The following is a 143,625-nucleotide window of genomic DNA, read 5'->3' as shown; positions in this document are numbered from 1 at the left end:
CTGCCATGTCCATACAAATCATACCCACAAGGCCAAACGGGTTTGATGGAGCACATGGTCCAAGGGGAACAGTCAGAGGCAGCCTCTTTTGTACTGACTCGAACTGTAAAATCTACCAGAGGTCAATTCAGCTTAGAGATAGCCCCAGTGTGCTTTCTCTTTTCAACACACTTGAACATCATGAGTGAATGGGACTGGGCACATCAGGGTACTCCTATACCTGCCTTCCACACCTCAGCCAGAATATAATGTAGGTATGGCTCTACCCTACTATTTTAGCCCCAGAACAGGCAAAAAAAGACCAGCTGTTGAATCACAAAGGTTAAGAAGTGACCACATAAAACCTGACTCACCTGCTCCAGCAGAAGAACATCAACAGCTGCCCCACGAGATGGAGCACTCGGCAGCAGCACCGTCCTCTGCTTTCCCTTCCGACTTCAGTAACAATGGCAGGTACTGGGAGCCAGGGTTGGATGTAATTTCACAGTTGTTGTGCTCTGCAGGGACAGCTTCCTCTGCCTCCACATTTCCTGCCTGGAAGTTCTCCCAAAAGCAGGAATTAACCAATATATGACCTGTATGGGAAATGCACTTTGCTGAAGCTGTTTTTTGAGGGTGGAGCTGAGCAGCTGTTTAACAGCACATAGCTGCGCTACATGAGAGACACTAAAACCCTGCAGAATTAACTGTATTCAGGTACAACAGGGCTGTAAGGAGGCAGAAGGTAATTATCTCACATTCTAATTGTTGCCTGTATGCAGAGGGTAGAGTCCTTATGCTACAGAGTGTGTCAGCAAGGGGTACCACAGCATGACAGTTGGCACAGAGGAAGGGGACCTCGGTTTTACCTTCCTCATCACCCCTTCTTGTGCCATAAAAACAGAGATTAACATCATCCTCCCAGGCCTCAGCATCCTGGCAAGGAAAACCCATGTGCTAAAGCTATGTAGGCATAAAGTCCTACCCCAAAACTGCTTTCTTTGACATGACGGAAGCAGCAAGTGATGCAGCCCTGGTTTCACTGTAGGGACAGCTGCGCTAGAGATTAAGCTTAATTCAAACCTGTCTTTTATATAAGGCTTCAGCAATCAATAGGAGCCATAAGCATCACAGAAACAGCCTCCCATTAACATCATGGTGAGCAATGTCTGTTGGTATCTCAGGCCAGGCCATAGCTCTGTGAGGGCACATAGGGAGCAATTGTCCTGTCAACCCTGCAGCACAGTCCCACTGGTGATGGCTCCTGTCGCAGGCCGTGAAGGAGCATCTCTGGGTGGCAGCACAAGGCTGCACAGCCCAGACAGCATCCATATGAAGATGGAAGCACCCAGTACCTCTGTCCATAAGCCCTGCTTTCCATTCACGTCTCTTCCTCTCCCCCGCAGGTTAGCAGTGAAGTTATTGCAAATTTACATCAGGGCTGGAGGGCTGAGAATCTGAACAGAAGCTTTAAAAGCCACTCTTTTTCCCTTTCTTTTAAAGCCTGACATAAAGCCCCAGCCAGATTTACCATGAGCTTCCTGTGTGCGCACATGAGTTATACGCACGGTAAGTGTCCCATCATCATGAATTCTGCCAGTGTGCTCTTTTTAACGGCGCTGATCATAGGGAATTCATTTGGTCTCCATATAGCTGTCACCTGTATTACCAGAGCGATTTCATTCTAATTTAGCATTACTTAATGGTGAAGATAAAGTTAAGTGTTAGCCATGTGGGTCCTTTCTTGGCTTCGCTCTCTCTCTGACACAGCAAGAGTGTGACTGCAGGGTGGTTTATGGCCAATAATTCAAAAGAGCAGGGAAAAGAAGGAGCAGCAAATATCAACTGCTTGTCAATCACCCGCAGGCTTTCAGCTCAAATGGTTATACCCGGACCTCTGATCTTTTCTTCTGCTGTCTCTGATCCCCCTGTTTGCTTGGACTTCTTTGGGTATTGCAACCATCAAAAATACACTTTTCAAAGGTTGGGGTTTAGGAAACCTGCAGTAGTTACCCACCACGATGGGAAAATGTCAAGGTGTGGAAAGCCATCCCTAATGGCTGTAATAGAACAGCCCAATTCCAGCAGCAGCGATGATGGGGGACCCTACAAGCTGGCTGAACACATGAAAATGCAGTGGGGAAATGGAGTGTTTCTACATCATCACTCGTACAGCAACAAGTGATTTGCCTTCCTGAGCCCCTGCGCCCTCCCTCTTTCCCCCCAGCTCGGGAAGGTAATCATTCTGGATATATCACCAGCTTGTTTAAACTGGAGATGAAAAGCTACAAAAGCACAACTTAATTGAACCCTGTATTGTGTTATTACAAATGCTGCCGACCTCACTCGCAGTCCATTATCAGAGGGTTCTGCTGAATGCTTTAATTAAAGACAATAAGGCTAATAAAAAGGCATCATTTTCCTGTCTCCAGCGCTGCTGGAGAGTTGGGGCTGATGAGATTATTTCCTGCTAATGCTCTTCTGTTGTTGTTTTTAAATCTTCTTCTCCCCACGGTTTGCAAATAGTGCCTGAGCTGGAGTTGTACAAGATTCATTAGGAACAACACAAGAAATCAGGTTTGTTTCTAAAATACTCATCAGTATTTGACAAGCAGAGCCCCTCTTCCACATGATCCCTGGTGCCTTACCTGAGCCATCAGTGCCTTTTGCCCCCAGATCTGGTCCCAGTGGAAGGGCAGGTACACAAACAACCTGTCTTAATGAGGGACTCTGCCCACAGCACCCATCTCAGCCCTCCTGTGTGCTGCAATGACACTGCTACTTGCCGGAGGGCAGGATCTAACCCAGACTGAGTAATGCTGCACCTCACCATAATTAACATGCTGCTTACTAATGGGCCGTACGTGCCATCTCTGCTTACTTTCATACTGATAGTATTAATGATACCAAACCAGCCAATTAATGCAGCCTCACTGGGTGACTTTTGCTCTCCAGCTTTGGTCCAAGCAGGCAGAGGAAGAGGGGGACAATGTGGGAAGGCATCAGTGAGGATCACTATGAGGAAGGGGAGGTGCATGGATGGGGGTAGCCAAAATGCTGGGACAGGGAAGGGCTTGTCACAGGGGAGGTGAGAGGGTTTGCAGTAGGACAGCTCAGCTCATCTGTCCATAGGGAAATGTGCTGAGGGATAAGGACAACCCATCCCTGGCAGTGTTCAAGGCCAGTTTGGACAGGGTTTGGAACAACCTGCTCTAGTGGAAGGTGTCCCTGTCCATGGAAGTGGATGAGCTTCAAGGTCCCTTCCAGCAAACAGGCTGAGCCCAGCAACTCCTCATTCACCAGCCACAAAACAGTTAAAACTTCACTAAGGATCCAGGCCGTATTTGAAAGACAGACCTAATGGCAATTGGCATTGCAGCCCTGCTGCGAATAAGCCAAGCCGTTCAGTCCTACTGTGATTAAAAACTCCTTCTTGGACAAGGGAATGAGCAGCCAGATGCTGAGTAACTGAACTTTGCCCCTGCAAGGAGCAGAGCAAAGCACTAACCACTGAGCCAGCCCCGTTTGCCAAGACTTTTATAGGGAAGGAACTTTTACAATTAAATGCAGCAAAAGGTTTCTTCCACTGTGAGCCTCTGAACACAGGTTGAAAGGAGCAGAGTCGAACGTGGAAGCCAAGTTAAGGAAAGGAAGAAAAAGGAAAGGAAAAAGTCTTGATCTGAAGGTTGCAGGCTCAAAGTAACCAGAAACCCCATCAAGTGACTGAATGGGAACAGCGAGAGGCGGGCAAAGACCACAACTCCTCCCTGGGTAAAGGATGAAGCTGCAATGTGGAGCGGGCTGACCTAGTTACATATTTCTTCTTCCCCCTCCCTCCCTCTCAGTGCTGCAGCTGCCAAGATGGGATGCTGCAAAGCAAATTGTAAGTGAAGTTTCTGCCATCCAAGCCAAGCAAAGGAGAAACCAGGAGCTCTGTAGATGTGGGCATCTCGAGCACCACCGCCTCAGGCCTCCTTGGAGGAAAGGCAAGTGCCTGTGCCACATCATCACCCCATCACATCCTTCCCATCCATGTTTCTCTCATGTGTCAGCAGCTCCTTGGCATTTTTAGCGCAGAAAGGAAATGGCCCCAAACCTGGTACATCAGCAGCTCCATCCTCCCAAGCACACAACCATGGAACATGCTAATTCAGCAGATTCTGTCCATCTTTCTGGTCTGCAGTCCAAGCGATGGAGTCTTTCCTTGGGTTGGGACAGTCCTGCAGCCTCTGCTGCTGGAGAGGTGCTGCACAAAGCTGTTGAAAACCTACTACCCCTATTGGGGTGACATGGTGCCATCAAGTATGGACATGCCACAGACAAAGTGTTGCTCATACCCTTGACAGTATTCAGGCTTGGCAAGGGGAGAAGTGCTCAGAAGGAGGGAGAAGGGGCTGCCAGAGGAGCTGAAGTGCCCAGTTCAGCTTGCAAGGGACAGGGGCAGCCGTACAGCTGGGGCTAACTCAATGGGCTGTCACTGTCATCAAGCAGGAGGATAATTATGGAGCAGTTCATCAAACACAGCTGCCTGCTGCATTCAAAAGCTGCCACACGCTTCCTCTGAACAGGGAACACTGTGGCCCACCAATGCAGAAGCAAAACCACCCCTTCCCTCATCACTGCCCAAATGAAAGCTTTGGAGCCAGCACTCATTTCAGAGAGGTCAGTGGCTGGTCACCACTTCCATACAATCCCAGACTGGTTTGTGTTGGAAGGGACCTTAAAGCTCCTCCAGCTCCAACCCCTGCCACGGGCAGGGACACCTTCCACTGGAGCAGCTTGCTCCAAGCCCCTGTGTCCAACCTGGCCTTGAACACTGCCAGGGATGAGGCTTTCCAGCCTTTCTAACCCACAGTTCACTCTATGAACATCTTGGATAGAGGGGAAAAGGGTTCCTCATTATAGATGTGTCCTCAGGAAGAGATAAATCCATTACATGAGTTAATAACCTCTACAGCCATCACTGTGTGAAACTGGGTGTCTAGGAGAGCTGGTTCCCTTCTAAGAGTTGCATAAACACAGTACAGGGTGAATTCCAGATTCAACAGATGATCCAAAAGATTAGGAGAAGGAAAACAGTGTGATTCATAAGCTGAGATTTGAGACAAATAAACCAACATTCATAAAATACAACAACATTCAGTGTGGGACAACTACAAATAACTCATTCAAACCCAAAAGGAACTTCATTTAAACTAAGTAATCATTTGACCTCTATATTCTTTCAAAAAGTGAGGTCCTCTCTCTCATTCTAAGTAAAAACAACTACGCCAGAAATGAAGTTTAACATCTAAAGGTTTTGTCTGTGAAAGCTTTACCTGGTAAAGAAAAGGCAAGTCCCATGCTGAAGCCTGCAAACAAACCTTTCCACCCTCCCTGACCCCCCTTCCTCCATCTCTCACCAGCAGCATGCATTGAGTCCAAATCATAAGCAGCTTCCAGCCTCCTGCAACTCCTCTACCTGGCAAATTTACTGCATACTACATGCATTTTACCTTCATCTGCATGAACCAGAGCTTTGTGCTCTCCCCACTCCCTCTTTCTCTGCCCCTTCTGCTCCCCAGTCCCCCACATCTGCTTTGCTGCTCCAAGTCCTCCTCCCCATCTCCCCTCCTGCATACAAACACGCTTCTTTCCCCATCTGCAACATCTGCACGGCCTGACCAGCTCCCTCAGCAATTTTTCATCTCTACAAACTCAATAAATAATGCAAATGAGCCTCCACTTAATTATTTTCCCAGCTTGTTGCACAAGGAGCAGTTCGGAGCCAGGACCCGCAGTGGCGAGGGGCAGCGCGCTCCCTCCCGCAGGCAGGGCATGGCAGTGCTGCTGCTCCCCAGCCTCCCGCCGACCCTCCCTCCAGCCTCCCAGCAAAGGCTCACTTCACTAAATGTAATTACTGTGCTAACATGTCCCATATGCTCTGTGGCAGGCAGGGAAGGCTTTAATTACATCAGCTCCAGACATGCTGGGGAGCACTGATTCCCCATCTCCCAGGGACCCAACAAAGCACCCCGTAGGGATGCGGGTGATGCCAGAACCATAATGGTGCCTCAGCATCAGGCGTTGAGTACCAGAATATCCTCTTTTTCCTCGTTCTGCCCCTCTGCATGCACAGCCACAGTTAACAGCAGGGCTGCAGACAAAGGAGGGCTCTATTCTCTACTCTCGAGAGGAAAGCAAATTGTCCCTCTTACAAAGTGCTGACCATCACTGTTAATGAGCTGATTAACAATCATTAATAGCTAGAAAAGCCTTTCCACACCATTGCTCATTTGTATGGCACTTGAGAGGCATCATCCCTCATTTGGGAAGTGGAGTACAAAACCTGTCCCCAGCTGGCCTTCCTCTTCTCTGCATCCTCCCACCACATCAGCACTCGATCCGTTGGCTTTTCCCCTCCTTCTCTCACCCTGTTTTACTTTTCATTTTCACAGCTGCCTCTGCAATTGCTAATTTCATAGCCACCAGGTGTTGCTGAGGTAGCAGGTAGTCAAAACCATTTTGGGGCACAATCCATCAGGCAGGAGACAAGGAGCAGGCAGGCATTTGTTTGACATGACATTGTTATGCAAAGATGCTTGCGGTACCTGAGGTGCTTCATGCAACTGGATTGCATTTTCTGGAGACAGAAATCCTTTCTTTCTTAGGGGAAGAAGGGCTGGAGGCAGGGGAAATCCTTTCATTCAGGATCGTGCTTAAGTGTGAGAGCTGAATATCTATTGTAGTCCCTATACTTTTAATGTGGTTTGTGGCTTATGTGATTCAGCCCCTAATCTGTCCCACATCTTGTGTTGCCTTGAGTTGTTCAAGCCACATCTGAATTGTGATAGCCTGCTTTGCTGACTGCCTTGTTTTGAACAAGGGCCAGTCATTATTGCTCGCAAACTCTTCAGGCAGAGGGGCAATTTCCAAGGATATTGTGGGTAGGAGATATTCCACAGAGGATGCCTTTGAAGAGCATTTTCCATAGTGTGGGGTATGACTGTGTATGTACACCCAGTTTGTTTGGTAAACTCCCTGCGCTTCCTCCATCAAAAATTCAGCTATAGGGTCGTGGTTAGGAGAAGGAATAGCACTGCTTTCCCAGGGATCAGTGATTGTGCCACGGTCTTCCAATGGGATTTCTAAGTCCCATCGCACCCATCTGCAGTATCCATCAGCTTTCTGTCTGTGTTGGGCATCTCTAAACCAGCCAGTACATACCTAGGGGTCCAACCATGGACCATACAGCTGAGAAGAAGTGTAGGCAATGGCACAGAGAGCAGTAGAAGAGCATCCCATGCTGGGGTAGGAGGCATCTCCTCACAGCTGCATTCGTTTGCTTTTTGTGTGCTTGGAGAAGAGTTGCATTGCCCATGTTTCCACAGTGCTTTTGTTCCTATGGAGACACTGCAAGCTGTGTGGGAGCTTCGTTTTCCCCTTGCACTAAGTAGAATCTTGCCCCAGGAGCAAACTCTGGAGTTAGGAGCGCAAGGCTCATGGCTTGCAGCATCATCTCCCTTCCTCCCTGTCCCCCTCTGCTCTGGAGCTGCTACACAGAGCATGAAATGAGCACATGCTCGAGCTCCACATCGCTGATTTCTCCTGTGAGAGGGAGATAATCCACAAAGCTCCAGGCAGACGGGTGGCACAATACATTCTCTTTCAATAGATGCTCATCCCAATGTTGCTCTTTCTCCACCATGAGGTCCCAGACATGCCATACTCCTGCAGGAGAGCACCGGTCTAGACAACTCCCTCTCTTTCCCAAGAGTACCTATGATGCATTAACGTATCCATGGATATAACATCCATGCCAAGGATGGATGTGCAGCTGGTCCGGCTCCACTCTAGGGTTTGTATAAGAGCCAATTCCCTTTTCAGGACCATCATTACATCTTTTTAGCCTAGAGCCTAAAATTACCACCCAAGCTGAGGGAAGGGAGGGGGAGGAAAGGAAAAGGTAATAAAGGAAGCAGACAGGGAGTTAAGTCGGCATTTGGGACATTTCAGCTAGAAAAGGTCAGGTTGCACTTTCAAATGGCTCATCCTCCTCTTTAGGCACATGGTATGGGGAGATCCTGTCCTTCTCTGCTTTATGTATTTCAGTAGTGGTTCTGCCCTTTGGGTGAATCAAATTGATTCAGTCCAGTCCCCTAGTTCAATTTCTAGGGCTGCTCAGCCAGGACTCCCTAATCTGTGCACAGGATTTCATTGTGGCTAGGCATTTCTGATCCTTCAATTTATGGCTTGGCATTAAATTGGGCTCCAGTGATGCAGGGATGCTTGGATTATGTGTCTGAAAGATCAGGCAAGTGTAGTTCGAGCAAAAATAATCCTGTGACATCCTGCTTCCATGATCCAAAGGCTGCGGGTGCGAGGGCAGGAGGAAATCCTGCTCTGGAGGAATAAGAAATAAATTCTCCTGGAAAGCTGCTTTGCAATTAAAAGGAGCATTTCTTCCAAAGCGCCTGCTCCTCACTCGCACATAAGGGAATTAACTGGGAGCTGAAGTTGTCTCAGTCCAAAGGTCTGGTTTTCCATTCTGGAGGGCAGGAACTTAGGCAGAAATATCCTACAGGTTGGGGTTTCTCTTTCCATCCCTGCAGGAGAGGCAGACAATACAAAGCACCTCATTGTAGAAGCAGCGCTTGGAAATTCAAATCTGAATCTAGCAGCATGGTCTGAAACCAGGGTTTATCACTGCCAGGCATAAAGAGATGCTGCAACCATCACATAGACACAATAGTCTGATCCTGGCTGGTGCTATGAGCTGGTTGGACGGGTCTGAGCTATGATAAGGGCATTCCTCTGGGGCTTGAAGCAACGTGCTCTAGTGGAAGGTGTCCCTGCCAATGGGACAGGGTTGGAACCGGATAGGCTTTAAGGTCCCTTCCAACCCAAACCACATTGGGACTCTCCCTAGCATAGATTTTAAGGTCAATCATGACTGCACAAGCTCAGCCTTTGGCAGAAGAAGACCTGCCAGACCTTCTGTAGAGCTGTTTATCCCATGACCTCAAATCACTGCACAAGACACAGCAGCCAAATATACCAATGTATACAAATATATATGTATAAAATACAAGCTTTTCAATCCAAAATACCTGAGATAACACGAGGGCAGCAGAGCAACCTGACAGAAGAATGTCTTCTGCTGCATGCAACATGGGTGTGAGTTGTGTGCCCTGAGGTACAGCAAGAAAACACGTGGAGATGCTTGACAATGCAGAGCCAACCGAATGGTGCTCATAGCACCATGCGAGCTGATCCCTGCTGCCTTTTGGGCTCCTGGGCTGAGCGAGCCTCCAGAAGGTGTCCAGGGACATCCTGGAGACAGTCCAGGACAAAGCCCGGAAGCAGCTTAACAAAGGAGCAGAGCGGACAATGGGGCCCCTTCTCCGGGGCCCTCCCTGTTCCCTTCCTGCAGCAGCCCAGCAGAGCCGCCCCGCTCTGCTCCAGCATCCCTCGCCCCGGAGCCTGACTCACAGCATGGCAATGCCCGGGCAGCATTCCCTGCTCCTGGGTAAATCCCTGGGCCCTGTATTGTTCCAGGGAAACACGGATTCTGGCAGCCCGTGCTTTCCAGCACACCAGCAAGGATGGAAATAGCAGGTTTTTTCCAGAGTATTTCTCCACTATGTCATGAGATAAATATCCAGGGCGTGTTTCCTCACCCTGCATCTGAAAGGCTGCTGCACACAAAGACCATAGGAGAGTTTGGCAAGAGACCTCAAGGAATCCGTGTATTAGGATGTGGAGCTGTTGGAGTCCAGAAGAGGCCACGGAGATGCTGCGAGGGCAGGACCTCTGCCTCTAAAACCAAGGAGGGCTCTGGGGAGGTGGGCTCTGTGCTGGGCAAAGCCCCTGGCACCACAGGGATGAGCATCCTCAGAGCTGCTGGCCCCATGGGCAGCAGAACAGGGAAGCCAGGTCGTGCCTCACACCTTCTTCTCATGCCCTACTGACTGGAAACCACTGTGCTGGCTTCTTGAGTGCAATCAGTAAGCAGAGAGACAGGCAATACTGTTAAATTACCCCACCGATCTCCTGGCGATATAATGGACTCTCCAATAAGGTCTTATTAAATTCCAAGCCAAACTGAGCCCTGTTACAGTAATTACTGAATATTTAAGAAACAGCATTTGGTTATTTAGAGCACACTAACAAACATCTCATGGACAATTTCATGCTCTTTAATTACCATGCAATACCTGTCCCTTCGGTGACACCCTCCAACCTGGATTTATGGGTTAATTTGCGTCTATTCTTCTATGTGCCAGCATTTTAGAGAAGCAGGGGAATTAAAGCAAAGGGAAAGGAAAACAGGAGAGCAGTTCTCCTGATTAAGGCCTGTGGGTAGAGAAATTCATACTAAAAGCAGGTGCTATGCCAGCTTTTCCCATCCCTAGGTGGAAAGCCCAGATGCTGCAGTCCATTACTGCAGCTTTCACACCATGCCAACCCTGAATGCAGCACCATCCCTCTGTGTGCTTCCTGACCTCCATAACCCCCATTGCTCTCACCCTAGGGCTCAAACACCGCAAGAAGAAATAGCCACGTCAAGCAGATCCATTGCTGACCGATGAGCATCCTCGGGAAGTAGGGCAGCACCTGCCTGGAGCTCATTTCCCTGCACACAGCAAGAGCCGCGTCCGAACCCAAGTGCAGGGCCCCTGTGGTAGCTGTAACCCCAGCTGTGCTCTCCAGCTCGCTGCCTGCCTTATTAGCACTGTGCAGCATCCTTATTTAACACACTTGAGTTTAGAGTGGAATGGGTATTTCTTACTTCAGAACGTCTCACCTGCCTCTCCAATGGCTCCTGGCATGCCGCCCATTCTCACTCGCGCTCTGCCTTTAACAAGGCAAGCTTCTCTGCTCTCAAATGGAGAAGAGCTGGCAGGGCTTGATTGGAAGTTTGGAGTCCTTCCCCCCCTCCCCATCCACTTAGATGCCACAAGAGCCCCCAAATCTGTACAACCGCCTTACTGCCAGGAAAGCAAAGCTTTTGCCAATGCATCTCCCAGGTTCCTCATCACAGAAACAAAGCTAAAACATCTAACAGAGGCACCAACCTAGATTGGTACATAATAGAAAGGGGGGGAAGATGAGGGTTGTTTGCAGAGCTTGCCTGGCCTCCTGCTACCCCTGCCCCCGTCTTTTCCTCCTCCTCCTCTGCTGTATCCTTCAGAGCATCCAAGCCCAAAGCAGGAATACCTAACAAGTTCCATTTTCCCTTTTCCCCTTCCCATCCCCAACCACCCTCCTTCTGCTTGAAATGCAGAGATCCAAGGAGAAACAGCACATCACTCCCTGCTCCCACTTTCTTAACAAGAGCTCATTATGGTGCAGGGAAAACTTGACCCTGTCGGCAGTGTCAAGCCGAGGCACCGCATTTATTCCTCACGCAGTCCCCTTCACCTGTAACTTAGCAGGTGCTGCAGGGAGATTGTTTCTCCCTGCCTTTGATTGTCACAGGGAGTAAGCTTTTCTCTCTCTTTCTTTTTCCCCTAACAAAGCTATTTTAGAGCAGATCCTCAACTTTCTGTGCTATTTTAAATGATGCGTAGACAGAAAAAGCCTACAGCGGAGCTGCAGTTTAACACAAAGACTGGGCGAGCTGAAGCCTGTTTGCTCCTACCTGTGTGCAGAGGGATCCTGGTGAAAGGGAGCCACAGGTGACTCTTTTGAAGGAAATGACACTGTTTGGGCCATGAGATGACCATTCAGCTGAGAACAACTGCAAACCTGCAAGAGGCTGCCTTGGCTTGCTCTTACAAGTCAGTACATAGCAATGCTCATCTCTCAACACTAAGAACTACATCGCTGTGAGTGAGGGGCACGATGGAGGAAGGCTCCTGGCTGTGGGCACTGCGTGTTTCTGGCTGTAAAACAGGTGAAAGACACTGCACAGACACAGGAGGGAGGGATTAGAAACACACAACACCTAGAATCAGATTTCCACCCCTATCCCCAACAGAAGCGAAGTAGGAGCCACTACAGACCAATAACTCCAGGGACTCAGCTTGGATTTGCGCTGTGATCTGGATGTAGGAGGGTTTACTCTATGTGTACTTTTAATTTGGGTACACAGCAGATTATAAACTCAATCTCTGAAGTTGCAAACCCATATAGTCACTGTTTATCTGTGGTGTTTGATTATTACAAAGTTGTTCATGCTCGGCAAATATGTTTTCTGATAATCAGCTGGCATTTACTTTATAGACATCTGTGTTATTAAACACACGGAGAGAAGGGATTTAGGGATTGTGACAGCAAATGGTCCTCCTTCAGTCTATACAGACACATGCATTTTCCTATGAGCTCTACGTGTTACCATGAGCCAAACCTCCACTCAGCCCAGAGAGATGCTGCATGTCCCCATTCTCCCTCCCTCCAGCAGCCAAGGCCATGCCTGCTTGGTAAAGGCATCCCATATCTCCAGCTGCATCGATGCTGCTGTCTGGCACTGAATTATTTAGCTTCCCCTCACTGTGAATAGAAATGATCTGCAGTTTAAATGGGATGAAGAGAAGTTTGCATCAAAGGCACCTTAACTCAGTCAAACACACATTGGAGACTTCCTTGCCTGTGACTGTCAGGAGTAATAACCATGGCTCTGATCAAACAAAAGGCCCTTCAGACCCACTTAGTCCCTGTAATCGGCAGGTTCACATCTCCTCTTCCAACTGTCGGGAAGAGAGTGCTCAAGAGGTAGAGTCAGAGGGAGAGGAAGATGCTGGGATGTGAGACTGGCACCCCGGAGCTTCCCCAGTGCCCAAACACTTTGCCATGCAGGCTGACAACACCCTCCCTTTTCCCCCTGGCCTGGCAGGAGAGGAGGGTCAGTGTTATCTGTTACAGCTAATTCATATGGAAATACAGGGCTGTTACAGCGCCCAATGGAACATCGAACACTGCCTTGTTTATTAACGCTTCTGCCTGAACCCAGTCATTTCTGACCATCCTTCTTCTAGGCATCCAAACCCATCAGCAGCTCAGCACTCATCGACAAGACCTGCCTCCAAACCTCCTGTGTGCTGCTGACACCAGGACCACTGCAGACATCAGATGGTGGTACCCCTCTCCAGGTCACACAGATGGGGAGCACTGGTCAGGTATACTCAATGGCGCCATAGGAACTGGAGGAAAATCAGGGATCTCTTAACCATGGTCATTGCAGAGAACTGGCTATTGAAATCGTTTTGTGGTACCAGGAATGCCATTGTGCTCATTGCAGGCCTTGAGGTTAAATTAAATCTGTCAGCATGTGGAGAACCACAGCCTGGTTTGTGTTGGAAGGGAGGTTAAAGCTCCTCCAGCTCCAACCCCTGCCATGGGCAGGGACACCTTCCACTGGAGCAGCTTGCTCCAAGCCCCTGTGTCCAACCTGGCCTTGAACACTGCCAGGAATGGGGCAGCCACAACTACAGAATGATGGATTCTGCTGCCTGCCCCATCCCTGCTTCATTGCCCCCAAACCTCATCCTCCCCACAAGTAAATTCTCTCTCCCCCTACTTTAGGATGCTTCCTTTGGGGGATGCCATTGGAAGGAAGCAGAGGGATGCTCTGGCACCATGCAGCCAAGCTCAGCCAGCACCACACCACAGCTCAGGCTTCCTCTGCTGCCCCGGCCACTCCACACCCCCAGGTTGCTAACATTAAAAGGATTACTGAGCAAAACGATGAGAGGGAAGGGATTACAGGGAATTATCAGCCTTGATCCCCTCCTAATGAATTACTGGTCAGGCATATGAAAGGATGGCTCCAGCACACACCCCAGCAATGAAGGAGAAATGACACATGCAACTGGAGGGCAGCTATGAAAGGCTTTGGTAAATGCCAACACTTATTTGCTGATGCAACTTTCCTCCCAGAAAGGGCTCCTTTAGAAAGCGGTACCTGAGCTTCGCTGCTGCTATTGTCTGTATGGTCTCTTCACAGGTGCCTTTTCTCTCTTCCTCATCACCTTCTTGGGTGATGTGCAGCAAACCCAGCTCTCCTCCTGCCCCTGGGGCTGCTCCATGGATTACCGTCCTCTCTTGGCTTGCTGGGAGTGCTGCTGCTTACCTGGCTGGCTCTATCCTCTTGTGCTAGGCTGGGGAAACCAATCAAAAGGTATTTTTCTTAAAATCCTTATGGATTGTGGCAATCATCACAACAATCAGAGCAATGCTACAATGAGGGGAAGGAGGCGGCTGTCGTTCCAGCTCTGCTCTCTAGAGGAAGAGATAACAGAAGATCTATTTCTCTGTGTCTCCTGGCCTGAAAGGAGAGGCTGTTCTCATCCCTCCCAGTGGTTTCACTGCTTACTGGGAACTGGACAACTTCTATTTAGTTCTGTAATTTTCAAAGTTATACCCCTTTAAACAAGAACCAGTGGCTGTTCTCTGCATATAGAGCTTTGCACCTTCTCCAGTGCCCAGCCTTGCAGTGAGAAAGAGCCATCCTATAATGGTAGGCTGGTTTTAACAGTCAAAGCCATTTTCCTAAGAGCAGAGCTCCAAATAGCCCCATTGCTGGGCCCCCCGACAGACCAGCTCTTCAGCATGGTGCCACTGTGGAGTTAACAGCAAAGGGTTTGTGATGCCTGACTGAGCTCACATCCTTCCATACTGAACTCCACATCTCACGTAAGGATATCAATGGGGCGCCCAGCCTTCCTAAGACAGCCTCCATAACCCTGGGATCCCATAAGGACACCTTAAATCTCAGTGAAGTTCTTTGCTGGAGCACCAGGAGTCCCTGCCCAAGCCAGATGTTTCCAGGTTACCTGTAAGTGAAGTGGCTGTTTCCAGCCCTTGGCCCCATCAGCCATCAGACCTTGGCATCATTAGACACCATCAGCCTCTGTCTCTGCAAGGACCCCGGTCTTGATCCTCACCCTGCCAAGCATTGCCAACCCATTTCTTGCTTGGGAAGGAGAGGTTCTCTCTCTACAAAAGGCTCAGCAGCCCTGGGCTGGCCCCTGCTCTGCCTTTGAGCTCAGGGATGGTGTGTGCTCACAGCAGGATTTTACCTTGAAGATGCTCCAGGATGCGGCTGAGCATCGTCTCTCTTTGCATCACACCTTCCCCATGCAGCTTCCCTAGCTGCAGCATCATGCCACAGCACAGACACAACTACAACACTATGGCAAGTTTCCTTTCATGACCCACAAAGCCTTTAGGTAGAGAACCCAGACAAGGGGTTTGCACCAGTTCCACGATCCTCCAGGTCCATCCATGTTACCTGATTTTTACCTTTTATTTTCATCTCAACTAATCTGCAGCACCTTGAAGTCCATAAAGCAAAGCAAGGCAAGCTGCCACTAAACATCAACTTTAGCTAATTCAGCTAAAATCAACTGCTACATAACAAATTCCTGCCTGCTTCATCCCTGGTTGCTTGCTTTTAGTTGGAGCAGGATGCAGAAACAGAGGGACCAGCCAGCATCACCTTCCTGACTGCATGGGGCACTTGGGCTCTGCTGCAGCGCAGTGTGCACTGTGTGTTCATGTAAGCAATGAAGCAGGGATGGCCACAGCCCTTTCCTTGCTTCAGGAGCTGAGAAACCCCAGTGGGGGAGCCCAGAGACCATCTTTCTGCATCCAGCTGTGAGTTTAGCAAAGGGCATCCCTCCAGCTGCTGGGACAGGCAGGCGCTTCAGCACGTGAGCTCTGCTTCTGCCTGGGGGACCACGGCTCTGCTCTGCTCTGCACAGCAAAGGTTAAGGCAAAGCAAGAGCTAGCACAATCTCTGAGAGATACCAGAGTGCTGCTTTAGACAATTGCACAAATTGGAGCTGATATGGGATGCAGATGTATGTAAACACGCACGAAATTATCCCATCCCTCCTGCATAATGCCACCCCGCAGCCCCAAAGGCTCAGAGTGCTCTGGTGAGGCCAAGCCAGTTAGATCCACTCAAATCAGGGAAAAGGCACTAGAAAAGCACCAGGCAAAGAGCGTGAGAAGAATGAGGGGAAAAGACACCTCGTTGTTATGTTAAGCATGGACCTGCCTGGCAGCAGGACATTCTGGGTTTGGAATTGGATCTGCTGGTTCCTAGGAGACCACAGGATGAGCTGAGCATCCTGCTGCCTCCTGTAAGGGACAAGTATCAGATAGAGGCAGGAGATACTAATGGGTTTCTTTGGATAGATACTAATAGATAAGGGAAAAAAGAGGGAATGGTGGAAGAAGAACACGAAATACCTCTGACCTTCATATGCTGGAGACCTCCAGCTTCACCAGCGCCCCCAGAGCTTGTCTTGCACATCTTTGGATCCCAAACCCACCGACATCGATGGGAGTTTCAAGAGCTGCACCCATGCCCTGCCTTTAACCCTCAATCTCTAACCTCTTCATGGAGAGACTGGATGGTAAATGCCAGGTTACAGACATTGAGCCCAAGATCACACCATGAGTCCTGGAAATAGAAACCAGGAGTCCTGACTCCAGCACCCTTGTCCTAACCCATCCAGGGTTGTTGCCATGCAGGTTATTTTAATGCCACCCATTCCTCACCAGGACATCACTGAGATGGTGCAGCAAAAGCAGTACATAAGACACCAAGACAAATCACCCTTCCTTGCTCCTGCTTCCCAATGGGCTGCCGCAGGGCTGGGGCAGAGGTGATACCAAGCTCACATATTTACCCACTTCCAGCAGCACCTGTCCTGATCCAAGCCATAAGCCTCAGCAGGGTCTAATCTCCCCATCCTCACACAGCACCTGCGAAGCCTGAACTCCACTATTCATAATGGTCTGTATGAACAAATCTCTTTCATTAATCCCCTCCTTCCCCTGCCCTCGGAGGTCTCTCGGCACCAGCCTTCCCCCCGCCCTGCTCCAGCACTTCAAGCTGGATTTAGAGATGAGAGAAACCCCTTGAACACAGGACTTCCTGATTAAAATAGACAGGGTGAGGGACACATCAAAGATGAAGAGCAGAGCAGACGTCCCGTAGGCTCAGCAGGTCTCGTTTGAGAGACACGTGCTCTTCCAGGGAGCCGAAAAATCCCAGCTTTTGGGAAGAAAGGAGTAGAAATGAACTGGGTAAGTCCTGAACTGCCAAAGACATCCCGCTCCCCTGCCCCTCGATGGGAGCATCGGGACTCGCCAATCGTCCTGCTGAGGATGCAGAAACATTCCTCCAAGAGCAACTAAAGCTGGAAGCTGCAGGGAAAGGTAAACAAGCACACACACACACACCCCCCCAAATAACCCATAGTAATAAATGTCTTAATAATTAGCTGTGATACAGATGCAGCTGAGCAAACAGCCCTGCATCCAAAACACCAAACAAGCCCTCCCCTTCCTGTCCCAGCTCCAGTGGTAACTGCTTGCGTGCCTCTATCACAGACAATCCCAAAGCTCTCAGTAAATGGGGACAGGGATGCTGCATAGAAGAGGATCTGGAGCAGTGCAGGTCTCCTGCGTGGACACTCCCGAGTCACGCTCGGGTCCAGCACAATGAAAGCCCACCGGTGTCACAGTGTGCGTGCACGGTCACACAGAGCATCCCCAGCAGATCCTATTGCTTTCCAGGAACATTTACTTAGGGAAAAGGAAAAAGGGATTGAGGAAAACTGGGCATGTTTCACAGCTCTGCTGAGCAGCCCTAACCGCAACACCCGTGTTCATATGATGCTGTAAAGCCTCTGTGGGGCTCCATGGGACAGCACTGAGAAGCACTTGGCATCTGCGCTGATTTGGGGCTCTCTAGGACAAAGCGAACACTTTCTCAGGAGTGAAGCTACAAGGCTGGACTCTCAGTTATTTTCCCCTCAGTTATACAAGAGGGAAATCCTATTATGAGAAGGATCAATAAGGAAAAACAGAGCTGGAAGAGGGAAGAGAGTTGCACAGAAACACAAACGTGTGCAGAAACCCCTCTCTTCTGAACTCCAGCTGCAGAAGCCCCAACCCTTTGAACCTTCCCTTGGAGTCCTGAGCTCATCCAGGGTTTTTCTTTTTCTTTTCCCCTTCCAGGCTCAAGGAGGCATTTCTAACCTCAGAAAGAAAATCCTCCTTTGGTAACACTCATTAATTGGCTTTGGGCAATCCGGGTTTCCAGATATGCCCCTAATCCTATACACACTTCCAGTCCCATGTTCAGAGCTGCCCAGCCCTTCTCTCCACAAGAAGCTTGCTGGGGGAATGAGCTCCTTCCTTCAGCCACTGCAGCTGTCTGCCTTGACGTATGCTATTTAAATATGGGGAAAAAAGGAAAGGTGAAAGGCATTTGGCAAATCCTGTTTCCTGGGGAGACACTGATGTGAATTCCCCTCTCTCTAAATGGTGCATTTCTTCATTATCAAGGCGCACAAAGCAATGTCAATCACTTCGTCCTAGTACAAAAGGTAGGGGCTTGCCAAAAGGTTGGCAGCAGAATGCACACCGATGGAGGTGGCAGGGTGTTACGAGAGCGAGTGCCAGCTTGATGGGAGCTGTTTAGATTGGGAGGGTGTTAGAGTCTGTTTGTCATGATTTAGAACATTAAACCTTGGCAGCGGTGTATAAAGGTTGACACGAAAGAGTCTGAAGAACACATCCACGTGCGTGCGTTCAAAGATTCGGGGAGCCAAATGTGGCTCATGGATGTGAATTCGCAGCTGCCCTTAGGAAACCTTCATCTCCAAAGTGAGGGGATTTATTAAGCAGCCACTGACTGCAATGTGCCATTTCCCCAGGAGGTTGTACCTCCATAGGCTTGCACATGTGGGGCATCTCCCATGTCCAAGCAGTAGAAGGGGAACCTGAGAGGGAGCATTATTCTCCTGCCCCAGCATTTGACATCAGCGAGACTGATTTTCCTCCACAACACAGGGAAAGCCATTCCCGCAGAAGTCACTTCAGGCAGGGGTCAGATTTAGGTGCACTAAACCCCTTCCCAAAGATGTTCCCTATGCTCATATCCTAACCTGTACCTCCCAACAGGAAGCAAAATGAAATCAGAATTAAGCTGTATTACTGCCTTGAAAAAAACTGCACCTATTCATCAATGCAAACACATCCAAGCATCCTCTTTGGCAGGAAAAAAACCCCACACACAACCATTTATTAAATTATTCTGACTTTTTCTTATTACTGTCTCTCCTCGTTCAGGCTGAGGCTTTGAAAAGCCACGAGGCACATTGATCTTGTGCTATTTCCCATTTCATATTGAAGCGCTGGAAGCTCATGGGAAAGGTCACTCTGATCACATCTCTACCTGAGGAGATTTGGAGTGCACAAATGAACACTCAGATGCTCAAGTCTCCCACCTGCCACACACAGCTATTCCTTCTGGGTCACATCCTGCCAGGTTACCTTGAGCATCCTCTTGGTGCTTGTTGAAAGATGCAAAATGTCCTTTAAAAGGAGGAAAAGGATGGAGCCGAGAGCATCTCCAGCTGGACCGTTACCTTGGAAAGTGCCACAAAGTGTGGAGGTGAACTCCAAATGAAGGAACACACAACAGGGACCTGGAGATGAGCAGATGGCTGTTAGAATGGGGAGTCTCGCACCAGCTACGAGCAAGTAATTACCAGCAAGTCACAGCTGTGCTGGACCACATGAGCAGGTGAAAATGTGACTGTGCCAAGGTGTGATCGCACTGCCAGCATCCTCTGACACTTCTCCTTCTCCCTGGCTGGCCCTAATGCCACCAAATGTAGGGGTTATTTGCTTCAGAGACATCGGAGCCATTTCGCCTTAGGAGGCCTTTAAAAACAGGGCTGGGAAGGAAGTTAACAAGATGCTCTGAAGTGGTGGTTGAGTGTAGCTATCCGTGCAAGAGGTGAGGAGTGCATCCAGATAGATGCAGATCTTGCCAAAGGGGCTGTTGAGAGCTAGCAAGGAGCAGGCTGAGCCTGGGAGGAATGCTGCTCCAACCAGAGTTTGGGAGGACACAGCCCAGGGCCACGATCTGGTGGTGTCATTGCCATCAGGGTTTGCCATGAGGATCCTCACTGCCTGCTGTCCAAGCAGCTCTGCTCTTGAATGCGTAAAGAGACGCTGTTCTGAAACCTTGGAATTTGCCCCCATCCCGAGTTACTGGCTATAAACCCTGGTTGGGAAGGAGCAGCTAGTGCCAAGTTTCTGATCTGAAATGGTGGGCTGGGCTGTAAAAGCCAAACCAGCTCCAGCAGGCAATCTGCTCCACATGCTTGGCTTCATTTCCAGCTGCTTTGCCCAATATGTCTGAAGATCATAGATGTACTGACATCCTCAAGGAAGGACCATGCATTTGTTTCTGTGCATCTCCAGAAATGCAAAGTGAAGAGGAGGAGGATGCTGAAATGTCTCCTCCAGCCTCTGCAAGTCACTGTCAAGTGAGTTTACATCTCCCTTCGCATCCATCAGTGTGAATTCTTGGGCAACAAGCTGGCTTCTGCCTCTGGTGCTGAGCCCCCGGGGGCTGAACCACCTCCAGATCTCCCAAATGACTTTGCCTGGTCTTCCTGAAATTAATAACTCAGAGCATCATTAAAGCAAGGTAAAGCCGATCCTGCCACAGCCACCCTCCTCTGTGTTAGCTTTCATAGAGGAAAGAACCACCTGATGCTTTGGGACAAAGGAAAGAAAACACATCCCAGCCATGAGGGCAAAGCTGCTCTTCCTGTTCCTCACCTCTCCCCCTCTTTGCCCCCTCGTTCTGTCCCATTTCCCTTTGGCACCAATGATTTCAGTCAGATGTAGGCAGACGCAGGCAGCTCTTCCCAGCCATGGATGTCAGATCCCTGCTTTTCCCCCCTCTCCTTTCACCGGCGCTTGGAGCCAGCCTCTCGGATGGACATGCCTGGCTGGGCTGAGGCGCTCGCTTCCCCACGGTGCTGCTCCTGATGGAGTTTGCAGCAGGAGCTGAAAGCCGCATACAGACAACTCTTCCTCCTTCCTTCCTTTCAGGGATGCATCGAGGAGAGGGCGAGGAAAACGGCGCTTGCATTAAATAAACTCAGCAGCATCACGCGGGGCTCTGAGCTGTGAGCGAGCCAAGTGTCCTGTAACATTAAATAAATGCGAGATTAACCTTCAAGGCTCCCGCACTAAATTATTTATCTTGAGAGGCAAAGAGGTCAGCATTGAAACAAAGGGTAAATATTTGAGGAGCTGCACGGCTGTTTGCTGACTGTGCCGGTGCTGCCTGTGCTGCTCCGCTGTGGGGACAGCTCTGTGGCTGCTCCATGGGATGCGGCCACGAGGGGATGAGGACAACCCTCACACCATCACCCATGGCATCCTGCCCAGCAGAAGGTGGGAGGTTAGGGGAGAGCCCCAGTGACCTGATGGGGGCTGATAAGTTGCTGTGATTTCACCGAGCATCCCTCGCTCCACAATTAGCAGTTACATCTGCCTTCTGTACTGCGTGATGTACATACAACCTGTTCTGCAGCCACTGTAGGCAGGGAATTACCTGATAACACAGGAGCCTGCTGTTCATGCTAAGTGACAGGCTTAGAAATAGGAGTCTGTTTAATCAAAACACTATAGACAAGAATATTTTGCCGTTCCCAAGCTGATCTCCCCAGTTAAGATCCTCAAGCGTTCCTCTGGCAAAGATATGCCAATTATTTTCCTTTCAGTCAAAAGAAGTTAAAGTGTAGCCATGGCTGGGAAAGCGTACAGCATCTGCTTAGCAGTGAATAGCAAGTTTACAGTGTATTTTAAGGTGAGAAATGCAAAAGGGAGCTATGGCCAGGACCGACGTAATCAGTCAGGATGTACAACACTTTAAATCACCATCTCTCTACTTTGCACCAGTGCTAGGCTTCAGAAAGAGAAGCAGGCAGGATCCCGGTGTTAACTCACCTGAAACAACCTCCCCTAACACACTTTTTCCCTAGAAAGAGCATCACCAGCTCACAAATCAATAACTCTTCCTGAGGAGCCCATTTCCTCACTCACATCCCCATCCCATCGTGATAGGGATGCAAACCAGAGCAGCGGCCCTCACAAGATCACAGTGTGCTATGGCACTGCCCAGGAGCTGAGGGAGGTTTGGTGTTAAACGCTAAAAAATAGGGCAAATTAAAGCTGTGACCTCCCACGTTAAAACATTTCAGCTCTTTGTCAGTACAGCAAATCCACAGCATCATAGTGGAAGCGTGTGCAGGAGACAGCAAGGCCAGGGTGGCCTCTGCCTCAGGTCAGTGCTCAGTGGGATACTCAGAATAGCTCCATGGCCTGTGCCATCCATGTACAACGCATTAAACCCCTCGCAAGGTGTAAGGTTGGGAAGGGGTTTTCGCCGAGTGAAAGGGAGCACTGGAGTGGGCTTTGACACTGCTTCACACTAAGGTGTGTGCTATGGGCTGCTGGATCATCTGCTTATTTCTGCAGAGCAGATCCCTGCTATTGCAGAGATCAAAAGCACTGCTCTCATCCCTCGGTGTCTCCAAGGAGTACTTTACAGGTGGGGATTAGCATCCGGCACAGGGTGCAGTGGGAGCTGTGCAGATCCCCTCCAGGAGACAGCACCAGGGAAGCTGGAAAGGAGATGCCCAAAGAGACAAGCCATTCATCCCTCCTGCCTTTGCTGACCGCCTGACAAAGCAAAGCCTTCATCATGATGAAGGTCATGATCAAACCAGAGCATGTACTTCAGCACAGGGTGAGGTGAGCCATGCAACCCAACCGACAGTGAGATGTGTTGCTTTCCACCAATCACCACAACAACAATAGGCAAAGAAGCCATAGCAACGAAAACTTGACCTGCTCCACTCCAGAGATTGAAGCCTGTTTCTAGCTTTAATGTAGTCTCTTAACGCCTACTGCTGTTAATGGTTCCTGCATAATAAGGGGGATTACAGACCTGTTAGAGATCTGTCACCTTTTAAAGAATATGCCATTAATCATGATCGTTTATTTGCAAATTGGGTTATAATTTTGAGAATGTTTCACAAATTACTTTAAATAGAAGAGGGTGGGGGGCAAGGGACATTCCAAGCAGCTTCCATGCTGTTTCTTCCTTGTCTAATGCTCCATTTTGAGCCAAATCACTGCTTGTGCATGTCTGCATGTGTATATGGGTATTTATGTGTGGGAATAAACTGCATGAGCATGACCAGAGACATATGAGTGACAGCAGGTAGCAGAGAGCACATAGGAAGGTGCATCTGAGCAACCTGCTCTAGTGGAAGGTGGCCCTGCCTTTGGCAGGGGGTTGGAACTGGATGAGCTTTAAGGTCCCTTCTAACACAAACCATTCTATGATGTCTCCATAGGATCACAGACATCTTTTGGGATATAGTGGGATATAGGCAGGCACACAGGACACTCCATGTGGACAAAGGTGCCTTTTTGCAGGGTGCTTTTAACCCGGACAGCTTTTAAAGATGAAGGGAAACCACGTATTAGCATGCAACCTGCCTGCTGGTGACACCACTGCCCCTTCACACCCTTCAGTCTACATCCCCTAGTGCATTTCCGTGGCCTTTCACCAAGCTGCTTTGCATGAGTTGGAGCCGAAATTCCGGCCCTTGCCACCTTGCCATGCAAGCCCTTGGTGACACACCTCACACCAGAGCCAGCAGCTATTTGGGTCCATCCAGCTAACAGCCAAACACACAGCACAAGGCGAGAACAGACACAGACCCCTCTCTTATCCCACAGCACAACCCATAGCTGGGCCAGCACAGATAAACCCCTTACACCCTCCACCATCCCTGCTCACCCCCAGCTCCACTGAGGCTCTGCCTTTCTATCCCGCTTTCCCTTCAACTCACCCCAAAACACCGACCAGAGACTCCTCTCCAGCCCTTTGCATCCATCCCAGCTCTCCACCCCTATGGATTAAGTAGGCTTTGCTGGGATTACAGCTGCCAATCAAGTTCAAGTGCATTTTTAATAGTTTAATTTGTGGCACAAGGTTTCAAATAAAATCATCAAGTGCAGTCGATTAAACTCATTAAGTCCTTATGGACCCGTCTGTGTGCTGTGCCGTTATCAGATCCGGAGACATGAGAATTAATTAGGCTGCTGTTATCCTTTGTCTGGATTAGTGTGCCAGGCCCAGTGGCCGGGTGCTTCCCTGTGAAAGCACGAGGTCCATAATCCCCTTATGAGCACAAGCACAGAGACAGAGGCCTAAGGGATTTCTTTAACATTCCTCAAAGATCAAACAACAAGAAATGCACTGTTCTTTGATGTGGTTTTCTTTCTTTCTTTCTTAAGTAGCATCCCTATGTAATTTACCACCTACTCTGCTCTGCAGAGCAGAGATATACATTCACCATCACTACAGGGCTTTAAACAAGCAACAAGCTCACGCTCATAATACCCATAAAACCAATACCTATACCATGCGATATGCAATACAATACTAATACATATAGCTGATCAACGGGACCTCCGCAGCCTAGGGGAGACTCATAAACCCCCTTGTAACCCCAGCAAGGTCCACCCACAGAACTGGGTATCTGAAGTTTATACATGTATAGATCCCAGAGGAGATCCAAAGGCAGGTTAGCAGCTCTGATTGCTAATGCCATGAGGAACTTCACTGGGACCAGGGATCTGAGAATCTCTCCCTTCATATTGAGGCTGCCTCTCATTTATCCAAGTCATCTGTTACAAAGGAGGGCAGGAGACAGGAGATCCCCAGCAAGCGATGACAAGCAGGGCCCCATGTGCGATGGCCAAGGGTTGCTGCCTCAGTCAGAGCGTTGATAGCGAAGTTGGTCCTTGACAAAGCTGTTATTTCACAGAGCAGCGTGGCTGCAGGAGGGCCCCAAAAAGGCATATTGCCAAAGAAAGCTTTCTCCAAGAGGCTTTTCCAGTGGACACAAATCCTTCCAATGGGCCAGCTGCTGGTGAACACGCTGCGACAAATTTATGAGAACATAACCATGCTGTAAAGAGATGAACTTAAGGGACAAAGAAAAGAAATCCATATTAAGGCTGGCAAGGGCTTTGCTCCTGCTAACAGTCTTGCTGAATTGCATTGGAGGGGAGCTGAACTACAGCAATCTCTAAACTAAATCACTTGGGTCTGCCCGTGCTGCAACCAGTTTATTACAGAGATTTACTCACAAGGGTCAGCGACCCCTCAGTCAATGACTCCCCCAGGTGACTTCCTGAGCCATGGTAAGCTACGAGCACTTGCTCTCACTTCCTCTGATGTTCTCTTTCCCTCCTCCTCCTCTTTCACTTCCCGTTTCGTTCCCCTCTCCACTGAATCCCTTCTGTTTTCCTCTCTATTGTCAAATCACAGGAGCAGGGTAAGATGTGACAAGACAGTGCTGGCGGAACAATAAGGGATGTAGATGTGAAGGAGCAACAGAGAGGCAAAACGGCTGAGAAGGGAAGCTGAGAAGCCTTAACGTGATGGAGGGGAAAGGGGGGTGTGAGGAGCTGCAGGGATGGCAGTAAAGCAGCTGTGCTTTCAGGAAAGACAAGGATTTTCATACCTGTTTGCCTGTACAGATAATGTGAGGATAAGGATGAGGGTGAGAGTGAAGCTGAAGGTCTGATGGCATTGCATGAGGACTGCCTTTTTAATGGACAGGAGTACACCTCATCCGAAGGTGGGCATCCAAGTGCATCAAGTGAATTCTGCTCTCTGTTCCTAAATGGGGATATAGACATTTATGCATTTCCTGATCCCAGAACATCTGCACTTAGACAACGTGAACCCTGCAGAAACCTTGTCTCGCTGCAGCCAAACTGATGCATCATCAGAGTCGTGCTATCGGGCAAGTTCTCCAGGCCTGGCATAAATCCAACCCTCATCATTTCCTCAGCAGGAAAGTAAGCAAAGGACATTCTTCAGGAAATACTTAACCCGTGTACCCTGGAATATCAACTGACAATGGTTTAAAGGCATTCCAGTCCACAGCAGGACTTCTACCACTGCCCCAGCCCTGCCAACCTCCTTCTTCTGCCCAGACACCTCCTTGAAGCAGCCTTCAGCATTTCTTGTGGCCAACACAGTTTTCCACAACCTATTAATCTCAACTGAGCACACACGGAGAGGGCAGGAATTCTTCTTCCCCTCCTGCTTCCAAAAGCTTCTCCTCGCGGTGTCTCCTTATTTAGCTCTTTTCTTCCTTCTCCCCCCCCATACATAAGGAATTGATGGATGTCTTTTTAAAGCTCCGCGTCTGCTGCCTTGCAGCGCACCCTTGTAAATCAGATAAATATCTCAAGGATCCTTATCCTGGGAAAATTGAGATAATTGCGCTAAATTGAAGAGCTACTTTTTTATCCCTTCCCTCCACCTTCTTCTTCTCTTTTCAGCTGGAGTCTCTTGTAGTAACAGGTGTGATGACTGCTAATCCCTGCACAAGAACTGCCCCTTCGCTCCCAAGGGATGGACCTCACTAACCAGGTCCTGGCTGGCTCCTGAATTGAGTTACAACTAACACATAATGCCAGGCAGGAACCTTGTAGCTCCATAAGCAAGTTCAGCCTTGCTGGTGCACCTCTGACACCCCCCTGCTCAGGTGTGAATGTGCCTATAAAGGGTAACGCAGATCTGGTTCCAGCATCCCTATGGACTGGTGCTGTAGCTGGACAAAGGGAAAACAGGGACAAAAAAATATAGTGGAAGAATGGAGATGGATCAGATTCAGGTGGAAGATGATGAGACATTAAGCAGCAGGAGAACTAGCACAGAAGTCAGGTCAAGTCAGCCCTGAATGATTTAACCTAAGCTTGCCTGCACCAAGCAGGTCCTAGGGTCTCTTCCAACCCATCCGTACCTTTCTGTGGCCCCATGGCAGAACAGAGGAACACTAAAGCCACCAGAAGAGCAGGGCAGCAGGTGAAGAGGACAAGGAGCAAATTGTGACCCTGCTGTCTTTCTCGGGCAAAGAAAATTCCACAAACCAGAAGCCTCCAGTGGTTTGCTTTTGGTGCTCTACAGACTGGGCCTGTCAGGGAGACTGAAGGCGAGTGATGGTGCAATCCTAAGGAGATGATTCCTTCTCTAAGAGATTTCCAAGCAGCACCTGGGGTCTCCAGGGGAGCAAAGAGGATTTTTAGGTGACTTTGCGTAAGAAAGGGAGCATAAACACGGAAGGTGCTCAAAGAGCAGGGGTGGTTCCACACACAGAAAACCGGGGAGGTGGCAAGCAAGGGATGGTGACACAATGGTGCTGAGTATGGCACACATAAGAACAGGTCTTCTCCAAGTGCAGATCAGACCTTCAGGCCCAACCAGCTCTTCTAAAGCATGTATTGGGTGGGAGAAAGCAGAGCAGATGGGCTTCAAGCCTCATGAGACAATCACTGAGCATGAGCAAGTGGTCTTGAGGCTGCAGGTGGGTTGAGAGAGGCCAGCATCTGTTTCTGCTTCACCCAGGCCACATTCCCTTGTCCCCAGCAGAACTCACAGCTCTTTGCAGACTCATCAGAGTTCATTCTTCTGAAGATGCTCTCACACACACCCCAAAACCAACCTGAGAGCCCAGGCAGGGCTGGGACAAGGTGAACGTGGTGGCTGAACAAAGTGGTTCAGAGCTGTGGCTCCAGGACTTCACCAGCACATCTCTACACATTCCAGGTTTGAGGAGTAAAGAAACAAGGTGGGAAACAGCCTCTCTGAATCTTCATTGATGATGAGGGGATGGAAGGAAGTCTCATGAATCCAATCCAATTTCAGTTGCACTCCCAGTTTTCTCACCTTCCCCTGCCAAACCACCAGAAGCCACCACCATGGAGTACCATGCCCCGTACCCAGGGCATGTGCAGTAGAAGGTAACTCTATTGCTTGCTCCATGTCATCCATATAGACTCACATAAGCTTAAAAGTAGCCCTGTCAATGCAGAAAAGGGGGGTTGGTTCCCCATGCTCCCCTCCTCCCTTGCTCTAGCTCTACAAGAGGCTGAGGGCAGCTTTCAGTGCCTACGGGACAGGATGCTGTGAGCAGTCGCTCCTGGCATCAGTAGGCTCCACACAACGTCTTCCCCTCCTCTCAGGAAGAATAGACTTGACGGTGTTTTGACTCCCTTCTCAGAGACTCCCACATGGCACTTTACAATCCAACTTTGCTCTCAAATACACATCCTGGGCTGCATCCCAGAGATGCGTGTCAGGCACAAAGTGCTGTCAGTCAGCCCCAGTCACAACACATCAGGGCTTAGGAGAAGTCTGACTGACGGGGGCGAGGGGGGAGGGAGAACAGGAATGAGAAGAAAAGGCTGAACAGCAAAAGAAAAATGAGAGAAGAAAGACAAATCAAGCGGGGAAATGGCAGGGACTATTCCATACAGAAAGGATGCTTTTCATCTTGATACAGCAGCGGTGTCAGGTGCTGAAAAGGACAAAGATGTTCAGATACAGAGTCACAGGGAGGAGAGGGGAGGAAGCTCCTGGGGAGGGTCCTGGTCTGAAACCTGGCATCTCTCATCCGTATAGCTTCAGGCACCAAAACTCACTGCTACATCAGCAGCACAGCAATTACTGCTGTAGGGACAAAGGTACCAGATAAAGTGTGCTCCTGGCTAAATGCCGCTTGAGTTGGCTCCTCTACCAGCTACCTCAGCTAAGGTCGTTCTTAGCCACAACACTGGGACAGTCTCTCCTGTGCCACGGTGCAGAAATGACTTGGGGCAGTTCTCCTGCCACCACCCAGATGTTCTCCTGTATAGGAAGATCCTTGCCATGCCAGCCGTCAGGAAAGATGGGCAAAATAGGAACAACCACGGAAGCAACCAGAGCTGTGCGCACCAAAGACAAAGGTGAATAAATTTAGGCAAGGGTTCAGAGGAGAGGTCTGCCTATGAAAGGGCATTGCCATGGAGAGGGAGGAGGTTCCTCCATATTCTGGGAGATGAAGGACATGGAGAGAAGACCTCAAACATGGCATAAAATCTTGAGATTAGTCAAGCATGCTCATATTGTGAATTTCAGCCTCTTCCACCTTGCATGAAATGAGTAAAAACTCATTGGGCTGAAGCAAAAGAGAGGAGGGAGGTGAGGAGAGATGACTCCATAGCATAATTTATATAAGTATTTGCTGGAGCTGGAACAGGAACCCACATCTCCCCCCTCCCAGGTAAGTGCTGATTAAAGCTGCTTTGTTTGTGGTACAGCATACTTCTGTCAAACCGGCTTTGACACACATCTATGAGAGGGGACAATAGATGCGCTCACTTACACCATGGGAAGAAACCGCATGAGAAACCGATTGCCAGCCAATCATTCCCACGTGAACCTCAGTGCATCTTATCAGTCTCTTTCCTACAAGGAGGCAAGACAGGGGATGCAGAGGCACAAACCATGAACTATTCTGAATTCTCCTCACTGAGGGACAGATCCCCTGCATGAGGACTGCCTGAAGCTCTGCTTTCACAGGCTGTGTGCAGCCAGCTCACATTGGGTTGCATTGGATTTTGATTTTAGCTGAGTGACAGATGAGGGAAGAGAAGTGGGTGTTGTATTCTCTGACTTCAGGAGGAATTTGCTAATCTCTGAGGAGGAATCTTATTTGAGAAATGGAAGAGGGCATTAGAGGTAGGGATGGGAAGCTGTAGAAATCACATCACCTAGAGAATGGGAAGCTTCTGGCAGCTTCCTACAGAAGCCACCCCTGTGGTCCCCCTGCTACCAAAACCTTGGCACACAAACCAGACAAAACTCTCATCAACCCAACCTCAGCTCCTTGGCTCAGAGCTACAGCTGGTCCCTTCCTGGGTCTGTCACATGGAGATGGAAAAGGCAGCAATAAAACACAGGACATGCAGGGAAATACAGATAGGGAAGCAAAGAGATCAAATCCAAATCCTTTAGAGCTTGGGATCCTGCCTTCACTGGGGATGAGAACTCAAGAGTCAGACCACCAGACCTCATAGCAGGGATGAGGAACCAGCAGTCTTGCAAGTCACTTTCTGACCCAACGAAGGAAGAAGAAATGGGTATAGAAAGGAGGACACAGTGAGCTTTGCCCTTCACTGGCTCATCTCCATCATAAACTGCTGCAAAACAACGCTGCAAACCCAAGAGGAGAGCAAGGAGATGGAGAGACCCCACGGCTCCCCCAGCCTGCCCTCAACCTGTGCAGGTACGAGCTTGGCAGCTCGTGCTGGCCAGCCCCGGCCCGGCTCGGGCTGGGTTAATGTGACAATCCATTTCTGACAGCGTGTCAATACAAAGCAATTTAGGAGTGCATGAAAAATCGACCCGAGGTAACAGGCAATTTCTCTGCTCTGCTGGTTAGACGGAAGTAGGGACCAGTGAGGCCAGCAGCTCCGGGCACGCTCACCTCGGCTGTCATGTTAGCAGCGCTCACCACGAAGGAGGATGGAGCAAGGCAGGAGCTACAGACGTGCTATGGGGCATAGTCTCAGGATGGGGACAAAAAACGGGGTGCCACCCTCAACCCTCCTTTTTCCCCATTTTGTTAGTTAGGAGGCATGTGAGTATGTAAAAGTACAAGCTGGTTGCCCAGAGAAGCTGTGGCTGCCCCATCCCTGGCAGTGTTCAAGGCCAGGTTGGACACGGGCTTGGAGCACCCTGCTCTAGTGGAAGGTGTCCCTGCCCAGGGCAGGGTATTGGAAATGGATGATCTTAAGGTTCCTTCAACCAAAACCATTCTGGGATTCTGTGAATCAGAATAGACATACCCAAATAAACAGATGATGATAAGGCAGCACCCCGGCCTTGGGTCTATGCGACCTGCCCAATGGACAGGGAGCCACTGGAGAGGATCAAGCAGGTGCTTCAAACAACAAAAATCTGATGCTAGGAAATCATCCCTTCTTTTAAACCAGACCTATCCAGCACCACGGTGCTTCCCTTCTACCACAGACACAAGAAGCATGTTTCACACTTGTGCATCTCCCCAGGAAAGAACTAAGAGAGGCAATGGGAATTAACAAGGAGGTGCAGAGGGTGCGGTGGGAGAGGAAGATGAAGGCACTGACATCACTGAAGCCTGGCCTGTCCTTCCCTCTGTGTCACCAGCACAGATTGCAGGGAGGGCAGTCTCCTGCCTCTTGCCCACATGGTACCCACCAGCATCCATCTCCAAGTGCCGCTTCACGCCGTGAAGGCACATAGGCTCAAACAGAGTGGCTGGCGCAGGAAAACGGAGGGTGAGCCCAATCCAAGCCAATCTGTTTGCAAATGCAGTGCTCAGCAGCAGCGTGCTGGCAGCACTCATCCAGCCTGATGGGCTGACGGACACTCCCACCACGCTAAAAGCATCGTGGGCTGTCATTACTAGAGCAGAAAACACAACAGACGGAGCCTGCGCCACTGAGTCCAGGCTTTTGCTCACTCGCAACCCCAGGATGCTCCACTCCAAAGCATTGATTCCGATCCCTCACTCATCCAGAGAGGCCAGAAGTGCTGCCTCTGCTGGGAGAGTCAGGAGGAATTACACTTGCTGCCTGTTTTGTAGATAGAACGGCTCCAAACCAGGCTGAGCTTCCCGCCCATGCCACATACCATACTCATAGGAACCCTCGAGGATGCCAAGCGTGGAAAGGCAGAAGTCAAAACCAGGAAGAATGGGTAAAGAGAGGAAATGTACTATTGCTGTGGCTGCCAGAACAACACGCTGGGTTAAACCTGCCCTTGGACACATTCCTATGCATGGGATACAGCCAGGGGAGCAGGGGTTGGGGTTGGGTCTTTTTTTCGTGTGGTTGCATTAAGGGTAAGATTCCCATTTGATTCTGATTTAATAAGCTAGTTAAAGCGTGTTAACAAAATTAAAAGTCATTATTAAAGACAGATGTACTGGTGTATGAATAGCTAAGCATCAGCTTTGCCTTCAGATGATCCGCTGCTTCAGAGTACACTTCTAATAACCAGCTGTCACTTACCAGCGATGTGGTAACTCTCTTATTAAATCCTAAATGGGCATATGGATGTTACATTTAAAACAGTGCTATTCCCCCCCCAGCTCTTTCTCTCTTTTCCCACATGCAACAGAGCCAACTCACGTGTTTCCTGCTATGATTTTTCCCCTCCGCTAATGGGATGCATGTTGAGATCGGAAAGGGGAAATGATGACCCATCTTTTTGTTTTTACATCCCTCTGGAAAAATCCATATGAGTCTCCCTGTGTCAAAAGCATCATAACACATCCCAGACGCCCCGGCACTGATTGCACTATTTCTACCAGGAGCTGCTGAGCTGCCCGGAGAAGCTCCTCAACCACAAGCCCTGTTTGTCCAGACCTGCCACGTTCCTCAACAGCTTTGCAGTAACAGCCACTCTTGGACAAGCCACCAACAGCCACCCAGCATGAGCTCCTCCTTGGTCACAAACTGCACATTGAGGGGAAGACAGAACCTGGGGCACCGTGGGGCTTAATTCTGTTTCTGTGATGGGAGCTGAAGGTGAAGGGTTAAGAGAGAAAATCAATCAATCTCACTTGCAAGGTCCCAGTAGGACTTCAGTAAGAACACCACCAGCTTGAAATGATGCTTCGAATCAGGGAAACACTTCCACCTCCTATTGCCTTTTCACATCTTTTGCTTTATAGCTGAGGCGAACGCAATTGGTGATGCAGGAGGCAGTACCTGTTCCTTCCAGCCAGGAGAAGAGGGGACAGAGAGGACTTAGCTCCTCTGCCAGGTCACCCCAACAGCCTGCAGCTGCATCAGCCAAGCAGGAAAAGCAAGAAGGGCCAGTTCTGCTCTGTCCTCCATGGGGTCCAACATTAAGACTCAGCTCACTCAGGCCACTTGCTCGCTGCGAAGGTACCACTTCCCAATCATTCCTCTCCAGGATGCCATCTGGGAGCTGCCTCTGTGCTGTCACTGTCCTTGCCCAGCTATCAGCACTTGCACCAGGCAGAAGGTAATGCCAGCAGGTCACCCACCACACTGGAAAGCATTGCCTTGATCCTTCCTCCATGGGAAGGAGCTGGCACCCTCCTTTGACTCCGTTTTTCCATCATTAGCAGAGGGAGCCAGGACTTGTTACAAACCAGGTAAGAGCATCTCTTGCTATAAGGTCAGAAAGAAACAGAAACAGATTCGTCTTTGCACCCCAAGGAGACGAATAGCTGGACTGTCTGCCCCAGCCTATGGCCACTGCTGCCCTAAGAGGCAGAGGGGAGCATCACGGGACTTGCTCTCCTCCTGTGTTCTCCTCTAGGCACTGCTACCAGCCATAAACACAGGATGTTTCTGGTCTAAACTTCCCCATCCTTATGTCTGAAGGTCCTGTACACTGTGCTATCAATCATCCACAGCAATATTAAGCTGTCCTTTCACTTGAGGATCAAGTGTCTCAGCAAAAGCAGGAGCAGAGTCCAAATGCAGAGCATCCCGCATCCCTGATCTCATTACAGCCCAGCCACGTGCACAAACCCCTTTTCCCTCCAGGTCTCTCTTCCCACAGCACTGACCACAGCTCATAAATGAATAAGTGCATGTATTCCTTAAATCAGGTTTGCGGTGAGGGAGACACTGAAGATGAAGTGGAGGAAGAGGGGAGAAAACAAAACCAACACAAACAGTTCAAACACTGCAAAATGCTCAGCAACACGTAAGTCCTTCAAAGCCACAAACCCCTGGGTCCCTATCCACCGGTCGGATTCACTAAGAGGTTTACTGCCAATGCCAGTGTGAAAGGCAGTGGTGCATGAGGACCCAGAATCCTCTGTTCTGCCTCCAATTATGTGCCAAGCTAAACTCAGGGAAAAAGAAGACCACAAACACAAACCAACAAAAGCCCAACTAATCCACAGTCGTTCTTTAATCTTGTGCAGCTTATTAAAACCAAGAGGACAAGATAATCCACCCAGGCTGGCAACTTGGAGGCTGCTCATTCCCTCTCCCGAAGAAATCAGCTCGTGTTTTCTCTTAGGGGTCCCAAGAGGCTCAGGGACCAGAAGACACTGGCAATATGCTGCAGAAGGGAAAAAAGGGAATGAAGGTAATTATGGAAAAGGTTCAGATGGAAACACGTTTCTGCACATCTGCTGAGGGTGGCAGGATCGGTACACACATCAAGAGATGCTGGCTCCAGACTCCTGGTCATCAGAGGACCGCACCGGAGAGGCAGGGACAGGGCTGTCAGTGGGATGGGCAGCTCCAGTGGTTTGGCCCCAACAGCCTAATGTGTAAAAGGGCTGAAAAGGGGGAAAGGCTCTGCTTTGCAAGCTGTACAGCCAAAGAGATCTGGGCTGGATGGGGCACATGGAGGAAAAGAGCTGGGAAGGGTGGACCATTATGTGGGGTGCTTGCTCAGCACTTCTGTTCACATCCCTCCTCTGTCACAGACTCCTGTAGGCCAAGGATGGAAGTGGTTCAAAGGGACACACATACCCAGTGGGACAGCAGAGCTGTGCATGGCATGACCCCAAGTGCTGGGGAGGAATCAGGAGCAGCAACAAACCTGGTGGAGCAAAGGTGCCAAAGGCTCTGCTTCCCTCCAGAAAGGTGGGAAAGAGGAGGTGGCAAGGCAGCAATGCCTTCACTAATGATGGATGAAGATGTATGACAAGATGGAATAAGATCATCCAGGTCCACCACCACTTGGGTAAAAGTAGTTCTATGAGGTGAGTGCTGAAAGTCCTCCCTGGAGTGGCAGGAATGGGTTTGGATGGACATTCTTAACAAACAGAGAGAAAGTACAAAAACTCCTCATGCTGGGAAGTTAATCCCCAGAATGAATTCCCAAATTTCCCCCCAGAAAACACCCTAAACTAAACTAAAATAACCCTGCAACATTCACTCACACATCCTAAAGACTTAAAGACTTGAACACCAACTGTAGATGCATCACTAAGACATGATAGTGTTTTAGACTCAATATTGGTGAGGGATAAGGACTGTGGAAGAGCTGGAACTGGAAAATAGCCTTAGATAGAGCGATAGATTTAAAACTTGTGCCTTATTTTGACTTACTTTAAACAGAACAGATAAATAAACGACAGCAGGGTGATACCTAAAGGTTCCCAAAGGGAAAACCCAGCCTTGGATATAAAAGGGAGGGTCAAATGTCTTTGAACCAAAGGCAAAACCCCCTGGAGATTGCACCCAAAACATGTAAAATATACTGAAGGAGCAGCTCCGAAGCAGCTCCTAAGTTGCTGGAATGAGTGGAGTGATGGGGACAAAAGGAATGAGAACATAGAAAGGGGAATGATTAAGCAGCAAAGACAGGAGGGTTTTAGGGGCTTGGAAATAAAAGGGATGAAATGAGAAATGCCTGAAGTCAAACTGAGTTAGACCTGGGAACAATATTAAAACAAATAGTGAAAGGTTCTCTGGCCGTTCAAACACAGAGATAATAAAGAGAACAAGCGGTGTTGTGATGCAGGCTGGGGGAAGAGAGTACACACACAATCTAGGTGAGGTCCCAAGGCTAAATGAATCCTTCTCAGCAGCTCTGGAGAGGGACAATAAACATGAACTGAGCTGAGTGGCCAATATGGAAAATGTACTTCCCACAGCTGAGGTGGAAGTGAGGATCCAAGATCTTCCTGTGATCAAGTCATAGGGCCAGGAGATCACAGCTCTGATTCCTGGAGGAGCTACCCCATGGAACGACAGGACTTGGAGGAAGGGCTTTGATAAATCCACCTATAAGGACACAGAAAGCATGAAATGCAGTGCCTGTATGTAAGAGGGATGAAAAAGCAATCTGAGCATCCGCCAACCCAGTGCAGACTGTGGAGGGCTGTGAAAGATGGGAATGCCAGCCTATCCCACTTGGGATTGTTATTTGTGTCTCACTTTTTGTGTTAAGAACTGATCTAGACAAAGGAAAATATGAGGTTCTAGTGAATTATTTCACGCAGTGCCATGATGGGAAGGGATTTATCATGGTGACAAGGATGAGGCTTAGCCCAGGCAATGCGGAGACAGGCTGGGACATTGTGGAGGGACAGCTGTGGACAGAGAGGGACAGGGACAGTTCAGCAAGTGGAGTTCCCTATAGAGTGGTCTCAGGACTTGCCCTAGTCAGCAATTCCCCTACTGAGCTCATCCATGAGAAGCAGGAGAAAAGCAGGGAATGAGGATATCGCAGTGGAAGCACAGCTGGAGGATCAGCACAGCTGGATGCTGCGACCCATGAAACAAACCCTCTAAATGGGGAATCCATAAACTGAAAATGACTGAAGAGGAAGAGCCCCTGCTTGTAGGAGGCAGTTACGATCTGATTAGATACAGCCACAAATTTGATGCTAAGGTGTGTGCAAGGGAGAGCTTACAGCAATTCACACCCAATTAACGGGATAAACGGGTCATCCACTCTCCAAAGGAGCAAGGGATGCAAAGAAAGGCCACCAGGATAACCAGGGATGGGAGATGGCCCAAGAAGAGGGAGTTTATTTGGCTGAAGGGGACATGATTGCTGCCTCCATCCCTAACTGTAAACAAGGGACATAGCAGTGGAAGTAGAAGGATGATATGGGTGCTAAAACCACACAAACTAGCTAGAAACATGTCTAAGGTCAAAATCAAAATGATGCTTCTCTAGAGCATGGAGGCAGCTGGGGCAAACAGTGAGCAAAAGCAGGCAAGACTTTTCAGATGGTGCCTGCTAAGAGCAGGAAAGGGATGTTATGAGGTGGTTCTCAACCGGGGGCTTATCCAGGTATAAGGGTTAACGCACCCACTGCTCTGAAAGGTACCAAGGGGTTCTGAGCCACCAGGAATTGCCAAGACCCGGGTTTAAATCTCTGCTGCTGAAATGCAACCGTTTATTCAGTGCTGTTCCAGCTGAGCAACTGTGTGAAACACTGCTCCGAGACTCTCAGGAGTCTCCCAGGGAGCAGGCAAAACCACACATATTCTGTCTGGAGCTGCTTCTCTTCCTACATTTGTGTCCCTCTCATCGCTCCTCACCACTGTCAGGATCAGCATCCGAGCAGCCCAGCTCGGAGCCATGCAGCTCATCACAATGTGGAGCCATCACCTCTGGACATTCAAGCATGAGGAGGGGTCTCAGGGAGCCAGGGGGGACTTTGGCCACACAACACACACCTCTGTGCCCCTCTTGGCAAGCAGAGAATCCTGGGGTATGGCACAGTTTAGACTTGTCCAAGAAATACCAGCTCAGAGCAGATGCTGTCAGAGCCACTCAGGACTTTCACAGTAACATAAGCTTACCTGGAACAAAAGGAAATGGAGCCATCTCCATCCTAACCAGATGAGAAGGTGCCAGCGTACTCGGGGGTCCCCAGGGAGCAAAGATCTCAACATGCACCATAGGGAACAGCCACTCTTTGAGAGATCCAGGTATCCCAATGCCAGGGTCTGTTTTATGAGCTCAACGCACTGTTTTGTTGCAACAGCCACCAGACCCTGCAAAAAGAGCTTGCTCTCCATTTGGGGGGAAGTTTTGCTTCTTTTACTCCACATTATTTGCACCATCAGCCCAATGATGCCGGTGAAAGCCTCCAGACCAAAACCTGGACATAAACAAGGAACATTGCGAGTACTGCCCTGCCAGCAGCGAGCAGCATCTACCACATAGCATACAAAGGCCAAAGCACCACGAAAGAGCAAACCTGAGCAGACTTAATCCTCCTCCAGCTGCTCAGCTCCCTGTTGCTCATCTCTTGCTGCTCAGTTTGGCAGCGGGGCTGAGCCAAGAGGGAAGCTTGGATGCTGGGAGCAGGGGAGCAGATGCTCTGCAGTGGCGGTGTGGCTCTGCTGCCCACAGGCATTTACATGCCACTGGTAAAGAAGTGGATGGGAGCAGCCAAGAATGGCTGATATACAGTGGTTTAGCAATAAAACTTCCCACTTCTCTGAGCCCATAGCTTGGTATAAGAACAGGCAGATCGGTCCCCAGCACTGTGACTCCTAAGGCAGCCAGCAAGGTGAGTACAGCAGGCATTTATCTCCTCCTTGTCCAAAGGAGACACGTTTCCACCTTCCTCCACTTCAGCAGGTCCCAGGAGCCTAAACTACAACAGAGAAGAGCCAAGCAAGCTGCATGGGATCCTATGGCCACATGCCCAGTGCTGCAACAGCCACCCCATAGCACTTGCACACCCATTGCACAAACCAGCTCCCATCACTTTGCTCGGTGCCACTCACGCTGCCATCCCTCCTCATCCCCATCCTCCTGCATCCCCCATGGGACAGGGAATGGGACCAGGTTGTCTGTTCCCAGCCCTCAGTGGGCACTTGGTGGTCCCTACAGGGCTCTCGCCTCCCTCACTGCCCACCACACACACGTTCCCTCCCCTTCCCCTTCCCCTGCCCTTCTGTGCTTGTTGCACGAAGGACGCGCTTGACCTCAATCTGTCCGCTCGGATTAGAGTCTGGAGCTGCTGCTCCCCACCGAGCACAGAGCCCCGCCAGGGCTGCGGAGACACGTCTGCCACGGTGGGTTACTCACCAGGAGCTTCATGCTGCAGTCACAGGGGCACCGAGGTGAGAAGGGGCAGCGATGGATGCACCGCGCCGGAGATGCCGCTCCTGGATTCAAGCAGGCAGAGGCAGTGTCCTGTTAAGCTGAGCTTGCTTGGGAGGTGGAAGAGGAAGAGAAAGGGTTAAGAGGTAAAGGAGTGGGGACTTCTTATAATAACTGAGTGGAGGTGGCTGCGTGGAGCCCCAGCTGCAGGGATATGGGTCCTCTGGGTTTGCAGAAGTGTTTCTTTGGAGTACTCCAGAGACACCTACAAGTAAAGGAAATAAATAGGTAAGTATATAAAATGCAGCAGGGCCCAGCCTTTGGCCCAAGGCAAGTGTCACTGCTTGGCTCAATACAGCTGTGCTCAAATCCCTGTTCCCAAAATCAGTGATCCTACCCAAACTGCTCTCTGGGAGCCGTTGCTGGTCCATGGTACCCCAAAAACAGTGCCTGGACAGCAGATGAGCTCCTACAGGAGCTCCTTTGACCTTCACTACATCCTGCCCCTTCCCTCCAGCACCTTCTGCTCAGCTTGAGCCCAGCATCATGGCAGAGATTAACTCAACGGAAGTACCAGAGGGAGGGGGAAGGTGCCCTTCATCCCGATCTGGACACAAAGAGCAGAGGTGTTGCACAAGGAGCTGTTCTGGGGGGGAAGCAGAAGGATGACAGCTCCAGTGACACCCCTCACATGCACACAGCCCAGCAGACTGGTCAGGAGGGGAGGGCAGCAAGCCCTGGAGGCCTCCGTTGTGTTGGCTGAGGATGACAGGCCAAGTCTGACGGCTCTGCACGCTGTCACTATCTATTGCATTGCATTCCCTGAAGGACGATGGGCAAACGCAACACCCAGAGCCCCAAGTGGGCTACCAGGGAGCCTGGGATGGCCAAGAACTGTGCCCAGCTGCTTGTGCCTTTCCAAGACAAGCATCTCCTCTCTTTCTATCACAAACACCAGCAGTATTACCCCTGGTCTGCTGGCAGAACCCAACCCATCACAGACTGCATCAAAACCTGAGCTTCAGAAGGGACCACATTCAGAAGGTTCAGCATCACAGTGGCCAGTGTCCTGGGGACATGAAACTTCACTGCAGCAGCACATCCTGCAGCACAACAGCCCATTAACACCCCAGTGCTGGGCTGCACAGCAGTGTTCAACCCCTGACCAAGCCCAGCACTTGGTGGCTATGGGGTTCATGGTGTGGGCAGGATTCCACTTACTCTGCAGCTGAGAAATGTACATTTAGCTTCTAAAATGCCTCAAAATCTCGAATGCTCAGCCTTGGTGAGGAGGAGAAGTATCGGTGCTGAGGGAGAAGCTCTGCTAAGTCGCAGCAGGTTTATCCATGCATAGAACGGAACCTTCAAGACCTAGGTGGAAATCCAGCTGGAAACCCCATGCAGGCTGGAGATGTGATGAGTCTGGCAGGGTTAGGAGAATCCACGCTTCACCCACTCCCTGCTCACCTCCAAGGGAAGAATGCACCACCCGCACTGGAGTTACTGCTCTGCAAGGGAGAAAACCCATCACAGCCACAGATGGATGCAGCTCCGTGCTGCCCAGCCTGTTTGCTCTGTCCCCGCGGCCACTGACATCCAGCCAGCAGCTGGAGTGACACGACGGTGACATGACAGAGGCCTGGCTACATCTTCATGCTGGAGTTCAGCCTTGCCATGATGTCCTGGGGCATCAGCAACAAGGAGAGCGGAGCATCCCTCCGGGTGCCCTGATGGCTGCCCTGGGTGTGCTCTCATCCCTTTGCACCCACAACCCCACGACCCAAAAGCTTCCTCTCATTTCAGCCCAGTGACAAGGAAAACAAGCTGGCAGGATATGGGAAAGGGTCAGATGCCAGCATGGAGAAACCCTCCAAGTCAGACACACAAACAACCCACATCACCGCTTCCCATGGATGTCACAATAAGTAGCACAAACTGTAGCTGCAGGAAAAACATCCAATAGACACCAATTAAATGCATGACTTGACTGCCTGTGCCACGGCAGCAGTGGTGGCTTGCTGGTGGCAGCAGAGTGTCGCTGGTCATTGCTGACACTGCTGAGCTGCTGCTTCTCGCAGGGGATGCCAAGGACGGTCAGTCTCTGCAGTGTGAGACATGCCTGTGTGCCAGCGAGCTGATCACCAAGTACACCATAAAGTCACACATGTCCTGCCCTATAAACAGGGCATCGTCTCTTTTCTGTGAGCCCAAATCTCTCTGGAGCATTAACAGTGGGTGGACCCCATGGAAAATATCTTATTTAGGCTGTCCAACATCTGGGCTAGCACAGGCAGGGATGGGTCTGCTACAGCAGGGGCCAGCCCAGCAAAGGTCCTGCCGCACCCCTTGACATGACAGAGATCAGGATCACCCCATGCCAGAGGCATCTGGAACAGCTGTTGGGTGGCAGCGTGGGACAGCCAAGAGAAACCCACATCCATCTCTGAGCCAAGGGAAATCCACATCTATCTCCGAGCCACAGCTTTTCCTTGCCTACCCGCAGTGATGTCCCTGCCATTAGATTTAGCAGCCCAAAGATGACCCCAAAGAGTTGTGCTGGTGTGATAGCCACAACAGCACCATGCTGTGCAGGGCAGCCAGGCCACAGCATCCCCAGCAGCAATCACTTCCAAACCCAGCCTGGGATGCTGGGAGCCAAGCACTGGGTACCGCACCACAGGCATCTGCATCATGCTACAGCGAGTGCTCTGGGTCCTCATATTCCCCATAGCACTGATGCCTGCTCCCCTACAGCCTCCTGGTGTACCCCCAACACTGCAGCCAGGGCCCCTGGACAGCAGCATTTAGCACATCACAGCTGCAAGAAACATGCTCTTATTTAAGCTGCAGCCACTAGAGGGTAATCCAGCCCTCCGAGTTAGATCAGCTCCTTGCTTTGATGCAGTGGGCAGCAGGTAAGTGCCTGAACCCCAGCAACTAATCACCAGGTGCCTATCGACAGCCCCTGCCTAAATCAGCATCCATGGCTAGCCAGAGAGCCCTTCTGGGTACCACTGAGCTGCTGGAGCAGGAGAAAGCACCCGGACCCATCGCCATGCACTGGGATGCAGTTGTGACTCTGTTTCTTCCCGTTGGATGCTGCTGCTTTTCTAGCTGATTAAGACTAGTACAAAATAATAACACTAATAATGAAATAACATTTTAAACCCCCACCATAACCCTGAAATCTTCATTAATTATGAATTTTGCATGGCAACCGTTACTAAGAGAGTCTCCTCTGAAACTGATGTTCAAAGAACTTTACATCAAATCTTCAAACAGCTGAGAAGGTTCAAGCTACAAAGTCGAAGCATCTGTTGCTTTCCATGCATTTTTCAGTGGGGAGATCAGAGAGAAGAAAAAACTGTACAAAATAATCCTGGTTCTGCTTTATTATTTAAATACAATGACAGCCCATGATACACACTCTGCCCAGAAAGGGAGAAAGCAAAAAGGAAGGCACAGGGTTACACAGCTCTACCTACTGGAGCCAAAAATATAATATGCTGCCATTTGCTTTAAATTTAGCCCTTCTGGGAAATGCTGCATTAACAGCCCTGGGGGATGAAGTCTAAAACAGGCAAAGAAGGGCAACTTTGCAGCAGAAACAATGAGCTGACAGTCGCACCCCTCCTCCCACTGCCATGGGAAGCCTGGCTACAGTGAGAACATCAGGAGGCAAGGCAATGGGGTGCACCTCCCGTCTGATTCCACCTCCCTTCATCCCAGCCAGCGAGCAGAAAGGGGTGTCCTCTGTGCCTGGGGGGAGGACTGAGCAGACTTTTAGGGCGGACTCCTAAAAATTGCCTTTAAACACGCTTCCTGCACCCAGCTTTTTGCCCCAAGGCATGGTAGGGATCTATAGACCCGTGCCTCTTCCCACCCGAGCAGTTCCCATCCAATGAGGACTCCACCAGACCTTCCATATACTAGACTTTTCATATGAGAAAGAATGGCATCTTTTCACCCAAACCTGACTCTTTCAAGGAATAAACCAATAACCAACATCCTCAACAGTTTGCAAAATATTTGGCGTCACATAGGATCAATACCACCTTTCAGTGTGATGCTGATGGGTTTTGCTCAACAGGGAGAGATTTTCAGCAGCATTGGGATGGAAGACCTCAACTCAATACACAGCACAGCAACCTGTAGCCGAGGTACCCTCAGAAACGTGACGCAGAGGTTGGCAGGTCCCCGCACTTGTGGTGTTTCAACTGCTTTCCCTGGAGCCTCGAGCTTTGCTGCATAGGAAAAGCAATACCTGGGGAGAGGTTTGCCAGCAGAAAGCCTTCCTTTCAGTGGGAAACCCGACTTCAGCTTTCAAACCATGGGATTTTGGGGTCTGCTGCTCCTTTGAGAGCTAATGCTGGGTTGGAAGAAACCCGGTCTGCCACAGGTAGGTTCATCTAACGCCAGGAACCAATACCGATTAGCAAACTTCAGATGAAGGATATCTGGGAATGGCTTCTTGGGTCACTGTACCAAATCCCTGGTGTCACAGGCAGGGATATATTATCCCTTAAGACACATAAAACACATAAAAGGGAGCCTACAAGGATGCTGGGGATGGACTCTTCCCCAGGGACTGTAGTGACAGGACAAGGGGTAACGGGTTCAAACTGAAACAGGGGAAGTTTAGATTGGATCTAAGGAAGAAATTCTTTACTGAGAGGGTGGTGAGGCACTGGAATGGGTTGCCCAGGGAGGTTGTGAGTGCTCCATCCCCGGCGGTGTTCAAGGCCAGGTTGGACAGAGCCTTGGGTGCCATGGTTTAGTGTGAGGTGTCCCTGCCCATGGCAGGGGGGTTGGAACTGGATGATCTTAAGGTCCTTTCCAACCCTAACTATTCTATGATTCTAAAAGCACAAAGCTTTGTGTTTGGGATTCAAATCCCCCCAAAAAGGAGCGTGGAGTGGGCATGGGATAGACTGACCTGCTCCCCAAAGCCTTGGAAACCTCAGATTCATGACCAAGCCCTGCCTCAGACCCATCCTCAAGCATCAAAACTTTCCTCAAGGCACAGTCTTCTGCTGCTGCAATGAAGGTGAGAGCCTCCCCCTTCTAGTGGGAAGGTGTCAAACTCATTCAAGGAGGCTTTTTGTGCCCAGAGAGCAGAGCTTTCAGCCCCTGTTCATTTGGAGGCAGCTGCTGCTGGCTCAGCGCAGGCAGGGATGAATTACTAAATGCTGCTCCTAAAGGCATGTAAAATGTCCTGGTCGTGATCACGCTGAACTCCTGGCCATCCTCTTGTTTCCAGTGTAATTTGTCATTTCTATTTGGGCCCCGACAGTTCAGCAGCCCCTGGGGCTTGGTTGGGTCAGGAGGATCACAACAAGGGGAGGAACAAGGAATTAATGCTTTCAGAGCGCTGCATCCCAGCTCCCATCTCACCCAGACCCACCTGAGACCCTCAGGCAGCTCCTGCCCTGTAAATCCCATCAGGTTCCACCATCTCCTGCCCCAGTGCCCAGCCGGCAGCAGTCAGAAGCAGAGGCTGAATCCAGTGCAGAGATTGCCTCCTCCCCAGGCAGCGCGTTTCAATTACCACAGAGCGGGCTTCCAAGTGAATTTATCAAACTGGGCCTATAAAGCAAATTGAATAATCTCATGCTTCAGACCTATAAAATATAAGTATTATGTTTGAAAGTGCTTTGACAAAGTAATAAAGAAGGAGAGTGAGGGAAAGGAGTGAGGAGAGCAACCGGCTCCTGGTTAGTGTGCGTTGGAACTGAACCCAGTCCACAACCGGCTCCAAGGTACCTCTCCATCGCGGAATCCATTGCAGTGCATCTGGTTATGAGACTGCACAATGTGGATGGAAAGCTGGTAAACTTGAAGGTATAAGGTTGCTGGATCACTCATTTTGTCCAAGACCAATCCCTTCACTGCTGAACCTCCAAAACCAAGACCTGAGGAGAGAGCTGGAGACAATGGAGATCTGACAGGAGTTAAGACACCCTTCCCCTCTGGCAGGTTAAAGCCATTCCCCCTTGTCCTGTCCCTACAGGCCCTTGTCCAAAGCCCCTCTCCACATTTCCTGTAGCCTCTTTAGGCACTGGGAGCTGCTTTAAGGTCTTCCCTGAGCCTTCCCTTCTCTGAGGTGCTGCAGCCCTCACAGCATTTCTGTGGTCTCCTTTGGACTCACCCTAACAACTCCACATCCCTCTTGAGCCCACCTTCCACTCAGTGTTTCCCTATTTAAACCAGCCTGCCAAGCTGCAAGGTGATGGAGCGGGGTGGTAAAACCATCCATCCATCCCTTCAGAACATTCAGACTCATTATCCAGCCTCTGAATTCCCCCTGTGAGCTCCCACCACAGCAAAAGCCCCTCCAGCCCAGGCAGGCATCAGGCCGCTCTCTGTTCCTTGTTACTTACTCTCCACTCACTGCCTTCCTTCTGCCCCAGTGCTCCCGCTGCTCACACATCCCTGCTCTGCCTTTAACCCCAGTTTGGTTTAGGGTCTGATTAACTCTTGATGCTGAAGGGTTTCGCCATCAAAAGCCTTCGTTGCCATGGTAACGGGGGGGGGGGGATTATCCAAACCAAGGCGTCCAGCTAGCGCGGGGTCAGCCGGATGGAGGAGCCTCCAGGGATGCTCGAGTCCCTCTCCATGGGGTTCCCGTGCCTCCTCCCCACCACCAATTACTGCAGATGAGAGCCGAAATCCCGCTGCCCTCTTTGGCTCCCTCCCTGCATTAACATCAGCTCACAGACCCTTCTTCCCCCCCACCACCTCCTTTTCTTTCTCTTTTTGCGCCATGTGTCACTAATTTCACTCATTTTCTGAGTTTGTCTGGAATAGTAAAAGATTTGATTAGAGCGTTCCTGGTTTTAATTGTAATTAGGACAGTCATTGTAGGAGCTATAAAAGGAAATTGGGCTACTGCTGAGTGGAAGAGCCCCTGAGAGAATAGGAGCTGCGAAGGGAGGATCTCGTTCATAAAAAAAGGGGGGGAAAAAGTCAGTTTGGGGAAGAACTCGAACTGCGGCTCAGGGGAGTGTGACCCAAAGGCAGCTGCGGCTGTCACAAAGCATGTTCCCAAGGCATCTCAGCATGGGTCATGAGAGGTTTCTCCCTGCTGCAACCTTCTGCATGACCTTGGGAGAAGCAGCTCTGCTCTTGTGCCTCAGTTTCCCCCTCCGGGACCAGTCTGTGTGGTTGGTGAGCTAATGAGTGTCATCATGATGCACATCGTGTTCCCTTGCCATAGAGGTGAGCGTTGAAATAACCCCATCACTCACCAGGAGACACCTTGCCCGTGGCACTGCGGCTGCACTGCCCCTGGCCACCATCCAGGTCCCAGCATTGGACGCTGAACGTTTCTGCTTTGTTCCAGCAGAGGGAGGGGAAGGCTGGGTCAAACCCATCCCAGCACTGTTACTGCAGGGAGAACACCTACAAACAGCATGTGAACAGTCGGAGCAGTCACCACCTTCAAAGCCCTTGGGGAAGTGGGGGTCCCCCAGCCATAGCATCACCCCACATTGGTGGCCACATGTGCCAGGCATATAGCGGGGAGCCACCGAACCATTGGGGACCAGAGGCACAGGCTGTGCCCATGGCTGTTTCTCAACTGACTTCATGGCACGGAAGAACTGCCCTTGATGGTCCTGGCCAGGATTCCCAGCCATGGTCACCACTAGGCCCTACAAAGGGGGAGCCTCTGGAAAGTAGGAGTGGGCAGCGCCTGGACTAGTGCCATTGCCCTCTGCCCCATGGCTTTGCAGGGTGGATTAACAGCATCTCCCGAGCTGTCACCCCAATGTCATAACGTTCCAGATTAATCGATTTCCTCCTTCCCTGCCCTCATTCCATGGGGGGAGACGGTGTTTTCCTGAAGCCATCATTTCCCTCAGTTAAGAAACCAACCCACAGTGAAGCTCTGCCTGCTCCTGGCACATCACCGTGTATCCGCTGCTGCCTGCCACCTCCTAATGATGCCACCTCCCATTCGAGCCCCAAACTGCTGCCTTTTACCACTGCGTTTAAAGCAAAGAACAAACGTAGACCAGTGGCCTCCCAGCGTGGCTGGGATTGCCCTTAGTGTGGGTGGGCATGGAAAGGGGTGCTGCTCCGCTCACCCTTTGCTGCCTTCAGAATTCATGGATTGCTCTTTTCCTCCCTCTTCCCAGTGGCTCAGGAGAAACTCAATCCTTACCTCAAGTGGGAAGAAATCCCTGTCGCATCCTTCAGCTCACAGAACCATGTGATGCTGCTCTGGCCTTTCCCATCCTGAACCCAGCATATGGCCTGGCACTCGCAGCCCATGTTAATACTCTGGCTGGGGTTTAACTTGCATATCATATTATATCATATCGTATTGCATCACATCATCTTATAGTAATAATTATAGATTCTATATATGTATTATCAATATATAGTTTTAATTATATAGCATATTATATTAATATAGATTCTGTGTATGTATTATCAATATATTATATATCTTTAATAGACATGCATTATATTTCTATATATCTCTTATTGTATGAGAGCTGAAAGCCTCTCTCCTGTGGGAAGTGGCTGCTCCCCCAGATACCCAAATGTGGGACACGTCCCTTTCATGCAGGATTATGGTTAGAACTGGATGAGCTTCAAGGTCCCTTCCAAACCATTCTATGGTTATATAAAGAGACCCAAAGCAGGAGAGCATCTTCTGAGGCTGGAGAGGACAAGGACATGCGCAGGGAAAGCGCAAGGCCATGGTGATGGTGCAGGGATAGAGGTGTGGAAAAAAGACCTTCAGACCCAACACCAGTGCCCTGGGATGTGGCACTCACCTGGATCCCAGGTTGGGATGACGTGATGCCATGAGGCTTCCCTGAATCCCAGGGTCTGCTGAGGCTGGCTCCCGGCACAGGGGTTAGCATCACCTCAGGCAGCGGTGTGTGTCATCCGTTGAGAGGTTCACATTTGATCCTTTAATCAAATAAGGTGCATTCGTGGGTTACACGATCGTTCACAGGCCTGCATAATCTTTTCCCGCTTAGCTCTGCACTAGAGCTGAGGAGGCAAACAAAGACGTTTGTAGCTGTCGTTGGAGGCCCTGGCTTCGTTCCAGGAGCTTTTACTACTTGGGAAAAACGGGTGCAATTTGCATCAAAGAACACCCTGGCGATGGTGAAATACAAGATTCATTTATTTGGCCAGCCAGGAGGTTTTTAAGCTTCCGTTCCCTGATGAAACAATAGAAGAAACATTAAGGGGGAAGATAAAGCACAAAAATCCTGCCTGCGAAGGGCTCAGAGTAAAGCCACAAAGCCCGTCTGAATCCACTCTCAAACCTCCATCAGCCACCCAAATGTGAGCACCTGGAACAGCCCCGGTGCTGCTTTTGGGGTGTAAACAGCCCCAGCTCAGTGTCTCCATCCCCACACAAGCACCCAGCATCCTGGTGTGCATTGCACCACCCTGGCACAACGGATCCATCCGTCCATCCCAAAGCCGCCTGCTCCCTCCCGCCCGCATCACCCCAACACACAGGCGAGACACGGGCTGTAGCAAAAATGTTTAATCTCTCCTTGATGCTTGTGTTTATTTACAAGTACTAAATCTGAAGACCATTAAAATAGGAAATAGCAGGATATTTACACGCTCAAAGGGCGGTCGGCCAGCCACGCTGGCCTGTTGCTTCAAGTCTGAAACAATCACAGAAAGGTCATCAGGACTCCCGATTATTATCATTATTATTATTATTATCACCATCTTTTTCCCCATTTCATGTTTTAAAACTATGAAATCTCTGCCTTTCACTGGGTCCACGTTCGGTTTCCCGTTGCTTTCCTAAAGGACAGCTCGTTGTGCGCTTTGGTCGGGAGCAGGGAGCCCAGGGAGGATGCCACCATCTGTTCCCCTGCTCCCTGTCCCCCAGCCCCGGGGGTGACACAGGGCTCCTGGGGACACTGGGGGTGCTTCCAGGCTGGACTGCACTTGGGTTTGAACCCCAAACGGAAGAGAAAAGGCAATGTGAGCAGAGGAGGGCAGGGAGGGACCCCAGGAGCTCCACAGAACACAGGCTCAGGGCTGGGGATGCTTCACCTTATGGGTGATACTACCAGTAAGAAGAGTCCTGGGACTGCTTCCCAGCCTCTCCCTGCCTTTCCCAGTTCCTAGGCAGGGTTAGACAGGGATGGCCAGACCAGCCAGGCCGGGGGGAGGAAGGACAGGCTGCCTGGCACTATTAAGGACACTGGGCATCATCACATGAAAGGCAAAGGTAGCACCAAGGAGCACCGGAGGCTGCGGGCAGCATCGCAATGCCAACCTCACCGACCACCACCACTCATCAGAGAGCAAAGGGACCCTGGAGGGGTGAGGGGGTACTGGGGGCATCCTTTGGTGGAGCAAACCACAGACACCCCAAAGCTGCACCAGGAGGAAGCCAACAGGAACCCATCCCCAGGACCACACCACGGGCTCTCAGCATCACTGTAGGGTGGGAAGAGCCAAGCCACAGCACAAGGGGAGCCCAAAGAGCACAGCCACATCACAGCACTGCCAGCATGACCCCCAAGGACCTTCAAATCCAACCTGGGCCCACTATGGCCAAGGAACTCACCTGTCCCTCCAGCCTGGCCAAGGGGCAAACACAGAATCCCAGGATGGATGAGGGAAGGGACTACCACATCTGGTCCAACCTCCCTGCTCAAGCAGGGTCACCCAGAGCACATGGCCCAGGGTTTTATTTCCAGGGAAGTATTTCCAGGGAAGGAGACTTCACAACCTCTGCAGGCACCTATTCCAATGCTGCCACCCTCACAGGAACGTTCCTCATGTTCAGGTGGAGCTTCCCACAGCATCACTGCTGGCGAAGCAGCAGGCCAATAAACTCTGCTCTTACAGTGCTTCCAGCCCTCGTTTGTCAACAAGGAATGCTCTTAGCAACCCATCTCCATCCCTCCAGCCAGCAATGTGGAGGGTCCCACCATCCCCTCTCAATCACCACAAAACCCACACCTTCGGCTCCCTCAAACCAAAGCTCCCCAAGATGCTCTCCCCACCGCACCAGGCAGGACCCACGCTGCTTTCAGAGACACTTCAAGCCACCTCTCCCCTTCCACCGGACCACAACAACCATTGATGCACGGCCACCATCCTCCAGGCGATATCCAGGACCTCCACCAATGCCCTAAGGAAGCAGCTTTGGGACAACCTCGCACCAAAGTGAGCCCCAAGCATCCCTCTGCCCCATGGCAGTGGGTGTGCAAAGGACCCCCCCCAAGGGGGATGCTGGCAGGCGGCAGTGGCCACTTAGAACCGTCCTTTAAGGCTCCCAAATACCCCGTTTGAGATGTGAACCTCTGAGGACTTTTCTTTTTGCCTTTTTCTTTTGATTCTTTTGGACAAGAAAGTGACAAATTAATCTGAAACGAAATGAAAAGCGGGTCTAAAGAAAGCTCCAACAGTCAACACTTGTGTGGGGGGGGGTTGTTTCATAGGGTCTTTTTTCTTCTGTTCCTTAAAAAGATCAACTCAGACTAAAATCTAGCACAGTCATGCAACAGCCCACAGCTCTCAGGAATCCAGCCACGGCTCGGGGATCGGAGGGACACAGTTCTCACTTCTTCTGCAGACACAGCTTTGCTGTTGTGGTTGGGTTGGTGGTTGGGTTTTTTCCATCATCCCTTCGAATTAGCATCTTCATCCGTTCCCTCCTTCAAACGCAACCAAACCGAACGAAATCACAACGGAACGAGAGACGTGCAGGCTTCAAACGCTTGTTCTGCGGGGTGAGAAAGGCTTGGAAGCATCTTCCAGACCATTTGGTATCTTCTCTTGAGTCGTTTGCTTGAAACTGGCTGTGTAAATTCATTTCCTAGTTATATTGGTTCCAATCCCCTTCAGTAACTATACAGCACCCCACTGGGGCACGAGAATTAGATTGTAACCACATATATGTATATACACACTTTATTTTTTATCCTTTTTAATTAAAAACTTCATTATTTCCCCCTCTCCCCCCCCTTAACTGGAGATTTAAGGGAACGGACAGAAATCAACTGGGCTTCTTCCCACTTGGATTTCGACAGCCACTCGCTCCTGGCAGAGTCTGGCTCCGTGTGCCATGGGCTGGGCAGCGATGGGAGCTCTTGGTACAGGAAAGGAGAGGGTTTTGCTCGTGGTTTTGGGAAGTTTTTGGTCACCTGCTGCTGTCTGGAGCAGCGTTCAGCACCTTTGCATCTCTGGAAAGCACAAACCTGCGAGGATCCAACATTCCCAAGGGGGCAGCTGAGGGAGACCACGGGGCTCCCACTGAACCCCCCAGCAGGATGGAGGTGATGGAGGGGAGAGGGGGTGACAGCGAGGAGAGAAAGGTGGAGAAGGAAGGAAAAGACAGAGAAAGAAAGGTCAGTGTGGGGCGGGAAGTCCTGCACACGTGTGGGCTTCCCGGGTGGACAGCCCCATGCAGCTGAGCATCCCGGTCCCTCGGTGGGGTGGCCACCCGGAGGGGTTTGCCATGGGGATCCTGGTTGGGAGACACCAAGGAGCTGCCTCCCCTTTTCCCCAGGGATCTGGTCCCTTCCCCGGCATCAGCACAGGAAGATGATGGGGAGGAAGAAAACGTAAAGAGGCTTCGTTAAGGCTGCTCCAGCACCAGGGGATCTGCCACAAACACCAGGCTGGCTCTGCATAAACCCCCCAGCAGCTCCCAAACCTCAGCACTGTCCCATGGGCAGTGCTTCCAAGACCTCCTCATGGCCAATGGGCTGGGAAAACAGGGATGGGCCCAACAAAACACCAACCACCCCATAGTGATCCGCCAAGAAAAGTAAAAGCCAACCTTGGGATCCTCCTTCCTCTCTGACCCTGACCTCCAGACCCATTCCAGCAGCATTTCAATGAGAGCATCTACTCAAGCTAACGAAATTCCCACTTTTTTTTTTCCTATTTTTTGTGTTTTTCCACACTAAACAACATTCAAATAAAACATGGCACAGGACATAGTTCAGAAATACCGAAGCTCAGGAATTCCTCCCTTTCCTGCCCACCCCAAACCTCCCCAGCATCACTCCTTTAGCTCAGGCTTTAAAACCATTTTTGTTAGTTCATTGCAAAAATTTCGTAGAATATGGGTGGGTTTTTCTTTTTTTTTTCTTTTCCCTCCCTTTTTTTGTTATTTTCTCTTTAGATTAAAAATTTTGTCTCGTGTAAATTGTGCAAACGTAGCAGTTAACACTAGCGGCAGAAGGCCAGAGAGAGAGAGAGAAGGGGGGAGAGACAGAAAACCAGAGAGGAAAAGGAGGAGGAAAGGGGTTGGACAGCAGGAGGAAGGAGGGAAGAGCAAGTCAAGTACAGTAAAAACAGGAGCCCACCCCCCTCCCTCCAACCAAAGCAACAACAACATCCCAAAGCCATCCTCAAGCCCCACGGTCCCGACCCTCCGTCCTCGTGGGCTCTACCCAGGCAAGGGATGCCCAGCGGGTCCATGGGGCAGGTAACCCCCTTGTCATCCCCCTGGCATCGCCTCTGTGCAAGGTCCCTGCTGCATCCCGGCTGGACTGGGGGGTGGTTCATGTGTGGGTCAAGGGGGTGTTATGGCCGCTGCCGTTGGGATGTGGGTTGGGGTTTGATCCGCTGGAGCGCAAGGAGGTTTCCTTGTTCGTTGGTGGGAAGCGTGTGGAGAACGCGGCGGCTCCGTGGGTCCGGCCGGTCCCAGCCCCAAAGTCTTCTTCTGGCCACGGGTGCCCTGGTCGGTTCCGTGCTGCCGCCGCTGCCCCGATGCTGGCTCCGCGCCGCCGCCGTCTCAGCTGCTTAAGGCCATTGTGTCGATCGCCTGCTCCAGCTTACTCCTCAGCCGCTGCCGCCGCGCCTGCTCGTCCTTCTCCAGCGCGGCCAGGATCTGCAGAGGGGAGAAGAGAGGGTGAGGAGATGTCTTCCTACGCAGAGGATCCTTGTTGTCCATGGATCATCACGGTATGGGGATGTAGTCCCATGGGAAGTGGTGTGCGTTTGTTTCCATCCCTAACAGGGACAGGAAAGGGGCAAAAGAGGCACAAAGTGAAGGATACAGCACCAAGTGCTGCCACCCCACAGAGAGAGCCTCCCATCTGCAGTAACATCAAGGACCTGCTTGATACTAATGAGAAGCCAACTTGCACGTGGGGAAATGCTGAAAACAATCAGCCATCACCAAACGGAGGGTGAACCCCAAAAGCAAGTCAACGACACCTTCCCACCGTGTCCATGTCTCCAACAACCCTATAACGTCCTAGAGAGGCAGGGGCTCCATTTCAGAGACCACAATCAAGCCATAAACTGGCTCCACAAGCACAAAAGACCAAATCCAGGAGGTTTCAGCTGCCACCAGTGGTAAAACTCCACTTATCTCTCCCCATGGTGGACAATTGGGGGTACTGGGATAACGGAGTGGGACACCAGATGGATGCACCAGCAAAGCCTGCCTCACTGGGACCCTCAGTCCTATGCAAGGAGAGCACCCACAGACACCCAAAGTTGGCTTTCCTCCCTTGAAAGCCCCTTTCTCTAAACAAGCTCCTGTCTATGATGACAGACCAAAGGATGAAGAGACTGTCCCTTGCCCTGGGCCATGCCCCAAGGGCTGGGGCAGGACCAGCAACAGCAGGAGAATGCAGGATGAGGCTCAGAGCAAGGAGAAGGGGGTAATGAAGCATAAACCAAAGGGCCGGCTGCCCTCCCAGCACCAGGAGTCTCGCCTGGCTGACGTGATGCCAGCAGAGCAGAGAAGCTGATTTATAAAACCAAACCTGACACAAATCTCATCTCCTCGGGTGAGCCGGTTGGGAGAGCAAATTTTTGTGCAATTAAATATCAAGGCATCCGTCAAAGGGGACTTGATTAACCATTTCATTGGCTGCATAATTGGAAACAAACTGTTGTATAATTAATAGACTTACCAGGAGGCAGGCAAAGTCCATCAGGAGCCCTACAGGTAACTTCTTAATGGGGAATCGGCTCCCTTTGATTAGGAGCTGCGGCAGCGCCGGCGGCTGGGGAGCAGCATTGCTGTGTGTGCAGCATCCCGCTCTGCCACGCTCCAGCCTGCGGCCATGGCACACTCCAGCCCTGTGCCAGGCTTTCTGGGATAGGAGCAGGCTGCTCCCTGCCTGCTGGGGCACTGAGGGATGCCCGATGGAGAATCTCTCCCCAAAGGAAAAGGGAAAGATGCATCCTGACACCCGCATCAGCTTCCAACAAGGGGAGAATTCATCAGTGAGAGCCAGGCACTGATTTACCTCCCCTGGCAGCAAGGACCCTGCGGTGCAGTTCATAGACTCATAGATGTGGCTGCCCCATCCCTGGCAGTGTTCAAGGCCAGGCTGGACACAGGGGCTTGGAGCAAGCTGCTCCAGTGGAAGGTGTCCCTGCCCGTGGCAGGGGTTGGAGCTGGGTGAGCTTTAAGGTCCCTTCCAACCCAAACCATTCCATGATTCAAGGATTCTGCCACAAACCTCGTACCAGGATCACTCCCCACCATCCATCTCTGCAGCCTGCCAGCTGTCATGCTACACATGGAATAAAATAACTATAATAACACACAGAAATCAAACCCCACGTGCATGAAAGGGGTCTGAGCTGCAACCAAATGAGGCTGCTCTGAGAAGTGGAAGAGAAGCCTATTCCCCTTCTGCCTCTTCCGATGATCAGACAGCTGCGTATCCCGGGATGCTGAGGTGCCAAAAGGGTCACAACCTGCCTCTGTACTGATTTGCTCCTCTTATCTCAGCCTTACAGGAACAACGCAAAGGGAACCTGTGCTGAGCACACAGACAGACCCAGGTCTGTCACCTGCTGCAAGGAGCCAGGACCACTGATTACCACGATGCAAGAACCCAAATGAAAATTAATTATGATTTTCATTCACAGCCAATGACAGCACATTATTGCTCTGAACAACAGGAAAAATTATTCTCTCCCATTTTGCATCAAAGAGGGTGCAATCGGGCTGCATATAATTGTGCTTAATGAATGAAAACAAACAAAAGGAACAGCTGCCATTTATTAATCCCATTACAAATAATAAGAGAAGTTCCTGAGAGCTGTGAACACACTTGTGATGCTCGGAGAGCAAGACACTCAACAGATGTCAGGCTGCCGTCAGTGGGCAAGAAGAGGACCTGTGCCCCTACAGAGCACCTCATTAATGCCCTATGGTCCCACCCCAGCTCTCACACAGGGCTTGAAGAGTCTATGTAAAGCTTGGGGGACAATGACTGAGAGATGGTGGCTGCCACACTCCAGGTCTAGGATCCTCCAAACTGCTCCTCTTCCACTCTCACAGCGGACATAATGCTGTCACACAAACTGTAGAACCCCAAGACTCCTTTGCAGTCAACTCATCACACAGAGCTATGGGTGCTTCCAGGATGTGCCATCCCAAGATGGCTGGGGAGCGGCACAGATGTCCCACCAGCACGGTCATAGAGTCATGGAATGGTTTGTGCTGGAAGGGACCTTAAAGCTCACCCAGTTCTAACCCCTGCCACGGGCAGGGACACCTTCCACTACAGCAGCTTGCTCTAAGCCGCAACCTGGCCCCATCCAACTTGGCCACTGGTCATCAGTACGCAGCCACCAACCCCACACTGATCACCACACAGCACCTTCCAAGCACCAGGGTTTCCTCCCATCCCTGCATCCAAGACAGATTCTCCTTCTTCTCCTCACTCCTGCAGAGTACCTGGTCCCACATGGATTTTGGCCATGATGGTCCCAGTGCCGATCTTAGACCCAGGGGCCAGATCCGCTATAACCAGCCTGTGGACTCCCTAAATTCACACATCAAAGAGGCACCTGGAGATGCCTCTTGGGATTGCTGCAGGGTACGACGGGGATCCCATTTCCTCTCCCAGCTCTGAGCAAGGAGACGTTCTGGCACTCTATCACCTAAATAAGCTACTGTTCAAATGCAGTCGTCAATCCCATTTATTGGGACAATAAACCCACAGTATCACGTTATATCTATAGATCCATATTTTACTGTAGTTACATATTTCATTGCTTTAATAAAAAGATGCTGGATGTGGATCTGAGCAGTGCTTTACGAAGTTAATTTGTATAAATTACAGCAGAGGGGGTTTTAACCATTCTTCCTGATGTTCATAAAGCACTGAGGAGGCCACCACATCCTCCAGCATCCACGGGGAGCAGAGGCAGATACTGCCTGTATTGGTACAGCCACAGTGCCAGTGGATAGGGGAGAGAACACCATGAAATCTGAAGCCCCATGGAACTCACGGGTAGAAAAATGGGTGTTTTGTACAGTACTCACTCAGAAAATATGGGAATGAAGTGCTGCCTACTCCAGCGCCTAGCCCCAAGCCTCCCAGACCTTTCCATCCCCACCAGACCAAGCATAGACACGGACTAAACTGCTCTCCTGCATTCCATGGGGTGTTTTTCCATAGGGAAAAGCACGTGACTGCAGGAACACGGGTAAAGGGACGTGGTTACATCTTACCTCATCCTTGTACTTGGTGATGTAGGAGTAGATCTCATGCAGTGCACTCATGCTGTTGAACTGGCTGAGGTGTAACCGCGACTGCTCCGCCAGGTACGCGCTCATGTCCTGGTCGCTGATCGCTGGCATTTTAGCTATATCTGCATAATATCTGCAGGGGAGAAGCAGGAGAGGGGGTCACAGGTAGGGACACATGGAAGGATGGGTCCCCACCACAACACTCACCAAGAACAGCCACTGCAGAGGCAAGGTGAAGAGCCTCCAAGCAATGTCATGCGGCAACCACCCTCTATAACACCACTGCTCATCAAGAGGTCTCCAAGAAGTCCATGGATGTGTCAGCATCATCAGGAACATGCTCCTGATGGAGCAGCTCCCAGCCCAGCTCACCATGCTTGAGGAGCAGGAGCTGCTGCTGAGGGATTTCCCACCCTCTCCTAAACCACACATTCTTCCTCCTTCCCATCCCATTGGCATGTTTTGCCATCAAACTGCACCCACCAGCATCCCCCATGCCTGCAGCAACAGGCAAGGCTTTGCTTCTCCTAAGGCTGCTTTGATTTCAATTCAACACTTGGTGCATGAACACCAGACAAGTTCACCCCAGCCCTCTTAAAAAAGAAACTTTCCCCACAGCAAATGAGCCCTGGCTATTCCCACCACCTGGAATTGCAGAGTGCCAAGTCTCCTCCAGGTTTGCATTACTCCTCATGGCTCCTCACTCAGTGAAGTTTCTGGTACAGTGATTAGCATCATTAGCATCATCAGCTGAACGCTGAGACGGAACAGAGCTGAAGCACTTTGGGTAGGAGCAGATGGCAGCGAGACCACTTGAGGAGATGAATGGGAGGATCCACTCCATCCCACAGCGCTGAACTCACACAGTGCTAAAATGCTGGGGCAGTTCTACAAGGAGGCTCATTCACACCCAGAAAGTGATGTGAGAGGTTTCCTGGATGCTGCCAAGAGTGCAGTGGTTTGAGATGAGGACCTGACTAAAGCAGGCATCAGAAGAACAGCTTCACCACTACAGAGGTCACCCCCAGCGACACCTCCTAAAGCTGACAGCGCTTCTGCCTGTGCTGAGGAATGTTAGGGACAAATTGCCCAACTCTTCCCCGTTCCAGCCAGCAACGAAAACTCAGAGTTCCTCCTGGCCACCCTTTAACCCTGTGAAGGCCACTGGGGAAGGGACCCAAGGAAGAGGAAGGTACAAGGGAGATCTGCAGAAGAAAGCTTTTGCGGCTGCCACAGGATGTCCAGGTAACGTGCAGCAGTTTCACGTTCTGGGTTTTATCATGACACAAAGGACAGCAGGAAACCAGCATTTCTGAGAGCTGGGCTGGTTCAGCCTGGAGAAGAGAAGGCTCCTGAAGGGCAGACCTCAGAGCAGCTCCAGTGCCTAAAGGGGCTGCAGGAAACCTGGAGAGGGGCTTGGGACAAGGGCCTGTAGGGACAGGCCAAGGGGAACGGCTTTAACCTGCCCGAGGGGAGACTGAGATGAGCTCTTAGGCAGAAGCTCTTCCCTGTGAGGGTGCTGAGGCGCTGGCACAGGGTGCCCAGAGAAGCTGTGGCTGCCCCATCGCTGGCAGTGTTCAAGGCCAGGTTGGACACAGGGGCTTGGAGCAAGCTGCTCCAGTGGAAGGGGTCCCTGCTCGTGGCAGGGGCTGGAACTGGGTGAGCTTTAAGGTCCCTTCCAACACAAACCACCCTGGGATTCTACGGTTTTAACAGCACCTCTATGTGGAGGGCATCTCCTAGGTTTCTCTCCCAAAAGGATAATATGCCCAAGTGCATCAATTTGCAATCAGTAGCATTCAAACCCTAAACCTTTAACACTGCATTAATTCAGTGGGGCATGAGAAGATCTCTCATCTGCTAACAGTGAAGGTGGAGGGTGATGGAAGGAGTCAGGGGACCTGCTCCCCTCCCTGCTCCCCAGCACAGTGACAGCAGCCCAAGCACTGCCTCAGAGCATGTACTCTCACGAGGATCCCAGGTGAGATGCTCTGATGGAAGAGAGATGGGAAATGGTAATTTCAGCACAACCTGCATATATTGCCATGGTGCAAAAAAGGCTTCTCCAGTCCAAGAGTGACTTCTCACTGCTCTTTGAAAGCAGCTGAGGGAGATGTTAGCAATTCCCCAGTACAGACCAAGTTTTTACATCAGCAAACATCAGACAGCCTAAGGAGGTTGCTTTTAGCACCCCTTGAGCAAGTCGAACATCTCTTACAAGCAGTCATTGCAAGCTCATTTTAAGAGACAATCACAAGAAAACATCATCTCCCAAAGAAGATCACTTTCTGCAAGCATCACTATAGTCCCTCTTCAGACACTTGCCAAGAGGAATTCTCCCAAAGACCCAAGTCCCCTCACCCACATACATCCCCTGTCAAGTCCTACAGGAGCTATTGCCCAATCTACTCACCTTTCTACCCAGCTCTTGTAGTTGGGGATGTCCTTGGCGTACAGTAGTTTGTTGGAGGGAGAGTCTTTTCCTAGCTTGTGCTCAGAAGTTGAGCAGGAGTCCATGAATGTCTGAGCCACCACGGATAGGCAGGCATCAGTAATACTGTTCTTGTGAATGTCGAACACAAACTGGGGGTTCTTAATCACATTCACCCAAAAACGTAGAGGTAGACTGAGGGAGGAAGGAAACGGGGGTCAGCGCCTGAACCAAGCTCTGCTGGGGCACACATCACCATATGTACCTCCGGATATGGAGAAGGTGCTCTCCATGACCCAGAATTGGGCACGCTGCTTTTCCCAGCATCCCAGGGATGCCAACATCCCGGCCATTCCCCTCTGCCCAATCTCACATGGCCACAGCACTGCCCACATCTCCAAAGGCAAACCAGGGCAGTGCAGATGTGCAGCTTCTCCAGGGATCCACTCATCCTGAAGAGCCCAGGCTGAGCCCATGGGTCAGACCAGCCATGGTCCCCTCCTCTCACAACCATACTGCCTTTGCAGGCGCCGTGTGGCATCTCACACACCTCCCGCGTCAGAGGAGGGAGCTAACTGGACTCCTCAAGGGACTCATTAGCACATTTAACACCAGAAGAGAATTGAGACAGCCTCAGATGCTGGAAACAAAGCTCTCGGCTGTGGAGGTCTCCCAGCCAGCCACCAACTGGATGTTTGCTGCATACTGACACACATGCCACCCTCCGTGGCTCCAATTCCCGATCCCGCTGCCCCTCTCCTCTCCTAGGAGCATCTCAGGGCCTCCCCCCATCAGAAAGCCTCTCGGCTCTGTCATTCCTCAGTACCAACACCAGGCAATGCTTTTATCTTAGACAAAACACACTTCATTCCTCAGGACTTTCCTAATGAGGGTACCGGGTGCATGTACATATTTCATTTGTGAACGGAATGGCCTCAAGAAATGAGCTCCACACATCGAATTAGCACCCAGAGATAAGCACAGGCATTAGTATGCAGGAGCCTGCATGCCCAGCCCCTGTGGAGTGGGGCTTTTTTATCCTCCTTTGGCTTTCAGTCCTTCTTTTAATATAGAAAGCCGAGTTATAAATCAGTTCCAGGCACTTCTGCACTCTCAGATCTCCCTTTAAAAATGTTTCTTTTCCTGCCCTGCTAATTGCCAACAGTTACTGAACTACACAAAAGCAATTTGGCTGCCATTTAACAAACGCCACACACGGGAACGTACGTACCACCACCAGAAACAGCGGGATCAGAGAGATGGAATCAGTGAGGCAGCAGCAAAGAGTAATGCCAAGAGAGGGGCTTGGGGAGCAGAAGCTCCAGCCCTGGTCCCAGTGTGGCACTGGTGGAGGTCTCACTGCCCACTCCACCCTGCTTCCCCATGGAGAATGCAGAGACAGCTTTACACTGACTTCGTTAGGGCTGAGCAATGGAAGGGAGTGTGAAGACACCTCTAGGACAGGAGAGATGGGAATTGGGGCTGGCATCTCAGATGGAGAAAGCCTTTGCCCAAGGTGAGGTGGGAAGGGAGCTGCTGCCTCCAGCCATCAGGGGGAGCGTTTGGCTGGGATTTGGGGATGGAAGGGTGAGGGAGCATTGCATTCCTGGGATTTTTGCTGCTGCAGGAAGGCATGTGAGGGATTTACCCACCCCTGAAATACAGAGATATGGGCCTCTCTTGTCCTGGATCCATTCCAGAGACATATTTCTGCTGCCTGCAAGGGGGGGTTGGAAGTATTGTTAGCTGTGATATCATTACCCCCCTGTCCCACTGCCCTTCTCCATTACCAGTTACTCTTCCAGGTGTGCCTGACATCGTAATCATTGATCTGATGCTTATCAGCTTGTTCATCCAGGAAATCAAACATGTACTTGATGGCGAGGGGCAGTGCGCTGCCACGATGCGCTGTGCTGAAGATGGTCTCAAACAGGTCATCCACGAACTTCTGCAGGGTGCCCTGAGGAGGGGAAAGAGAGAAACACCACTCAGCAACAGCCAGCACCAGCAGGGAGGTGAGCCTTAACTAGAGCTTGGCCTTGAAAGCAAATTCACTTCTATTCCTACCACCTGGAAGAGAAGCACAGTGCAGTCTGTGTAACCCTACTGGTTTCTCAGTGGTTTATACTGGGAAAACACTGCAGTGATGCCTCCTTTGCTGCATGATCTGACATGCTAAAAGCATACAAATGGCACGGATTACCCAGAGGAGCTGTGGCTGCCCCATCCCTGGCAGTGTTCAAGGCCAGGTTGGAGCAACCTGGTCTAGTGGAAGGTGTCCCCCTGCCCATGGGACGGGTTGGAACCGGATGAGCTTTAAGGTCCCTTCCAACTCAAACCATTCCATGCTCCTATAAAGGAACTTATGGAGAACCCAAGTCCCTGCCCTTCCCCACTCAGCAGCTGTCTCTGGGCTGTACCTTGGTGGCCAACAGGCGGGTCAGGTAGATCTCAGAGACCATCTTGCTGCCCCGGTCACCCTCGCGCTGGTCCATGTGGTCGTGGTTCTTCACCAGGTGCCAGAGCTTGGTGCCACTCTCCAGGTCGGGGGTGATCATGGGGGTCCGGGAGCGCAGGCTGTCGGGGCTGCTGGCTGTGCGCAGCATGCTCTCTGCAACACCGAGCACAGGGGATGCTCACACCCTGCCCGCCTCCATCCTGACACCATCCCCATCATCCCCCTTCCCACCACACGTCATGGCTGTGAAACGGGAGCTTTGGGATCAGCCATGGATTGGGAGCTCTGGTAGGACCATCCTCAGTCTACCGGGCTACATGCAAGGCTACAGGGGCCAGGACTGTGATGGAAGGGATTCTGCATGCTCCCAACACACAGGTCCCAGGATCACAGATGCTTCCTGTGTCAGTCTGAGCTGACCACACTATCCCCTTCCAAACCACGGCTGAAGCACACTCGCCAGCACATTCACTGCAGTCCTCAGCTCTGCTCATTTAACTGCAAAGTGTCCCTGTGCCTATTTGAATTAGACTTCAAGGGGATTAAAGGGAGGGGATCCCTTAGCAGTAGCCATGACACGTATGTTTCACCCCCGAGCCTGACACAAAGAGATGCGCTGAGGGCGTCTGCTCCCTTCCAACACCAGAAATGGTGCGGGAGAGCCGGGGATTGGAGGACCCTGTTCACGAGAGCCACAGTTAATGAATCACCTGCCCTGTGCCTTGGTCTGCCAGCCCAGCCCGGCGCTGCCTCCCCTGCCAGCACAGCGGAGGGTGCCCCTGCGCGCTCACCGTATCTGCTGAGGGACTTGGTGAAGGTGGAGGAGTTGGAGATGTTGTACGCTGAGTTCTGCTTGGGCACCAGGGCCACCGAGGAGCCGTCTGTCACCTGCGGGCACAGATGGGATGAGCAGGGCAGAGGCAGCAGGGAGAAACCAGCCCGGGGGTGAAGCTCCACTGCATCCCACCCAGGGACATCCATCTCCAGCAAAGGAGACCGACATATCCGCTTCTAACAGCTCATGGGAAGGGGTCAGACCAGAATACACCAGACTGCTTGGTGTGAAAATGGCCAAGTGAGATCAGAGCAGGAAACAGCCTCTGTGAGTCCTGGAGATGCTCTATTTAGTGAGCATCCTTGAATGGAAGGACATCCTTGAACATCCTTCCTTGAATGGAAGGACATCCTTGAATGCTCTTCCTTAAATGGAAGGACATAAACACAGGTTTATATGTTTGAGTTATAGAACTTTCCTGTTCCACCAGGAAAGTGGCTGCAGATCTCCTGGCCATGAGCATGGATGAGCAGCACAGTTTGGAGACCTGAACCCAGGCCTTGACCAAACTGAGGAAGGAGAAGAGATGCTCAGGCTCAAGGCAGCTGATGTCTGCTCAGGGCTCCCCACCATGGACAGCCTTACCTGGTAGTGGGCCAGGGTGTTCAGCCTCTTCCAGTCATTGTCGATCTTTGTGGTGACATCCTCATCCTGCAGGATGATGCGGGCCATCCTGCCCTGCCGCCACTCTGTCCCCATGAGCGAGAAGGGCCCGTGGTTAGTGAGTGATAGGAGCCAAGGCAAGGGTAGGAGCAAGGTCTGGGCATCAACAGAAGAGCCCTCCCACCACGTTCTGAGCCCCAGGACTGATGGCTACCCACATGGTGTTGGGGAAAAGCTGTTTCCAAGTCCTCAAGGAAAGACAGCATCGACTGGACCCTGGTGACCATTGCCTTTGCTCCTCTCCTCTCCATTCTCCTGCCCCCCCTTTAAGAACAGGACTATAAACACTGTTCTGCCCCTTGGCCCTCAGCCACCTCAAGCCTGCAATCCGGAACAACAGCCAGAGCCGAGGAGGCTCCACTTCCCAGCCTCTCTACTGGCAGGACCCACACTCTCATGCCACAGGTCCCCAACACAATCAGTGCCACCAGCACAGCAGAAGTGAACTGGAGCAGCACAAATGCTCTGCTCCTGCCAGGTACCTGGAGGAGATGTGGATCTCCCTGTTTTAAACAGGGGCTTTGACACTTCTGCTCCTTGTCACATCCCTGCTCCCCCAAGGGCAGTGCTCAGCCTCTCTTACCCAGGTCCATGTCTCCGGCTTTGGGGCGCTGGGAATAGGGCACCCCCTTGTAGACAGCATCCAGCAGCTTCTCCTTCACCTGCGTGATGGTGTCGCAGTTCAGCACCTTGACGGGGATCTCTGGGGCGTTCTCGTTCTCGGGGTTCACGCAGTTGAGGGTCTGCAAAGCACAGGGGGGCAGAAAGACTCCAGTGAGAGGTTGTGATGCTCTGCCTGCAAAGGCAGGTCCAAGGACATGGGGCTACAGCTGTGCACAGCCCATGGCTTCTGCTACCTCTTGGGCTGCTGTGGGGTTGCCACATGGCACATCCCTGCTCTCCCTTTCTCCCCATCTCTCCCCACCACCCTCAAATCTCTAACTATTCAGAGAGTCACTGAATGGTTTGGGTAGGAGGGGACCTTAAAGACCAACCATGGGGTTTGCTGGTAGAGGTGCCGAGGGGGACTGAGTTCATGTTTGGCTTTCACAGCTCCATGGCAAGGGCAAACCTTGCCATGCAAAGGACCCATTTCTGAGATAGGCCATCACATAGAGAAGGCAAGAGGCACCTCAGGGATGCTGCAGAGGAGAACAAGAGACAAACCACTCTCTGCAAAGTACTCTGGGTGCCTCCAAGACCTTGTTAAATGGCTGGCCCTTGCAGTCCTGGCATCAGTACCAGTGAGGTTTCTGCTTGCACTAACCAGCATTTTGTAGTCAATCTGCTGCCGGATCAGCTTGTCCTCACTGAGGGAGTAGCGAGCCTCTCCTGTGATGGCATCGATGGGTCCCTTCTCCATCTGCTGCTTGATGGCGCAGTAGAGCATGAAGAGAGGCTCCCCAGCACATTCCTGCAGGACAGGGGATGGAGAAGAGGGAGAGAAAGGGGTGAGAAGGTGCCAGACACCAGCTCTGCCTTTCAGGAGTCACCGCTGCATCAGGAGCCTGCAGTGGCCCAGCAGCATCAAACCCAGGCTAGTGAAGAGCAGGTTGGGTCTGGGGACTGTTTGTATGGGTCATAGCCTGTGTCTTTTGAGCCGGTCCAGCCAAGGGAAGCACCAGAGGCCTGGAAAGGGCACGGTGCAGTGGGACAGCCTGGGGGCTCTTCCCAGGTACCATGATGCAGCTCTGACATCTGCCACGAGAGAAGGTCAAAGGAGGTTTCTCCTTATGATGCTGGGCACAGCCAATCAGATCCACTGAGAAGGAAAAGCAAAGGAACAACTCACTGACAACCCTACCCCAGATTCCAGCTGATGGAGGCGACCAGGCAATGCTAAACCTGCAGCAAAACCATTTACTACCTATGTGTCCCCACCACCAAACCCCTATAGTCAGAGCCAGCCAGAGCCACCCCAGCATCTACATAGGTAGGAGGAAGGGAAAGGGAAACTGGAGCAGATTCCTCCAAAGAGATGCTGGAACTGCAGCAACCAAGGAACAGCAAAGGCCCCATTGAGACTGGAGGCACCAAGCAGCCATGAGTTGGCTGCAAGTGGACACCCTTTCATCATTCAGAGCCCAAACCTCTTCAATGAGCTGCATCCCAATGAACCCCTCCAGATACAGGCATCAGGCCTAAGGGACTAAACAGGGTACAATGGGAGCAGAGAGGACAGGAACAAGTCCCAGCAGATGTAATCCCCGGGCCCTCATCCCTCCCTCCCGGCCACCTCCCAGATAAAGTGTGCTTTGGTGCGGAGTGCGGCTGCTCTCCCTGTCACCATATGCTGGTAGCATCTCGTTAGCATCTGCGGTAATTAAAGAGACAGCTGCTAACGAGCAGGAACAGGCATACATCATCCCCAGCCTCCCGACAACACGCCTGCCTTTGGAATTAGGTTTCATTTGCAAACTTGGCTTCATTAAGTCGGCTTGGAAACGTGAGACACCCAAGGTGGGTGTTGTGCTGAGCATCACTGGGGAGGCAGGAGCGCAGGGCTGGCCAAGGAGTGATGCTCCCAAAGCACCCCGAGCCCACCCTCCAACCACAAGGGAAAGGCTCAAGTTGCTTCTTTCAGTTGCTTGTAAAAACTCCTTGTAGAACTTCCAAGTGTGTGGAAGTGGGATGGATGGAGGAGAGCTGGGAGCAGGGCTCCTGCTCACATCTGGCACGGCTGCTCCTATCTCAGCCCATAGATTTCCCCTCTCCAACAAGGCACAGTCACTGTCTCAACATCTGCAGCTTTGCAGGATCCCCACTAGGAGAGGTGGGATCAGCCATGGTTCTACTTCAGGCATCACAGCATTGCCGCCTCCACCCCTAACAACACCGGCAGGGCTGATGGGGAATAAACCTCTTCTCAAATGCATGGACAGAGCTGGCCCTATTGTCTCCCATGAGGGATGGAGGCATCAGAGGTCCTGGTGACAGACACATCACTCCGCCAATACCATGTGGGCTGGTGGCCCCTGCGTGCCCCATGATCCTGGTCTCCTTCTGACCTGTTGGTCAACTGAAGCAAGCCAAAACCTCACTCCCAACCTCTGTGTCCCCAGTAGCTCTTGAGGACCAGCGCCAAGACACTAACATGGATCACACCTCAGTGAGCCACTACAGATGAGGATGGTTTAGGGCTCATCCCTGACAGAGATCAACACAATGAACAGGAGCTGCAGAAACCAGCACCCCATTGGGGGAGATACAGGAGGGGACCACTGAGATGGGTCTGGCAGCCTCACAGGTTGATGGAAGGCAGCCAGCCCTCAAACACAGCCATGCCCATGGTGCCAGCCCTGATGCACACGCTGGGAGCAGGCTGAGGCAAGCCAGCCACGCTCAAACTGTCTTATTGACTAGATCTAGCTCATCAGGCACCTAATATCCTGCATTTTTCAGCACTTGTCTCCATTTATCCCTCTCCCTTTCCCCGGGGTGTCTCATTAAGAGTCTGATAAATGCTACTACAGGGTCCCAGTGAAAGCACCAGCCCTCAGTGGCTCCCCATGCTGCTGGCCCTGGGCAGAGGGGGCTGTCCTGTCCCTGTCCCCATCCCTCATGCCCTGCTCTGAGGAGGTTTGCTGGGAGCTGATCCAGCTCCTGGATGTCTTCCTGCCTCATTCACATGGACCAAACCAGGGTTTGGTGCAACTTCCCCGCTGGCAAACTGTCTGCTGTGATACCTCTGTGGTTGGACACCATAGCCAAGGACTATAAGAAGCCATTGTACTGGTTCCATCCTCACATCTCTCTCCTGCTACTCCTTATCCTTAGCCCTGCCCTGCACTGGTGATGTACCCATAAGGGGAACAGGGCTGTACAAGGACAGATGCAGGACAGAGGTGGCACATGAGGAGCTTCTGAACAAGGTGAACAAGCCCCATCACTTCACCATTTGCCCACATGCTCAGCCAGGGACAGGCCAAGGGCACCAAGTCACACACATGAATACAAACACAACATCCTCAGATACCACTGTGGGCATTTGGACACCGTGCATCAGCCAAAGCCCAGCCTTGTCCACTTCAAGGAGCCTTGAGGGGGTTTATAGGCTACTCCTGCCTATCCAACCAACCCATCTGCCAGCATCCTACCTCATCCCACAGGCAAAGCCCCAGCACAACGGGGCAGCAGGTCTAACATCACCCAAAGACCAGCACAGCTCTTCTCCCCAGCCCTGGAAAGCATCTCTGCTGCATGCTCCAGCTAGATTTGTACAGATAGAGGCTATCCCTCGACTGAGGCAAAAAGCCAAGTGCATGTAAGTGATACTATAAATCACCTCTCGCTGATGATCACTCCAGTTGCACACAGGCTCCGCTCGCTCTCATCTCTTGGCTGGAAACGGTTCAAACCCTCTTTATCTTAATGAGGGATGAAATCCCACCAAACCTGCCGCGTGGCACCCAGCCTCGCTGCACGGAGCATCCCAAGGAATGGCTCTGCTCACTGGCAAAGCAGCAGCAGGACAGCAGGCACCATTCACCCGCTGGTGTGGCTCCAGAGGGTGGAAGCACTGGTGCCGGTGGAATAAATGCTCTCGATATGGGATGGATGAATCAGGGGTGAAGGCAGCCCTTGGGCTCCAGCATCCTCTGCTGCCACCACGATGAAGCTGGGAAAAAGGTGGATTCAAGCTCTGCATCCTTGTGGATGCACAGTGATGAGGGCTGTGTCCCGGCTGCCAACACATCCCATGGGGTGTCCATCCCCACCAGGGCACCTTTTGGAAGGGAAGCAAGTAGCAGAAATGCCTGGGGGAAACAATTCCCCTACCGCAGAGCCTCAGTGTCAAAGAGATGAAGGAAAAGCAGCAGCTGTGCATGAAGAGTGCAGCACATCCAACTGCAGCTCAAACAGGCAGAAACATCCTCCCGTCACAGTCACACCTACAGAAGGACAAGCTCCAAGGGCTTTTTCCTCCTGAGTTACACAAGCAGAGGCAAGAGGGAGGAATGGGAACCGCTCCAAAGGGGTTCAAGGCTCAGCTGAGTTGATTCAGATTTATCCTATCTCCACTATGAAATCCAGACTGGAATTGCTTAACGCATTTCTCAATCTCAGCTATTTCTCCAAAAGGAGACCCACAATCACGGATCACATCTCAGAATCCCAGGATGGGAATGGAGACCTGGGAAGTGATGGCTACTCTGGGAGGGAGCAGCAGAGCATCACCCCAGGCTTTGGTACCCTCCCTGCCTGCACGCGGCTGCCATCCCTTCCCAAACTCACCTTCAGAAACTTGTACAGCAGAAACGTGAACCAATTCGTCAGCATCTTCTCTGCCACCGACTCCGTCCTGCAGGGAAGGCAGAGAGCAAAGCCATCAGCAGGGGGTATTAAAGAGCTCTGATCCCATCCGCTGACACCTCAGCCTTGGACTGTGGCTGGATTACTTTTGTCTATAAAAGGTGTCATCTGGCAAGGCAGGAGCCACGAAGCAAAGGGGCACAAGCAAACAGCAAAGCTCTAGTGGAAAGGGTGCCCATCCGCAAGGCTGAGGGACAGCAGCCCCCCAGGAGGGAGAAGCAAATTGGTCTCCAGTGATGTTTGGAGAACCAGAGAGCCGAATATAACCTTGTCCCATGGGATTTAACCATTCCCTGCCTGCACGGTGGAAATCCGGGTCTCTGTGTGTCTCCTCAGAGTGGGGTGGTGATGTAGCAGCTTGTAGTGTACAATGCTGCAACCACCAGCTCCAAAAGAGGTCAAAAATGGATCCGGGCCTCTCTGCTTTCAGAGATGCAGCTGACGGTCATATATTGCCCCTTGTTTCCTAAAGCATGGTTCAAATCCAGATGCCACCGTGCTCCATAAGCATGGAAGATTCAGGGGAGTTGGCTGTGTCTGTCTGGGACCACAGATGTGCACAGGAAGGAGAGCAGGATCCCATGGGATGAGTGTGAGATGCGACGGGTCCAAACAGCATGGGGGGTATGCTGGTACTGCAGCCAGGATGGGCTGCATCAGCAGAGGAGAGGGACACAGGGGCCAGGTTCCTACAAGGACATCTTAACGTGCCTATCTGCACCACAGCCTGCTCTCAGTGCCGTAAGATTGAAATTCCCCTTAACGTGCCCATTATTTAAGTGCCTTTCACTCCCTCTGAAGTAAATCCCCAGCCAGCCCTCACCCTCCGGGTTAGGCTTCCCTAGCTTATCCACCCATTAACCATCACATCAGCCGCCTGCAGACACAGATGCTCCTGAAAGCACCAGCAATACCAACAACCTCAGGGATGTGGCTGCCTTCCTGGTGCACCGAGGGAAGGGATACAAACAGGCTGACTCAAGGAACCCAACCCATAAGGAATCAGAACCTCGGAGCCACCAGAAGGAGTCCCAGTGCCCAAGGGCAATGCCATGCAGCAGATGGGCCAGGAGCAGCTCCCCATGGCCAGATGGCTGGGATAGGAAATCCATTTTGCCAGTTTATTCAAGCTGACTCAGGGTCGTATGGTCCCTTCCAAGGCTTTCTCTTGTGCTTATGGGGGCTTAGCCCTTTTTGCCCTCCCTGGAATAGCAGAGCCCTCCTCAAACCATTAGGGGATGGTAATACCTGAGACTCCAGGGAAGCCTTTCTGCCCTGCTGGGAAAGATTAATGCATCAAGGGGAAGGAAAAAGGGAGACGGGACATGGAGAGAAAGCCAGGGAGGGGTAGACTGAAGCTATTCAGCAGATATTCCCCAGCCCCAGCCCAGGCCCTTTGTGACAAGGCTGTAACACTCATCTGAAGTGCCATCATCCAGGCTCCGGTGGGTGTTTGCCTTTATCCGCAATAGAGCCAGATGCCACAGCAACAGGGGATTATCCAGTAACAAAATAAACAAGTAACAGCTCTCCCCACTTGGATCAATGTTAATCCAGTGCCCTGGGCACTGAGCACACCGTCAGACCCAGCAGCAGGGCTAATCAAAAGGATGGAGAAGCCCTCAGTGCCGCTCGCTGCAGGAATAACGAGGTCTCTCCATTAAACATCACTTGGGGACACACAAGCAAGGTGATGGGGACCTCATCCCTGTCCTAAGCCTCCTGCAGCTCCACCAGGATGGGCCCTTGAGCTCTATGGCTGGGGATCAACACTCCTCAGGGTGCTCTGTCCCTGTGCCGGTCCCATGGCTCAGCACTGCAGCTCCTGCCCTCCCTAACCTGCCTTTTATTTAGATGTTACTGATTTAGTTCAGGAGCTGGAAATGCAGTTCAAGTATTCCAGTGAAACCTGGTGTCATGGAGGGATGATAAGAAGGGAAGAGCCTAAGGATGCGCTTGGGAAACAGGGATAGGGGAGAGAGTTGAGACCTCTAAGATCCCCCCTGCTCACCCAGGTCTGCTCTGCACCCCATCTCTGGCACTTGAGAAACTAAGGTCACCCTTTTAAATGTGGTAAATGAAGCAGACAGAGCCAAAGCTATGTTCCTAAAGAGACCAGCCAAGGGAAGGTGGCTGGAACTGGGATCAGCTCACATCCGTGTCTTCTCCCCAGGGCCAGGCACACAAAACCCAGCGGGCTGTGTCTGGTCTGACCACGCCATCCATGAACATTGGCTGATGGCTGAAAGATGCTCTTGAGGCTTCCTGGTAACGTGCCAGCCCCATGGCTTTCCCCTGTCCCTGCAGCACCTTCGCTGCAGGCTGGTGAAGGCAGAGATAGGGAGGCACGGCACAGTGCAAAGGGAGAAGATGGCACAAGGAGGGCCTCAGGCTGGGCTGGTGCAGCTTATTAATTGTTTTTGTTCAGCTCTCGGTGTATCTCTCAATATTCATCAGCCCGTGATGAAGGAGAGCTCAGAGCTACCGTTAAATATTGATGGGCCAGGCTTGGCAGGCTGCCTCCTGCTCGCACTCCCCTCGGCCCCGGAGAGACTCCCACATTGGGAAGAGCCACTTGGCTTTCCCAGGAAAAACCCCATTTGCCCAGCAATGTGGGCAAGCCCCAAGGAGACACCCATGCTGCCCCACATGCTGAGAGGTGTGTGGGACCGCCTGGTCTCATTGGGAAGGGATGGCTGGTGGAGCATCACTGCAGCCATACACACCAGCACGCATTCTCACTGCACCAACCTACACAGCCAGAAGCTGCCAAGCATCTTGCTCCCTCCTTCCCAGGCAACACAAACCCACATGGGCCAAACTAGAGCAAGAACATCCCATGGGTGAGACTCCTGAATTTGTTGGGTCCAAGCGGTCCCACAGCCCTTACACTTGCACATAGACAGGCAAGGAAATGCTTGACAACAGACCAACAGCCAACATCAAAGCCATCACTGACGGCATCCCCAATGACACCAGCTCAGAAGGGCCCGGGCACTGTCCAACAACTCCTACCTCCCGGATGGTCCCTCACCTCCTCAGTAGCAGCTTGGGATGGTTCTTACTCTCCAGGTTCTTCTCAATGAGGTCGGAGAGGAGCTGTTTCAGCACGCCCGTGGCGTACTCCATCTCGCCCTGCAGTGCTGTCATGATGAGTGAGGCCACGTTGCCGCGGTCCCGCATGGAGAAGCTGCGCTGAGCCTCCAGCGTGCGGATGAAGGTCAGCAGGAAGTGCTTCTTGTTCAGGAGCTGCCCAAAGAGCGTCAGGGACTTCTCCACGTTTGCCTGGACCTGCAGGGATAGAGCAACGCTGGGAGATGGGCACGAGCGGGAGGGCAATAAGAAGGTGCTGGGCTGCACAAGACGCTGGATTCACCCTCATTCCCCAAGAGGAAAGGATGAAAACGGGTCAAAAAGCAGCTGAATTTGCTCTTTTCATATTACCAAGCTTCCTATTTGCTGATCAACCCCAGTTCCCTCCAAAAGTATTAACTAGTTTGTAGTACCACAGCATCAGGTTAATACGGGGCATCACTGTATATAATGTACATACATACACACACTTCTATACAAAGACTCTCCCACACACGTGCAGGCACATACACAAACCTCCATCCCATAACCAAACACTCTTTCTCTCCCAAACACACACACACACAAATAGTAATTCTCAATCTCAGCTAACAAGCAGCTCAATCCCCACCCAAGGCACTGCAATACATGCTCTGGGTATTGCACAGAAAGCAAACACCTCAACCCTGAGCTCCACCACCAGCAAACCCGCCTGATTCTGAGGGGCTGGGTTTTGGACAGGGAAGGAAAGAGCAGAAACCCCACTCCAGACACAGCCTGAATCATTCCCTGTCCTCTCGAGACGTTCAAAGGTGTATTTCTGGCCGTACTTGGCCACGTAGGACCCAGCAGGGATGGAGTTGGGATGTTCTTCCCACGCTGCCATCGTCAGCACAGCTCTGGTCAGCCCTGACCACATTCCTTATCAAAAATGAACAATTACACAACACAGTGTTTTCCCATTGGAAAAGATGGTTTCCTCTGAAGAAAAGCCTCACTGTGGCAAAAACATCAATGGAATAAGTGAAAAATTTCATTCCACGTCGGTATTCGGAGACAAAACAACACTTTTCACTTCAAAACTCCAACTCAAAATGAAGAACAGGGTTTTGACACATCAAATCACTTCACTTCAATCAAAACTTTGGATCGACACTTTTCACTTCAGCACAATTCCTCATGGGTTTAACTTCCCCCTCCAAAATACTCCTTCCCATTGGACAAAACCCCTGTTTCCCACCCTGACCTTGCCAATTCTGCAATAGGAATCCCCAGGTGCCACTGTCACCCTCATCACCCAAACGCCTGTCCCAGAGCATCTCCAAAGGGTGATGGGGTGGTGATAAACCCTCTCTGCTCCCATCCTCAGGGTTCCCTCATAGCAAGGCACATGGCTCTATTTCCCTTAATGCAGGTCAAGAATAAGGCCCTGCTAGGAACAGAAATGCTTTAAATTAGGTTATTCCAGAGCCTCTCCCTCCAGACCATGCAGAGACCTCAATGCAACAATGCTGGTAACTCAGATGCCTGAGGTTCAGCAGCATTACCCAGCAAGCTCCCTACAGGGATGCAGAGATGCCGAGCGATTCCTCAGCATGGGAAGACCCAAGAGCCAGCTGGAGCACAGCGGCTGCACTGGAGACCTACCAGACCCACCAGTATAACTGGTGCAGAGGGAGAGATGCTGCACCCCTATCCCTGTGCGCTGCTGGTGCTTTGGCAGCCAAGACCACACAAAGGTGACCACAGAGCAAGAGGACTTCTCCCTTCAACAGAGCAGGAGGATCTCGATAGGATGCGGAACGGGTCCTGCCCATCAGTGACCATCCCGCTGGAGCACAGAAGGACATGAAACCCCATCACAAGCAGCACAGCAATGCCTGAGGCTGTGGCCTCCCTGGCTCCCTGTGTTTAATTGGCTGATCATTAGCAGAAATAAATGAACAATACTGAATTAAATATTTAATCAGGCTTAAACTCCCACCAAGCACCAAAACCTCCCCCTCCAACCCCAAAGAGAAAGGAGCTGGTCCCGTCAGCCTGATGCTCGCTGCGGATTAGCGTGTGCGTGCGCAAGCGCCTCTTCCTTCCCGTCACTTGCAATAGCTAATGTTACACTCGGAGCAAAGAGACAAATAAAAGCAAACCTGATTAAATTATATGAAGCTTACACAACTGTAGTTGCTTTATTTAATCTCTTTTGGGGATTTGGTGGGGGTTTTTGTCCTCCTTTGCAGCTTTAACCCCTTGTTTCCCATGCCAGGCTGAGCTGGCACGCTCGCTCAAATGGGATGTTTTGAATTAGGAACTGGAAGTGGACAAACTCCCATCCAGCCTGTCGCCGCCAATGCAAAATTCCCCCTCTGATATCCTTTGTGATACCCTTCCCACCCCTCCCTCTGCAGGGAAAATCCTAAAGAGCAAGAGCAGAGGTGAGAGGAGAATCAGGCGTTTGCACAGACAGGAAGGGCTGTGCCCCAGGGAGAGCTACGCTCACGCTCCGAGCATCCGGAAACCCGAGCTGCAAGGGGAAATCCATGGAAACAAGGGGAAATCCATGGAAACAAGGGGAAATCCATGGAAACAAGGGGAAATCCATGGAAACCAGGTCCCCACTGCCCTCCGGAGCTGGGATTAGGGACCAGGGAAAGAGAGCAGGCAGAGGGCCAGGGCCCCGCGCCGCAGCCACGCTGGCGTACACCAGCAGCACGTGCACTTGCAGTTGGTAAGAGCTTGTTGTGTTGTAATTAGTGACCGTGCATCTTGCACCAGGGCCAATTACTTCTCCTAAATACATTGTGAAGCCCCTGTCGACATTAATTACTGTGCCGGGTCAGCAGCGAGGGGAAGCTGAGGTCACCCCCCTCCTTTCCCTCATCAAGAGCGGCCTCAGCAGCCCGGCAAACGAGAAGCCAATTGGTGTGCAATTGCATGCACTAAATTAAACAGAGGTGGGGAGGCCGGGAGAGGAGAGGGAGCGGGTTTGGGAAGCAGGGGAAGGATGCCAAGGATGGGTTCTGCATGGGGAAACAGAGCCAAGCAAGCAGGCCATGTCAGACAAGCCTGTTAGAAACGAGCAGCCGGTCAGGCATCAAACAAACCCAATTGAATAAAGCAAGTGCTGTAGAAAATGACAGCAGCAATGATATTAATATAAATATTGATATTAATGTCAGAGTGCAGCAAGCAGTCAGCAGCCGCTCCGCGTTCGTGTTGCCTGTCACGTGGCGAGATGCTCTTTGCTGCACCAGGCCAGCATCCAACCAAGGCATCTATCCAGCCCCATGCTTGGGGCAAGGGGACTCGTGCAGGGGCACAGCCCCAGTGTGAGACACTACAGAGACAGACAGACAGACCCACACCTCCATCTCCTTCAGCACGGGGTGGTCTTCTATCCCTGGGAAGAGAACGCGCATGGCGTAGGTGCGGTAATCCAGGAAGGGGATGCCGGCGCCATCCAGGTCGTTGGTCAGCTCATTGATGTCAGTCTGCAGCTCAGCAAAGGCTGAGGTGGGAAAAAGGCAGAATTAAACCAACACATCCTGGAGTCCCAGCACCCAGCATCAGCACCCAGCCTGCACCCCATGGCTGGGCCCCCAGGCGTGAATGGGCTCCGCATCCCTCTTCCCTGCAGGCTGTGATCACTGTCCCCATCTCACAGATGGAGGAATGGAGCTGCAGAGGGAGGGGATGACTTCACCGGAAAAAATCAAGTGGCAGCATTGGGAACAGGACCACCAGGTCCCAGAGGGCTCAAATCCCTGCTGCTCAGTGCTCCCAGCCTCCCAGGGATGAAGAGGAAGCAGGGAATGGCAAGGCTTGAACAAAGCCGGAGCTTCTGGGAGAAAACGTTAGCCTAAACCGCAAGAATGTCCTCATTTCTTTTTGACCTAAATACTGCTCCAAGAGCTTGAACACAACACACCCACCCCAGCACCTCCGGATCCGAGCAGAGGCAGCAGCGAATCCCAGAGGAATGCGACGTGGGGGGGGTCCTGAACCTTTAATTGCACCTACAGGGAAAAGCTGCCAGGAGAAGAGTCCTGGAGATGCAGCAGGGAAAGGGGTTGGGGGGCGAGGGGAGAGCAAACCCTTAGGAAAATCAGATTCAAGGCACTTTAAAGGGAGCTGGGAGGCAGGCAGAGGACTGCAGGCTCATCAGCCTGATGAGAGAAAACAAACCGTCAGCTTGAAAGGCGTGCTATCTTATCTGTAACTGGTGGGACTAGAAAAGAGAAAAGGCAGGGAAGAGATTGTGCCTTTTAATTAAAAGCAGATCCTTTTATCTGTCAGCTGTGGCAGACAAGACACCATCCCCTCCACCAGCTCCCTTCCCTCTCTCTGTCACCAGTGTCATCTGCAGGCATGCGTAGGGATGGGGATTTGGGGAAGCAAAGGGGGTTTCTTCCCTTCTTTCCTCTCTTTATTAGCTCAGGTTTGGTGCCTGCTGCACCAGCAGCACCCGGGTTGGTTGTGGCTGTGGCTGGCAGGGTCAGGGCCTCCAGAGCCAGCTCAGGGGGATAATGGGCAATTAGGTTTTATCAGCAGGATCACACAAGGAATTCTGTCCGATTTCACAGCATCTGTCTATCACATAATGAGAGATGGACTGCCCGCTCCCAAGCAGCCTCCACTAACTCTCCTTGCTCTCTTTCCTCCTGTTTGGAGAAATAAAGGGGCATTTCGTAAAGGGAAAAATCCCCAAATCCCACACAGAAAGAGTTTGCTTCCTTTGACAAAGCAGCTTTGCCCATTCCCTGCAGGTATTTAAGTGACATGCTGATGTGGCACTTAAGGACATGGTTTAGTGGTGGACTTGGCAGTGCTGGGTAATGGTTGGACCCTTAAAGGTCTTTTCCAACCTAAATGATTCTATGATTCCCATTCCTCTTCTGGGGAAAGGGTGGGACCACACTGAGCTTTGGGACAGTAGGAAACCCTCCAAGACCCCAAGTTAACAGCACAGGGATCCCTCACCCTCTTTGCATTCCAGGGCCACCCGGGACTCCAGGTTGTCCATCTGCAGCTGGAGGCGTTTCAGGGTCCGGTCGGCATCCCGGGACTTGCGCTTGTACGCAATGAGGACGATGATGATGATGAGGAGGAGCAGGCCACCTCCTCCACCGATCCCAATGATGGCAGGTAAGGTGAGCAGGCTGTCCGAGTAGATCTGCAGCGTTCCCGGGGAGAACTCGAACCCTCCAGCCTTGATCTGCACCATGGTGGAGGGAAAACAGACCTGGAGTCACAAGGACAGCCCTTCCCACTATGCCTAGAGCTGGAGGATGACTCCCAGCCGAGAGGAGGAAGGATGCAGGGATAGCAGGAGCTGATCCGGAGCAGTGCAGGATGCTTTAATGGGATGCAGGACACACGCTGCCAGCGTGCGTGTGGAACAGGCAGAGTTTGATGTCTCATTCAGGCAACGTTACATTAACAGATGAGATGTGAAGCGAGTTCCCCCATGGCTGGGAAGCCTGGTGGGGGGACTGTGCTGGGTCCCTTTCAACCTGGCGGGGTCCTGGAGCACGAGCACTGCTGTGCTACAACCCCACTAACAAAGGAGCCTTCCTTGGGGTGTGAGCCAGCACCGAGGGAAAGGGGTGGGAAACCCCCCCTGCCTTGGCACAGGCTGTGCCTTGGCACCCAGCGGGGAACGGAGGCTGTTGGCAGGGCCACCCAGGGCACAGGAACACCCGGTTGCGTGTGCTGGGGAGGGAACAAAGCATTTGGTCCTGCAAGTTAGGGACAGCGATGCCCAGGGGACAGGAAGGATGCTCCTGCACGTGCACCAGCTATCAGGTCCTCATCCGAGGATGAGCACAGAGCAGGGCTGGGATAAAGCCTGAACCTCCGTGGTTCAGAGGGCACCAGTGTCAGCACTTACCGTGACTTTGTGCTGGCCGGTGAGGTTGGGGGACTCGCACAGGAGCTGGGTCTCAGACACCGTCAGGGTGCAGGGGGTGTCTCCGATCAGCACCGTGTAGTTGAGGCGGGAGTTACCAGCAGCCGGTGGGAGCAGGTTCCTGCCCTTTGAAGGAGCAAGGAACGAGATTGTCAGTTCTTGTGCAATAGGGAACACTTAAACCAACCCAATGGAAAGCAAATCAGTGCCAGACTTTGCCTCAGCAGAGACAGAAAGCCACCTCCATCAAGGGACACATCCCTACCCCTCTGCCTTACCTTGAGGATGAGGGGAGAGCTGGGCTTCAGCTCCAGCATCCCCGTGGGGCTGAGCGGCTCAAAGACAGGGTCCGGGTAGTAGACGAAGTTGGTGGTGTTGATGATGAGCAGGGCCTGGACGTTATCCATGATGAAGCCAATCTCATCCGGGCGGTCGCCCACCTCCGGAGGGCTCCGTGCAGGGTTGTCGATTGAGGGAGCGTAGCACACCATGGTCGTGTCATTGTAGACGGTGCAGTTCTGCAGGAGGCACAACTGAGGTCAGACCCAGCTCCCAGCAGGATCAGACCCCATAAGGACCTCCTGCAAGCAGCAGCTCTGGACATGAGGTTTAGACTTGGGATCTCCTGGCCTGTGCTGTTACATCAACAGGTACCACATCCCACCCTGGGGCAGAGACTCCTGTCTGCAATGGATGTGCAAGGGGTGGATGTGCTCTCTCTATCACTGTCCTGCACACATCCCACAAACATCCCATCAGTTTTGCACACTCAGATCTCAATGCTCTCATGGCCAGGGGCTCTGCAGGGAGAAGGCTCAGGGAATCCCTCCTCCTTCTTATGCTCTGCCCCCAGCCCCAGCCCAGCATCACTTACGTTCTCCCTTTCAGAGCTGCCGTACTTGGCCCGGATCCTGGGCTCTTTGATGGTGGCCAAGTTGGTGCCAGTCACAGTCAGCAGCGTCCCACCACTAGAGACATGGAGACAATGGGTTAGGACGGGCAGCTCAGCGCTGGGTCCTCACTTCTGGGAGGGAATCACTCATCCTCACCAGTCAGACACCCATCCGCCCCAGCCTGGGTGAGCCACAATGCCTTGGGGACCTCTTATCCTATCCAGATGCCACCACATCCAGCAGGATCTGCATGCACCACTGCCAAACCATCTCAGCTGACCCTAGAGACATCAAACCTGCTAATTAACACCAGCATCCCACCCTGCATCTGGGTTTGGGGTCTGAAGGCAGCTCCCAAGCTAAAGGAGACCAGGTTTCCACAATGAGAAAGCATCTCAAGGAGGAGGAGGTTCTCTCTGCCAACCCCTTCACCACGCAGGCAGCGGGTGACAGGACACGCTGAGCCCTGAGGAGCTTTCTCTATGCCTTGGTGTTGGTGTTAAGAGCCCCATTGTCCCAGAGAGCTTGGCCATGCCCCTGGGGAGCTTTGCTCCTCATCAACAGCCTGGGGAAGGTTTCCCCTTGGCACTGGCTCTTAATGGATTCCTTGGGCTCCTCTCCAGCCAATTCAAACCTTTTAGGAAAATATGTAAACATTGCAAAAACTCCCTGATGGGAAATAGTTCCATTTTATTTGCTGTCACCAAATGTCGGGTTGAAATTAAGCAGATCCAAAGCGCTCTCTGCTCTTGTCCCCTGCCAGGCTGAGCACTGCAGGCCAGGAGTCAGCAGGGCCCCAGTGCCAAGCCATTGCTCACTCTCACCATGTCTCTGGAGCACGGCCCAGTGGCTATAGCAGCAGCACCGAGATGTACCCATCAGGAGGTGGGGGGATCCACGAGGAAAACAGCCCCCATAAGCAGTGATTTACCTGTTGATGCTCCACTCGGGATCGATCTTCTGGATGGTGGGGTCCTCGGTGTAGTTGTACTTCACCTCGGGGTTGCTCAGCTCTGCCCGGTTGATGTTGATGAGGATGGGAGAGCCACCGGGGCTGTGTCCAGGGGGGGTCCTGCACCGGATCTCACGGGCGCTTCTCCTGGGGTAGGAGCACACAACCCATCAGTGCCCAGGCGAGAAGAGGGTGAGAGGGGGCAGTGATGCCCCAGCTCCTTGCCCCTTCTCAAACTATGGGGGGGGGGGGGGGCGAAGGGAGAAAGAAGGGGAAAAACACAAACAAAAATAACCCGACACGAACTGAAACAAAAGGCAGGAGGGAAAGGGAAAGGCTGAGCAGCTCCTGAGCGTTCCCATCGCGCGGCTGCTGCAAACAGCAGCGATTAGGGCTGATAACCAGTAATTACCGCAGGAAAATATTTAAAGAGCCGCTCCATTATCATCCCTAATCTAAAAATTATCCACTTCATGCCTCAGGGCTTCGTGCTTTTAGAGAAGAATCCCTGTTCTTGGGGCTCTTCCTGCAGCCTCTGACACACAGAGGTTTCGGGGGGGATGCCTCCAGACACCAACAGCATGGGTGCCTGTGCACGGGTTCGCTGCCTCTGGAGGTGCCCTTTGCCCACCCTCATCGCCCTCCGTGCCCCTCACCATGAAAAAGCACAGGGCCGTCCCCCGATGGTGACGGAGACGTTGCTGCCGGCGTTGAGGTGACTGCCTTCGATGGCGATCCAGGTACCGCCGGAGAGAGGACCCCGGGCTGGGATCACGCGGGAGAAAGTGGGTGTCTGCCAAAGGAAAAGAGCATCCCCGGGGTCACAAGGGCTGGGGACCAGAATCTGCATCCCCAAATAACCCCACGAGGGTGACAGGGCTAAAGGAGACCCATGGGACGGCAGCAGGGCACAGAGCTAAGGGCGGCAGTGCCAGCAGGACAATGAGGAAGCAGAGCAGTGGCAACCTTGGACAGATTCAACCAGCATGACCCGTTGTCTGCCCAGAGCATCCCCACCTGCACCCCCGGGGAAGTGGTGGGTAAATGACGGCTTATTTTCCAACTGATCCACCCGGCATCACCTCCCTCCCATGGAGCCTGTCCCCAACACGGGACCTACCACAAAGGTGAAGCTCCTGGGGGACGTGGCTCGGTAGCTGGGCGAGCAGTCACGGATACACACTTCGACCCGCGCCTCATGGACCTTGCTCGGGCTGGCATCTCCAATCTCACACACGATCCTAAGGGATGCAGGGAAGGAGTGCTCAGTGTCCTGGCACTGAGGTGCTCCCTGTGCCACGGTGGGGATGGACTGGCTTCAGGAAGAGACAGATCTAACACCAACAAACTTGCCAGCAGCTTCATGAGAAACCAGGGCAGTGGCTGTTGGCTGGGGGCAGCTTCCCCAAAGCCTTTGAGCTCCTCCCAGGGCAACCACAGCCAGCAGGCACTTCTCCCCCAGTTCAGCCCCATGTCTTCAGCCGCCACGTGAACACCAGCAGCCCTGTCCCAGCCCACCGAGGTGATGCCCCTGCAGACACTCACTGCTCAGCACTGATGTACTCGCTCTCGATGGGGATGCACATCACTTTGCCAACCCGAACACCCCAGCGAACATCTTCAAACTTGAGGCCCAGGTTCTCTCCGGTGATGGTCAAACGGGTCCCTCCTTGCCTAGGGCCGGTCTCAGGGAACAGCTAAGAAAGAGCATGGCCCATCAGCCAACGGAGCAGAGCCATGGGGATGCCCCGCATGGGCAGCCATGGGATGTGTGTTACTCCCCTACATCCACCCCTAAGTAGCAGATGAGAGATGATAAATCCCAACGCATCTGTAAGGAACCCACAGAGGGGGAAAGACCTCCCGAATGACAGCCACATCCATCAATCCCCCAAGGAACAAGCCAGGAGATGACAGGTATGTCCAAGCAGAGGGATGGGATTTAGACACCCCACTGCAGACACAATGGGAAGGAGACAGGGAGTGTTTCTGCACAGCCCCACTGCAGCCATCACCTCTGGGGCTAACCACTGTCCTCTGGATTCACACTGCTCTGATCATCTTCAGCATGGAAGGGGGAATCCAGTCCCCTTGCACCCAGGCAGCCTGTGGGATGTGTTCTGGGATCAGAACTGGGACTAGCACTTGGGGCCATGGAAGCAGCCACAACTTACAGGGTAAAACCCCTTCTGGGGCTGCAGGGAATGGCTGCTGCCTAAACCCAGCTCAGCAGTGCCCAAGGCCAGGATCAGAGCCCATTACAGCAGCTGCCACCAGCATCAGCCTGGGTCTTCCCCCCAGACCCAGCTCCACCAGGAGGGTGTTCGTTTGGTGTTTCTAAATGAGTGTTAAAGCTGCTCCCCGTGTTCCGCTCCTCCTCCTCCATGGCAGAGCTGACAAGGGCCACGCATCCAGGGAGAAATGAGCCCCGGAATGAAATCACAGCATTGGCACCCAGCATGGGGAGGTCAGGGCTAAACAAGGAGGGGGCTGAGGAGGAGAGCAGGGCTGCTCCAGCCTCCCCTTTCCCCCTCCACCCCTGAACTCCTGGCCCACAAACACCGATGCTTTCCTGCTCATTGGTTTCACAGGGTCCTTTCGCATCAACAAGCTCCAGAGGCATGAGCAGGGGGCTCGTTCCCAGCTCTGACGGCTACAGTAGAGCCAGGGTGTGATAATGATGAGGGGTTATCCCTTCCAAAGGGAAGGGATAGTGCTCTTCATGGTCACAGGACCCTGCAGAGGTTTGGAGGGGGCTTACCCCCACCACCAAGCAATGGGCATGAGATTCTTCACTCCAAGGGAGAAGAATCACTGTCGTCTCCCAGCCCAGCCCAGCAACCATGAAGACACCATCAGCCCAGAGGGATGGGCAGGAAGGAGGATCCAGTTCCTCCTGAAACCACTGTATCATAGGATCCCAGACTGGTTTGGGTTGGAAGGGACCTTAAAGCTCCTCCAGCTCCAGCCCCTGCCACAGGCAGGGACCCCTTCCACTGGAGCAGCTTGCTCCAAGCCCCTGTGTCCAACCTGGCCTTGAACACTGCCAGGGATGGGGCAGCCACAGCTTCTCTGGGCACCCTGCGCCAGCGCCTCAGCACCCTCACAGGGAAGAGCTTCTGCCTAAGAGCTCATCTCGATCTCCCCCTCTGGTAGGTTAAAGCCGTTCCCCTTGGCCTGTAGGAGAAGAGGGGCTGTGGGAAGCAGCAGGCAACAGGCAGGCTGCCGGAGGAGCATCACACCAACAGCTACACACATCCACACCGACCACCAGCTCTAAATGCACCGACGCAGAGCAGCACCAAGCTCAAGCCTAAATGCTACCAGACCTGCTTGTGCTACACCTGCAGCTACTGCAGCATCTCCCAGTAATTCAGGGCTGGAGAGCTGCTGCTGAGGCTTCCCTTTCCCTCCATGGCTGCCACCCAGCACACCACAACACCGGTACAGAAAAAGGCACCACTCTCACTTCCAGCTTCCATCAGATAAGGCACTGAAACCCAAACAGACCAGATCCTGCGCTAAGACTCCAGTCATTAACACCAGCGAGGCCTCGCCAGACACGGGTAAACAGAAGGTATCCAGTAGAAATACCCAGCAGTCCCTCCAGCGCGCTTGGAGCCCGGCCCGACGGGCATGTGAACGTTAATATACACAGTGTTATGAAGCAAAGGTCATAAAAGCTGCCAGGGAAGGGGGTGATGATGAACTACCAGCACTAGTGAGCACTGGGGAGCAGCAACCCGGATCCGCGGCTTTCCCAGGACCCTCCCGTCACACGTAGGAGTGGCTGGAATCTCAGAGATGAGCCACAAAACGAGTGCACGGGGAGAGGATTTTAGCCTTGGAAATTCAAGTGGCGACCAGAGGTGTTTAGGACTAAACCCCATGCAGATTTGGCTGCTGCGAGGTGCCACCGGAGAGCATCGACTCCATCCCCATCCCCATCTCCCCCCCCGGGGATCCCGCAGCACGGAGCATCCCCGTGTACCTTGGTGATCTTGGGGTCGGTGCAGCGGCTGTTGCCGCTGGTGGCGTGCATCCAGCTGCTCTCGTAGGCCAGGCAGTGCTGCCGCAGCGAGCAGCGCCGCTCCGACACGCACCAGCCGCACTCGAAGCGCGGGTCAGCCTTGAGGCACAGCCCGCAGCTCTCCCGCAGCGCCGAGCACTTGTACAGGTGGGCTGCAAGGCAGGAGGAGAGCCAGGGTCAGCATGGACCCCCCGGCACATGGGCGCAGGGGCTAAGGGGGACGGGTACCCACTCCTTCCCCATCCCACTGCGTGCGTGCCAGCACCTCCCAAGGGAAGAAACCCCCATGGGCAGGAGGCTCCAGCGCCCCGGACTCAATGCCAAAGCCTCTTGTTTAACAAACCCATTTGATTGATGCTGGTGCAAACTGCATCAGGGTTGGGGAGAGGAGTAGGCTGCAGACTGGGGGGTATGCGGCTGGTTTCCCATCCCGATCCCATCCCTCACTCACCCTGGATGTTCTGGGGGTTGTCGATGACGAAGTTCCCATTCCAGACCACGGACAAGTTGACTGGCAGGTCGCTGATGTCATTCCCTTCGTAGAAATACTGCAGGAGGGGACAGAAGGAGTCAAACTGGTGAGGCAAAACACCCCGGTGAGGCATAAACCCCTGTCACATGGATGTCCTCCATCAACTCAGAGGAGAGGGATGGGGACCTGGTTCAGACTCCCCAGCTAGGAACAGACAGGTCTAAGAGCAATGACCACAGTACATACAAACCAGTAGGCTGAATTGGCAAAACATACTAATAAGCAAAACAGAGGGTTTCTAAGTAGACCCAAAACCCATTAGGTCTGATCTGCGATGTAGGAAGGTGACACTGCTCCAGCAGACCCCAAACCAAGACCCCCAGCACCGCTGCTGCCCAACGTACCCACCTCTGCTGCTCTTTCCAGCCTGGCCGGTGCCTCCTCTCCTCCCAAGCCCCCTTCCTGGCTGCCCATCAGTATGCCCTGCACAGCCGCCGCATGCCGGCGGAGCGGTTTAGTCGATACGGAGGCAGGAAGGCAGCTGGAACCATCCCTGACAGCTAATGACCTCCTTCGGCAAGAGATTCCCCGCTCCTCGCCCGGGAAAATGACAGCCGTGTCACGAGAGATTAAATGAATGATTCATGGGCTGCTGGAGTTTGTTAGGGAGCAGTGGATGCTCCGGCAGCGGCCCCAGCATCACCTTCCGCAGCCCCGGTGCTGTACCTGGAGGAGGTGGCTTCAGCAGCTCCTCCAGCACTCCCCACAGAGCACATCTGCCCCCTGCCAGCACCAGGGACTGCTTCAAGGGTCTGTTCTGCTCGACCCACAGGAGGCAGGGATGTGGCCCCAAAGGCAGCCAGGACGGCCATGTGGCTGTGGGAAGCAGGAGACACTTGGATCCTTCTCGCTATCAGGGCTGGGCCCTTCCATGCTGAGTCTCTCCCATCATCAGCCATGATCCAGCACCAGACACGGCACCAAAGCAGGGCATGTGCCCAGTGTGGGACATGGATACAGCAACTCCCTCCCTCAACCCTACAAGGTGCAAAGGCAAAGACAAGCCTGGTCCTCGCTCACACCTCCACGGCTTTTGGCTTGTGCTCCTATGTTCACCCCACTCAAATGCAGGGTGAAGGACCTCAAAACACAGCCGTCTCCAGAAGGAAGGCTGATGCTGATCAACTCTGTGCAGCAGTTTTAAGGCATAAAACATCCAGCTGCAAACTCAACCCTTTCCTGAGCATCCATCATCTCCACACTACATAAGAGCCCCATCGCCCCCCATCACAAAGCCTCTTGCAGTGTTTGCTCAAAGGACCTTCAGCCACATCTCCACTACACACCACCTGCAGCCAGAGCCTCCCAGCAACATCCCCATCACCAGGGAAGGTGTCCCCAGAACCACACTGGGAGTCCAAACCCGTTCACCTTCCCCTATCCTACACCCACCCAAGGACATCCCAGGCAGGACCACGATGAGGAGCCGGGAAGACCCAGCGCATGGAGCAGAGGGAGCATGTGCTGGGAATGGGGAAGGCGGTGGCAGTGCCGGAGCAGGATTCAGCAGTGAGGAGCCACGTGGCAGCGTAAGTGAAATTGGCATTTTCAATTTGTACTCTGACATGTCTCATTTGGGGCCCTGGCATCTCGGGAAGGCATCCAGGCTGCAGCTGTCCAAAACACTTATTTGCATCTCTCTGCCCCGGCTGCTTTTGGAAATTAGTTCTTCTGGGAGGTGGGAAGGAGGAAGAAGAATAGGGGGGGGGAGAGGGAGGGAGAGCATTAACTCTCCATGTGCCAGCCCAACAGCGTGATTGCACAAGAGATGGTGCTCCTCTGGGGAAGGAAGGCGTGCTGAGGATGCTGGATTTGTGGAGCTGAAGCAGGCAGGGCTGGGTGCAGGGAAGCAGCGGGAGGCATCACCCCGGCTGGGATCACCAGGGGAACCTGGGTATCAATGAATAATGTGTCCATCAGCAGCCTCTCACCTGCCCTGCAAAGAGGCAGCGCATCCGTGGCTTGGATGCTGTTCTGGTCCCTGTAGGATGCTGGAGCTGGAGTCATGGCTCAGCTGTGTGCAGGCAGGAGCTGAGGCCGCAGGGGCTCAGGGCTCAACCCGCATGGACACTGAGGTCCATCAGACCCTCTCTGATTTCCAAAGTATCTCTTCTTTTGAAGGATGTTTTCCTATGCCCTGTTTTCAGCTGTGGGAAGCAGGAAGGTGCCTTCTCCACCCACAGGAGAGGAGGTAGCAACCAAACCACAGCCAAGCAGCAGCCACTTCCTAGCCCTGAAGGTCCCACAGCTGGTGGGGATCAGAGAGGATCAGGGAGCGGGGTGCTTACCAATGTGTCCATCCCATGGGATCCAGCACACAGACAGCCAGCAGGTCCCACCACAACGGTTCCTCCCTGCTTCTAGCTAACATGGAGCTAAACATCCATTAAATACTTAACTGCTATTAACTTCCCAGTTAATCAATCACTGTGGCTGGCAGCAATCCGGGATGAGCCATGGGAGGGGATGCCAGGGTGGGTGTCAGCGCGGGGATGGATGCACCTACCCTGCGGTGCTGCTGTCAGACACCTTCCACCCTACAGAGGTGCCCAGCACCCTCTGGCTGTGTCAAAGGATGATGTGCCACGATGCTGCCATGCGGCTGAGTTATAGGAAAGGGATGTTTCCTCTGGGAGCAAAATAAACCAGGCACAGCCCCAAGAGCAGAACCACGGTGCCTGAAAGAGAAGCGCTGTCATGCGGCACCGGCCACAGAAGGGGATGGGGGAAAGGATGTCATCGAGTGAGTCAGCAGCAGAGCTGAGAGCTGCTCAGCTTCTTACCTAGCCCAGCCGGCCTCACTGCCCTTCCTGGAAGGCGCCTGCAAGGCAAGAGTGAAAGAGCTGATGGAGGACAGGCCACCCCACCAACCTGGATACGGCTATTCCCAGATGGCACAGATGGCACTTGGACAAGAGGACTCCTTGCTAAGCCTTTCTCAAGGCAGTTTATCCAAAACTTATCTCAGGCAGCTTAGAATCATAGAATCACAGATTGATTTGGGTTGGAAAGGACCTTGAGCTCATCCAGTTCCAACCCCTGCCATGGCAGGGACACCTTCCACTGGAGCAGCTTGCTCCAAGCCCCTGTGTCCAACCTGGCCTTGAACACTGCCAGGGATGGGGCAGCCACAGCTTCTCTGGGCACCCTGTGCCAGCGCCTCAGCACCCTCACATCTTCCCAAGCAACAGCCAACAACCTCATGTGCTCCTCCCATCCCCGATCCTCACACTCACCCCGTCCCCATGTGGGGATGCCCCAGCCCAGCACGCTGCAAGAGCTGTGCGTGCCCCACAGCCATCACACCCCATGAGGGCATCCAGCAGACGGGCGGCTCCGCTGCCCTCTGCCAGCAATCCCATACATCCAAATTTCCCTTGCATCCCCTGTTCCTTCCCATCTGCACCATCCCCCTGGGCTGCGTTCCTGGAGGAGGGCTCGGGCTGCAGCTGTGTCCTATTTTCCTGTAGTTGATGACCTCAACTCCTTCCCCGCACTACGGGGACGGCAGTAATGTACATCGCGTCTCGCCAGGGCTCAACTGCAATTCATCATTATTTTATCTGCTGGAATTTAATTGGATCCTATCAAACTCTCCTGATACTCCCTTTTCACTTTAAACACTGCTGCAGGAAAGATAAATGCAGGCAGCGCCAGGACAGAGAGCATGGCTTTGTTGGAGAACGGAGCTGTTGGAGAATGGGCTCCAATCCTGCTTCCCTCTCCATGGCTGGTTAATTAGAGATACCTTTATTGGAGGTGTGAGGCACTCGGAGCAGGGCACATGTGTATGATTTATGTTCTTCCATAAATACACCCCAGGCCTAGTAAAATACTGTCATGCACACAACACCACAATTGGATAGGAACGCTTGGCGCCTCATTCTGGATCTCCTTTTGCTCCTTTCACATACATCTCCTCCCTTCCTCCCAGATCACACACAAGCTCCTTTGCCTGGATTCCTCCTGCCCAAAGTTTGGCAGGGTGGAAGCGAGGACCTGAAACCCTGGGAATACATCAGAGCAACACCCACCATAAAGAAACACCCAGAAAACATGAATCCACCAGGTCCTGCATTCCCACATCCACGCCTGGCGCTCCCCAGCCTCAGCATCCGCACTGGGTACCACTCACGCACCCACCCTGCTCTGCACCCACATCACTTTGTCATGGGATAAGATGCTTCTGGGCGAACATCACAAGTGGAGCCATTCCAGCCAGAGGGGAGTGAACTCTGAAGCCACAGCCCAAATGGGTGGATAGGATGGCCTGTCCATGGGGATCAGTGAGGAAGGAGCCAGGGAGGTGACACAGCTGCTCCTCACCAAGCAGGGCTTTGGGTAAGAGGAAAGGGAAATAATTGAGGCGTGAGGCTTAATTTAAAGTGCTGAGACAACAAACTCCAATGCTCAGGGAAAGGAGATCAGGGGTTCTTCCTATTTTTACATTTAAAGGGAAAGAGCAGCTCTGGGGCTATTTCAGCCTGAAGAAGGGCAATCTGGAGGGTAAAACCCAAACCCTTAGCAGTGAGAAACACCCAAGGCCAGGACTAAACGGGATGAAGTCCAAGGTTAGAAGCAGTTCTGGGTGCACTGTGGTACCTCCCAACAGCAAAACTGCTTACTTTCTGCAGCATTCAGAAGGATGAGCCCCCTTGATGGCAGATGGGAAAGAGCGGGCAAAGGCAGGGATGCTTGGAAAATGAAACTCAGTGGCATTACCTGCACAATTTAAGGCCTGTGACCATTCCTCCATCCTCCACTGCAAGAAGCAAGCCTGGAAATGTCTGCTTCCAGAAGATTATAACTAATCAATTCATAAAAAAACCCAGTTTATTAGCAAAGAATTCCATTTTCTTCATCTTGCCTTTCCTTTTTGCTTCCTTACAATGCACGTGGAAAACCTTTCATGTTGCTTTCCTCTTGGAGAGCAAAGAGAGACCAAAGTGAGGAGGCAGAAAAGGCTTTTTTCTGGTGGGATGACGGGGAACACCAGGCCTGGTCTCCCTTCAGTTTGCTGGAGATCTATTGGGTGTCTCAAACAATGTTTATAGGCAACACTCAAACCTTAATGAATGGCCTGCTGAATATTTAACCAAGACGTCCTTTCTTCAAAGCCTAACAAGTCATCGGAGTTTGACAAGCACTAAAACTAAACAAAAGACGAAGAGTTTTAAGCAGGCTTGACTTATTATCCCTTCCATTCACCCGGGATTTAGGAAAGCATCCCTAATTCCACAGAGTAATTAACCTCTTGTTTAGATCCCACTGAACTCCTGGAAACAAAAGTGTGCTTAAATGCCTTTCAGAGGAGGGGACATCCATCCCTCACTTGCTGGCTGGGTGTCATCCCGCCCTACTTCCCCACATCCCTAAAACCCTATCCCAAAGGAGGAACTGCAATGGAAGAACGCAGCGGGTCACGGGTGGGTGATGGCGCGGGAGCACGAGGCGCTACCGAGCAGCCAGATGGACCGCAAGAAAAGACATGGAGGAGACAAACATCACCCAAGTGTGAACGCGAATCCCCCACTGCAGAACGCAGCCTGGCTGAATGCCCTCAAACGTTAAAGCAGACCCTGAAAGCAAGACAGCTCCTCTCAAGCCAAACCTGTCTTCTGCCGTCTGTGAAGCCACGTCTCCTGCCTGACACCGCGGCCCCATCAAGCTGCTGCCATCCGCTCCTGCGCCCACAACGCCTCCCATGCACCATCCATCCCGTTTGCCCCATGTTCAGGGCATCCCTAGTGATTTCCAGGTCAAATATACACCACTAGCAGCTCGATGGGGGGACCCTAGGGCAGGCAGGCACAGCTCAAGCTGTCCTTTGCCTTTGGAGAAGGGCTGCAGAGCCCATGCAGTTCATGACACCAGTGCTTCTGCCTCTCTGCTCTGCACCCAGCCAGGGTCCCCACTGGAATCTGAGACAAAGAGGCCACGTTTCTTCCACACTCTGCATGAGAACAATGGCTGCTCCAGCCCATTTCCACCCACAGGCATGGACACGTTGCAGAACAACCCTCAGATGACCAAGCAGGCACCTGATGTACCCAAGCCTTCTGCTGTGACACAAATGGCTCGGCTGACCCCCAGGAAAGCTCTCACACAGCTGTGGTAGACACAGAGCAGCCAAGCTTGGGTACCAAAAACAGCGAGACCCCAGGATCCCCACCACCATCACCGCTCTTGGCACACACACCCATCATGTTCCCCTTGAAGCACTAACATCGAGCCATACAGGCGACGGACAAAACTGGGTCTGGGAGCAGACCTGCATGATGGCAAGGACCACAATCCACACCAGGGACCAGGAGCCAAGCCAGCTCCAGTGGGCAGCTCTCCATCTGCATGCTTTTCTTCCCTAAACACAGCAGCAAGAAGACAAACCTTTGCTTAAGCTGTCTCAATGCTGGCTCATTGCAGCAGAGCCCTGCAGACACCGCACTGGTCCCACTGCTTGCACTTTGTGCCTGCATCCATCTCCAGACCAAGCACAGACCAACAACAACATTTCCAGGCAGCAGGATGAGGAGCATTTCTGCTCATCACCAACTGCGTGTTGCCAAGAGCGAGCCCTGGCACTACAGCATCCCCCAGGCACCGCTGCCCAGGGCAGGATGCAGCCACTCGGGATGCTCCTCCTGCCCAAAGGTTCCGCATCCCTGGGAGCGCAGGAGGAGGGAGGGAGCCAGGGCTCATCTTTAACAGCCTCTAAATGTCACATGTGCCACCAAAGGACAGGGGAGCAGGGCTCGGCGCTGGTGTTAGGCTGCAAATGAGCTTTCACTGCGTGAGTGATGGAAAACAAATTTTGAAAGGATTAAATGGGAAGGAGAAGGGAGGGCAGGTCAGTGCAGAGCTAAGGAACACTGGGGCTCTTAAAACCCTGGGCTGGGTTTGCTGGTGAGCCTGGGGCTCCCTGCACAGGATTGCTGTACAGAAGGGGCATAAAACAGCCTCTTGCTTAGGGACAAGGCAGACAGAGCTGCATGGAGCAGGGGCAGAGGCGATGCACCACAGATGCAGGGATGGGTGGGAGCTGGGAATGGCTGGGGGCTGCAGGGAGGAGGGAAGTGCTCTGGGACCAGCAGCGCCCAGGGCAGGGTGCACACAGTGTGACACTGAGAAGGTGTTAGCTCAATCCTGCCTGTAAAGCAGAATGGCTTGGTGTCAGGGGAAGGAAGAGCAGGCAGGGAGAAGCGGAGGCAAGGCTCCGGAACATCCAGGCCAGCTGGCTCCAGCCCAGGCAACTTTCTTCAGCTTCCCAAAGCCAATTTCCTTGGAAGTGCTCCTAAACCCTGGCAGCTCCCCCAGGGCAGCAATGGCACTGATCCCATCCGGAAAGACCCCGAGCATCAGCCCCTACATGCACTTGGGGGACCCCACTTCACACCCCGTAAGCACCAGAAACCCCCCCTTACCTGCCCATGGGAGAGCAAACCCCCACACAACCACATGGGAAGGTTCTGGGGCAGGGCAGGGATGAGCAGCCCCCAAACAAAGCTGGAATCGGGTCCCGTCCTGCACTCACCGAGGTGTTCTGGCACTGGATGCTGGTGCTGTTGAAGCGCAGGGCGGTGACGCGCGTGGTGCTGCCGGGGATGTGGAAGATGCACTCGTAGTTGCGCTGCCCGGACTGCGGCTGCGGCAGGTTCTTGGCTGTCAGGGTGATGGGTTTCACCACCCCAACGGGGATGTAGATCTGGGTGGAGGGCAGGATCTGGGGGCAGTCCTGTAAAGGGAACAAGGGGCTGATGGTGAGAAGGGAACGTCACGCAGACCCCAGCACCCTGAGACACCCCCCATGCCTGGCATGCTCAACAACACCACCTTATGTGCAGCCAACCCCAAACCATCTCACAGCTGCTCTGACCAAAGCCCTGAAGTCAGGAAGGGAGAGCACAGAGGGAAATGATGGAAGGGTTGTGGGGTGTTTTTAACAGCTTGGGTTGATCCAGGTGGGAGATGGGGAGAGGATTCAGCTGTGGGACCTGCACACATGTGGGCAGAATGACTGGTAACGAGAAGGGCTGTAATGCCATTATTGCAGTCAGTAGGTTTCAGGGTTAACACCCCCTGCGCTGTGCATTGTGAGGCTTTCTCAGGCCTCTTGTTTCCCTCACAGCCTCCATCTCCCTTCTCAAGTGGACAGAAAAGCCTTTTGCCCCTTTGATGCTGCAGCGTGGCTCTGCGGTGTTGCAGAGAACCTGCTCTGCAGCGGATGTTGCTGCTGCTTCTACCTGTGGCCAGCTCAAAGCTGCATCACCCCTGCTTGCAGGCTGCCCAGGGGACAAAGCCTCCAGCCAGGGGATGCTGGCAAGGCCAAGGGGAGCAAGGCAAGGGGCCCAGCATCACCCCACCAGCCCTGTTGCTCCCAAGGGAAGGAGCATCCTTTAACAGCCATGGGCTCCTGGCTGCTCCAGTGAAACTTGTGTGCAAAGCACAGGGGAGCAGCAGAGCCCCACAGCCCTGGTGGGTGCCACCAGCAACAAGATCCTGATGCAATCCCAGGCTGGCTCTGCTGAGCAGGATGGAAGGTGTGCACCTATGGCAGTGACTCTGGGAAGAAATAACATCCAGGGGGAACAACATGCGCTGCAAGGAGCTGCTGTGAGAACAGAATCAGCAGCAGCAGCACGCAGGCACCCCATTGCTCTTCAAAGGGTGGCAATGGGGCTGCAAGGGCAGCTCTCGCCCCAAGGCTACGTATGGCCAATGCTGCCCAGCTGCCTCCTTGTCACTCACAGCAAGCCAGGCTAGACTCCAAGCAGCACGGGGCTGTGTAACAGCTATAGGATTAATCCAACTTTCAAACGATGCAGAGAAACGAGACAGAAATTGCTTCATTTAGCAAATATTGACCAAAAAAACCAACTCCTTTTACTCTAAGTTTTCTGTTCTTCATACAATCCCAGCCTCGTTTGGGCTGAAGAGACCTTAAAGCTCCTCCAGCTCCAACCCCTGCCACAGGCAGGGACCCCTTCCACTGGAGCAGCTTGCTCCAAGCCCCTGTGTCCAACCTGGCCTTGAACGCTGCCAGGGATGGGGCAGCCACAGCTGGGGGCAGGCAGGGATTCAGGCAGGGATGCAGGCAGCAGGGCTCATTTTGCCGACTCACAGCTTGAAGGAGCCCCCCCAGTATCTCTCATGCTCCGCATGTGCAGGCAGAGACGACTCATCCAGCAGCGATGTCACCCTGCACCCAGGCAGGAAGCACCTGGTGCTGGTGGGCGCCGGGTGCCCGGGCACTGGGACAATTCACTTCCCCTACCCCAGCACTTGCATCCCTTGGGAATGCTCTGACAGCCCATAGAGCTCCGCATCCTGCCAAAACCAGCCTCGCCCGGCACAGCCCCAGCTCCCAGGAGCCATGAAGGAATGGGACAGGCAGAAAAGCAGCATCCGGACACACGGGCACATTCCCCAACATGGCACAACTTGGATTTTCTCCATTAAAAACTCTTTTTCTGGCTGGATGAGCACATGACAAGGGTGTCCAGGTTTGCCTGGGGAGGTTGAGAGCTTTAGAGCCACGCTGCAAATGCTGTGGTTCGGGGTTTTTTGGCAGATCCCAGCTCCAGCTGCAAGGCTGGGCCATCAGCAGTGATGGGGATAAAGGAATCTGGGGCTGGTTCCTTCACAAAGTCCTCAGCCATTCTCACTGGTGGGGGTATCACAGAATCCCAGCCTGGTTTGGGTTGGAAGGGACCTTAAAGCTCATCCAGTTCCAACCCCTGCCACAGGCAGGGACACCTTCCACTGGAGCAGCTTGCTCCAAGCCCCTGTGTCCAACCTGGCCAATGAAGAACAAACACACTGAACCAGCTTAGATTGAACCAACACACTTGGTCCCCCTCTGCAGCAGCTCTGCAGCAGCAAGGACTGTCACAGGAGAGCAGCTTTTTTGGTTGGGATGCTCCAGCATCCCTCACTGATCACCCCAGGCCACTGCTGGACACCACAAGTAGGGGAAAGCCAATGACAAGCGGTGCTTCTTCATCATCCCTTCCCCAGCCCCACACCACGGAGCAAGCCAAGGGCAGGGTGGTCTCCAGAGCTCAGGCTTCAAAGCCACAGCAGTCATCAGGCAGGGACATCCTTCCTGCTGCCTTCATTCCCAGGCACATTTACATGAGTGCTGGCTCCTACCCACGCCCCATTCCTGCCCTGCCACCCCCAGAAATCCAGGTGAACATTCCTGGCATTCCCAACACAGTGCCATTGGTCACTCTTTATGTTTTCCTATGAAACAGCCACTTTCCCACTCAGGAAACCGTGGTGAGCCACCGGTGGGAACCAGCAGAGACACTGAGTGCTGCTCTCAGTGCCCAGTGCCCACCACGCTCCAGCCAACACACACAGACAAACCCTCCTTAAAATAACCTTCCCAGTCAGACTTCCTCCCACAGAGAGGATGGGGACGGACATCTACCATTAACGTGCCCAGTGGCACCAAGTCCCTGACCCACCACACCACCCTGCTGGGGACCAGGATGGATGGGGATGGATGGGATGGCTCATCCCAGCCCAGACACGCAGCCCACAGTAGCTGCTCCGAGGCTGTCTCAGCATCCCCTGCAGGAAGAACTGGGGCCACACCAATGTGCAAACAGGCTCCAAAACCTCAATCCAGGCACGGCTCCAGGTCCCAGTGTGGCCGGGAGGTCTGCTGGGGGACACCCTGCCATGCTGGGAAGCGACACGGGCTCCCAAGGAGCTGCTTGAGGGAAGAGCAGCACGTGTCCCATAGACAACACCCCTGGGGGTACAGCCAGATGCTTTTGGGCTTGCCTGGTGGAGCCCAGCAGCTCCCAGTGTCCCCAGTGAGGGGAACAGGCAGAGCAGAGCCACCGGGATGCAGTGGTCTGGACACCACGTGTCTGGAGAAGCGCAACCTCAAGAGCAGGCTGCGGGATGCCGGGAACAGGCTGATCCCCTGCTGGGTTCCTGCAGGGCACAACCAGGAGAAAACAGCTCCTTCTGATCTCTCGTGTTACTGAATCCTCCCGGCTCGGTGGGTACCCCATGTCCAGGCAAGGTCAACCCATCCCAAAGGAGCAGGGAAGCCAGGCAGGGCTCATCCGCAGTACATGCAACTGGAAACACAAGTTCAACCAGAGCCCTCTTCCAGGACAGGGATGGAGGAGAAACTCCTTCCCAAAACATTCCCTTCAGGATGCGAACGAGCACTTCCTGCAGAGCCAATGGTTGCTCACCAGACCTCCAGACACAACCCAAGGACCAGTGATGCCACCAACAGGCTGGGGACACTGGGACCCCCATAGGCACCGTGCTAGTGACAGGTTTCCCATTGGATGGCATGGATGTGTGCAGGATGAACCCCCCCAGAGGAATGTGCATTTGAGATGAAGAAGGTGTGAAGTGTAGCAGAGTGGTTTGTTTTACAGATTTCAACCCTCCCCTCTCTGGAAACAAGTTGTTCTGCAGTGACAGCTCAAGCTTGCTCCCTTCAGAAGCATCAAAGGAAAATGCTTTGGTGTCTCTGCCTTTGGTTTTCCTTTCATTCAACCTCAAGTGCTCTGGGCTGTGCCCAGCAGCCTCTCTGCAGCCACACAGCCTCTTCCCATCGGCACACTGTCCCATCCCATCCTCACTGCTTCCCAGGCAGTCCCAGCACCCCAGGCAAGGCGGTGGGAAAGGTTTCCAAAGAGGTTTTCCCTCCTCTAACCCCATCGCCATAGGGGAAAGGAGCCGCAACAGGACCAGGGAGCCAACCCACGTTACCTTACCTCGGAGAGCTTGACACGTCCCTCCAGGAAGGAGCAGTCGGCAGCGTTGTGGGTGCAGATGTGGCGGTACTTGCACCAGTGGCAGGGGAAGGAGCCGTTCACACAGGACAGGCAGCTGCAGGGAGACAAGTGGGCAGAGTTAGGGGAACACTGCTGGGGATGCTCCAGCAGGACAGCATCCATCGGTGATCCCGCATCTCTGGGTGGGAAAGACCCCCCCATCCAAGGAGCAAGGTGCCAGCAGGCTGGGAGGGGAGACACCTGCACACCCTGGACCCCCAGGCTTTGCCCATAGCAAAGTGAAGGGATATGATCTTCCTGGCACCGCAGCTCCACTCCCTGCTCTGCTTGGCACACTGACCCTGTCCACCCGGCTCCTGGCCGGCGCTGAGCTCCAAACTGTGGGAGCTTTATCTGGGCTCGCTGAAAGGTGATTTAAGCAAGAGAACAAGCAGCAGAACAAGGGCTCTGCACTGCAGGAGAACAGGGGAGAAACAGCGTGATTAATGCACACTCACGGAGGGGAAAAGGTTGGGCAAGATGAACAATTGGGGACCATAGCGCCTTCGCGCTGCTCACAGTAGGTTGTGTGTGACCCCTTCCCTCCCTCGGCCCTCTGCAGCCGTGCCTGCGTGAGTGTGTGTGCAACTTCCACCCCCTCCCTCCAGCCCCAGACATTTCCGTTTCTCTCCCCATCCTCCTCTCCAGACTCTTTGTGTGGTGGGATCCGAGTGTGCCTCCTCTCCCAGCCTCTCCTGGGGATGCACTTGGGTACTGGGGATGCACTTGGTTACCAGGGATGCTCTCGGGTCCGCAGGGATGCGCTTGGGTAGCAGGGACGCTGCAAGCTCTGTGCTCCGCACCCCTCTTACCAAAGAAACCAGCCCCCGGGGACCTTAATGCCTCTCCCCCATGCAGGAGGGGACATAAAGAATCCCCTCTTTGTGCAACCATTCACACAAGTGGCCTGTACCTTTGCTTCCCAAAAGCCCCCACTCCCAGCACCATGAGGCGTCCCTGCCTGCAAGCACTGGGGATCCTATGGACCCCCAAGCTCTCAGGGCACTCAGCCCTGTGTGCATGGAATGGCTGAGCCCTCCCCTGCTGTGCTGTCCCATGGCAGCAGTGAGGTCCTGCATTAATGCAGCAAAGCTTCACAGGGCAGGTCTGCACCAAGCATGTCCCATGGAGCCCAAGCTGCCCTCCCAAGGAGGAGACGGGAGAGCTCCTGAGGCAGAAGCTGGAGGGCAAGAAAAAGCCTCAGCCTGGCTTTAAAAAGAAATAGAGGAAATAACAAAGCAGCAGCCCCGTTTTTCTCCCTCAAAGCTCATACCTGCTCCCACTGATCCGAGCGTGAGCAGGATGGGGCCCAAAGCAATTACATTTAAACAAAGGGAAGATCTTCCCCTGAACACAGCTCTGGCAGGAGGCAGGCAGCCCTGCCTCATCCCGCTCCTAAAGCACAGCTATCACTCTGCTTCTATCCCCTGGGAAACGACAGGGAGAACAGAGCATCACCGACAGGGAATACACAGCATCACCGGCCGGGAATACAGCATCACCATCCAGGATAACACACCATCACTGACCGTGAATACACAGCATCACCATGCAAGGAGGCAGAGGGAAAACCTTCGGGGAGAGGGACATCCTCAGGTGGCACACCAAAGCCCTTGTCCTCCAGCAGACCTGTCCCTTTGGGTAGCATAGGGTGCCAATGCACGCTTCGCAGGGCCACTGCTCCCTGCCTGCCCTGGGGTTTCACACACCATTCCATATACAGCAAGAGCTTCCCAAATCCATGCACACACACTAAGGAAATATTTAATTAAGCCGCTTGCAAAGGGGGCTGGAAGTCATTTCCATGTTTCGCTCACATTTTCGCTTCCAAATGAACAGCCCTTTTAGCTTTACCCACAAATATGCTAATTGAGATGCTCCTTATGCAAATATATGCAATTTTATTTCAGCTGCAGAGATTCGACTTAAAAGCAGAGCCACAGCCTCCTATCTCTGCCTGCTTTGATGGAGGGAGGCACAGAGGGTGCGGGGGACCCAGACAAAGCAAACGGATGGCTCCTGCCCTATGATAAGGGCTCAAGCAGCAACCAGTGGGCAGGTAAATCCAGGATGTGAAGGCAGCAGGGCTGGGAAAGCACGGGTTAATCCTCATGGAAGGAGAGCTCCCACAGAGAGGTCATGTTCGAGAGGAGCGTGCTCTAAGCAGTCATAAGCCATGTGCCAGGGCATAACCACCACCCCTGCCACGCAACGGGCACTCTGCATAGGAGAGATCATCCAGACACCACGTCCTGTGCAAAAAGACCCCCCAGTCCCCTTCACCATCTCACAAGCACCTCAAAGCAGTTGGGTGAAGCACCCAGCACAGCCCTGCCCCGGGCATCCTGGTCCCCAAAGCTGAAGCTCTGCACTGAAAGCCAAATCCTGGCTATCTGGACCCTGCTCACCTGAGGGTCTCCTTTGCCATTTAACCACTGCAGGTCCCAGCTTATCTCCTGATCTCCATTTGCCAAAGGACCTAAAGCATCTCAGGTTATCCTCCATAATATACGGTCCCCCCCTCCTACTTCAGCCCTCCCCTGGTTCCAACTGAATCGAGCCATTCCTAAAGCTGCGTCCTCGGAGATGGTTTTCACACTCTCCCTTCTGCCGAGGTTCTCCATCTGCCATAAGGACATCAAACACCTCCATAAGAGCACTCACCACCACGCATCTCACTCCACAGCATCCCTGCTGCGTTTAGAGCCTGTCGGGGTCAGCACTTCCCAGCTGGCCAAGGACTCTGTGAAGTGGTGACCAAGCCATTGCCCGGGTGCTGCTTAACGCAGTGAAACCCCATCTCCAGCCTTCCTCAGCACATCCATTTGACCACCCAGCTCCTGTGAGGCTGCCTGAACCCCAGGGCAGGAGCTGGGGCTGTAAACCCCATGCAGGTCAGCGCGGCCGGGGCTGTATTCCCGGTGTGTCCGTGTGCCGCCGCTGTCTGTTCCCAGCTCGGGAGCAGGCTGCTCGGCAGCGCGATGCCATCTGTGCCGTCTCTCTCCTTCCCACGGTCAGGCACTCTTCTCTCATCACTTCTTGCCTAAGAGGCTTTCATCACTCTCGTGATTAGAGGGGGGTTCTCCTTCACATCTTGGAGCTCCCCCCCTGCCTCCCCAAAGCGTGCAGGGAGCCAGCGAGGCAGGAACCCCGCAATGGGGCTGCAGCAGACACAGACCCACAGCTTGTGCCCCATCTGCCTCCTCCTCAGCCCCACAGGGGCCAAGTAAGGACAATGCCCAGTGTGGGAAAGGGGAAGGGATCACCCCACCGGCCATCTCCCTTTGCTTCCTAATGTTATTGAATCATAAAATGGGTTGAAGGGACCTTAAAGCTCCTCCAGTTCCAACCCCTGCCACGGGCAGGGACCCCTTCCACTGGAGCAGCTTGCTCCAAGCCCCTGTGTCCAACCTGGCCTTGAACACTGCCAGGGATGGGGCAGCCACAGCTTCTCCAGGCATCCTGCTCCCCTCCAGGGATGGGGATAAACTGAACGGCACCAACAGCAGAGATGGGGAGATCCCCTGAGAAGGGAGATTATAAAGATGGAAACAGCATCTGCACACACACACAGAGCACAGCACACACAGCACATCCCGCCTGGAAACCCCAACTGCTCCGCAGCCCTCCTCCTGCCAGGAGGATCCATCCTTAGCAAACACTCTGCTCCAGCATAGCCGGCATCTGGAGCAGCAGCTGTCAAGGCTGAGGGGCTGAGCTGTAGTGCTTTGGGCTTTACATCCATATCTCTGCCCCAGGGAAAGGGGGAAAACCTGAGGAGCAGCAGGAACAGAAGGTCAGTGCCCCCAAAGCCCTACAACAGACCTACAGCCCAGACCCAAACCCTGGAGAAGCATGTGCAGGAGATAAGCTCTTGCCTCCCTCCATCCCTGCCCATCTCAATCTTTCTGCCCTTCCTTTCACATCAGCCCTGTGCTTCTCCATCCCTGCTGGGTTTTGCCAAAAGCCTTTAACTCACAGGGTAAGGGTTGGACACAGAGACCTCATCCAGGGCATCCACCACCATCCTGCCTGGAGGATGCAGAATCAGGACCCAGGTTTTAAACCCCTTCAGCTGCCTCCCCTCACTGAACACACCCCCCAGGCTGGACCAGCCCTCCTCATCCACAGCAAATGTGACATAAACCAGGTTATCCCGAGGGGGTCTCTGGGGCCATCCTATGGGATTTTCCACCTGCCCCAGTACAGGCACACACAGGGATCTGTTACCACCTCGCAGCTCAGCTGTGCGAACCCAGATACACTCAACTGCTTGCAGCCATCTGTCCATGCCTCCGAAAGAACACATCTGTAAGCATCTGGAAATGAGCAGCATGGGGCCAGGGGAGAAGCAGTCATAGTGGGTATGGGCAGCCAGGAAGGCTGCAGAGAGCAGCCCAGTGACACAAGGGCTGCATCATCCCATGGATGCCAATGGTTGCCTTGGCCACCAGACCAGCTCCACTGCCCCCAGCCCCTGGGACATGCATGTAAATCCCATTTAATTAACGGAGGCTTATAGGGAAAGCCTGAGCTGTGGTCAGGCAATGGCAGAGTCACACCTATCCAGCCAGGATGAGATATGAGACATGAGCCATGTCTGCCCCTTGTTCCAGCACCCCAGAGCTGATGGGACCTGAGTGTCACATCCATCACTGCAGCAAGGACAAGCACAAGGCTGGCAGCCCAGAGACCCTGCCCAGAGAAGTACCCCAGTGATGCTGGTCTGTGATGGGGACATCCCCATGATGGGCACTATAAAGCCCTGCAGTAACAGACTGGACAGCAATAGGGCTCTTGGCCTGGACCATCACAAGCCAAACACATGGGCAGCACAACCTCCTCCATATGTGTCCTTCTCATTAGGAGAAGGGCTTAGACACAGCAAGAAGAGTTTTGCAAGGTGGTGAGAAACAAGAGAGCCCGGTTCCATCAGCCCCACAGCCTGCAGAAGGGCTTTGGCAGCGTGTTTTGCTGATGCCTTTCCATCAGGTGGAAAGCATCTTTCAGCATCAGCTGTCTGCTGAAAACAAGGGTCAGACTCTCCCCAGTGCACACAGTGGAGCTGAGTTGGCTTCCCTGGAGCTACCTCAGCTGACACCAGCAAAGAGCTGCTTAGAACCCTCCCATCTCTCCACAGCCACCTGAAAACTCACCCAAACATTTCATCCTCAGCTGAGAAATGATTCAATGCTCAGGGCTCTGCCTCCCAACCTGAGCAAAGCCACCCGAATAGAGAAAGAGAACGTAACGCACAGTGATCAAAGCTCCCCACAGGAAAACATCGGCCTCGTGGAAAAGCAGAGCTCCTAATCCAGAATTCATCAGGCTAACGTATAGATTTTCCTGCACAACATATGAAACCTGGATCTGAAAGGCTATTAACTCCAAAGAGATCCATTAAAGACGCCTGTCTGCAAATGGTATTTAGAAGTATTGCATCATCCGAGGTACTGTCATGCCTTCTGGCTCTGGCTCGACTGCAGGTCACCCAGTTAAAGCTGCCTCCAAACCCTAAAATTCTTGACATAAAGGAAATAATAGTTCTGTTCACCAGCCTAGAACATAGACTTTCCTATCAGCTCCAACGCAAGCCCATAAATATTAATGCATCCATAATTAGCCTTTTTAAATAATGCATCCAAAATTAAACATCAACGCAGTAATAAATCAGTCAGGGCTCTTTGTTGTAGGTTTGTCTGGGGCGGGGGGGGGGAATGTTGTGTTTTATTTCCCCTCCTGTGCCAGGCACATCAAATAAAATGCCAATTCCCTGACCACCTCTTCCCGCTGGACCCCCGATCGGAACGGATCTGATGCCATTGGCACTTAAAAGTCTTCTTCCTTTGATTCAGAGAACTAAAGTCACATCTGCGTTTCGATTCGCAGAGTAATGACATGCAGCCAGCCCGCGCCAAAGCTGAGCTCATCCTATTGCAACCACACCATGCGACGGGAGACGAAGCTCAACCTGGGAGTCAAGGTGAGGGAGAAAGTCAAGTTTGCAAACTCTCTCCTCCCTCGCCATCACAGCATTCCCGGGAGCCAGGATCCGCTGCCATGCAAAGAAATCCCTGCGATGCACAAGGTTGGCTCATCCCCCTCGGAGCTCACCTGCTTTTCCCTCATCCAAGTGCAGCAGCAACTTGAAGCAGAGCCCCCCTCCCTGCCCAAGCCAGGCTAGACACGCTGCAAAGAGCCATCCAAAAGAGATCACTCTGCATTTGCTTATCTATAATTACTGATCAGCTGGAGCACCACCATCCAGGGGAGGGTTCTGGCAGGGTAATGAAATCACTCGCATTCTTAAGCTCCAAATTCTTTGCCCAAACACACCCCAGCATCTCCTGCGACGTTCCCATAGTGGAGCTGTCTCCCTGCTGCTCAGACACACCATCCACCGCTCCCCATGAGGAGCTGGCGGTTAGAGGCGTTAGGCACCCTGCTTAGACAGCACATCAATAATCCACACCTTCTCTGTTTTATCATCACCTGCACATCTCAAACTGCCTGAAATCCCATACGCGGAGAGGATTTCATGGCAGCCTGACAAGAAAGCAAATCCACAATTACTTCCAGTTAGGAAATTCTTGGGTAAATGCCCCAGGACATGCAGCATGTTCCATCCCATGTTGCTGTAACTTTCCAGCTCGCTCTCCAGCAAGCCTGGGAAGCAGGTACCACAGCAGGAAAACACAGGCTTCTCTTTTTGCACCGCCAAGTCATTCCTATTAACTGTTTCCAGGAATAACAAGATGCTCGGCGTTTTTGGTCACATGGATTCCTGCACTCTGCAATGCAGTAAACTCGCCTCCTCTTCCAAAGCTTTGCCAAACCCAAAGCCCTGTGTTTAAAGGAGGTTCTGCCCTGATGCTACACGTTCCCACACACCCAAACCAACTGCGGGTGTGCTGGTCACCGTCCCAGCTCACAAGGGTAAAAGGAGGAGGTTTCTCAACTGCAAACACCACTACACTCGACTGCCCTTTCCTCTTGCGACATCAGCACCCACAAAGCTGAGATTGAGCTCTCCAGTCCTCACCCTGCCCCACCAGCCCCTTCCCAGAGCATCCTCACAAAGCCCAGGCCACTTACGATTGATGGACGCTGCAGTTGTAGAAGACAAAATCCACAGAGGCAAACTTCTTCCCTGTCTCCTTTGATTTCAGGTAGAGCTTCACCACTCGCTTGTCGCCTAGGAGAGACCCAGGCAGAAAAGGCACAGTGGTTGGTTCAGCATTCATTCAGACCAAGGCTTGAGATGGGCTGGAGGGAGCTGGGCATCACCACTCAGTTAACAAAATGCCCCAAATCTGGCAATTAAAGAGTGTTCACCCATCCCAACAGGCCAGCAGAGCCCAAGCACAACTCTGAGCTCCTGCTGGAATGGAGGCAGGTGCCTTGGGTTGTACTTAAGATATTGAAGGGGAGCTTAACAGTTCTGGAGTCAGCAGAATGTCCTAAAGCCCATGGTCACCTATAGCACATCTGCCTGGGAATGGACTATAGGTAGGAATAAGGCCAGGGTCCTCAGGAATGGTGCATAGACCACTACAGTGCCAGCAAATAGCTCTGCCCGTGGCTTGGAGGAGACCAAGGACCAGTCCCCCATGAGCAGTGATGTCCTTCTCCTCCTACACCCCAGGAACCCAACTCAGGTCCCGCCTGGGGACTGGGGATCACTGTCACAGGACCACCCTCCTGCACATCTGTCTATGGGGCCACAAGTGGCACAAGGTTTGTCTGTCTCTTTCTTCCCACCCTGGGGCACAAGCTCACCACGGCCTCTGGTGATGGGGATGACATCCTTGGCAGAGGGAGAGCTGCAGTAGATCTTCCCATCTTCAATGCGGCTCTCAGACTCGGTGAAGTCCTCAAAGGAGCAGTTGACTCCTGCCGAGAGGTCTGGGACATTCCAGGCCTGCAGGACCAGCTGGGGAGGAGAGACAAGAGCATCAACGTGGAAAACCAGCACAGAAGACTCCTCTGTGTGTCTGCTATGGGTAAATCCAGCCAACAGAATGGGGAGCAATCCCTCATCTACCACTCAAGCTTTGGCAAGTGAGCCCCATCCATGGGCCTCCCCACTCAAGCAAGGAGCTCAGATTTAAATGAGTTAAGAGATGGAATGACTCAGAGCCTCCATCCTCTGCCCTTGCCATACCACAAACCATTATGTCTCACCTCTGTGCAGAGAGCAAGCACAGTGTCAGGACTAAAGAGTGTTTCACGGAAAGGCATCCACTCCGGCAGAGCCGAGGAGGGGAGGAATCCACCTCTTCCTTCACAAAGTCATTCCCAGGGTCAGCAGTTCTCACTTTACAAAACGCTTGCCTTACTTCTCATTTGAATTTTTCACAGCTTCCAGCCATTAGTTCTTGTTATGCCTTTCCTTGATAGATTAAAAAGCCCTTTAGTCCCTGATATTTGCTCCTTGTAAAGGCACTTATACTCTGTAATCAAGTCACCTCTTAATCTTCTTTTTGATAAGCTAAGCAGATTGAGCTCTGGAAGTCTCTCACTGCAAGGCATTTTCTCCAGCCTTCAACTCATTTACATGATGTTTACGGGAGGATTTCAGCCTCTCCCTTGAAAAGCTGGATTCCAGGCCCAGCACAGCATCCCTATATGGACCACACTGGACCCCCTGCAGCATCCTGCCACCGGGCAGGGGGAAAGCCACCCGAGAGGTGAACACAGCACGCAGATCCCAGCTTCACCCATGGAGCATCGGTAGCCCCATAGTGAGGGCTCAGCCCTGGTACCATGTCCCAGTACACTGGGTGGATGCCTGTCTTCTCCTTCTGATTTAAACTTGGCAATGTTAAATCCCTGCTAAATCAGCCCCATGCAAACTAAAGGGCTCTGAAAGGAATCTCATCCCATAGCATCCCCATCAGGTCCCATCACAGCCATCTTGCATTCATCTCCATATTAACAACACACATTAGCCCCTGCAGAAGCACTTCCTAAACCGTTTCCATCCAGTGACAATTCCCCTCTGACGGGGACTTTTGGAGATCTGTCACGGAGCCAGTTTTTAATCCACTTAACACGTGCTTTATCAATATTGTATAATGCTAATTTTTAATCAGAACGTTGTGTTGTACCAAGCCAAATGCCTTGTACAAGCCTAAAGACATCACATCCCCTGCAGTTCTCCTCCTAATTCAAGTCATAATTCCATCAAAGAACAAGACGTGGTTTGGTTGACATAAAACCACGTCAACTGGCATTAATTATGTCTCCATCCTTAAATCTTTATCACTTGCCTCCTATACCTGCTTCCAAACCTGATGTCAAACTAAGCAGTCTCTGACCATTTGGTCCTTTCTGTACCCAGGCAAAACAAGGAGCACCTTTTCTCAACATCCACTTATTTATCACAAAGCCATTATTCCAAGTATCCGCAGGCCACAGAACTCCTTGGCCAACTCTTTCAGGAATGCTGAGTGCCAGATATCCAGACAAGGCAGTTTGCAAAACTTTATTGCTCGTAGACACTGTCTCATGTTCTCTTCACAGTGCTAATGGCCTGGAAAACTACTTTGGGGAAGTCCATCATCTTTTTCTGTCTGCCCTGAACGAGCAGTGAGTTGTGCATCAAAGTCTCATCCCAAAATATCCACTGCAGGCCAGAGTCAGAGACAGGCTATTGAGCTAGACGGATGGCTGGCCTGCGAACAGCATCTCTGATGGTGGTGTTTGGCTTACGGGGAGATATTTATTGCTCTGTTACGTCTTTTCTGACTAATCATCAACTGGTTTATTGTCTCCATCAATAGACCAGCCCTCAGCAATGCCCTGCACTTTGCTACCTTGCATTTGTCTCTCTTCCCCTTTTCTCCTTAGTTGACATAAACTCATCAGCTATTTCCAACTGCTGCCTTCTCTCCACCGCCTGCAGAGGGTCAGGAGCGGCTGCTGGGGCTCCACGGGGCAGAGGTGACTCACCGGGACCTCGGACATGGTGACGGAGATGTTCTTGGGCTGGACGGAGAGCCGGACGCACTGCTGCAGGTCGGAGGCGAAGCGCTGCGGCTCGTCCGCCCGCTCGCACCGGTCCTTGCGCGAGCATCTGGAAGGGATGGAAACCACCCCGGTGAGGAGGACAGACCCCGGGGCACGGCTGAATTCCAGGAGGGATGTCCCCAAGGGGACCAGTGATGGGGACACACATGCTTTGGCAGTGCTGGCCTGCCCCCAAGGACCATCCTGTGGTACTCACATGTTGTGGAGGACGCACCAGCCACAATGTGGGTCCCGGGAACCCAGGCAGAGCTCACAGCTCTCGTACTGCTCACAGCTCTCCACCGGCACCCGCGTCACCTGTGGGAAACCAGAGCACCCGACTCACTTTACTATAAGTTTCCTATTATTATATTCCTTATTATATAGGGGGCCTACAAGGATGCTGGGGATGGACTCTTCCCCAGGGACTGTAGAGACAGGACAAGGGGTAACGGGTTCAAACTGAAACAGGGGAAGTTTAGATTGGATCTAAGGAAGAAATTCTTTACTGTAGGGGGCTGAGGCACTGAAATGGGTTGCCCAGGGAGGTTGTGAGTGCTCCACCCCTGGCGGTGTTCAAGGCAAGATTGGATGAGGCCTTGGGTGCCATGGTTTAGTGTGAGGTGTCCCTGCCCATGGCAGGGGGGTTGGAACTGGATGATCTTAAGGTCCTTTCCAACCCTAACTATTCTATGATTCTATGATTATTCATAGAATTCCAGCCTGGTTTGGGTTGGAAGGGACCTTAAAGCTCCTCCAGCTCCAACCCCTGTCACGGGCAGGGACCCCTTCCACTGGAGCAGCTTGCTCCAAGCCCCTGTGTCCAACCTGACCTCGAACACTGCCAGGGATGGGGCAGCCACAGCTTCTCTGGGCACCCTGGGCCAGCGCCTCAGCACCCTCACAGGGAAGAGCTTCTGCCTAAGAGCTCAGCTCAGTCTCCCCTCGGGCAGGTTAAAGCCGTTCCCCTTGGCCTGTCCCTACAGGCCCTTGTCCCAAGCCCCTCTCCAGGTTTCCTGTAGCCCCTTTAGGCACTGGAGCTGCTCTCAGGTCTCCCCTTCAGGAGCCTTCTCTTCTCCAGGCTGCCCCAGCCCAGCTCTCTCAGCCTGGCTCCAGAGCAGAGCTGCTCCAGCCCTCACAGCATCTCCATGGCCTCCTCTGGGCTCGCTCCAACAGCTCCACATCCCTCTTGTGCTGTTGCCCCAGAGATGGATGCAGGACTCCAGGCTGAGCCCCCCCAACCCCTCACCAGCTCCGCTGCCAGGCCTGGCAGCACATCTGCAGCCACAGCTCCACCCCAGGGATGCTTCTACGTCCCAACCAAGCCCCTTCCACCACTGCTGTACCATTGCATGGCTGCAGGCGCAGGCTGTGTGTGCTCCCAGCACGGCCAGCACCCTGGCTCTGAAGGGGTTACCAGCCCTTTATTAATTGCTCCTCCAGATTTGATTAAAATCCCCTCATTCTGCAAGCCCTTCGAGCTCTGTTACAACTGTTCATTTAATTACTTTCCACCAGCACTCTGATAACACCAAGTGCAGTAGGGAGGAGAGCGCGTTTTATTAAGGAGAGGGGAGGAGAAGAGGGGGGCCGGGGAGGGGGTGCAGGAGCTGCCTGCTGTGCTCCTGCCTCAGTTTCCCCATTGCTCCGACAAGGCAGAACTCACTCGTTCCATTACAATTTGCAATCTTTGCTACTGAAGGCTAAGCCCAGGGTGCTTTCCTCGTCCCAGCCCCCACCATGGGCTTAGCATCGTGCTTACAGGGCAGGGATAAGGCTGGCCAACCAGTACCCTCCAGTTTGCATGTCAATGAGGGTACCTACAGTTCCCACCTCTTTGTCTATACATTGCTTCAGGTGGTGGCAATGGGGGCAGCAGTGGGTCCCCCCCAGGCAGAGCCCACACAGGCACGTGCTGTGCTGGCCCTTGGTGGACAATCCCCAGTTCAGGTCAGCATAAAAGCCCCCCCCGTTATCCACATCTCCAACATCTCCCCTGCAGATGGGAGGCTTTGCTGAGCCAGGTCCGGGACAGACACACAGCCAGGGACAGACACGCAGCCCAGGGCAGCCCAAACACAGCTTCTGCCCCACCTGGAACGCTGCAGGTTTCCTGCAGCAGAGCAGAGAGCAGAAGCAGGCACTGGGAGGAGGGGGAAAGGGCTCTGCTGTCCCACAGGGCTGTCTAGACAAACACACAGCATCCTCCCCTCGCGCAAGCCCCCGGGCTGGCAGCCAGGATGCTGTTATGCTCCAAGCTCTGCTGCGGTCCCACTCGCACACACACACACCTCTGCAGGGCAGAGGAGAGGAGATGCTGCGGGATACAGGCACCACACCACAGCCACCCGGCATCACCCCACCGCCTGCATCCCCACTGAGCCGGATCCACCGCTGCGGCATGAGCCTGCTTCACCCGCTTTAGTGCAGCCCGTGCATGGATGAATGGCAGCAGCAAGCTCTTCCACAGGTTGGGGATCACACAACCACTCACAAAGCCAACTACAACTTCCTATTGTGAGCCCAAACCACGCTGCCAGGATGGCAGCACTGGATCCAGATCAGTACCTCTGGCTGGTTTAGCATGAGCAGAGATAGGGAACCAAGGTGTGCATGGGAACACCAGCCCCATGTCCCCTCAGCCCCAAGGTGCAAAAGCAGCCATCTCAGAGGAGAAAAAGCCATCTGGAGCCAGGAGCTGCCGCTAACCTGCAAAAACCCTGCTCGGGAGGGGATGAACAGAGCAAGGAGGTTTATGGCCAGCCCCTCGCAGCAAGGAAGGGTCAGGAAGCCACCAGTCCCCAAGGACCATGGGCATTTCAAGCAGCTGCTGATGACAATTAATGCCTTGGGCAGTGCTTTTGCAGACAGAAGCTGCACATGGTCCCCAGGCAGCCTCATCCCAGGAAGCAAAGGGCAGACCCCACCAGGGAGATGCCCAAAGGGCTTCCCATCACCAGGGCTGCAGGCTGGGGCTGCCAGTCAGGAGAGCAAAGGGGCTGTGTCTCCTCCCTTACCTGCTTCTCGGTCATGGCATAGATGTGCTGGCGGTCAGGGCTCAGCACCAGGTCCCGCAGGATGGAGCTGCCCTCGTGGGCCACGACGTTCTCGTACTGCAGCGCTTGGTGCTTCCTCTCGGCTGTCAGGTCCACCAGGATCTGTGGGGAGAGCAAGGGAGCGTCAGTACATCCCGCATGCACATGGGGAATGTGCCCTGTTAAGAGATGCCACCTTTCCGTCCCACACCATGGCCACGGCATTATGGCAAAGTACTGCCAAATGGTCTGGTGCACCATGTTTAGGTGATGGCATTCAACTCTCCACAGAGGGAAGCCACATCCCTGGTCCTCACACTGCATCCCCTTAAGATGCTGCCCCACTTCCCCACTGCTGCTCAGCCCAGACGCCCCTCCAACTCACAGCATGGCACAGACAAGCCCCCAGCTTGCAGCAGAGCAGCAAACCCATCCTGCCACAGTGGTACCAAAAGCAGTTTGCACATCACACCATGCCAAGCCCTCCTGGGCAGGATGCTGCGGCACACACCGGGCTCGCATCTCCCCATCCATCAGAGGAAATGCTTGGACAAGTGACCAGGAAGTCAAGAGGGTCTTAAGGAAGCTGGGGGTCAACAGAGGTTCAGAAAGTGCCTTTGTTCCCTGAGCAGGAACGTGGGGAAGGCTTTAATCCCCTTCCAGCTCACAATTACCTTAAAGCTCTTCCTAAGTGCACCAGTTTCTGGCTGTACCAGCAATAACCACATCAGGAGGCACCACGGGGACCCCCACCAAGCAAGGAATAAACTCAGCCATTTGCCATAACCTTATGACCACCTGCATGAGCCTGCTAATGCCATCACTTGTGATACCCCCCAATTCAGGGTGTCCCCAAGCATGGAGCAGCCTCAAGAGAGACAGCGCCAAGAAACGGCTGAGTGGGTCTCATCTGCTCCCATAGGATGCCAAGCACCTCCCAAAATACATCCCACAGCCTGATCATCACACCCGCTCCCAAGGCCATCCCCAAGCCCCTCATGGCATCCCGGCCACCTTGTCCTCCTCCTGCAATAAATCTCTGCTGGCATTTACATAGCTCCCAATCAGGAGGAACGGGGCCGGGAAAGCAGGATCCCGGTGTGCAGCTGATTAGCATGGAAATGTATGCGGCTCACAAACAAACCGGGGCCGATTTAATTAGAGCAGCGCCTTTGATTCAGCGCCAGCCTCCACCGGGCCCCAGCCCCGGATTATTTTTAGGCAGTTTTACAAAACAAATGTATTTAATTAAGAAAAGGACCCCTGAGCAACCAGAGCGCGCCGCGGCCTGCGCAGCACCGAGCCAAGGGGCTGCCCTGCTCCCTCTGACCAGCCTTGCATGGACAGGATCACCCCTAGGAGCCCAAGGCACAGCCAAAAACACCCTGGATGTCCAGGACTGAAGAGTCTTTGCCATGACCCAAACTGGTCCTGGTACCTACCTGCCTTCTCAGCATCCTTTGCCAGACCCATACGCAGATTCTGCTCCCCATCACATACATATTGGGTACCACTGTGTGTTGGGAAGCCAAGAGATGTAAAACCCCATCCTAAATCACAAATCAAATCACAGACTGGTTTGGGTTGGAAGGGACCTTAAAACCCATCCAGCTCCAACCTCTTCCACGGGCAGGGACCCCTTCCACTGGAGCAGCTTGCTCCAAGCCCCTGTGTCCAACCTGGCCTTGAACACTGCCAGGGATGGGGCAGCCACAGCTTCTCTGGGCACCCTGGGCCAGCGCCTCAGCACCCTCACAGGGAAGAGCTTCTGCCTAAGAGCTCATCTCAGTCTCCCCTCGGGCAGGTTAAAGCCGTTCCCCTTGGCCTGTCCCTACAGGCCCTTGTCCCAAGCCCCTCTCCAGGTTTCCTGCAGCCCCTTTAGGCACTGGAGCTGCTCTCAGGTCTCCCCTTCAGGAGCCTTCTCTTCTCCAGGCTGACCCAGCCCAGCTCTCCCAGCCTGGCTCCAGGGCAGAGCTGCTCCATCTCCGTGACCTCCTCTGGACTCAGCCTGCCCTTATACTTGGGGGGTATCTTTCCACCCAGGGCCAGGACCACATTTGCTCCTAATCCCTACACCAAAGGGGGTCAAGCCCTTTTGGTACAGACCCACAAGCCCTGCAGTACTGGTTGCTCATTGGTACCCAGCATCTCCTCAGAACCCTTCCTCCCTCACAGGTCGCTCCCCTCCTGCCTCAGCATCTCCCCTATGAAATCCCATTGGAGCCGGCCTCCAGAGCAGGGTATCAGGAGCATCCCCTCACTATTCACCATGACAAACGCACCTTTCCAACCCTTTTACGGGCCGCAGTGGCAGCGCAGCAGAATCAATACCGCTTTCCCCTGGTTCTAAAATAGATCTATAGCTGGCTGTGGCGCTGGCACTCCGTTTTAACTAGCGGGGTAATTTCCCCATTACATTATTGCACTGCGCAGTGCTGGGAAAGAGAAAGAGACATTAAAAAACCCCAACAGACGTGAAGCGCTTCCAGTTAATTTGAGGCTCCAGGAAGAACCTAAATATACTCTCGGGTAAGCAAACGGGGCTGGAGCCCAGGCTGGCACACGTCAGGGTGTGCTGGTGGGGGGCACGGGGCCACCCCAGGCATGTCAGCGTGGAAATCCATCTCTTTAGCACCTCTCCTCCCACAGAGGATGCTCTGTGGGTGGGTTTGGGATTCGGGAAGTGACATTTGGAAGCCCTGGCAACCGAGTTGTTCTCTGGTTGGCCAAAAGGTCAGCCTGTGGTAGGCAAACCCGTCCTGCTGCTCCTCCCCAGAGTGAGGAGACCACCATCAGACAGACCCAACGTCACCCCACATCTCTGCTCCATGCAGGCTGAGATGGGAACCCAGCATCAAGGCCTTTCCAGCAGGATTAGCCCAATGGGAACGTACCCATCCCAGCTGGGATGCGCTGTTTCGACCATAATGCAGCGAAGTAGTGCATGGGATACACAATGTGCCTCCCATCACTTACAAACACTGGGGGGAACCACTTCCCCCCCTCTCCCTGAATCCATGGGGTAGCTGGGGCAGGGAAAGGGGGAGAGGATGTGGTTTAATCAGAGCAGCCCCCCTCGGAATCACGCTCCTTCCTGCCCACCCTCCGCCCGCCTTCCCACCCGGGGGAGAAGACATTTACCAGAAATAAATAAATAAGCAGACCTATTAACCTTTCTCCTCATCCTGATGCTGATATAATTACCCAATACTAATAATTACTCACACTAATTTCTCGCTCAGGATTCCTGCCCTCGCTCTCACCGCTTCGGGCTGGCTTCAGGCAGCAGCTCAGTGATGGTAAAGGGCTGGCAGGAGCCCCGAGGGGCAGCTGGATCCCAATGGAGGAGACCAAAGGCAAGAAGGCAAAAGCTGCTCTGCCAGGCACCCAAGTGCTCATCCTCCCATCCAAGCAACGAGCCCACCCCATGGGGCAAGCATCCAGCATCACTTCAGTGTAGAGAGGGAAGAGTTTAAGACCTGGGCCCTCTGAGCAGGATGGTGGAGGCAGAGCAAGGCCAAGAGATGCTCCTCACCATGGAGAACCCCAGCAAAGGAACAGTGAGGGAAAGGACATCATGGAACACTCTAACCAGGGGCACCAAGTGTAATGAGTGACCATGCACAGCACACCCGGGCTGGGCAGAGGCAAAGTCCTCCCACAGAAGGTCTAGAGAGGATTCCTGGGAATGGCATGGTCCTGGCTGCAGAAGGGAGCTGCCATCCCATGCAGGTCTTGGAGAGGGGAGCAATGCAGTGGTGCAGGGTCACAGCCAGATGACAGCACCGGCCAGTCCTGCTGCGGTCTCAAGCCTGATGCTCCCTTCAAAGCTCAGCCCTCCTTTAACAAACCATGATGCTGGAGCGCTCAGAAGCTTCTACAGAACCGAAACCCATCACAAAACCACCCCGAGGAGCTGGGACCTGAAACTCACAGGAAAGACAAGGAGAAGGGAAAACACTGGGACTGCAGAGACAACATCAGAGGAGGCACGGCTCCTTCCATCGCACACACTCGCTCCCCATGGCAAGATGCCCTCCGGGCTTGTCCAGCAAGGAGGCATCTCCCCACTACCATAACCACTGCTCACAGAACCACCAAGGGGAAACCTCCCCACGTTCCATGGCCACCAGCAACAGGCACAAGGTGAAGAGGAGCACTTTCCCCTTGGGAAGCCAGGCAATGAGAGGGACAAAGGGAGCAGCCATGACCCAGCACTGGCAGCAGAGGAGGACAGCAGCCAAGGATGGGGCTTTACAGCTCAGCACGGTCCAGGGATGCCATGCGGAGAGGGAGGAAGCGCAGCCGGAGCAGGAAGGCAGCTGCAGACATGCCATGGCTGTGTCTGGATTTAACACATGTGCTGAGTTATGGCATGGTCCAGGGGTGCTGGATGGGGGCACCGGGTCCCTGCAGGACCCCCAATACATGCAGAGGGTCCCCAAGAGCCCCCATCTCACCACTGGGGACACCCCTCAAGGGGGGGCTCTCCCACCACATCCCTGCATCCCCACACCTCCAGGCTCTCAAAGCCCATCGCGGGTCCCAAGGTCCCCGGGCAGGAGAAGTGCTCAGCCAGGCTTTGTGCTCTTATCTCTCCAGGCTGTGATTAATTCGCAGCGGCTGGCAGCAGCTACAAGAGGAGGGCGCTTCTGCCCGCCTGCCACACTTCAAAGGCAGGGACTTATCTGCCTGGAACACACTCGCAGCCTTTTCACAGGGACCCTTTCCAGCTCCACAGGCAAGGCAAAAGAAAGGCTTATTTATGGGAGTGCATTTCAAAGCCTCCCCCTTCCCTCTCGATGCTCGCTGGGGGAAGCAGAGTCCCCCTTGATCCGGGGATGTCCATCAGGAACAGACTGAGCAGAGCGGCACAAGAGGTGCTGGTCCCTGTCCCACCTTCATCTATGTCCTGGTCCCCTCCTGCCCCATCCTCTTGCTCCACTTTGACATGGGCAGAGCTCAGCACAAGAACCAAAACCTGCCCCTCCCCATGCCCCTGGTGCTCACAGCTCAGGACCACTGCAGCCCCAGGCTCCTGCATCCAAACCAGTGGGTGAGCATCCCCTCTCCATGGGAGCAGGGCGATGCTAACACCCAGCATTCCGCTTGGATTTTGGCACTGTCAGCCCAAAGGGCACAGGACAGAACAAATAAAATCAGGAGAGAAGCAGATCCCAGCAGAGCTGACCCCATGGGGCAGTCTCCTGCAGGCAAGACAAGACCCATACAGCCCAGTGGAGGTGACAGCCGCTGGCTGGTGTCACACAGCACCCACCAACAAGCCTATAATTGGACAGGGAGCATCCTGTGTCCAGCCAGGGCTCTGGCCGGAGATAGGGACCCCCTTGGGATGCCAGCCATGACCTGGGCTCACCCGAAGCAGCAGGCGCAATGGGGATGGGGACATCAGCTGCCCCTCCACATGTCACCACAGCTGCTGCAGCCCCCCTCTGGTTTCCAAAGCAGGACAAGGGGTTTAAATGAGGTTCCTGGATCAGCTGCTAAGGGGGACACACACACGGGTTGTGCTTCCCCCACACCAGGGAGGTGCAGGGGCTGATGGTGAAATGTGGGGCTGAAGCAGCTGTGGGGCCATGGGATCATCAGTCCTAGGGGCATGGGGCGACGAGGGCATTCAGAGAATCCCAGACTGGTTTGGTTTGGAAGGGACCTTAAAGCTCATCCAGTTCCAACCCACGGGCAGGGACACCTTCCACTGGAGCAGCTTGCTCCAAGCCCCATCCAACCTGGCCTTGAACACTGCCAGGGATGGGGGAGCCACAGCTTCTCCGGGCATCCTGCTCCCCTCCAGGGATGGGGGTAAGCTGAACAGCACCAAGAGCAGAGATGGGGAGATCACCACCAGTAGAACCCTTACCGTGATTTACCCGGGCCCACCATAGGATGCTCTGTGCCAGGGGCAGGACCCATGCACCGGGGTACCGGTGGCAGGGCACAGGCATTTGGGGTTGTATCTCCAAGGTCTCGCACCCGGCACTGAGGACAGGCGGCCCCACAGAAACATCCCAGCTATGCGGGACGGGCAGCAGCCGGCACCCGGCTGCCTTCCCTGCATCCCACCAGCTGCCTGCACTGGAATGCACCGGCCGGGCCAGGAGCGCACACAGGCTCCCTGTGGAATGGGCAGCTGCTGGCTGCTCCAAGCCAGCACATTGGGAATGGGGCGAGGTGAGCTGCCCAATGCCAGTCAGCGAGACCATTCGCTTTGTAAAGATCATAGAACCCCAGCGTGGTTTGTGTTGGAAGGGACCTTAAAGCTCCTCCAGCTCCAACCCCTGCCATGGGCAGGGACCCCTTCCACTGGAGCAGCTTGCTCCAAGCCCCTGTGTCCAACCTGGCCTTGAACACTGCCAGGGATGGGGCAGCCACAGCTTCTCTGGGCACCCTGTGCCAGCGCCTCAGCACCCTCACAGGGAAGAGCTTCTGCCTAAGAGCTCGTCTCGATCTCCCCTCTGGCAGGTTAAAGCCATTCCCCTTGTAATGGGGTAATGCAATGAAGCAGGGTGAGGAACTCCAAGCACCCCACTGCTGGGAGCTGCATGGATGGGATGGGTGAAGACACTTGCCCTGCTTTCCTCCCCAGCAAACCCCCGGGTCCCATTTCCATCACCCCCAGCCCCATGGCTGCTCCAGCAGTCTCAAGCCGTTGATTTCCCAGCTTTGCCCTCCACATCTCTCCTGGCTCAGCACCCGCTTCACATCATCCCGTCACTCGGAAGCAAACCATCTCTATTATTATTGCAATCATTCCCCAATCTGCTTTGCTCAGGGCTGAGGCGGTCAGAGGGGGGCTCCCACAGGCAAATCAATGGGCAGCCTCTGCTCTGGGGCTGCCAGCAGGAGCTGGCAGCTCGGAGCAGCGCAGGCAGAGGACGGGGGACCCCAGGGACCCCTCCATGCGATGCCATGGCTCGGCAGCAGGGTGGCAGCCCTCGGTCCTTGCTCACCTTTAGCCAAGCAATAGGGATGGAAAACAACCTGTGCATGGAGCGCTCAGGCAGCCACCGACCCCACACTCCCTGGGTGTGATCCACGAGGTTTATCCCTGATATAAAGAGCCAAGAGGAGCTCCGGGGTGTCCCCAGGAGCATCAGTTCCCTGGGGAGGGAGTGATGGAGCATCCCAAATCCACCCCTCCAGCAGCACAGTGCAGGCACCAGCAGAGACACGCAGAGAAACCCCAGCACCTCACGGCAGACACATCCCTCTCGCACGAGAGGAACACAGGCAAGTACGAGGTCCTGCTGCTTCTCAAGCCATGGGAAGAGAAGAAGGAGCTGTGGAGGCAGGGGAGCCCGGTAATGGATGGGGAAGGAATTTTAGCCCTGCAAAACTGGAAGGTAAAGGCACAAAAAGCAAGGAGCAAAATGGGATGGAGACCTTCTCACCGCTGCCCTCCGTGTAGAGGAAAAGCCCTGGGAGACAGCAGTGAAGGGCAGAGCACACACAGAAGCACAGGGTTATTTTCCCCTGTTCATTAATTACTGCAGGCATCCCAAGCATCCCAGCAGGCGCTCGGGCAGGCTGAAGCCATGGCAAAGTGTCACCCTCCTGGCTCCCATGGGACTCAGCCTGGGGCAAGTTAATGCCTAACCCATCCCAGAGAATGCCCTGGGAAGAAAGCTCTCGCCTGAAGGATTCACTGCAGTCTTCCAGACAAAAGCACTGCCAAGGAGATCCCATCCTTCTGTCCCACGGGATCAGCCTGAACCCTTGGCTACCAGTGCCACCAGTACCACATGCAGCCAGACCAAGATAACCCCAATGTAAATGCCAAGGGCTTGGCCATCACCTTCACCCCCCTGGCCACTTGGGACATGGAGCAGTGAGCAGGCAAAGGGGCTCAAAGCCCTGCTGCCTGCCAGCAGCCATGGGGATGGATGCTCCTCCTTCCAGGCCTCCATTAGGGAAGCCCAAAGGCAGGAGGAGGCAGTGGGGATTCACCAGGAGCACAGCGGGGAGGCAGGATGAGTTCATGGGGCCGCTGCACAGCTGGAGATCGGCTGGATCCATCCTCCCCCCTCGGCTCCAGGAACAGAGCTGTTTCCTTCCTGGTCCCAAAGACAACCCAGCAGCAAGAGAGGAGCTGCCTGAGGACACGCAGGGGCCGTCAGGCCTGCAAACAGCAGCAGGCAAAGCACACTTAGGGGATGCTGCGGACCCCAAGGGGGGATCTGCTTTAGGGTCCTCTCCCACCCAGCACCTATGCACAGATTCAGCACCAGCCAAGCCCCCATCTCGGCAGAGCTGCCTGTGCAGGGCACCATGGCTTTGGGGGGGGTTGGGATTTATCCATCCATCAGGCTCTAAACCCTTCTGCAACCCCATCTCAGCAGGTCCCTATTCAGGCAGCTCCAGCCGTGCAGCAATGCATTGCAGCAAGGAACTACATCCACTGCCCGTTCCCCTCCACCTGGATTCAGCTTCACCTGTTTAACACCAGCTTAGATCCCTTCCTACCCACCCAGGCTCTTGCTCTGGGCTGTCCTGGTGCTTTATCTCCATGGACAAATCACACCAGACTGGACAGATGCTGATAAGCAATAAATGAACAGGGTCTAAATATCACAGAGCACAGCGACAACGTTAACTATTAACACCCAGCATGGGCAGCAGGCCTGGACATGCAGGATCACTGACAAACTCAGTGACTAAATCACACACAGCACGAGGTACTCTATGGGAACATAACCCACAGCATCAGGAGAAGGCACGAAGTTAGAGCCGCACTTCAGTCCTTTCTCCTTACATCAACATCTCCACTATTAACAGGCTGAAATCACAACTCCGGGCTCTGCCTCTCCTCCAGTCCCTGCTCACAACACAGGCACCTCCAGGATTACAGAAGAAACCTTCCCCCATTCCATGCCCCGTGTTCCCGGTGATAACAGCCACCTAAGCCTGGCTCCAGGCTGAGGACAGCAGAGAGTGCCTGCAAGTGTTTGCCTTCAAACACACCCAGACCCTCTTGCTCGCTCCACCTCGAGCTCTTGACGTGTTTGCTAAATTCCCTGCTTTCGGTTGCATTCTAAGGCTTCATTCCCACACCCTAACCTCCAGCCCTCCTACAGCATCCCCAACCCGAGAGCCGCATCCCCGGCTAGGCTACATCTGTCTCTGAAAAGCCAAGGGAAAGCTATGGGCCCACAGCTCCCCACCACGCAGCACATGGAGCGATGAAAACCACTTCTGTGCGGTGGGCTCCCTGCTCAAAACCAGGATGAAAATCAGGCTCTTCAGCATGCGGATAGGAGCAATTGCGAAAGAGAGATTGAGAAGATTTAAATAAAGAGATTGCTTTCCCCAAGGATGCTGCTTGAGATATTTAAGAGCTCAGGTTTTACACGGCTTGGATTTCCTTTGGCACCGATGCAGAACTCCCTGCTCTGCTTCTCCAGCCTGCAATCCCTGCTTCAGGCTGGTGGAGAGGGTCCAACGCGGAGCCCATCAGTGACCACAGGAGGTAAATTGGGATGCTAGGGGCTGGAGCCCACCCTGAGCTTTCCCAGTGTAACAGCACTTGGCCACAATCCTGACTCTTACAGCCCAATGCAATGGGAGACAAAGAGCACAGCTACCTTAATACATGACTCCTGGGGAGCAGGGCTGCCATCTGAAAGCACAGCTCTTGCCAACACCAGACCAAGCACACACCACATCCAAAACCAAGTTCTCAGAAGGTCTTTGAGGAACAACTACCACCCTCCCCACCATTCCCACTGCTGCCAGGGGACCTCAATGCTGCCACCCTCCATGGATTGCCACCATGGTCAAGGAGCATCCAGTTACAGATGGGTAAGCACCAAGCACGGCTGGACCTCACCAGCCTGATCCTGGAGATGGGGACAGTCAGACAACCCCCAGATAACAGCTTCATCCCGAGACACAACCCTGGTAGGCACCCATCGCACGCCTGAATACGTTTTGAGGGAGGCCAAGGGGGGGAAATGATGTTAATTAAAGTTTTAATTACTGTAACCAAACGAGTACTATAATTACTTTATTCTCACGGAGACTTCAAACTGATTAAGGACCACGTGCGCAATCTTCGGGTTGATGTGGGTTTTAATTAAACGTGCCATCAAAGACGGCGAGAGGGGTGGGCAGGACCACGGCTCAGCCCTGCCTGCACCCCCCAGAGACCTGCTGGTGAGGAGGGGGGCAGAGACACATGGGTCAACAGCATCAACCAGTGCAAAAGGCCAAAGATAGCTGCCTGGGGGAGACTGAAGCCAATGGGATGCACACTGGCAAGCAGGCAAAGGACAAGCTCCTCTCTTCTCCATCATCCCTGAGCTCCACATCCCTCCAAAAACATCTCCCTGCACAAACAGCTCCAAAACAACCCCGCACGGGGCTGGGAAATATTAATGACCTGGAGCTGGCAGGTGGAGGGAATGATTAAAAAACAATTGGGCAAAGGTATCCTTTTCAAATAATAACAGCACTAAAAGACAAAGCTGGAGAAATTAAATTCCCAGTCCCCTACCTCAAATAAATAGTATCAGAATTTGAAATGAGACATAATTACCCCGGCAAGGTTAAAGCCGCTAATGCACACGGAATGCGGAATCACCATCCATCATAATCATATCTCATATCTCAGCCATTACTTATAATTAGGAGGCACGGTTTGAAAAACACATAAAGACGCCCATGCAATGCAGTAATTCTTCTGTTATTACTCCTGGAGGGGCAATCCTGCGTCGATGCGTGGAGCCCAGGACCAGGCAAAAGTAATTCCCCCCTAAAGGCAGTCCCAGTGCGCTCCTGGGATGGGAAAACCCACCTCAGCCCAATCGTGAGCACAAGCAGTGATTGGCAGCATGAGGACACAGCCTGGCTGTATTGGGTCCCTCCAGCCACTCCAAACCCAAGCGGGCTCTCAAGCCATCCAGACAGTCCTTCTCCATGAAATGTACTGAATTTATACCCTTTTATCCCAAACACCAGTGCAGGAGTGTAGCTGAGCAGACACTAAAGCCACAACCGGCTCAGCCAGGCAATGCCCAGCCTGATGTGCGGTACCCAGGGTCTAAAGCTCCCCAGCACTGCTGGAGCTGCCCTTCCCCTGCAGCACAGGCTGTGCTATGTCCTGTGCCCAGTGAAACATTAACAGGCTCCTGGCAAAGCAGGAGGAAATTACACTTAATGTATTCCGGGGAAGTCCGGGATGGCAGCGCTTACGTGGCACAGCCGGCTCCAGAGGGCCCTACCTCCCAATCCCTTCTCCTCCCAGCCATGAGGAGCAGCGAGCCCGCATCCCTGCGGGGATGTGCAGGAGCTCCATTGAACACACATGAGCTGAACCCAGAGCAAAGCCCTTGTACAGGAAAGCTCAAACACTGGGATGTGGTGGGGTACACAGCTGGTTCACATCCCTAGAGCCGTGAGAGAGGTGATTTTGCACCCTTTGGTGGCAAATCTTCCAATACCTAAAGGGAACCTGCAAGAAACCTGGAGAGGGGCTTTGGACAAGGGCCTGTAGGGACAGGCCAAGGGGAATGGCTTTAACCTGCCCGAGGGGAGACTGAGATGAGCTCTTAGGCAGAAGCTCTTCCCTGTGAGGGTGCTGAGGCGCTGGCACAGGGTGCCCAGAGAAGCTGTGGCTGCCCCATCCCTGGCAGTGTTCAAGGCCAGGTTGGACACAGGGGCTTGGAGCAAGCTGCTCCAGTGGAAGGGGTCCCTGCCCGTGGCAGGGGCTGGAGCTGGAGGAGCTTTAAGGTCCCTTCCAAACAAAACCATTCCATGATTCTATGAAATTAGAAAACAAGAGCTTAGGAGAGGTCAGAGAAAGCATCCTCGAAACACACAGCCACGGTGATAGAGGCTACAGCAAAACCCAGGGATGAGACCACGGAAAGGACAGACATTCACATACGTGTAAATCTAAGCCACGCTGCTTTCCAATATGGAAAAACAAGCTGGGATAAGGGCAGGGGAGAGCCAAGGGACAAGTCTCCAGCAGAAGGAGCTGAGCCCCACCAATGCCTACAAGCAGCCCAAGGGGAACAGCCGAGGCCGGCTTGTCCTGCCAGCCCCGTGACTCTTACTCACAAGCAGAGCTGTGCTTCCTCAGAAGCCTCATTAAGCTGTAAAGCAGGAGGAAAGAACAAGGAAATAAAAGAGAGAAAGCCAGCCCGCAGACGCACGTACCAACACACATCCTCCAGAACCCGGGAAACACCTTCCTCATGGAGATAACCGCAAACACAGCTGAGCTTCCAGTCAGGATCCCCTCACTGATGCTCCTGCAGCACAACATAACGTGCATGGGGAGCAGCTGGCAGGGGGCACATCCACCACGCTGCTACCATAGGTTGGGGGGGGAATGAGCCTTTTTGGGGTGCAGGCACCATGCCCACCCGGCTGCCAGCTCTCAGGTGCAGGCTGTCTTCTCGCACGGTGGGTACCAGCCCACGTGCCCCATCATGAATGGTAACTCTGACCTCTAGGGCTTGCATGCAGGGGACATGTGGCATCCCTTGGGCTTGCATTGAGCATTTTCCAGCTCCTCCTCTATTTCAGACAGACAGCACAATGCCCAACATGCCACGGATCCCGCCAGCCTTGCAGGAGTGGGTACGTTTAGGGAGGATGACATTGGGACGATAAAGAGGGGATGCTTCCCATGGGGCTATGGAAGAGGAATACTGCAAAGCCATTGGCGACTGGATCATCCCCCCACAGCATCCCCAGAGCCTGAAAATGCCATCAGCACCTCACCGTGCACTGGCTGCCATCCTTCAGGCATCCCAGCCCCGACAGCACAAGGCAAAAGGACTTTCAACATCAGTGCCAGCGAGTTTGCCGCAACCAAAAGGAGCGGAGAGACGAGGAGGTGGCTCTGCAAGCTCAGGCAGAGGATCGCTGTTTGCCCTTCCAAGTGCTGAGAACTCATCCCCTTTTCCCCCTTCTCACCCCACTGAGAACTTGACGCAACCTCCTTGTGCTGCGCAGCCGAAATTGGCAGCTCTGCAATTAATTGACTGCGATCTGACACAGCCCCACATTGGGCTGCGCTGGCCCCCGGCCCGCTTGGCTCCTCACCACTCCCCAGGCACTGCTCAAGCAGCCTCCAAAACTTCATCACACATCAGAGGCTGCCAACGTGACCTGCTCGCTGCCAAAACCAGCCCTGCCTCCCCGACCCTGCTCCTCCTGTGTCTTCCCCTGCTCTCCATAATGGCTTGTTCAACCATTCCTCTCGTCTCCGAGGGTTTTTTGCTCCTCCGAAGGGCTGGAGCACGGGGCGGGCTGGGTTATGGACCCGCTGCTTCGCCATGGAAACCGCAGCGACAGGACTGATGCGTGCAACAGGGGTGAGAAAGTCAGTTGGGTTATTTAGATTTGGATCCATCCTGATGCATTCCTGCTCTCTTTCCGCTCAGTGCCACGAAGGACAGAGCCCAAAGCAAAAGACGACAACACAGCAGGAGCGCTGCATTGCCTGGGGATGGATGGATGGAGATGGATGGATGGATGGGGATCCATCCCCATGCAGGAACACAAACCCACAAAACCTCAGCACACAGGAATGAAGCGATGCCTGCAACCCACCTCTCACCCACCCAAAAACCAACCACACTCTTCTTAGGCGAGGGTCTGAGCTGGCACCATCGCTCACATACAGCCTGACCACAACCCAGCTCCCAGGACACGGGGCTGGTCCTGGCTCAGGGTCTTGGAGCCTCCCCATGAGATGCTGCCGCCGCCTCGGCCAAGCACGAGCCCCAGCAATGAGTCAGCCCCAGCTCCCAGCCCTCGTCTAATCCCATCCCCGGTGCTGGGCAGCTTTCCAGGGCATGTCCACAACATGAAAGGCGCGCTCCTGGGTCAAGAGCCAGAGGAGAAAGAGGAGGAGGAGGAAGAGGAGAGGGGAAGGAGCGCCCCGGCTCTGTGAGGACTTGGGTCAAGCAGCTGATGCTCTGCGAAAGCCAAACTGGGGGTGGGTTGTTTGTGTGATTTCATTGCTTGAACAAACAGAAACATCCTGTATGTGATTAAGAGCCTTCATGAAAAACACACCAAGCCCCGAGCCCCGCAGCTGGGGCCGAAGGCTGAGCTGCAGCAGGGCTCGGCCACCCTGGGGTGAGCCCAGCTCCCATGCGGATTCACAGCATCCCAGGGACGCTCCAGCCCATGCGCACAGACAGACATTCCCCCTCGGAACTCATCTCCCCCATAAAAACGTCATTTTTCTCATACCAACCTCACCCACCCTCGCTCCAGGGAGCAAGAGGCAAGCAGGGTTACCAACAGTGCAGATGACGGCTGCACGGGGAGAGGCAGCCAAGGCTCTAACATCACTCTGAAGCATTAATTCCTTCCCTTTATCGCCTTCTGGCCCAGGATATCAAAGTGCCCCACGCATGCTTTCAGCTTGCTCCTCCTTTTGGCTCCAGGCATCGCCATCCACAGACAGGAGGAGAAACAGGCAGGAGAAGAGAACTGACCACAGGCTGCTCCCCCCTTCCCGAACAAGGCAGGACTCCCGGCTCCTGCCAAAACCCAGCACTTGCCTGGACTTGTCCATCCATCACCTCCATCCACAGCCCCTGCCCTGCCTCGGGGGAGCCGCGCCAGGAAAACACATGCTTTTGGTTAAGGAGCACAGGCTGAAGGGGGAAAAAGGCCCTTCAACATCACACACCAAGATGAAAACTGAAGTTTTTGAAGTCGTTTCTCCTTGGCAAGGTTCAAAACAGGGCAAAGCTTTTGGGTTTTTTTTTTTGTTTAGAGGAAAAAAAAGTAGGTATTTCATCCAAACCATCCCTGAAACATTCCTGACATTTATTCCTGCAAACTTTTCCTCCAGTTAATGGCTGCTACACAACTATCATTTTCCTGGTGAAAAACACCACCAGCAACTCACGAGCCATTAAAAGAAACACTCGCCCTGTTCCTCCCTGCTCACGAGCATAAACAGCATTAGCAAGGTTGGGAAGGTGGGTCAGAAACAACAGTTTTGGCTCAACAGCCTTGGCCAGCGAGAGCAGGGACACCAGGGGCAAGGCTTGGAGCTCACTAGATGCTGCTAAACCACCCTGGTCCCACAGGGACACGGTACCACATCCCGTGCTGGCTCCAAAAGGCACGTGTTCGCAGGGGGTCAGGCTGGGTTAGAGCCAAGGCTGTCACAGCACAGCAGTACGGATGCTCATGTGAGTGCAGCAGCACATGGAGGGTGGGAAATGACACTGAGCAGAGAGGTTTCCACCCCAGGAAGAAGGCAGTGACAGCCACCTGGGCAGATATATGGTGTTAGAGAGGACCAGGGCTGGCTGAGTGTTCCTTAATTGCTCCCAGTTCCAAAATGAAGCCCAGGTCTCATTTCAGCAGCCTGGGAGAGCAAGCATCAGGCAGGAAGGCATCTCTGACGGGGGTCTGAATCACAGAACTAGAGTGGTTTGTGGTGAAAGGGACCTTAAAGCTCATCCAATGCCACGGGCAGGGACCCCTTCCACTGGAGCAGGGTGCTCCAAGCCCCTGTGTCCAACCTGGCCTTGAGCACTGCCAGGGATGGGGCAGCCACAGCTTCTCTGGGCATCCTGTGCCAGCGCCTCAGCACCCTCACAGGGAAGAGCTTCTGCCTAAGAGCTCAGCTCAGTCTCCCCTCGGGCAGGTTAAAGCCATTCCCCCTTGACACACTCGAAGCACCCAAAGCAGTGCACCCCATGGGGATCCAAGGCAGGAGGTGCCACCCAAGGTCACTAAGACAAACCACACTTGGAAGCTCCAGCAAGCACATTTCCACCCCATTCCCTCCTCCATCCCATTCCCTCCTCCTCCTCCTCCATCCCCAATGCTGGAAGTAGCAATTTTCCCCCTCTTTTCAGAAGCAGCCAAAGCCACACATCCCGCATCGACGCAGACTCATCCCCCTGGGAGGAGAGCTCAGGCTTCTCATTCCCAGGTTCTGTGCTCTAGCCTTTGGTTTGCGCTTTCCCACCGGCAGATTAGTGGGGGAAGGAGAGGCCGGAAGGAGCCTGGGAGCATTTATCTCACCTGCGAGAAGAGAAACACGTCTTTAATTTTAAACGTTGAGCGTAAAACCAGATCCCTTGAGGCTCATAAACACACCAGAAAGAGAGGGAGAGTAACGCGGAGAATCCCCGGGAAATAAGCGGATAATCCAATTTGGGAAGTTCCCATCCCTTGCACAAGGTGGGAACAGTGTGGGTTCGGGGTCCTTTTAAGGGACTTTGCTTGTTCCTCACAAAGAACATCCCACGCATCACTCACAACCTGATCAGAAACCAAGTGAGGCCAACCCCATCCAGCATCTCCATCCAGAGATGCTCCCTTTCTTCCGCTCCACAGAAGCTGTTGGTACTGAGCACCCCACTGCCTGCCACCCCCAGCCCAAGGTCCTGCACCCCTCCCAGGGATGCTGAGCCTTTCTTTGTGGCTCCATATGTACCAGCATCACTATGACACCCGCTTCCCATAGCTAATTACAGACACAGTCACCCTGGCCAAGACACAGGCTTATTTTTGGAAGCTTTTAAAGAAAAAATAAATGCAGACATGCACATATATATATACACACACACACATCAAAACTGCATCATATTTTCCCTTTGAACTTTTCCAGTTGCATTTTGCTCAAGAACTACCTTCACCTTTGAGCACCATCAATGGGAAGCAAGAAGCCAGGGAACAGCCAGGCACTGCCCTTGCTGCCTTCACACCTTCCAGGACTGCAAACTGCTCTACAAACCCCAAGTTTCCCCATGAGCATCCCTGCTGAACCCCTAAATCCACCCTCCGATGGATTTTGCTGCATCCTTCAGCTGGTTGGGAAGAGCATCACCAGTGAGATGGGTTTGGTGGAGCTCAGGTTTTGGATGATGCTGCTTTCTTCAGGTCCCGTTCCCTACCAGAAGGAATCAGCATCCATCCACCTCCAGCCCCCTCATCCCCAAGCTTCACCGGAGAACAGCCACAGTGAAATCACCTACACATACATTTAATACCATCCCTTCACCCACCAATAACTGCCCCAGCTTCCACCCACAGATTCCAGAGGTCCTTCACATACAGCAAGGACCATGAGTTGTCCCCACAAAGGCGAGGAAGAGGAGGCAAGGAGGAAGAGGAGGCACAGAGCCTCTTCCCTCTGCAGCCACCCGCCCCAGCGAGCATCATTGCCAGCGCTAAGCCTCCAGCTACGGCAGCACCAGATTTGCTCTGTGGATGCCGGCACAATAATTAAGATCTACAGGGCTCTGTCAGTCACTGAGGGGAAGGAAGCAGCAGGGAAACCTCTCCTGGGACACGGAGGCAGCAGCCTCCACCACATTACTGGTGCCAGGGTGCCCGAGGGATGCTGGCGGGGTGGCACAAATCCAATCCACCCCTGGAGCAAGCAGCTGGGCTCTCCGCCCTCCAAACTGCCTCCTCTCAACCTGCTTTGCCAACCGTTAACCCCCCAAGACAAGGCTGTGCTGTCACAGCGCAGCATCGCTCCTAACTCTTGCTATAGAGGGAACAGCATCAGTCAACAGCTCTGTGGATACTGCAACACAGGGTGGTTGGGAAACGCCATGGGAGATGGGATGCTTCAGAACCAGAGGCTACAGTACCAGAGGCTTCAATCTGGTACCCCAATGCAGAGCTGGGGGAGGAAAATGTATGCATGGGTCTCCTCACTCCCAAAGAGAAGCCCTCCAGCATAGGAGACCAAGCACAAGGAAATAGCTCCTCTTCCCTCCTGTTCTCTGCCCTTGCCAAGCAGCATCCCCAGGACAAGAGGTCTCCCAAAGCAGTTGGACATCAGCAACAGGATGCCCAGGAACCCTTTGCCTGGACCCATCATTGCCAAATCCTCCCTCTGGTGCCCGGACCTGGAGGACAATTCCTTGGCCCTGCCCTCAGCAAAAGGCCCCCCCCAAGCAGGAACCCCCCACTAAGGGAGTTGGGGGGATGAAGGGACCACCTAGGTCACTTTGCTCTAGGCAAAGGGAGGAAATGACCAGAGAACACAGAGCCTGCAGAGAGCCCCAAAACACTCTCATAAACCACAGAGCTCAGACCCACCGGCTCTCATTGCAGCAGCATCAGGGAGCAGGATGTGAAAGCTGCACTCCGAGAGCACACACAGCCTGGGGAGCAGCAGGAGAACCTCCCTTTTCCCTGGAACATCAACCTTTCCCCAGCTCATCCCTAAAGAGGGCCCACCCGGCAGGATGGAGCGGCATCCCCGCTACCCCGGCACCATGCACAGCCATGCTAGCACACAAATTGCTTCATTAAATGTCATTGCATTAAGGCACTTTCATGAATTTAACATTGTCCCCCGACTATTGTTTTCCTGAAAATTAAATTACAGCAACATTTGTTGTTTCAAGGAGTCTGTCAGGGAGGGACGGGGATGGAGCAAAGGATGCAGGCACAGGCGGGTGATGCTGCTCTTGCAGGCAGTGAAGGTGGGAGGCACAGCCGCAAAGGGAGAAGGGGAGAACTAAGCTAACATGCTGTCTCAACCAAAACCAGCCATCCACATGTGAAGGAGTGAGCCAAGCTGCCCAGGAAGGGAAAGCATCACCGTTTCGGAGCCCATAAAGGCTCCAAGTGGTCCCAGCAGAGCATCATCCCGCAGCACGGACCCTGGCTACATCCACGTGAGCTCAGCACGGCAGTCCAGCGCTTTTTGATCTGTCCAGATTACAAAGCTTTGCTGCACACAGGAACCCTCTGAAAACATTTCTCATTTATTCTTCCTTTTCCCTTGAGCTGCTCCTCTCTGCAATATCAGAAACAAAGGTGACAACCTTTCGCTTTGTAAAGAAAACCGTCAAGCCAAGTGGACTATAAATAGCACCCAAAACTGACCTGCATCCCCTGCGAGGGCAATGAAATGAAGATGAGTGAACCAACAGCTTCAAGGTCAGAGAGACTTTTTTCTTTCCGCTTTGTTCAAGGTCTGGTAGTTCTTATCCACGCAGGAGAGCAATCCAAAATACATCATTAGGGTTGTAGCTAATAAAAACCACGCAGGGATTTCTCATCCCAGTGTCGTTTCCTTCACCCATATGGGATTATGGAGGGGGGAAGATGCTTCCCCAGCGCCAACTCTACCAGCACGGCCCCTCTTTGCATCCCTGCATCCCCACACTGAGTGCTCCAGCCATGCCAGAGCTGTCCTGGCATAGAGTGACCAACCAATGCTGCCCTCAAGAGCACAAACCATGGTGAAACTAAAGCACTATCCCATTATCCCACCTTTCTCTGCCAGACCATAGGGATGCTCCCTACCACCGCAGCCATTCCTCAGTTTGCTCAGAGCTGGCTTGTCACACAGCGCTGGCTCTCTTTCTTCTCTCCAGCTGCTAAATGGCATTAAAAGAACTAAGCATCCATTAAATAAAACTTTCCCACTATTGCTTCTCATGTAGACAATTGCTCCTGCTGCCGAGGGAAGGTTTCGTGCCGGCGGCTGGTCCATGGGCACACAAAGAGCAGGGATGTGCCAGGATCAGCTCTGGCCACCCAGGGAAACCGCCCGGGGCCTCGAAATCCAGCACCAAACCCCAAACAATGGCAATAGCCCTGTCCATCACGTCCCCTGCTCTCCCCCTCCAGTCTCAACCCAACTGCAATGGCTACAGGAAGGGAAGGGTGTTATTGGGAAACTTCCCATCTTGGGATGGGTCGGGAAGGTTTATTCCCTGCAGCACTGCTGTGCCCATCACCGAGGTGAGACACAGAAACCTCAAGGACCAACCAAAGGGCAGGAAAGGAAAAGCGTGGGGCTGGTGTGCAGCACCCAGAGCTATTGGGAGCACTGGTGGGGGTAAGAGAGATAAAAGAGAAAGGCAAAGTGGAAAAGAAAAGAATGGGAAATGTTTCCATTCTGGGCAGAAAGGGAATGGGAAGTGGAGGCAGAATCTGTCCCATGGACTCGGGGCTCTGATGCTCCTCCTCCTCTTGGGATGCTCTGCCCTGTCACACCACCCCAGCTCTGCCCACCAGCCTCCTCCAATGCACCCTCAGCCCTGCAACTGAGTCCAGTTGAGGGATTAAAGCAAGAACCCATCAAACTCACTTCATTTTACATGATGGCACTTCATGATGAAGGGCAGTGCGTCTAAACCCTGGTGCTGCAGCTCTGGCTCCTCTATCCTTTGATGAGCAGAGGGATTACCAGCACAGCCCTGATCCCCAGGGCTGTTTGCCCTGTATCACACAGGCTAAGTATGACCCAGGGCGGTGCACCACCACCACCACCCCACTCCTCCACTTCCATATTTCACCCCACAATGCACCTTCCTGCTGCTTTCCCCATCAGTACCAGCCTGCATTAGCATCCCATCTCCTGCTCCATTTCAGAAAAGCCCATAATTAACAAGGGTAGGGGATAACAGAGGGCAAACAGTGGCTTTTCCCAGCATCCTGGGGCTGAGCACTGTCCCTGCCTGGACCCGCAGTGGAGGTGGATGATCCCCATGTGTATCAAAGCCTCAGAGATGGATGATGGGCTCCATCAGCCACCAAGGGGCAGCTGGAGTCAGCATCCTGCATCCATCCCTAAGTGCCATCTGGCACCTCCACCTCACTCTTGATTTATGATGGCTTTTCCTCCCATTCCATAAGGGAGAAGCACGAGGTCAGCCCACAGGGATGGCTGACCTTCCCCGCTGTCACATCTCAACATGAAGCAGTGCTGGGACACGCCGACCGAGTCAACACTGAAAGCAGCTGAGCACACATCTTCCCTCCTCTAGCATCTTCCCTCCCTCCTCCATCCGGACACAGGCTCAGGCCAAATTCCTCAGGCACCATTAAATCTGGGTTAATGGGGCTGCACAAAGGCAAGGCAGAACACCAGCACTGTCCCTTCCCATGCAGGCATACCCACAGCCCCTCCTCCCCAAACCACTGCCTTCCTGATGAGCATCCTCCTCCTTCTCCTCTGCCTTTGGTGGGAGGCCGGGGCTATTCTCCCACCTGAAAAGCCAAAATTAGTCAGTGTTTGTGCACTGAAAAGGCACAATGACCCCAACAGGAGGGACCCAACAGAGCTGGGACCTCCCAGCTCATTTCCATCTCAATGGGGGCTTTTCATCCTGCCCCATCTCATGGGGCCACCGCAGAGGTCCCCAGCAAGAGGAAAGATCCAAAGCAAGAGCTGTGCTCCTGCTCTTCCCAGTGGAACAGAGGTCACAGCCCCGCATTCAGCAGTGGAGAGATGGGAAAGAAAACGCTTCAGCAGCTTCATGCTTCACCAACCAAACCAAACCAAACCAGCCCCACTGGCTGGGACAGAAAACCCAGTGCTTGCTGCCGGCACTGCACAACCCAGTGATGGACAAGTCCCAACACTGGCCTCCACGGCTCTTTGCAGGGGCTCAGTGACCCCAAAGCACCACCCTTCTGCCTTGCTCTGCCAAGCCACAGCCACCACTGCCTTACACAGCCCTGCAACAACAGGGGCAGGAGAGCACACAGACACGAACGCGCAGTTCTTGACTCTTCCTTTCCCAGCCTTATTCCCACCATATTCCCAGGGTGGCATCCTCAGGGATGATCCACAGGGGCTGCAAGGGTGATGCTGCTGTGTTTGGCTGGTATGGACCCCCCAGCTCTTGAGCGCAGAGCAGCACCAAGAGGCATTTTGCCCTCAACCCCTTTCCAGGGCAATCACAGAAGCCCTCTGGAAGACACAGGGTCCTTAGGACCCGGCTCCATCCTTGCTTCTCCAGCACTCTGCTCCCCAGAAGTCACCTTGCGACACCGGCGATGCCCGGCAGCATCGGTGCCGTGCCCGCGGCACTGGCAGCGCGGTGATGGATGGGGTGAGGCCACGTGCTGCCTGCGGGCGCCGGAGCCAGTGCCGGCAGAGGCGAGACCTGCACCGTCAGCGCTTCTGCAGGAGGCTGGAGCAGGGCTGGCCCGCAGCCAGGCTCCCAGCCGCTCACCTGCGGCTCTGTGCCCCAACCGCAGCAGATGGGGGACCAGAGGGGGAAGGCTTGAGTCCAAAAGCCTGGGGACATGGGGGGGAAGGAGTGGGGTTTAGGGGGAGGCAGTCACTGACACCTCCTTTCCTTCCCCATGGCTGCGTGGAGCATCCTTGGAGAGCGTGGAAATCTTCATAGAATGGTTTGGGTTGGAAGGGACCTTAAAGCTCACCCAGCTCCAACCCCTGCCACAGGCAGGGACCCCTTCCACTGGAGCGGCTTGCTCCAAGCCCCTGTGTCCAGTCTGGCCTTGAACACTGCCAGCGATGGGGCAGCCACGGTTCTTTCCCTTTTCAGCATCCCCTGTATCCCGCAGGAGGCAGGAGCACGGACCCGGCTGCATTCCCCTGCAGGAGTCACCCGAGGACGGCGCTGGCAGCGGCCCCGGCGGGTCCCAGGGGCCAGCGGTTCACGATGAATTTCTGATTGTTTCCTCCAACAATGACACATCCTGTGCGGAGCCGGGCGGCTCAGCAAAGCCCGACAGCACCGAGCGGGGCCCCTTCCTGCCGAGCAGGAGCGGGGCGATGCCGAGCAGTCCCCATCACTAGCAGAGGGGATCCAGAGCCTCCACCTCCCCACCACCCCATCCAGTTAAGGCCAGCTCAAGCCTCCACCTTGATTAAAAGAGCTTAACGACTCCAGCGAGAGCTCTCAAGGGGGAGGGAGCTGCCGAGAGGTATTTGATGGATTCACTTTGGCAACCATCGCCTACCTTGTCATGCCAATAAAATGATTGCCACTGACTGGGGAGAGACACAGCCGTGTGTGCCGAAGGGCCGGGCGCAGGCACCCAGTGGGCTGTGAGCATGTGGGGAGGGGGTGAGGGGTCCCCAGGGGATGGGATGGGGATGGAATGGGAGAAGGAAGAGGAACAAAAGGCCCTTGTGCCGGCAGCCAGCTGGGGAGAGCTGCGACACGGCAGGAGAGCATCCGCAGGGGCTGCGCTGGGGGCGATGCTCCTCAAGGGTCACCAATGACACCAGAGGCTTCATGGCCCGAATCTGCCCCCATCACCCCCAAAAAGCCATCCGAGGCTAGGGCAATGAGCAGGGTAAGCAGCAGCAGGGTCACGAGGGGAGCGGATTTCACACACAGAACAAAGGGTCCCTTTGCATCCAGAGCCGCTTACCCCGAGCACTAAGCACCACGCGACATGAACGGACCCACAGGGACAGGCAGAGCAGGCAGGGAGCCTGAGGGCTTGTCCTGCCAGCTCACGTGGACCACCGTCACGACATGCTCCATACAGAAGAGGCTGACACAGGGGGGGCTTTTGTGATGGGAAGCCAGCAGGAAACAGGGAAATTCCCCCAATGCTCCCAGCCAGCAGCTTCTCATCCACACACCGCCTATCCCCAGGTCATGCTGCCCAGACACACTGAAGAATCTAAAAGCTTTAAGAGAGCCCTATCCAAAAGAGGTGCCTACATGGGATGCTAAATCTGGTCCCTCAAAGCATCCCATCCCGCTATCCTCAGCAGGACAGAGGGGACGGTACCCAGGACAGGCGAGGAGCATCGCATCCCGATGTGCAGGGATGGGGATGACCCACTTAGTGTGAAGAGTTTATTTATTGTTATTACTACAGCGGAGAAGCCAAAGCAGGCAGACATGGGGCCAGCTCAGCTGTGCTTTCTGTGGGAGAGAATAAACAAGCTGCAGCAAGTGCGAGCCCTGGGGGGGAGCAGATTCCCAACGGAGACACTCCTGATGCATCCACGCCCGAAGCCAGCTGGCGTCAGGACAGGGCAGGGAGCTGCAGCAATTATGGTGGCAACTGTGCAGCCAGATAACCATGGAATGGTTTGGGTTGGAAGGGACCTTAAAGCTCACCCAGCTCCATCCACAGGCAAGGACACCTTCCACTAGAGCAGGGTGCCCAAAGCCCCACGGAGGACAGGCGGTGCCCAGGGCAACCCCAGGCACTGGGAAGCAAACCTCGCTTCCCTTGCGCAAATACCCCCTGGACTTCCCCACTGCAGCGTCCCCGCGTCACTTCCCCATCCACAGCACCCACACAGCACAGGGGTCAAGGCCGGGTCCCTGACGCAGCAGGAGCACGGAGGACATGAGCAGTGGGAGAAGTCATCCCCGCATTGCTCACCTGGGATGCACCAGGAATTCCCCCTGCGCCCCAATCCCATGACTGCTGGCACAGGGCACAGCGAGCACGTGGGGCCAAGGGCTTTCCAAGCCTGACCTTTCCTCCATATAACTCAGGGCCAGCCAAAGATAACGCCTGCCTGGTGACCCTGCAGGGAGTGGGTTACTATAGGATTCACTGCTGTGATCCATGCAGCATCCTGGGGTCCTGTATCCCCATCCCAGGTCTACAGATCACAAAATCACAGAACAGTTTGGGCTGGAAGAGACCTTAAAGATCATCCAGTTCCAACCCCCTGCCATGAGTTTGCCTGCAATAGCCTTCCACCCCTCCAGAATAGGGCTGTCCGTGCAGCTGCGGCAGCAGGCGCTGCCCATCACCGTGGCCTCATGGCAGCAACTGCGGGCAGCAGCGCCGGGGAGAGGCTGCAGGGCAGCCGGAGGCTCGCGTGGCTTGTTTTTGGGAAGGGGACACAAAGGGAGGCTCTGTCTGCACGCAACAGCCTGGACAAATGCTGGGCATGGAGCTGCTATCCAAGGAAAATCCAGACGCAGCCGTGACTCTGGCCTGACCTCACCCCAGCCCAGATGGTGAGATGGGAGCCCCCGCAGCAGAGCAGCATCCGTCACAGGGCTCCTGGGATGGGGAGCACCAGCTGCCAGCACAGCCCTGCTTCCCTAAAGGAGATGCCAGGGAGTGCTGGGAAGGGACGGGGAAACTGGCAGGAGGATGGGGAAGCCACGAGGCTGCACCAAGCCTAATGCAGGTTACTTGTCACTGCCCCCTTACATGGGAAACTTAAAAGCAGAGGGATTGCAACCACTCCCAAGTGATGCCCCCCCCCTGCATCCTTTGCCTTTGACAGCCACCTTGGCCATGCTCTGCTGTGCCCCTGCTGGGTATCACATCCACTGGCTGGGGACAAGTCAGCAGCATCCCCCTTGTGCTCCCCAGGCAGGAGGGAGCCATCCTCTCCCCATCCTGCTTCCGGCCGGCAGCCAGACACAGCATCAGGATCAGGTAGCTGCTGAGGCAGCGCTTTGGCAGGCTGGGCAGAGAGCCCCTGCAGCAGGGAGGATGGGCTGCCCACCACAAGGTCACAGCAGAGGATGGGGGAGACCTGGCAGCAGCATGGGGCTTGCAGACTGCAAAGTGCTCCCATGCTGCCATCAGAGTGACCACAGGCAGGATGAGCCTTCAGAACCTGCCCAGCATCCCAGGGCTGGACCACAACCTCTTTGCTCCTCATGGAGCTCCTGCTCCATGTCCTTGTGCCCTGCAGGGCCAGAGAGCCAGACCAGCAATGTGAGGCACCAAGCTTGGAAAACAGCAAAAAGAAAGCTGGGGAAAGCCCTGCAGGAGAGGAAGATGCTTGAACCAGAGCTAAGGTCCAAGTCCTGGCCTCAGCCATGACTTTGTAGCGTGCAGCCTGCACCCTGGCAAGGCACCCACCCGAGATCATAGAATCCCAGCCTGGTTTGGGTTGGAAGGGACCTTAAAGCTCCTCCAGCTCCAACCCCTGCCACGAGCAGGGACCCCTTCCACTGGAGCAGGTTGCTCCAAGCCCCTGTGTCCAACCTGGCCTTGAACACTGCCAGCGATGGGGCAGCCACAGCTTCTCTGGGCACCCTGTGCCAGCGCCTCAGCACCCTCACAGGGAAGAGCTTCTGCCTAAGAGCTCATCTCAGTCTCCCCTCTGGCAGGTTAAAGCCATTCCCCTTGGCCTGTCCCTGCAGGCCCTTGTCCCAAGCCCCTCTCCAGGTTTCCTGCAGGCCCCCTTGTAAATCACTCTAAAGGTGTAAAGACCAGAGAAAAACTGAAGGAAGAGGAGAAAATAAATCTGCCATGTAAAAAGCCATCACCAGCCCCTCTAGACAAAAAAGGGACTCGAGGTCGCCATGGCTTTGTGACCCTCCTTCCACATCCTTGCTCCTTCCCATCCCCATTTCATCGCTCCCATCTGGAGCCCAGCGCAGGAGCGGCCGTCAGCAACGCGACACCAATCCCTGCGGATCCCCCATCGATCCGGAAGGGATGAGCTGCTCCGTCAGCTCCTGCAGCCCTGGCGCCGCCGGGGCCCCCCGAAGGGCCACACAAAGCCAACAGGGGATGTGGGGCTGCAGAGGACCAGCAGCGTGCTGCCCACAACCCAACACAGCAGCACATACATATAGGGAATTATCTGCTGCAATGGCACCCTCCTCCTGATTCCAGCCAGGAAAGCCATCCTGCTTCTCCAAGGCATCCTGCCCAGCACAGATCAAGCACAAATGCACCATGCTGTGCCCAGGATGGGGTGCTGCAGCACCTCCCAAGCCACAGAGCACCAAGCCAGATCCCCTGGTGAAACCCTCCTGCTCCTGGGCAGGGATCATACCGGGACCTTCACGCTGCCCTTCCCTGGCTGAGGATGCCGTTAACACAAGCTATGTTTATACAGGGCATGTACAGCTGTAATTATAGGCACGATGTTATGATAACAGGAAATCCATGCCCTGTGGAGATGCAGGCAGGGAAAGGCACGCACGGAGCTATTTGCTAATTGCCACCAACAAGCAGCCTTTTGTGGCATGGTAGAAAGAGGAATCTCCCCTACACCAGGATGCAGCCATCAGCATCCATCTCTGCCCGGGTCAATGGCAAAGCCACATAGACAGGGACAGATAGATCAATACATATCAAGTGACGGTATGATGGAGCTTTATCTGCACCCCCAAAGGACCATCCCTCCCCATCACACCACCGAGGCCTTCCCCTACCTTCTTGATCTTCCCGCTCCGCGTGCCCGCGAACACCACGGTCTGTCCCCTGTAGTCATAGGCAGCCACCGAGGTCATCCCATCCTCCTTGTCCACGAAGAGTGGGGTCCCCTCAATCGTGACGGTGCCCCCCAGGGGCTGGTTAAAATCCTGCCCACAGAAGTTGTCGTCGATCTGCAGCGGCTGTGGAGGAAAACAGAGGAGAGATGAGCTTTGGGATAACACCGCGACGTACCCGCCCTGCCATAGGGCCATCAGCCATCTCCCACCTCCACCCCACCATCTACGGTGGCTTCAGCAGCCCCATCATAGAACGAACTGGGTTGGAAAGGACCTTTAGGATCACTAAGTCCAACCATCATGACTGTCCCAAAGGAAGGGATGAGCTGGTGCTTCCCTAAAATTCCCTTTCCACACTGATGTAAGGCACTTAGGACACATCCAAGGCACGCAGCCACTCTGCATCCGGAACAAGCTTTGCAGACCAAGATTAAGGCTCTGGGTCTTACAGAGCAGCACTTACAAACCCAGCGGGAGCCAGCACAGCATCCCTGCTCCCCCTCCATCCACTGCCACCTCAGACACGGGGGATGCAGGCACGAACTCCACACACATCCCTCTCCTCCTCATCCCGGCGTGAGCTCCAGAAGGAAAACATCTTGGCAGCCAGGCAGGAGGGGCCGAATCCTGCACCCCGGCCTTCCCCCAGAGACAAAACACTTCCCAGCCAAGGCCGTGCCAAGACAAACGAGTCGGGGCTCCTCAAAGAGCCTCATTTCACCCAGCAGAGGCCGCAGCAGCCTCGCTGCCCACCTGCCAGCCCTGCTCCTCCTCCCACAGGAATGCCGTTGGGAATTCCCCGCATTCCTTCCCTACACCAGGCTCCTTGGTTCTGTGCTCACCCACGGGGAGAAGCTTCTGCAAGCTCTGCCCCAGGAGAGGCAGAGAAAAGGGCTGCACCAGCCCCTTGTCACCCTTAGGCAAGGATGGCCACATTAATGGCCAAGGCAAAGACAGAGGGATGCCCCTGTGGAAGCCGGGATGCAGGTGGGGAAGTGGAGCCAGGACCAGCTCCATTGAGCATCCTCAGGTCACCCTGACCTGCTGAGCACAACAGACCCTGGCCATGGGTATCCAGCCTATGCACCCATGCCATGGCTTCATAGCACCAGCAAAATCCATCCCAGCCTGCCCAGGCAGTGAGGGGCTCCTGATCCCATGGGATCAGGGAGCCTGGTGCAGGAGGTGAGGGCACAAAGGAGACAGCCTGCTCTGGCCTCGGGATCCTTCTGCTCCACAAGGTTCCTTATGTAACTGAATTTAAAGGGGAGAGAGGTTTTTTGGCAAGCAAGGCCCTCAAATGCATGCCAGCCCCCACGGGGTTTTAAATCCATACAGCATGTGCATGGAGCAGATGGGGAAACCCCGAGCTCCAATACATAAGGGCAGGACATAACTCCACAATTCCCACTTGATGCTGCCTGGGAAGAGAGGGTCAGCCCGGACCAGCTCCCACCAGCAATTCCCAGTCACCCGTGGGGAACAGGGCAAACAGGGGGCTTTTCCATGCCCCACTGCATTGTATTCCACAATGGCTTGAGCCTCCCACAGCCATGGTGAGGATGCTTGTCCTCACCGTGCCACCATTCCAGCCCCAAGGCCAGTGATGCTGTTCCCAGCAGCATGGGGCACCAGGCACTTTTGCAACCACAGGAAAAGGGAGAAGGGAAATTAGGACCTTTCCATCCATCCCCTTAATGCCAGCCTTGCAAGCACCCTCTCTCCTCCCCATCAGCCAGCGCACACATTAAGCATCCTCCTCTGCATCACTTTAAAACAAAAGATCCAAGGAAAGAAGAGACATGAGGGATGCTCCAGCCAATACCACGCTCCTCTCCGCCTACCTGGGATCCTTTAGGCACTTCACTGGGAGACAAACCCACTCTCTGGTCCAGCATCCCTGCACCTTCCACCCATCCACAGCAGGTGAAGGGCAATGCCATGATGGGATTTAAGCCTCGGCAGCCCCTGGGTGCAGTTTATGCTCTCTCACGCTCCATCTGCAGCTTCCCCATCCCCTCTGCTGCTGAATATGCAGGAGGAGAGATGTTGATGGTGTTTACTCCGCTCTGCTTTGTCTCAACAAACTCTCTGGGAAACGACAAATACAGCTGCACCGCGGCCCCACGGAGCCGCCGCCATGCAGCCACCACCTCGATAAATAATTACACCCACAATTAGCTCATTAACAGCAAACTGCCTCGTTAGGGAAGCACAGGCAGGCAGCGTGGAGAGGGCAGGCCAAGGGCGGCGGAACCGGGGCTACGGCACCAACCAGCATCCCTGGAGGATGCAGGATGCAGGGGGGGGATGTCCTCTGACACACACCACAGCACACAAGGGCCAGTGACCTTGGAGCATCCCAGCTCGCAGATGCTGGGGTCCGCAGGAGGCCTCTGGCTCTGTCTGCTCTCCCATTTGCACAGGTGGTTATAGGAACCATGGCCTCAGCCCATTGCAATGGGGGGAAATTGTTATTTTGGGGGGTTTTTTTGTGGATTTTAATGATTTTTCCTTAGTTTTTATTTCAGTGTTTTCCCTTGGCACCCCTCTCAGCTGCCCATCACCCCCAGACCCCACTTCTGCAGCACAGCATCCTTCTCTCCCCCATCACCAAGCCAGTCCCGCAAAGCAGGATCAGGAAAGCCGTATTTCCCGGGGACAGCAGCGTGCAGGAGGATGGAAAGCAGGCCCACAGCACCGAGGGAGCATCTCCTTGACGTGCCTTGTCTCATTGCCTCCCTTCAAGCCCACTTACGAAAGCAATGAGGGAGCAGACAGCAGAGGCAGGCGAGGCTCGCGCCGCACAGCGTTATTAATTAGCCAGTGATTCGCCGGTTAACACCATCACAGGCTCAAACCCGGTCCCCTGTGCACCTCCAGGCACGGCGATGGAGGATGCAGAAGGATGGGAAGAGCCAGGGAGGAGGCTGCAGGAGGCAAGGACCAAGTGCCAGGCCGGGATGCCAGGCTTTTAGCACGTTTCCCAGGAATAATGGCAGCCTGGTACGGTTCATTAACACCTGCATTTCTCTGGCTGCCCCTGGGAAAGGATTTGGCTTATCCTGGCCCAGTGTGGGCCAGTTTATCACCAGCCATTGCCCTGTGCCAGCAGGCTGGGCAGCAAGCCCCACAAAGGAGTCAGAACTCATTTTCTCCCTGGGGCTGTGTAGGGAAGGCTGCTGCCCGTGTCCTGCTGGCTCCAGGCATGGCCTTGCCTGTGCTGCCAGCCCAGGGTGAGGATGCTGGGAACCCCAAATCACTCCTTGCTGCAGCATCTGCCCTCACCCAGCCCTGATACATAGAATCCTAGAGTGCTTTGGGTTGGAAGGGACCATAAAGATCATCTGCTTCCAACCTCCTGCCATGGGCAGGGACACCAGCATGTGGAGCAGATGTGCCCAGCACATCTGGCCATGGACAGCGCAGTCCCTGCAATGCACAGCGGAAGCAAAGAGCCAGGACCCACAGCACTGAATCCCTCACTGAAGCACCACAAGCAGCCAAACCTTGGATGGGCTCAGGAGTGGTTTGGGCAGCGGGGCTGGAGCAGGGGGATGGACACAAGATGCCTCTGCTGTGTGCACAGGTCTGAGCGCATGAGGGGTCTCGCTCCCAAGCCGGCTCCTCTCCCCTTCCCATTGGATCACTGGATCCCAGAAGGGGAGCACAAGGAACAGGAGATGGGAATTTGCTCTGCTCACCAGTGCCATGGAGGAACCACTGACATCCCCTGAGCTGCTGCCAGGCCTGGCTCCTGGCCTCTCCTCCTGCCTCCAGCACCAGCCCTGCAGCGCTGCGGGATGAGCATCCCTTAGTCCCGAGGTCTGGGATGCCAGCATGGACCAGCCTCAGCCACTTCCCACCGCAAAGGACTGGAGCTAGAGACCTCCCGGGACACATCCCATATGGATGAGGTGTAAATCCCAAGCAACTACTGACTTGAGCAATTACATTCTGCCTCCTCTGAAATCAGCCAACAACATGCCCTTTGTTTTCTGGCCAGCCCTCACCACTGAGAGACCCGTCACTGCCACAGCCCACCCCAGAGGTGGCTGTGTTTCATTAGGGGCACAGAAATTCCAGCCAGGAAGAGGTTACATGCTCCACAGGCTCTGGTTTGGCTTGTGCTCAGCACAGCAAGGGGCTGAAGGCTTGACTTGCAATCCAGTCCTGCCTTTCCAGCTCTGCTTGGCAGCTGGAGCAGGGTGGGAGAGAAAACATCACCTGGATCCCACAGAAGGGAGGCAGCGCCCTCCAACCCAGCCCATTTGAAAGCAGGAGCCATCCTATCATGACACACATCCTTCCATCCTGCGAGAGTTCCAAAAGAGCACCTTGAGATGTATCCACTCATGGGCTGACCACCAGGACCCTGCCTACAGGAAACCTGGAGAGGGGCTTTGGACAAGGGCCTGCAGGGACAGGCCAAGGGGAATGGCTTGAACCTGCCCGAGGGGAGACTGAGATGAGCTCTTAGGCAGAAGCTCTGCCCTGTGAGGGTGCTGAGGCGCTGGCACAGGGTGCCCAGAGAAGCTGTGGCTGCCCCATCCCTGGCAGTGTTCAAGGCCAGGTTGGACACAGGGGCTTGGAGCAAGCTGCTCCAGTGGAAGGGGTCCCTGCCCGTGGCAGGGGTTGGAGCTGGAGGAGCTTTAAGGTCCCTTCCAACACAAACCATGGTGTGATCCCATGATTCTTCCAGTATGAGGCCACCCCCAAAGCACAGTTACGGCTCCCCAATTCCAGGGAGCATGGTGCTGCCGTGGGGCACTGGGAGAGGCAGTTGGGAATGCGGGAGGAAGCGGCAGCATCTCCTCAGTGGAGGCAGCAGCTGCGGACCCAACAGGCAGCAGGGAAACGATTTCATCCTTTTCCAGCGGAATTGAATTAGTTCAAAGCCAAAATGTGATTTGTGAGCCTAGCGCTCCTGACAGCAGCCCCTTTACTTTGTCAGGCAGCTGTTAGCTGTCTGCTCCGGAGCTAAGGGCAGGACAGTGGCAGATCTGCTCCATAGGGACCACCAACCCCACCACCAGGCACCCAAAAGGCTGGGGGGTTAACAGCAATAGCAAGAGTGCTGGGACCTCCACCAGACCCTCCCAACACACACAATGGCACCCAAATCCCCTCTCTGCCACTTATCTGACCCTGCCTGGGGACCACCAGCTTATGATCTCATCACCCAGAGCCACAGCCTCCCTCTGACCACTCATGGGTTAGAATGTTGACTGGAAAACAACCCAGCACCAGGCTGGAGGACACATGTCCAGGGACGAAAGGGAGCATTCCCTTGGTTGAGAATCACTGCTTTAGGATGCTGCCACTCACCTCCTGCACCTCTGGATGACCATGCTCAAAACCTACATCACTGACAGCACCTTGCACCCTCTCTCCTCCCCTCCAGCTTCCCATGGAAAGGATGTGGTCCCTCCACATTGAGACCAACTCCTACCTGGACTGTCAACCTCTCCACCCTATCCATCACGTCTGCACTGCTCAACCCCACATCCTACTGCCCTCAACACCTTGTGCTCCGCCACAAGGTGCCACAACACAGATTCATACATGACATGTGCAAGAGACTCCCCAGCAGAGCTGCAGCAGATGCCCTGAGGACAGAGCTGCCCTCCCAGCTCAACCCACCAACGCTTCCGATAGCCACAGCACATCAGCATGGGGCCCCTTGCTTAAGGCTCTCCTTGAGCACTGATGGACCTCAAACCCACTATGAAGCCATGATCTCCACAAGGAAAGATGTTGAGGAATCCACGCACCCAGCCCTAAGAGTGCCAATCCTTCCGCCAGGAAAACCCAGAGCAAGGCAGGTCATCAGGAAGAGTCCAGCCACCACCAGCAGCCAGAAACAGCCTGGCTTGGGTAGAGACAAGCAGGAACTTACCGAGTTGATGCAGCCCAGCTCCTTATTCAAGAGCCAGGGCAGCGAGAGTTTCCCTTCCCCTCTGTAGCACGACTGGATACGCTCCTTGATCTTATCCTTGATCTTCTTCAACGTGAAGAGGCAGAGCACAGACTCCTTGGGAGGCTTAACCCTGTTTTTCTGGCCCTGGGAGAAGATAGTGAAGAGGATATCCTCCCTCTCCGAGATGCCCAGGTACTTGGCCAAAGCCTTGCCAGGCTTGGTCAGGTAGGCATCCTGGATGAGGCGGTACTCGATGCCGTCCTGCACGCAGCCGATGGGGAACTCCACGTAGGAGTAGAACTTGGGGTCATCCACGCAGAGCCGGACGATCTTGGAGGTGAAGAACTGCTCCCCGGTGGAGTCGGGCGAGGTGAGCTGGGTGTCCAGCTGCAGGGTCAGGTAGTACACAAACTGCTCGCTGCTGAAGCTGTAGATGTAGTAGATGTCGAAGGTGGGGAACTTGGAGAGCGTATCCGAGGGGATCTTGAGCTGCGAGGACACAAACTCGTCCTGGTAGACGAAGCCAAACATCTCCGCGTTCTCCTCGTTGGCCATCAGCTTGCGGCTGGACAGGGTGGGGAAGTACTCCGACTTCCCATCAATGGGCGTCCCAATGAAGAGCTTGTTCTGCCCGTTCAGCACCTCGATGATGACCCCAGACATGGTGCCCGACTCGTTGACACTGGAGAGGTAGTGCTCCTTGCGGTGGTGGGGCTCGCCCAGCTTGAAGAGGTCATCGAGCCGCAGGAACTGGCAGATCCCTTGGGATGCACTGCCGCAGGCAATGAGCCGGTTCCCCGAGTAGTCCACCAGCAGCAGCTTGTTCACGTTGTTGGTGGTGACCAGCCCGTGCGGGCAGGACTGGACGCTGGGCGGAGGGTAACACTTCTCATTGTCCTCCACGGGGCCCGTCACGTGCGTCCGCAGGAGCGTGAGGTTGTTGGAGAGCTTGTAGATCCGATTGACAGCCCCCACGTAGACCTCCCCGGTTTTGTTGTGGACCACCAAGTGCGTCAAGCTCCAGTCTGAAACCGGGAAAGTCCTAAAGGGAGACTTGGGGCTGCCTTCCGCCAGCGGTAGCCAGGTGCTCCCCAAGAGCAGCAAGGTCCAAACGTGGATGGACAAGTGGTGCTTGAGCCAAAGGAGCCGCATCGCAGCAGCCTCGCATCCAGCCAAGGCCATGCCCAAACCCAGCCACAAAATAAATAGCAACAAACCCAAACTAAAGGGATAAGGGAGGGAGGAGCTAACGGGACACAGTCTTCTCTGCTTCCACTGCGCTCCGCATTCAGGGTATCGTGGGCACGGCCACTCTGGTCAGCCCTAGAGGGAGAAAGACAAGGAGAAGAGGATTAGGAGGCTTTCCCGCACCGTGTCAAGCCCCTTCCACCCAACCCAGAGGAAGATTGTCCCTGGTGCAGGGACCAAAGGAACCTGTGAGATGCTAAGGACAACCCAGCCTGGTTGCACGCCAGCAGGAGCCCAGCAATGCCCTTTAGCACACCTACAGCATACAAACACCTCAGCAGGGCAATGCTGGCCCTGACCTGGTTTTAGGACCACCAGCAGCACCCAAGTGTTATCCAGGGATGGCTCCTAACAAGCCTTGATGGGAGCTCCCAGCCTCCTGCCCCTGCACTGGGAGCGGATGCAAAGACCCAGTTTGAAGCAAGCCCAGCTCAAGCCTTACACAGAGGAGGGTCTCGAGAGCACCTTTTAAAGGAGCTGAGCGCCCTGGCACGCTGCCTGCTGTCCCCATCACCCACCTGATAAAGCCCAGGAGAGCCCTGGGCAGGAGGAGCAGGCATTTACATGCATTAAGGAACCCAGGGGCAGCATCAGGCAGTTGGTTCTAGGGGCTCTGGAGGGATGAGGGGGCACACACAGGGAGGATGCAGAGCTCTGCACTCAGCATGGGGCCAGCCAAAAGCCCACGCCAATGTGACCACTGCATCCCCAGCAGTGGGGAGGAGATGGCCATGGGTAGACAACACAGCTCTGCTCTCCCTGACTGGCTCAGTTACACCCCATCCATGTCTTCTCTATCCCAATCCACAAGCACAAGCACCCTGGGGTTGTGCAAACCCCCCCACCAGCACACACTGCATCCCACCAACACCATCACAGCCCATCCACACAGGGTGGGATCATCGCTCCCAAGGTCCGTGACCAGGATAAGAGCTCACCCCCAGTTCTCCAACACTGAGACCAAAGCCAGGAGCCACAAAGACCTGTGGGTACAGAGACAACCAAAGCACAAAGCCACCAGTCCTGGAAATGACCATTAAACTCATGTGCCAAAAGGAGAGGAGAAGGCGATGGAGGTGAAAACGGGAGCTCAGTGCAGGAGCATTGTCCTGTTGGAGCATTGTCCTACCAGGAGGTGGGAGCAGGACAGGGAAGTCACTTTCTCAATGCTATTCTATGATTCACCGCTTCTATTTCAGGAAGCAGGCAAGAGCTGCTGCCACAAAGCAGTGCTAGAAAGCCCAACAGGAGATTCCCAAATGAACGGGGGGAATTACTACTCGGGAGCTGGAAGGAGAGCAAAGCGAAGCAGAGCTGGGGTGAGCCGAGAGCAGAGAGACGACACTGCAGAGCTCCTCTGAGATTTCTGCTCCTAAATAGATTCAGCAGCAGCATCTCACCCTAGTGACCTGACACAGTGGTGGGTCTGTCCAGCTTAAACCATCAGCAGTGATTATTACAGAGAAACAGCAGGAATGCTTTGCTTGTCTGCTTTCCTCAGGATTCCTGAGACTGGGATGGAATCAAAGCGGGGTTTGAGCCCTCAGCGCAGCCCCAGCTCCATGCCCATGGGAGCAGCAGCACAGGGAACAAAGGGCACTTCCGTCCCATCACACAACCTCCAACCCCTATGGAGAGGTCACAGCAAGGCTAACAGCAGAGCAGCTCCTCCACTTGAAACCACGCAGCATCCAAACCCCATAGAGCTGCACGCGTGGAGCATCTTATCCCAGGAAGAACCCAGCCCAGGACCACTGAGGGACACCAGGAAGCCAGACCTGCACCACTGCAGTCCCAATGCATGGAAAACCCCGAGCAGACACCATGGAGCCAAGCCCAGCCCTAAAACAGGCTGCAATAAAGTAATACAGCCCAGAATGGATGTATGCGTGCCAACTGGGAGAGCAGGACCGAAACTACACCCTGTTAGGCTAC

At 53.6% G+C, this 143,625-nt stretch overlaps 1 protein-coding gene across 1 annotated transcript; it reads right to left on the bottom strand.

Moving 5' to 3' along the window:
• Nucleotides 1–51,956: 51,956 nt before the first annotated feature.
• Nucleotides 51,957–141,624, bottom strand: PLXNA1 (plexin A1; the record flags this gene model as incomplete). Its single annotated transcript, XM_080625509.1, has 31 exons — nucleotides 51,957–52,052; nucleotides 55,653–55,803; nucleotides 58,084–58,296; nucleotides 59,892–60,061; nucleotides 60,522–60,712; nucleotides 61,351–61,447; nucleotides 61,980–62,083; nucleotides 62,641–62,800; nucleotides 63,325–63,471; nucleotides 67,293–67,359; nucleotides 70,405–70,661; nucleotides 73,805–73,947; nucleotides 75,420–75,654; nucleotides 76,330–76,473; nucleotides 76,626–76,865; nucleotides 77,222–77,315; nucleotides 78,172–78,339; nucleotides 78,849–78,985; nucleotides 79,313–79,433; nucleotides 79,738–79,889; nucleotides 82,184–82,374; nucleotides 82,674–82,770; nucleotides 90,286–90,486; nucleotides 94,505–94,619; nucleotides 101,660–101,759; nucleotides 102,344–102,497; nucleotides 104,519–104,642; nucleotides 104,793–104,893; nucleotides 107,593–107,733; nucleotides 134,463–134,645; nucleotides 140,422–141,624. 31 exons carry the CDS (start codon nucleotides 141,622–141,624, stop codon nucleotides 51,957–51,959), a joined length of 5,697 nt encoding a protein of 1,898 aa, XP_080481635.1.
• Between the last annotated feature and the right edge of the window lie 2,001 nt (nucleotides 141,625–143,625).

This window comes from Psittacula echo, assembly GCF_963264785.1.
Source record: "Psittacula echo genome assembly, chromosome: 9".
Classification (NCBI taxonomy): Eukaryota; Metazoa; Chordata; class Aves; order Psittaciformes; family Psittacidae; genus Psittacula; species Psittacula echo.
The sequence above is the reverse complement of the archived record's forward strand: the minus strand, read 5'-3'. Positions and strand labels throughout refer to the sequence as shown.